General features: G+C 44.0%; 22 non-coding genes across 22 annotated transcripts; all 22 read left to right on the top strand.

The window, feature by feature from the left end:
• Positions 1-5,189: 5,189 nt before the first annotated feature.
• LOC138570616 (U6 spliceosomal RNA) lies at positions 5,190-5,296 on the top strand. The gene has a single exon (XR_011303654.1). It is a non-coding gene; the product is annotated as a U6 spliceosomal RNA (small nuclear RNA).
• Positions 5,297-10,695: 5,399 nt separating this feature from the next.
• On the top strand, positions 10,696-10,802 carry LOC138570615 (U6 spliceosomal RNA). Its single transcript, XR_011303653.1, has one exon. It is a non-coding gene; the product is annotated as a U6 spliceosomal RNA (small nuclear RNA).
• A 5,410-nt stretch (positions 10,803-16,212) lies between these two features.
• Positions 16,213-16,319, top strand: LOC138570614 (U6 spliceosomal RNA). The gene has a single exon (XR_011303652.1). It is a non-coding gene; the product is annotated as a U6 spliceosomal RNA (small nuclear RNA).
• A 5,393-nt stretch (positions 16,320-21,712) lies between these two features.
• On the top strand, positions 21,713-21,819 carry LOC138570613 (U6 spliceosomal RNA). The gene has a single exon (XR_011303651.1). It is a non-coding gene; the product is annotated as a U6 spliceosomal RNA (small nuclear RNA).
• Positions 21,820-27,237: 5,418 nt separating this feature from the next.
• On the top strand, positions 27,238-27,344 carry LOC138570612 (U6 spliceosomal RNA). The gene has a single exon (XR_011303650.1). It is a non-coding gene; the product is annotated as a U6 spliceosomal RNA (small nuclear RNA).
• A 5,399-nt stretch (positions 27,345-32,743) lies between these two features.
• On the top strand, positions 32,744-32,850 carry LOC138570611 (U6 spliceosomal RNA). Its single transcript, XR_011303649.1, has one exon. It is a non-coding gene; the product is annotated as a U6 spliceosomal RNA (small nuclear RNA).
• A 5,419-nt stretch (positions 32,851-38,269) lies between these two features.
• Positions 38,270-38,376, top strand: LOC138570610 (U6 spliceosomal RNA). The gene has a single exon (XR_011303648.1). It is a non-coding gene; the product is annotated as a U6 spliceosomal RNA (small nuclear RNA).
• Positions 38,377-43,769: 5,393 nt separating this feature from the next.
• Positions 43,770-43,876, top strand: LOC138570609 (U6 spliceosomal RNA). Its single transcript, XR_011303647.1, has one exon. It is a non-coding gene; the product is annotated as a U6 spliceosomal RNA (small nuclear RNA).
• Positions 43,877-49,295: 5,419 nt separating this feature from the next.
• LOC138570608 (U6 spliceosomal RNA) lies at positions 49,296-49,402 on the top strand. Its single transcript, XR_011303646.1, has one exon. It is a non-coding gene; the product is annotated as a U6 spliceosomal RNA (small nuclear RNA).
• A 5,393-nt stretch (positions 49,403-54,795) lies between these two features.
• On the top strand, positions 54,796-54,902 carry LOC138570607 (U6 spliceosomal RNA). The gene has a single exon (XR_011303645.1). It is a non-coding gene; the product is annotated as a U6 spliceosomal RNA (small nuclear RNA).
• Positions 54,903-60,320: 5,418 nt separating this feature from the next.
• LOC138570605 (U6 spliceosomal RNA) lies at positions 60,321-60,427 on the top strand. The gene has a single exon (XR_011303643.1). It is a non-coding gene; the product is annotated as a U6 spliceosomal RNA (small nuclear RNA).
• A 5,399-nt stretch (positions 60,428-65,826) lies between these two features.
• LOC138570603 (U6 spliceosomal RNA) lies at positions 65,827-65,933 on the top strand. Its single transcript, XR_011303642.1, has one exon. It is a non-coding gene; the product is annotated as a U6 spliceosomal RNA (small nuclear RNA).
• A 5,400-nt stretch (positions 65,934-71,333) lies between these two features.
• Positions 71,334-71,440, top strand: LOC138570602 (U6 spliceosomal RNA). Its single transcript, XR_011303641.1, has one exon. It is a non-coding gene; the product is annotated as a U6 spliceosomal RNA (small nuclear RNA).
• Positions 71,441-76,837: 5,397 nt separating this feature from the next.
• LOC138570601 (U6 spliceosomal RNA) lies at positions 76,838-76,944 on the top strand. The gene has a single exon (XR_011303640.1). It is a non-coding gene; the product is annotated as a U6 spliceosomal RNA (small nuclear RNA).
• A 5,418-nt stretch (positions 76,945-82,362) lies between these two features.
• On the top strand, positions 82,363-82,469 carry LOC138570600 (U6 spliceosomal RNA). The gene has a single exon (XR_011303639.1). It is a non-coding gene; the product is annotated as a U6 spliceosomal RNA (small nuclear RNA).
• Positions 82,470-87,870: 5,401 nt separating this feature from the next.
• LOC138570599 (U6 spliceosomal RNA) lies at positions 87,871-87,977 on the top strand. The gene has a single exon (XR_011303638.1). It is a non-coding gene; the product is annotated as a U6 spliceosomal RNA (small nuclear RNA).
• A 5,416-nt stretch (positions 87,978-93,393) lies between these two features.
• On the top strand, positions 93,394-93,500 carry LOC138570598 (U6 spliceosomal RNA). Its single transcript, XR_011303637.1, has one exon. It is a non-coding gene; the product is annotated as a U6 spliceosomal RNA (small nuclear RNA).
• A 5,401-nt stretch (positions 93,501-98,901) lies between these two features.
• LOC138570597 (U6 spliceosomal RNA) lies at positions 98,902-99,008 on the top strand. The gene has a single exon (XR_011303635.1). It is a non-coding gene; the product is annotated as a U6 spliceosomal RNA (small nuclear RNA).
• A 5,405-nt stretch (positions 99,009-104,413) lies between these two features.
• LOC138570596 (U6 spliceosomal RNA) lies at positions 104,414-104,520 on the top strand. Its single transcript, XR_011303634.1, has one exon. It is a non-coding gene; the product is annotated as a U6 spliceosomal RNA (small nuclear RNA).
• A 5,398-nt stretch (positions 104,521-109,918) lies between these two features.
• On the top strand, positions 109,919-110,025 carry LOC138570595 (U6 spliceosomal RNA). The gene has a single exon (XR_011303633.1). It is a non-coding gene; the product is annotated as a U6 spliceosomal RNA (small nuclear RNA).
• Positions 110,026-115,423: 5,398 nt separating this feature from the next.
• Positions 115,424-115,530, top strand: LOC138570592 (U6 spliceosomal RNA). The gene has a single exon (XR_011303631.1). It is a non-coding gene; the product is annotated as a U6 spliceosomal RNA (small nuclear RNA).
• A 5,399-nt stretch (positions 115,531-120,929) lies between these two features.
• Positions 120,930-121,036, top strand: LOC138570591 (U6 spliceosomal RNA). Its single transcript, XR_011303630.1, has one exon. It is a non-coding gene; the product is annotated as a U6 spliceosomal RNA (small nuclear RNA).
• Positions 121,037-125,361: the final 4,325 nt, after the last annotated feature.

The following is a 125,361-nucleotide window of genomic DNA, read 5'->3' as shown; positions in this document are numbered from 1 at the left end:
CTTGCACTTTTAGAAGTGGCACGCGTCTTTTGATTTTTTTTATCCTATTTTACCAAACTCAGTATTATCACTTTCCCCCTTGTTGTGCACTCCAGCGTAAACTGCTTTAAGGTGCTATTTGCAAACATCGCTCTGAACTACAGCTTTACTTGCTTCTAGGCCTTAATCTTTAATTGGAGCGGAGCGTTGTACTCCGGATTTGGCTGCTTTTAGTTTGAAAGTTACAGAAATCAAAAAAGAAATCAACAAACAGTTTCATTGTGAAATACCATTGTCACAATGTGCTGCAGTGCATGAAAACTTAAAATGAATGGTAGGGAGAGGAAGAGGAAGAGTGAGAGGGAAAGGGAGGTTTGTGGGGGGGAGAAAGAGTGAGGGCGGGAAGGAGGGAGGGTAGGAGGGAGGGGGAGTGAGAGAGACTGAGAGAGAGAAAACAAAGAAAATATGATATTTGGGGGCTATGTGTTTGCATGGAAAAGATTTTAGGCTTTAAATCAAGTGGAAAGGGGCTCATTGGCTGGTATCTCAGCCTGTTGATGCTTTGTTGAGTTGCTTGGAACATGCAAGGAAGAAGACCTGAAGCACTCCCGACCAGGTTGCATGTCTCTACGTTACTGAAATCCCACAGACCTCCTCCCTGTGCCACAACGTTCTGGGCACTGAGCTCTGCAGTTGTTCCCCACAAGTCGCCAAGCGCCCCAGATTTACTTTCTCAGATTGGCTAGTTACTGCTACCCTAACTCGACCACTATATTTTCCCCAGATACTTGCTATTGTGGAGTAAGCAGGGCTAAGACAGAGGGAGAGGGGGTGTGCCTATGCAAATCATCTGCCAGGATCATCCCTGGGACGTCATTCCATCTCACCAGCTGACACCTGGGCAGCAGCAGGTAATTTGGAGAACAGAAATATTCGGACAGGCCACAAAGCAAAGACTGGGCCGTTGATTGAGGATCCCTTTAGCCATGTCTCCCTAAGTTACCGAGGTCCAGAAAAACTCCACCCTCAGCTCTCATAGAGAGGTCCTTGGCCGATCGTGGCCGATCAGGGCAGTGAAGGGTCAGGGGTGACTGCACACTGCCTCACCTTTTCACTGCTTTCTACAGCGGTAATGCTTTTGCAGAAGCGGCCTGTACAAGTGATTTTGTACCGCTGTGGGAAAGTGACATTTATCCACTGACATTAACCAAACTACTTGCGCTGTTCAACGCACATACATGCAGAGAAATAATGTTATGTTTTTTGGGGAAGGTCTAGAGTGTCCTGCTGATTATTTATTAAGCTGTACTCTACTCTTGCTTTTACATAGAGTCTTCGCAGCCCAGGAATGTTTAAGGCATACTGTATGTCCTTCCCTTACAATGAAAACTCTGTTGAAAACACAGAGGTACATAGGAATGGATCTGTTAAGAAATGAAACAAAAAGCCTGGAAAAATGTCGAAACGGGTAGGATTTGGACTTACAATTAACGGACTCACAGTCAGATGTGCTATCCCTTGATCCACTGACTCCCTTTCCTTTGTGTAATCCTTTTGCTCTCACTAGGGTTTTCCAAAGTGGCTTTCATATAAAAGATCCTAGACCAGCATTTTGTGGCGCACATGCCTCATATCCCATTGCTCTTGATAAACTCACATCATCTCCCACCAATACAAGCTGTAAAAGATTTTCAGGGTTTAGCCAAGCAAACTAGACGTGGGTCGAAGGTTGAGCAATCCTTAAATCAGCAGCAAAGTTAACATTGAAATTAGCCTCAGAATCTCTTAAAGGATGGTCCAACATCTGATGCTTGCAGCGCGCGATGGGGCAGCCTGGGTGCTGACACCTTAAACCATCTCCTGTTGTTGCCTTGTCCTTGATCCAGCCATGGGCCCACATACACTCAGAGGTACAGAGTGTTTCTCATGTCTATGCGTCTGCTGCGATGCTCTCACGCGTGCCTCACCCAGCCATCGTGATGGGGAGGGGGTGTCAATTTGCAAGCATCCTGGAGCATGAATCTTTTTATCTTTAAATATAATTGGCATTAAACCAAACCATTTAGGACCAGATCAGTACAGCAGCAAAGAATGCTGGTGTATTGCTGTTTGCCTCTTAATTTCATACCATCCAACATCTAAATTGTGTTTGGTCAAACGTTTGCCATATCAAATGTCCTTATGTCAAAGGGCAGAAAGTCCAGAGGTCCTAATCAATGGTTTGGTTGGCTCTCCCTTTGCGCTTGCCTTAAGGCGTCAGCACCAGAGGCTGCCCGATTGCGCCCTGCAAGCAATCAATGTTGGCCCATCCTTTAAGAGATTCTGAGGCTGATTTCAATGTTATTTTTGCTGCTGATTTAAGGATTGCTCAACCTTTGACCCACGTCTAGTTTTCTTGGCTATGCACTTGACATCTTTTACAGCTTGTATTGGTGGGAGATGATGTGAGTTTATCGGGAGCAACGGGATATGAGGCATGTGGGCCATAAAAAACAGGTCTTGGATTTTTTTTTATAAGAAAGCCTCTTTAAGTAAGGAACTTTGGAAAACCCTGCTGAGAGCAAAAGGATTACACAAAAGGTAAGGGGGTCAGTGGGTCGAGGGATGGCACATCTGACGGTGAGTCAGTTTATTGTAATCCAAATTCTACCTGTTTCAACATTTTTCCAGGTGTTTGTTTAATTTCTTAACAGATCCATTCCTATGTGCCTCAGCAACACATGTACTAATATTGGAATGATAATGGGAAAATGGAATTGGTTCCTGCTCTAAAGGATGACACGCACATTTTTAAAGCATTCACTATTGTTGACACATGACAGGACAGAAACTTTCTTAATTTGCAAGTCTTTATTTTTTAATACATCTTTTTTAATGAAGATTGAAATTGTATGTTCATGCATATTACACGACAACACAATACATTTTGCGCCAAATTCAACACTAATGCCTCTGAAGCCTTTTACTTGTGAGTCCTATTGACTGAATAAACAGCCCCGTCCCCTTCAATTTCTTGACTTGTACTTTTAGAAGTGGCACGCTTCTTTTGTTTTTTTATCCCATTCTACCAAACTCAGTATTATCTCTTTCCCCCTTGTTGTGCACTCCAGCGTAAACTGCTTCAAGGTGCTATTTGCAAACATCTCTCTGAACTACAGCTTTACTTGCTTCTAGGCCTTAATCTTTAATTGGAACTGAGCATTGTATTCCGGATTTGGCTGCTTTTAGTTGGTTGATTTCTTTTTTGATTTCTGTAACTTTCAAACAGTTTCATTGTGAAATACCATTGTCACAATGTGCTGCAGTGCATGAAAACTTAAAATGAATGGAAGGGAGAAGAGGAAGAGTGAGAGGGAGCGGGGTGGGGGAAAAAGAGAGAGGGCAGGAGGGAGGGAGGGAGGTAGAGAGAGATAAAGAGAGAGAAAACAAAGAAAATATGGTATTTGGGGACTATGTGTTTGCATGGAAAAGATTTTAGGCTTTAAATCAAGTGGAAAGTGGCTCTGTGGCTGGTATCTCAGTCTGTTGATGCTTTGTTGAGTTGCTTGGAGCATGCAAGGAAGGAGACCTGAAGCACTCCCAACCAGGTTGCATGTCTCCAAGTTACTGATATCCCACAGACCTCCTCCCTGTGCCACAAAGTTCTGGGCACGGAGCTCTGCAGTTGTTCCCCACAAGTCGCGAAGCGCCCCAGATTTACTTTCTCAGAGTGGCTAGTTACTGATACCCCACCTCGACCACTGTATTTTCCCTAGATACTTGCTACTGTGGAGTAAGCAGGGCTAAGAGAGAGGGAGAGGGGATGTGCCTATGCAAATCACCTGCCAGGATCCTGCCTGGTAGGTCATTCCATCTCACCAGCTGACGCCTGGGCTGCGGCAGGTAATTTGGAGAACAGACATATACGGGCAGGCCACAAAGCAAATGCTGGGCTGTTGATTGAGGATCCCTTTAGCCATGTCTCCCTAAGTTACCGAGCTCCAGAAAAATGCCACCCTTAGCTCTCATAGAGAGGTCCTTGGCCGATCGTGGCCGATCAGGGCAGTGAAGGGTCGGGGGTGACTGTACACTGCCTCACCTTTTCACTGCTTTCTACACTGGTAATGCTTTTGCAGAAGTGGCCTGTACAAGTGATTCTGTTCTGCGCTGTGTGAAAGTGACATTTAACCACTGACATTAACCAAACTACTTGCGCTGCTCAACTCACATACATGCAGAGAAATCATTTTATGTTTTTTGGGGAAGGTATAGAGGGTCCTGCTGATGATTTATTAAGCTGTCTGCTACTCTTTCTTTTACATAGAGTCTTCGCAGCCCAGGAATGTTTAAGGCATACGGTATGTCCCTCGCTTACAATGAAAACAGAGGTACATAGGAATGGGTCTGTTAAGAGATTAAACAAAAAGCCTGGGAAATGTCGAAACTGGTAGTATTTGGACTTACAATAAACGGACTCACAGTCAAATGTGCTATCGGTTGACCCACTGACCCCCTTACCTTTTGTGTAATACTTTTGCTCTCAGTAGGGTTGTCCAAACTTCCCTTCTTAAAGCGGCTTTCTTATAAAAAATCCTAGAACTGCTTTTTGTGGCACACATGCCTCATATCCCGTTGCTCTTGATAAACTCACATCATCTCCCACCAGTACAAGCTGTAAAAGATTTCCAGGGCTTATCCAAGCAAACTAGATTTGGGTCGAAGGTTGACCAATCCTAAAATCAGCAGCAAAGTTAACATTGAAATCAGCCTCAGAATCTCTTAAAGGATGGTCCAACATTTGTTGCTTACAGGGATCAATTGGACAGCCTCTGGAACTGGCGCCATAAGCCACCTCCTGTTCTGCCTTGTCCTTGATACAGCCATGGGCCCACATACACTCAGAGGTACAGAGTTGTTCTCATGTCTATGGGTCTATTGTGATGTTCTCAGGCTTGCATCACCCAGCCATTGTGATGGGGAGGGGGTTGGTGTCATGTTGCAAGCACCCTGGAACATGAATCTTTAAATATAATTGGCATTAAACCAACCCCTTTAGGACCAGATCAATACAGCAGCAAGGAATGCTTATTCACTGTTGTTTGCCTCTTCATTTCATACCACCCGATATCTAAATGGTGTTTTGACTTTCTGCCCTCTGACATAAGGACATTTGGTATGGCAAACCTTTGACTGGAGGTCCTAATCAATGGTTTGATTGACTCTCCCTTTGCGCTTGCTTCAGCAACACATGTACTAATATTGGAATGATAATGGGAAAATTAAATTGGCCCCTGCTCTAAAGGATGGCACGCACATTCGTAAAGCATTCACTATTTTTGGCACATGACAGGACAGAAACTTTCTTAATTTGCAAGGCTTTATTTTTTTAATACATCTTTTTTAATGAAGATTGAAATTGTATGTTCATACATATTACACGACAACACAATACATTTTGAGCCAAATTCAACACTAATGCCACAGGCGCCTTTTACTTGTGAGTCCTATTGACTGAATGAACAGCCCTGTCGCCTTCAATTTCTTGGCTTGCACTTTTAGAAGTGGCACGCGTCTTTTGATTTTTTTTATCCTATTTTACCAAACTCAGTATTATCACTTTCCCCCTTGTTGTGCACTCCAGCGTAAACTGCTTTAAGGTGCTATTTGCAAACATCGCTCTGAACTACAGCTTTACTTGCTTCTAGGCCTTAATCTTTAATTGGAGCGGAGCGTTGTACTCCGGATTTGGCTGCTTTTAGTTTGAAAGTTACAGAAATCAAAAAAGAAATCAACAAACAGTTTCATTGTGAAATACCATTGTCACAATGTGCTGCAGTGCATGAAAACTTAAAATGAATGGTAGGGAGAGGAAGAGGAAGAGTGAGAGGGAAAGGGAGGTTTGTGGGGGGGAGAAAGAGTGAGGGCGGGAAGGAGGGAGGGTAGGAGGGAGGGGGAGTGAGAGAGACTGAGAGAGAGAAAACAAAGAAAATATGATATTTGGGGGCTATGTGTTTGCATGGAAAAGATTTTAGGCTTTAAATCAAGTGGAAAGGGGCTCATTGGCTGGTATCTCAGCCTGTTGATGCTTTGTTGAGTTGCTTGGAACATGCAAGGAAGAAGACCTGAAGCACTCCCGACCAGGTTGCATGTCTCTACGTTACTGAAATCCCACAGACCTCCTCCCTGTGCCACAACGTTCTGGGCACTGAGCTCTGCAGTTGTTCCCCACAAGTCGCCAAGCGCCCCAGATTTACTTTCTCAGATTGGCTAGTTACTGCTACCCTAACTCGACCACTATATTTTCCCCAGATACTTGCTATTGTGGAGTAAGCAGGGCTAAGACAGAGGGAGAGGGGGTGTGCCTATGCAAATCATCTGCCAGGATCATCCCTGGGACGTCATTCCATCTCACCAGCTGACACCTGGGCAGCAGCAGGTAATTTGGAGAACAGAAATATTCGGACAGGCCACAAAGCAAAGACTGGGCCGTTGATTGAGGATCCCTTTAGCCATGTCTCCCTAAGTTACCGAGGTCCAGAAAAACTCCACCCTCAGCTCTCATAGAGAGGTCCTTGGCCGATCGTGGCCGATCAGGGCAGTGAAGGGTCAGGGGTGACTGCACACTGCCTCACCTTTTCACTGCTTTCTACAGCGGTAATGCTTTTGCAGAAGCGGCCTGTACAAGTGATTTTGTTCTGCGCTGTGGGAAAGTGACATTTATCCACTGACATTAACCAAACTACTTGCGCTGTTCAACGCACATACATGCAGAGAAATAATGTTATGTTTTTTGGGGAAGGTCTAGAGTGTCCTGCTGATTATTTATTAAGCTGTACTCTACTCTTGCTTTTACATAGAGTCTTCGCAGCCCAGGAATGTTTAAGGCATACTGTATGTCCCTCCCTTACAATGAAAACTCTGTTGAAAACACAGAGGTACATAGGAATGGATCTGTTAAGAAATGAAACAAAAAGCCTGGAAAAATGTCGAAACGGGTAGGATTTGGACTTACAATTAACGGACTCACAGTCAGATGTGCTATCCCTTGATCCACTGACTCCCTTTCCTTTGTGTAATCCTTTTGCTCTCACTAGGGTTTTCCAAAGTGGCTTTCATATAAAAGATCCTAGACCAGCATTTTGTGGCGCACATGCCTCATATCCCATTGCTCTTGATAAACTCACATCATCTCCCACCAATACAAGCTGTAAAAGATTTTCAGGGTTTAGCCAAGCAAACTAGACGTGGGTCGAAGGTTGAGCAATCCTTAAATCAGCAGCAAAGTTAACATTGAAATTAGCCTCAGAATCTCTTAAAGGATGGTCCAACATCTGATGCTTGCAGCGCGCGATGGGGCAGCCTGGGTGCTGACACCTTAAACCATCTCCTGTTGTTGCCTTGTCCTTGATCCAGCCATGGGCCCACATACACTCAGAGGTACAGAGTGTTTCTCATGTCTATGCGTCTGCTGCGATGCTCTCACGCGTGCCTCACCCAGCCATCGTGATGGGGAGGGGGTGTCAATTTGCAAGCATCCTGGAGCATGAATCTTTTTATCTTTAAATATAATTGGCATTAAACCAAACCATTTAGGACCAGATCAGTACAGCAGCAAAGAATGCTGGTGTATTGCTGTTTGCCTCTTAATTTCATACCATCCAACATCTAAATTGTGTTTGGTCAAACGTTTGCCATATCAAATGTCCTTATGTCAAAGGGCAGAAAGTCCAGAGGTCCTAATCAATGGTTTGGTTGGCTCTCCCTTTGCGCTTGCCTTAAGGCGTCAGCACCAGAGGCTGCCCGATTGCGCCCTGCAAGCAATCAATGTTGGCCCATCCTTTAAGAGATTCTGAGGCTGATTTCAATGTTATTTTTGCTGCTGATTTAAGGATTGCTCAACCTTTGACCCACGTCTAGTTTTCTTGGCTATGCACTTGACATCTTTTACAGCTTGTATTGGTGGGAGATGATGTGAGTTTATCGGGAGCAACGGGATATGAGGCATGTGGGCCATAAAAAACAGGTCTTGGATTTTTTTTTATAAGAAAGCCTCTTTAAGTAAGGAACTTTGGAAAACCCTGCTGAGAGCAAAAGGATTACACAAAAGGTAAGGGGGTCAGTGGGTCAAGGGATGGCACATCTGACGGTGAGTCAATTTATTGTAATCCAAATTCTACCTGTTTCAACATTTTTCCAGGTGTTTGTTTAATTTCTTAACAGATCCATTCCTATGTGCCTCAGCAACACATGTACTAATATTGGAATGATAATGGGAAAATGGAATTGGTTCCTGCTCTAAAGGATGACACGCACATTTTTAAAGCATTCACTATTGTTGGCACATGACAGGACAGAAACTTTCTTAATTTGCAAGTCTTTATTTTTTAATACATCTTTTTTAATGAAGATTGAAATTGTATGTTCATGCATATTACACGACAACACAATACATTTTGCGCCAAATTCAACACTAATGCCTCTGAAGCCTTTTACTTGTGAGTCCTATTGACTGAATAAACAGCCCCGTCCCCTTCAATTTCTTGACTTGTACTTTTAGAAGTGGCACGCTTCTTTTGTTTTTTTATCCCATTCTACCAAACTCAGTATTATCTCTTTCCCCCTTGTTGTGCACTCCAGCGTAAACTGCTTCAAGGTGCTATTTGCAAACATCTCTCTGAACTACAGCTTTACTTGCTTCTAGGCCTTAATCTTTAATTGGAACTGAGCATTGTATTCCGAATTTGGCTGCTTTTAGTTGGTTGATTTCTTTTTTGATTTCTGTAACTTTCAAACAGTTTCATTGTGAAATACCATTGTCACAATGTGCTGCAGTGCATGAAAACTTAAAATGAATGGAAGGGAGAAGAGGAAGAGTGAGAGGGAGCGGGGCGGGGGAAAAAGAGAGAGGGCAGGAGGGAGGGAGGGAGGTAGAGAGAGATAAAGAGAGAGAAAACAAAGAAAATATGGTATTTGGGGACTATGTGTTTGCATGGAAAAGATTTTAGGCTTTAAATCAAGTGGAAAGTGGCTCTGTGGCTGGTATCTCAGTCTGTTGATGCTTTGTTGAGTTGCTTGGAGCATGCAAGGAAGGAGACCTGAAGCACTCCCAACCAGGTTGCATGTCTCCAAGTTACTGATATCCCACAGACCTCCTCCCTGTGCCACAAAGTTCTGGGCACGGAGCTCTGCAGTTGTTCCCCACAAGTCGCGAAGCGCCCCAGATTTACTTTCTCAGAGTGGCTAGTTACTGATACCCCACCTCGACCACTGTATTTTCCCTAGATACTTGCTACTGTGGAGTAAGCAGGGCTAAGAGAGAGGGAGAGGGGATGTGCCTATGCAAATCACCTGCCAGGATCCTGCCTGGTAGGTCATTCCATCTCACCAGCTGACGCCTGGGCTGCGGCAGGTAATTTGGAGAACAGACATATACGGGCAGGCCACAAAGCAAATGCTGGGCTGTTGATTGAGGATCCCTTTAGCCATGTCTCCCTAAGTTACCGAGCTCCAGAAAAATTCCACCCTTAGCTCTCATAGAGAGGTCCTTGGCCGATCGTGGCCGATCAGGGCAGTGAAGGGTCGGGGGTGACTGTACACTGCCTCACCTTTTCACTGCTTTCTACACTGGTAATGCTTTTGCAGAAGTGGCCTGTACAAGTGATTCTGTTCTGCGCTGTGTGAAAGTGACATTTAACCACTGACATTAACCAAACTACTTGCGCTGCTCAACTCACATACATGCAGAGAAATCATTTTATGTTTTTTGGGGAAGGTATAGAGGGTCCTGCTGATGATTTATTAAGCTGTCTGCTACTCTTTCTTTTACATAGAGTCTTCGCAGCCCAGGAATGTTTAAGGCATACGGTATGTCCCTCGCTTACAATGAAAACAGAGGTACATAGGAATGGGTCTGTTAAGAGATTAAACAAAAAGCCTGGGAAATGTCGAAACTGGTAGTATTTGGACTTACAATAAACGGACTCACAGTCAAATGTGCTATCGGTTGACCCACTGACCCCCTTACCTTTTGTGTAATACTTTTGCTCTCAGTAGGGTTGTCCAAACTTCCCTTCTTAAAGCGGCTTTCTTATAAAAAATCCTAGAACTGCTTTTTGTGGCACACATGCCTCATATCCCGTTGCTCTTGATAAACTCACATCATCTCCCACCAGTACAAGCTGTAAAAGATTTCCAGGGCTTATCCAAGCAAACTAGATTTGGGTCGAAGGTTGACCAATCCTAAAATCAGCAGCAAAGTTAACATTGAAATCAGCCTCAGAATCTCTTAAAGGATGGTCCAACATTTGTTGCTTACAGGGATCAATTGGACAGCCTCTGGAACTGGCGCCATAAGCCACCTCCTGTTCTGCCTTGTCCTTGATACAGCCATGGGCCCACATACACTCAGAGGTACAGAGTTGTTCTCATGTCTATGGGTCTATTGTGATGTTCTCAGGCTTGCATCACCCAGCCATTGTGATGGGGAGGGGGTTGGTGTCATGTTGCAAGCACCCTGGAACATGAATCTTTAAATATAATTGGCATTCAACCAACCCCTTTAGGACCAGATCAATACAGCAGCAAGGAATGCTTATTCACTGTTGTTTGCCTCTTCATTTCATACCACCCGATATCTAAATGGTGTTTTGACTTTCTGCCCTCTGACATAAGGACATTTGGTATGGCAAACCTTTGACTGGAGGTCCTAATCAATGGTTTGATTGACTCTCCCTTTGCGCTTGCTTCAGCAACACATGTACTAATATTGGAATGATAATGGGAAAATTAAATTGGCCCCTGCTCTAAAGGATGGCACGCACATTCGTAAAGCATTCACTATTTTTGGCACATGACAGGACAGAAACTTTCTTAATTTGCAAGGCTTTATTTTTTTAATACATCTTTTTTAATGAAGATTGAAATTGTATGTTCATACATATTACACGACAACACAATACATTTTGAGCCAAATTCAACACTAATGCCACAGGCGCCTTTTACTTGTGAGTCCTATTGACTGAATGAACAGCCCTGTCGCCTTCAATTTCTTGGCTTGCACTTTTAGAAGTGGCACGCGTCTTTTGATTTTTTTTATCCTATTTTACCAAACTCAGTATTATCACTTTCCCCCTTGTTGTGCACTCCAGCGTAAACTGCTTTAAGGTGCTATTTGCAAACATCGCTCTGAACTACAGCTTTACTTGCTTCTAGGCCTTAATCTTTAATTGGAGCGGAGCGTTGTACTCCGGATTTGGCTGCTTTTAGTTTGAAAGTTACAGAAATCAAAAAAGAAATCAACAAACAGTTTCATTGTGAAATACCATTGTCACAATGTGCTGCAGTGCATGAAAACTTAAAATGAATGGTAGGGAGAGGAAGAGGAAGAGTGAGAGGGAAAGGGAGGTTTGTGGGGGGGAGAAAGAGTGAGGGCGGGAAGGAGGGAGGGTAGGAGGGAGGGGGAGTGAGAGAGACTGAGAGAGAGAAAACAAAGAAAATATGATATTTGGGGGCTATGTGTTTGCATGGAAAAGATTTTAGGCTTTAAATCAAGTGGAAAGGGGCTCATTGGCTGGTATCTCAGCCTGTTGATGCTTTGTTGAGTTGCTTGGAACATGCAAGGAAGAAGACCTGAAGCACTCCCGACCAGGTTGCATGTCTCTACGTTACTGAAATCCCACAGACCTCCTCCCTGTGCCACAACGTTCTGGGCACTGAGCTCTGCAGTTGTTCCCCACAAGTTGCCAAGCGCCCCAGATTTACTTTCTCAGATTGGCTAGTTACTGCTACCCTAACTCGACCACTATATTTTCCCCAGATACTTGCTATTGTGCAGTAAGCAGGGCTAAGACAGAGGGAGAGGGGGTGTGCCTATGCAAATCTTCTGCCAGGATCATCCCTGGGACGTCATTCCAGCTCACCAGCTGACACCTGGGCAGCAGCAGGTAATTTGGAGAACAGAAATATTTGGACAGGCCACAAAGCAAAGACTGGGCCGTTGATTGAGGATCCCTTTAGCCATGTCTCCCTAAGTTACCGAGGTCCAGAAAAACTCCACCCTCAGCTCTCATAGAGAGGTCCTTGGCCGATCGTGGCCGATCAGGGCAGTGAAGGGTCAGGGGTGACTGCACACTGCCTCACCTTTTCACTGCTTTCTACAGCGGTAATGCTTTTGCAGAAGCGGCCTGTACAAGTGATTTTGTTCTGCGCTGTGGGAAAGTGACATTTATCCACTGACATTAACCAAACTACTTGCGCTGTTCAACGCACATACATGCAGAGAAATAATGTTATGTTTTTTGGGGAAGGTCTAGAGTGTCCTGCTGATTATTTATTAAGCTGTACTCTACTCTTGCTTTTACATAGAGTCTTCGCAGCCCAGGAATGTTTAAGGCATACTGTATGTCCCTCCCTTACAATGAAAACTCTGTTGAAAACACAGAGGTACATAGGAATGGATCTGTTAAGAAATGAAACAAAAAGCCTGGAAAAATGTCGAAACGGGTAGGATTTGGACTTACAATTAACGGACTCACAGTCAGATGTGCTATCCCTTGATCCACTGACTCCCTTTCCTTTGTGTAATCCTTTTGCTCTCACTAGGGTTTTCCAAAGTGGCTTTCATATAAAAGATCCTAGACCAGCATTTTGTGGCGCACATGCCTCATATCCCATTGCTCTTGATAAACTCACATCATCTCCCACCAATACAAGCTGTAAAAGATTTTCAGGGTTTAGCCAAGCAAACTAGACGTGGGTCGAAGGTTGAGCAATCCTTAAATCAGCAGCAAAGTTAACATTGAAATTAGCCTCAGAATCTCTTAAAGGATGGTCCAACATCTGATGCTTGCAGCGCGCGATGGGGCAGCCTGGGTGCTGACACCTTAAACCATCTCCTGTTGTTGCCTTGTCCTTGATCCAGCCATGGGCCCACATACACTCAGAGGTACAGAGTGTTTCTCATGTCTATGCGTCTGCTGCGATGCTCTCACGCGTGCCTCACCCAGCCATCGTGATGGGGAGGGGGTGTCAATTTGCAAGCATCCTGGAGCATGACTTTTTTTATCTTTAAATATAATTGGCATTAAACCAAACCATTTAGGACCAGATCAGTACAGCAGCAAAGAATGCTGGTGTATTGCTGTTTGCCTCTTAATTTCATACCATCCAACATCTAAATTGTGTTTGGTCAAACGTTTGCCATATCAAATGTCCTTATGTCAAAGGGCAGAAAGTCCAGAGGTCCTAATCAATGGTTTGGTTGGCTCTCCCTTTGCGCTTGCCTTAAGGCGTCAGCACCAGAGGCTGCCCGATTGCGCCCTGCAAGCAATCAATGTTGGCCCATCCTTTAAGAGATTCTGAGGCTGATTTCAATGTTATTTTTGCTGCTGATTTAAGGATTGCTCAACCTTTGACCCACGTCTAGTTTTCTTGGCTATGCACTTGACATCTTTTACAGCTTGTATTGGTGGGAGATGATGTGAGTTTATCGGGAGCAACGGGATATGAGGCATGTGGGCCATAAAAAACAGGTCTTGGATTTTTTTTATAAGAAAGCCTCTTTAAGTAAGGAACTTTGGAAAACCCTGCTGAGAGCAAAAGGATTACACAAAAGGTAAGGGGGTCAGTGGGTCAAGGGATGGCACATCTGACGGTGAGTCAGTTTATTGTAATCCAAATTCTACCTGTTTCAACATTTTTCCAGGTGTTTGTTTAATTTCTTAACAGATCCATTCCTATGTGCCTCAGCAACACATGTACTAATATTGGAATGATAATGGGAAAATGGAATTGGTTCCTGCTCTAAAGGATGACACGCACATTTTTAAAGCATTCACTATTGTTGGCACATGACAGGACAGAAACTTTCTTAATTTGCAAGTCTTTATTTTTTAATACATCTTTTTTAATGAAGATTGAAATTGTATGTTCATGCATATTACACGACAACACAATACATTTTGCGCCAAATTCAACACTAATGCCTCTGAAGCCTTTTACTTGTGAGTCCTATTGACTGAATAAACAGCCCCGTCCCCTTCAATTTCTTGACTTGTACTTTTAGAAGTGGCACGCTTCTTTTGTTTTTTTATCCCATTCTACCAAACTCAGTATTATCTCTTTCCCCCTTGTTGTGCACTCCAGCGTAAACTGCTTCAAGGTGCTATTTGCAAACATCTCTCTGAACTACAGCTTTACTTGCTTCTAGGCCTTAATCTTTAATTGGAACTGAGCATTGTATTCCGAATTTGGCTGCTTTTAGTTGGTTGATTTCTTTTTTGATTTCTGTAACTTTCAAACAGTTTCATTGTGAAATACCATTGTCACAATGTGCTGCAGTGCATGAAAACTTAAAATGAATGGAAGGGAGAAGAGGAAGAGTGAGAGGGAGCGGGGCGGGGGAAAAAGAGAGAGGGCAGGAGGGAAGGCAGGAGGCAGGGAGGGAGGTAGAGAGAGATAAAGAGAGAGAAAACAAAGAATATATGGTATTTGGGGACTATGTGTTTGCATGGAAAAGAGTTTAGGCTTTAAATCAAGTGGAAAGTGGCTCTGTGGCTGGTATCTCAGTCTGTTGATGCTTTGTTGAGTTGCTTGGAGCATGCAAGGAAGGAGACCTGAAGCACTCCCAACCAGGTTGCATGTCTCCAAGTTACTGATATCCCACAGACCTCCTCCCTGTGCCACAAAGTTCTGGGCACTGAGCTCTGCAGTTGTTCCCCACAAGTCGCAAAGCGCCCCAGATTTACTTTCTCAGAGTGGCTAGTTACTGATACCCCACCTCGACCACTGTATTTTCCCTAGATACTTGCTACTGTGGAGTAAGCAGGGATAAGAGAGAGGGAGAGGGGATGTGCCTATGCAAATCACCTGCCAGGATCCTGCCTGGTACAGCATTCCATCTCACCAGCTGACATCTGGGCTGCGGCAGGTAATTTGGAGAACAGACATATACGGACAGGCCACAAAGCAAATGCTGGGCTGTTGATTGAGGATCCCTTTAGCCATGTCTCCCTAAGTTACCGAGCTCCAGAAAAATTCCACCCTTAGCTCTCATAGAGAGGTCCTTGGCCGATCGTGGCCGATCAGGGCAGTGAAGGGTCGGGGGTGACTGTACACTGCCTCACCTTTTCACTGCTTTCTACACTGGTAATGCTTTTGCAGAAGTGGCCTGTACAAGTGATTCTGTTCTGCGCTGTGTGAAAGTGACATTTATCCACTGACATTAACCAAACTACTTGCGCTGCTCAACTCACATACATGCAGAGAAATCATTTTATGTTTTTTGGGGAAGGTATAGAGGGTCCTGCTGATGATTTATTAAGCTGTCTGCTACTCTTTCTTTTACATAGAGTCTTCGCAGCCCAGGAATGTTTAAGGCATACGGTATGTCCCTCGCTTACAATGAAAACAGAGGTACATAGGAATGGGTCTGTTAAGAGATTAAACAAAAAGCCTGGGAAATGTCGAAACTGGTAGTATTTGGACTTACAATAAACGGACTCACAGTCAAATGTGCTATCGGTTGACCCACTGACCCCCTTACCTTTTGTGTAATACTTTTGCTCTCAGTAGGGTTGTCCAAACTTCCCTTCTTAATGCGGCTTTCTTATAAAAAATCCTAGAACTGCTTTTTGTGGCACACATGCCTCATATCCCGTTGCTCTTGATAAACTCACATCATCTCCCACCAGTACAAGCTGTAAAAGATTTCCAGGGCTTATCCAAGCAAACTAGATTTGGGTCGAAGGTTGACCAATCCTAAAATCAGCAGCAAAGTTAACATTGAAATCAGCCTCAGAATCTCTTAAAGGATGGTCCAACATTTGTTGCTTACAGGGATCAATTGGACAGCCTCTGGAACTGGCGCCATAAGCCACCTCCTGTTCTGCCTTGTCCTTGATACAGCCATGGGCCCACATACACTCAGAGGTACAGAGTTGTTCTCATGTCTATGGGTCTATTGTGATGTTCTCAGGCTTGCATCACCCAGCCATTGTGATGGGGAGGGGGTTGGTGTCATTTTGCAAGCACCCTGGAGCATGAATCTTTAAATATAATTGGCATTAAACCAACCCCTTTAGGACCAGATCAATACAGCAGCAAGGAATGCTTATTCACTGTTGTTTGCCTCTTCATTTCATACCACCCGATATCTAAATAGTGTTTTGACTTTCTGCCCTCTGACATAAGGACATTTGGTATGGCAAACCTTTGACTGGAGGTCCTAATCAATGGTTTGATTGACTCTCCCTTTGCGCTTGCTTCAGCAACACATGTACTAATATTGGAATGATAATGGGAAAATTAAATTGGCCCCTGCTCTAAAGGATGGCACGCACATTCGTAAAGCATTCACTATTTTTGGCACATGACAGGACAGAAACTTTCTTAATTTGCAAGGCTTTATTTTTTTAATACATCTTTTTTAATGAAGATTGAAATTGTATGTTCATACATATTACACGACAACACAATACATTTTGAGCCAAATTCAACACTAATGCCTCAGGCGCCTTTTACTTGTGAGTCCTATTGACTGAATGAACAGCCCTGTCGCCTTCAATTTCTTGGCTTGCACTTTTAGAAGTGGCACGCGTCTTTTGATTTTTTTTATCCTATTTCACCAAACTCAGTATTATCACTTTCCCCCTTGTTGTGCACTCCAGCGTAAACTGCTTTAAGGTGCTATTTGCAAACATCGCTCTGAACTACAGCTTTACTTGCTTCTAGGCCTTAATCTTTAATTGGAGCGGAGCGTTGTACTCCGGATTTGGCTGCTTTTAGTTTGAAAGTTACAGAAATCAAAAAAGAAATCAACAAACAGTTTCATTGTGAAATACCATTGTCACAATGTGCTGCAGTGCATGAAAACTTAAAATGAATGGTAGGGAGAGGAAGAGGAAGAGTGAGAGGGAAAGGGAGGTTTGTGGGGGGGAGAAAGAGTGAGGGCGGGAAGGAGGGAGGGTAGGAGGGAGGGGGAGTGAGAGAGACTGAGAGAGCGAAAAACAAAGAAAATATGATATTTGGGGGCTATGTGTTTGCATGGAAAAGATTTTAGGCTTTAAATCAAGTGGAAAGGGGCTCATTGGCTGGTATCTCAGCTTGTTGATGCTTTGTTGAGTTGCTTGGAACATGCAAGGAAGAAGACCTGAAGCACTCCCGACCAGGTTGCATGTCTCTACGTTACTGAAATCCCACAGACCTCCTCCCTGTGCCACAACGTTCTGGGCACTGAGCTCTGCAGTTGTTCCCCACAAGTCGCCAAGCGCCCCAGATTTACTTTCTCAGATTGGCTAGTTACTGCTACCCTAACTCGACCACTATATTTTCCCCAGATACTTGCTATTGTGGAGTAAGCAGGGCTAAGACAGAGGGAGAGGGGGTGTGCCTATGCAAATCATCTGCCAGGATCATCCCTGGGACGTCATTCCATCTCACCAGCTGACACCTGGGCAGCAGCAGGTAATTTGGAGAACAGAAATATTCGGACAGGCCACAAAGCAAAGACTGGGCCGTTGATTGAGGATCCCTTTAGCCATATCTCCCTAAGTTACCGAGGTCCAGAAAAACTCCACCCTCAGCTCTCATAGAGAGGTCCTTGGCCGATCGTGGCCGATCAGGGCAGTGAAGGGTCAGGGGTGACTGCACACTGCCTCACCTTTTCACTGCTTTCTACAGCGGTAATGCTTTTGCAGAAGCGGCCTGTACAAGTGATTTTGTTCTGCGCTGTGGGAAAGTGACATTTATCCACTGACATTAACCAAACTACTTGCGCTGTTCAACGCACATACATGCAGAGAAATAATGTTATGTTTTTTGGGGAAGGTCTAGAGTGTCCTGCTGATTATTTATTAAGCTGTACTCTACTCTTGCTTTTACATAGAGTCTTCGCAGCCCAGGAATGTTTAAGGCATACTGTATGTCCCTCCCTTACAATGAAAACTCTGTTGAAAACACAGAGGTACATAGGAATGGATCTGTTAAGAAATGAAACAAAAAGCCTGGAAAAATGTCGAAACGGGTAGGATTTGGACTTACAATTAACGGACTCACAGTCAGATGTGCTATCCCTTGATCCACTGACTCCCTTTCCTTTGTGTAATCCTTTTGCTCTCACTAGGGTTTTCCAAAGTGGCTTTCATATAAAAGATCCTAGACCAGCATTTTGTGGCGCACATGCCTCATATCCCATTGCTCTTGATAAACTCACATCATCTCCCACCAATACAAGCTGTAAAAGATTTTCAGGGTTTAGCCAAGCAAACTAGACGTGGGTCGAAGGTTGAGCAATCCTTAAATCAGCAGCAAAGTTAACATTGAAATTAGCCTCAGAATCTCTTAAAGGATGGTCCAACATCTGATGCTTGCAGCGCGCGATGGGGCAGCCTGGGTGCTGACACCTTAAACCATCTCCTGTTGTTGCCTTGATCCAGCCATGGGCCCACATACACTCAGAGGTACAGAGTGTTTCTCATGTCTATGCGTCTGCTGCGATGCTCTCACGCGTGCCTCACCCAGCCATCGTGATGGGGAGGGGGTGTCAATTTGCAAGCATCCTGGAGCATGAATTTTTTTATCTTTAAATATAATTGGCATTAAACCAAACCATTTAGGACCAGATCAGTACAGCAGCAAAGAATGCTGGTGTATTGCTGTTTGCCTCTTAATTTCATACCATCCAACATCTAAATTGTGTTTGGTCAAACGTTTGCCATATCAAATGTCCTTATGTCAAAGGGCAGAAAGTCCAGAGGTCCTAATCAATGGTTTGGTTGGCTCTCCCTTTGCGCTTGCCTTAAGGCGTCAGCACCAGAGGCTGCCCGATTGCGCCCTGCAAGCAATCAATGTTGGCCCATCCTTTAAGAGATTCTGAGGCTGATTTCAATGTTATTTTTGCTGCTGATTTAAGGATTGCTCAACCTTTGACCCACGTCTAGTTTTCTTGGCTATGCACTTGACATCTTTTACAGCTTGTATTGGTGGGAGATGATGTGAGTTTATCGGGAGCAACGGGATATGAGGCATGTGGGCCATAAAAAACAGGTCTTGGATTTTTTTTATAAGAAAGCCTCTTTAAGTAAGGAACTTTGGAAAACCCTGCTGAGAGCAAAAGGATTACACAAAAGGTAAGGGGGTCAGTGGGTCAAGGGATGGCACATCTGACGGTGAGTCAGTTTATTGTAATCCAAATTCTACCTGTTTCAACATTTTTCCAGGTGTTTGTTTAATTTCTTAACAGATCCATTCCTATGTGCCTCAGCAACACATGTACTAATATTGGAATGATAATGGGAAAATGGAATTGGTTCCTGCTCTAAAGGATGACACGCACATTTTTAAAGCATTCACTATTGTTGGCACATGACAGGACAGAAACTTTCTTAATTTGCAAGTCTTTATTTTTTAATACATCTTTTTTAATGAAGATTGAAATTGTATGTTCATGCATATTACACGACAACACAATACATTTTGCGCCAAATTCAACACTAATGCCTCTGAAGCCTTTTACTTGTGAGTCCTATTGACTGAATAAACAGCCCCGTCCCCTTCAATTTCTTGACTTGTACTTTTAGAAGTGGCACGCTTCTTTTGTTTTTTTATCCCATTCTACCAAACTCAGTATTATCTCTTTCCCCCTTGTTGTGCACTCCAGCGTAAACTGCTTCAAGGTGCTATTTGCAAACATCTCTCTGAACTACAGCTTTACTTGCTTCTAGGCCTTAATCTTTAATTGGAACTGAGCATTGTATTCCGGATTTGGCTGCTTTTAGTTGGTTGATTTCTTTTTTGATTTCTGTAACTTTCAAACAGTTTCATTGTGAAATACCATTGTCACAATGTGCTGCAGTGCATGAAAACTTAAAATGAATGGAAGGGAGAAGAGGAAGAGTGAGAGGGAGCGGGGCGGGGGAAAAAGAGAGAGGGCAGGAGGGAGGGAGGGAGGTAGAGAGAGATAAAGAGAGAGAAAACAAAGAAAATATGGTATTTGGGGACTATGTGTTTGCATGGAAAAGATTTTAGGCTTTAAATCAAGTGGAAAGTGGCTCTGTGGCTGGTATCTCAGTCTGTTGATGCTTTGTTGAGTTGCTTGGAGCATGCAATGAAGGAGACCTGAAGCACTCCCAACCAGGTTGCATGTCTCCAAGTTACTGATATCCCACAGACCTCCTCCCTGTGCCACAAAGTTCTGGGCACGGAGCTCTGCAGTTGTTCCCCACAAGTCGCGAAGCGCCCCAGATTTACTTTCTCAGAGTGGCTAGTTACTGATACCCCACCTCGACCACTGTATTTTCCCTAGATACTTGCTACTGTGGAGTAAGCAGGGCTAAGAGAGAGGGAGAGGGGATGTGCCTATGCAAATCACCTGCCAGGATCCTGCCTGGTAGGTCATTCCATCTCACCAGCTGACGCCTGGGCTGCGGCAGGTAATTTGGAGAACAGACATATACGGGCAGGCCACAAAGCAAATGCTGGGCTGTTGATTGAGGATCCCTTTAGCCATGTCTCCCTAAGTTACCGAGCTCCAGAAAAATTCCACCCTTAGCTCTCATAGAGAGGTCCTTGGCCGATCGTGGCCGATCAGGGCAGTGAAGGGTCGGGGGTGACTGTACACTGCCTCACCTTTTCACTGCTTTCTACACTGGTAATGCTTTTGCAGAAGTGGCCTGTACAAGTGATTCTGTTCTGCGCTGTGTGAAAGTGACATTTAACCACTGACATTAACCAAACTACTTGCGCTGCTCAACTCACATACATGCAGAGAAATCATTTTATGTTTTTTGGGGTAGGTATAGAGGGTCCTGCTGATGATTTATTAAGCTGTCTGCTACTCTTTCTTTTACATAGAGTCTTCGCAGCCCAGGAATGTTTAAGGCATACGGTATGTCCCTCGCTTACAATGAAAACAGAGGTACATAGGAATGGGTCTGTTAAGAGATTAAACAAAAAGCCTGGGAAATGTCGAAACTGGTAGTATTTGGACTTACAATAAACGGACTCACAGTCAAATGTGCTATCGGTTGACCCACTGACCCCCTTACCTTTTGTGTAATACTTTTGCTCTCAGTAGGGTTGTCCAAACTTCCCTTCTTAAAGCGGCTTTCTTATAAAAAATCCTAGAACTGCTTTTTGTGGCACACATGCCTCATATCCCGTTGCTCTTGATAAACTCACATCATCTCCCACCAGTACAAGCTGTAAAAGATTTCCAGGGCTTATCCAAGCAAACTAGATTTGGGTCGAAGGTTGACCAATCCTAAAATCAGCAGCAAAGTTAACATTGAAATCAGCCTCAGAATCTCTTAAAGGATGGTCCAACATTTGTTGCTTACAGGGATCAATTGGACAGCCTCTGGAACTGGCGCCATAAGCCACCTCCTGTTCTGCCTTGTCCTTGATACAGCCATGGGCCCACATACACTCAGAGGTACAGAGTTGTTCTCATGTCTATGGGTCTATTGTGATGTTCTCAGGCTTGCATCACCCAGCCATTGTGATGGGGAGGGGGTTGGTGTCATGTTGCAAGCACCCTGGAACATGAATCTTTAAATATAATTGGCATTAAACTAACCCCTTTAGGACCAGATCAATACAGCAGCAAGGAATGCTTATTCACTGTTGTTTGCCTCTTCATTTCATACCACCCGATATCTAAATGGTGTTTTGACTTTCTGCCCTCTGACATAAGGACATTTGGTATGGCAAACCTTTGACTGGAGGTCCTAATCAATGGTTTGATTGACTCTCCCTTTGCGCTTGCTTCAGCAACACATGTACTAATATTGGAATGATAATGGGAAAATTAAATTGGCCCCTGCTCTAAAGGATGGCACGCACATTCGTAAAGCATTCACTATTTTTGGCACATGACAGGACAGAAACTTTCTTAATTTGCAAGGCTTTATTTTTTTAATACATCTTTTTTAATGAAGATTGAAATTGTATGTTCATACATATTACACGACAACACAATACATTTTGAGCCAAATTCAACACTAATGCCACAGGCGCCTTTTACTTGTGAGTCCTATTGACTGAATGAACAGCCCTGTCGCCTTCAATTTCTTGGCTTGCACTTTTAGAAGTGGCACGCGTCTTTTGATTTTTTTTATCCTATTTTACCAAACTCAGTATTATCACTTTCCCCCTTGTTGTGCACTCCAGCGTAAACTGCTTTAAGGTGCTATTTGCAAACATCGCTCTGAACTACAGCTTTACTTGCTTCTAGGCCTTAATCTTTAATTGGAGCGGAGCGTTGTACTCCGGATTTGGCTGCTTTTAGTTTGAAAGTTACAGAAATCAAAAAAGAAATCAACAAACAGTTTCATTGTGAAATACCATTGTCACAATGTGCTGCAGTGCATGAAAACTTAAAATGAATGGTAGGGAGAGGAAGAGGAAGAGTGAGAGGGAAAGGGAGGTTTGTGGGGGGGAGAAAGAGTGAGGGCGGGAAGGAGGGAGGGTAGGAGGGAGGGGGAGTGAGAGAGACTGAGAGAGAGAAAACAAAGAAAATATGATATTTGGGGGCTATGTGTTTGCATGGAAAAGATTTTAGGCTTTAAATCAAGTGGAAAGGGGCTCATTGGCTGGTATCTCAGCCTGTTGATGCTTTGTTGAGTTGCTTGGAACATGCAAGGAAGAAGACCTGAAGCACTCCCGACCAGGTTGCATGTCTCTACGTTACTGAAATCCCACAGACCTCCTCCCTGTGCCACAACGTTCTGGGCACTGAGCTCTGCAGTTGTTCCCCACAAGTCGCCAAGCGCCCCAGATTTACTTTCTCAGATTGGCTAGTTACTGCTACCCTAACTCGACCACTATATTTTCCCCAGATACTTGCTATTGTGGAGTAAGCAGGGCTAAGACAGAGGGAGAGGGGGTGTGCCTATGCAAATCATCTGCCAGGATCATCCCTGGGACGTCATTCCATCTCACCAGCTGACACCTGGGCAGCAGCAGGTAATTTGGAGAACAGAAATATTCGGACAGGCCACAAAGCAAAGACTGGGCCGTTGATTGAGGATCCCTTTAGCCATGTCTCCCTAAGTTACCGAGGTCCAGAAAAACTCCACCCTCAGCTCTCATAGAGTGGTCCTTGGCCGATCGTGGCCGATCAGGGCAGTGAAGGGTCAGGGGTGACTGCACACTGCCTCACCTTTTCACTGCTTTCTACAGCGGTAATGCTTTTGCAGAAGCGGCCTGTACAAGTGATTTTGTTCTGCGCTGTGGGAAAGTGACATTTATCCACTGACATTAACCAAACTACTGGCGCTGTTCAACGCACATACATGCAGAGAAATAATGTTATGTTTTTTGGGGAAGGTCTAGAGTGTCCTGCTGATTATTTATTAAGCTGTACTCTACTCTTGCTTTTACATAGAGTCTTCGCAGCCCAGGAATGTTTAAGGCATACTGTATGTCCCTCCCTTACAATGAAAACTCTGTTGAAAACACAGAGGTACATAGGAATGGATCTGTTAAGAAATTAAACAAAAAGCCTGGAAAAATGTCGAAACGGGTAGGATTTGGACTTACAATTAACGGACTCACAGTCAGATGTGCTATCCCTTGATCCACTGACTCCCTTTCCTTTGTGTAATCCTTTTGCTCTCACTAGGGTTTTCCAAAGTGGCTTTCATATAAAAGATCCTAGACCAGCATTTTGTGGCGCACATGCCTCATATCCCATTGCTCTTGATAAACTCACATCATCTCCCACCAATACAAGCTGTAAAAGATTTTCAGGGTTTAGCCAAGCAAACTAGACGTGGGTCGAAGGTTGAGCAATCCTTAAATCAGCAGCAAAGTTAACATTGAAATTAGCCTCAGAATCTCTTAAAGGATGGTCCAACATCTGATGCTTGCAGCGCGCGATGGGGCAGCATGGGTGCTGACACCTTAAACCATCTCCTGTTGTTGCCTTGTCCTTGATCCAGCCATGGGCCCACATACACTCAGAGGTACAGAGTGTTTCTCATGTCTATGCGTCTGCTGCGATGCTCTCACACGTGCCTCACCCAGCCATCGTGATGGGGAGGGGGTGTCAATTTGCAAGCATCCTGGAGCATGAATCTTTTTATCTTTAAATATAATTGGCATTAAACCAAACCATTTAGGACCAGATCAGTACAGCAGCAAAGAATGCTGGTGTATTGCTGTTTGCCTCTTAATTTCATACCATCCAACATCTAAATTGTGTTTGGTCAAACGTTTGCCATATCAAATGTCCTTATGTCAAAGGGCAGAAAGTCCAGAGGTCCTAATCAATGGTTTGGTTGGCTCTCCCTTTGCGCTTGCCTTAAGGCATCAGCACCAGAGGCTGCCCGATTGCGCCCTGCAAGCAATCAATGTTGGCCCATCCTTTAAGAGATTCTGAGGCTGATTTCAATGTTATTTTTGCTGCTGATTTAAGGATTGCTCAACCTTTGACCCATGTCTAGTTTTCTTGGCTATGCACTTGACATCTTTTACAGCTTGTATTGGTGGGAGATGATGTGAGTTTATCGGGAGCAACGGGATATGAGGCATGTGGGCCATAAAAAACAGGTCTTGGATTTTTTTTTTATAAGAAAGCCTCTTTAAGTAAGGAACTTTGGAAAACCCTGCTGAGAGCAAAAGGATTACACAAAAGGTAAGGGGGTCAGTGGGTCAAGGGATGGCACATCTGACGGTGAGTCAGTTTATTGTAAGTCCAAATTCTACCTGTTTCAACATTTTTCCAGGTGTTTGTTTAATTTCTTAACAGATCCATTCCTATGTGCCTCAGCAACACATGTACTAATATTGGAATGATAATGGGAAAATGGAATTGGTTCCTGCTCTAAAGGATGACACGCACATTTTTAAAGCATTCACTATTGTTGGCACATGACAGGACAGAAACTTTCTTAATTTGCAAGTCTTTATTTTTTAATACATCTTTTTTAATGAAGATTGAAATTGTATGTTCATGCATATTACACGACAACACAATACATTTTGCGCCAAATTCAACACTAATGCCTCTGAAGCCTTTTACTTGTGAGTCCTATTGACTGAATAAACAGCCCAGTCCCCTTCAATTTCTTGACTTGTACTTTTAGAAGTGGCACGCTTCTTTTGTTTTTCGATACCATTCTACCAAACTCAGTATTATCTCTTTCCCCCTTGTTGTGCACTCCAGCGTAAACTGCTTCAAGCTGCTATTTGCAAACATCGCTCTGAACTACAGCTTTACTTGCTTCTAGGCCTTAATCTTTAATTGGAGCTGAGCATTGTACTCCGGATTTGGCTGCTTTTAGTTGGTTGATTTCTTTTTTGATTTCTGTAACTTTCAAACAGTTTCATTGTGAAATACCATTGTCACAATGTGCTGCAGTGCATGAAAACTTAAAATGCATGGAAGGGAGAAGAGGAAGAGTGAGAGGGAGAGGGAGCGGGGCGGGGGAAAAAGAGAGAGGGCAGGAGGGAAGGCAGGAGGCAGGGAGGGAGGTAGAGAGAGATAAAGAGAGAGAAAACAAAGAATATATGGTATTTGGGGACTATGTGTTTGCATGGAAAAGAGTTTAGGCTTTAAATCAAGTGGAAAGTGGCTCTGTGGCTGGTATCTCAGTCTGTTGATGCTTTGTTGAGTTGCTTGGAGCATGCAAGGAAGGAGACCTGAAGCACTCCCAACCAGGTTGCATGTCTCCAAGTTACTGATATCCCACAGACCTCCTCCCTGTGCCACAAAGTTCTGGGCACTGAGCTCTGCAGTTGTTCCCCACAAGTCGCAAAGCGCCCCAGATTTACTTTCTCAGAGTGGCTAGTTACTGATACCCCACCTCGACCACTGTATTTTCCCTAGATACTTGCTACTGTGGAGTAAGCAGGGATAAGAGAGAGGGAGAGGGGATGTGCCTATGCAAATCACCTGCCAGGATCCTGCCTGGTACAGCATTCCATCTCACCAGCTGACATCTGGGCTGCGGCAGGTAATTTGGAGAACAGACATATACGGACAGGCCACAAAGCAAATGCTGGGCTGTTGATTGAGGATCCCTTTAGCCATGTCTCCCTAAGTTACCGAGCTCCAGAAAAATTCCACCCTTAGCTCTCATAGAGAGGTCCTTGGCCGATCGTGGCCGATCAGGGCAGTGAAGGGTCGGGGGTGACTGTACACTGCCTCACCTTTTCACTGCTTTCTACACTGGTAATGCTTTTGCAGAAGTGGCCTGTACAAGTGATTCTGTTCTGCGCTGTGTGAAAGTGACATTTATCCACTGACATTAACCAAACTACTTGCGCTGCTCAACTCACATACATGCAGAGAAATCATTTTATGTTTTTTGGGGAAGGTATAGAGGGTCCTGCTGATGATTTATTAAGCTGTCTGCTACTCTTTCTTTTACATAGAGTCTTCGCAGCCCAGGAATGTTTAAGGCATACGGTATGTCCCTCGCTTACAATGAAAACAGAGGTACATAGGAATGGGTCTGTTAAGAGATTAAACAAAAAGCCTGGGAAATGTCGAAACTGGTAGTATTTGGACTTACAATAAACGGACTCACAGTCAAATGTGCTATCGGTTGACCCACTGACCCCCTTACCTTTTGTGTAATACTTTTGCTCTCAGTAGGGTTGTCCAAACTTCCCTTCTTAATGCGGCTTTCTTATAAAAAATCCTAGAACTGCTTTTTGTGGCACACATGCCTCATATCCCGTTGCTCTTGATAAACTCACATCATCTCCCACCAGTACAAGCTGTAAAAGATTTCCAGGGCTTATCCAAGCAAACTAGATTTGGGTCGAAGGTTGACCAATCCTAAAATCAGCAGCAAAGTTAACATTGAAATCAGCCTCAGAATCTCTTAAAGGATGGTCCAACATTTGTTGCTTACAGGGATCAATTGGACAGCCTCTGGAACTGGCGCCATAAGCCACCTCCTGTTCTGCCTTGTCCTTGATACAGCCATGGGCCCACATACACTCAGAGGTACAGAGTTGTTCTCATGTCTATGGGTCTATTGTGATGTTCTCAGGCTTGCATCACCCAGCCATTGTGATGGGGAGGGGGTTGGTGTCATTTTGCAAGCACCCTGGAGCATGAATCTTTAAATATAATTGGCATTAAACCAACCCCTTTAGGACCAGATCAATACAGCAGCAAGGAATGCTTATTCACTGTTGTTTGCCTCTTCATTTCTACCACCCGATATCTAAATAGTGTTTTGACTTTCTGCCCTCTGACATAAGGACATTTGGTATGGCAAACCTTTGACTGGAGGTCCTAATCAATGGTTTGATTGACTCTCCCTTTGCGCTTGCTTCAGCAACACATGTACTAATATTGGAATGATAATGGGAAAATTAAATTGGCCCCTGCTCTAAAGGATGGCACGCACATTCGTAAAGCATTCACTATTTTTGGCACATGACAGGACAGAAACTTTCTTAATTTGCAAGGCTTTATTTTTTTAATACATCTTTTTTAATGAAGATTGAAATTGTATGTTCATACATATTACACGACAACACAATACATTTTGAGCCAAATTCAACACTAATGCCTCAGGCGCCTTTTACTTGTGAGTCCTATTGACTGAATGAACAGCCCTGTCGCCTTCAATTTCTTGGCTTGCACTTTTAGAAGTGGCACGCGTCTTTTGATTTTTTTTATCCTATTTCACCAAACTCAGTATTATCACTTTCCCCCTTGTTGTGCACTCCAGCGTAAACTGCTTTAAGGTGCTATTTGCAAACATCGCTCTGAACTACAGCTTTACTTGCTTCTAGGCCTTAATCTTTAATTGGAGCGGAGCGTTGTACTCCGGATTTGGCTGCTTTTAGTTTGAAAGTTACAGAAATCAAAAAAGAAATCAACAAACAGTTTCATTGTGAAATACCATTGTCACAATGTGCTGCAGTGCATGAAAACTTAAAATGAATGGTAGGGAGAGGAAGAGGAAGAGTGAGAGGGAAAGGGAGGTTTGTGGGGGGGAGAAAGAGTGAGGGCGGGAAGGAGGGAGGGTAGGAGGGAGGGGGAGTGAGAGAGACTGAGAGAGCGAAAAACAAAGAAAATATGATATTTGGGGGCTATGTGTTTGCATGGAAAAGATTTTAGGCTTTAAATCAAGTGGAAAGGGGCTCATTGGCTGGTATCTCAGCTTGTTGATGCTTTGTTGAGTTGTTTGGAACATGCAAGGAAGAAGACCTGAAGCACTCCCGACCAGGTTGCATGTCTCTACGTTACTGAAATCCCACAGACCTCCTCCCTGTGCCACAACGTTCTGGGCACTGAGCTCTGCAGTTGTTCCCCACAAGTCGCCAAGCGCCCCAGATTTACTTTCTCAGATTGGCTAGTTACTGCTACCCTAACTCGACCACTATATTTTCCCCAGATACTTGCTATTGTGGAGTAAGCAGGGCTAAGACAGAGGGAGAGGGGGTGTGCCTATGCAAATCATCTGCCAGGATCATCCCTGGGACGTCATTCCATCTCACCAGCTGACACCTGGGCAGCAGCAGGTAATTTGGAGAACAGAAATATTCGGACAGGCCACAAAGCAAAGACTGGGCCGTTGATTGAGGATCCCTTTAGCCATATCTCCCTAAGTTACCGAGGTCCAGAAAAACTCCACCCTCAGCTCTCATAGAGAGGTCCTTGGCCGATCGTGGCCGATCAGGGCAGTGAAGGGTCAGGGGTGACTGCACACTGCCTCACCTTTTCACTGCTTTCTACAGCGGTAATGCTTTTGCAGAAGCGGCCTGTACAAGTGATTTTGTTCTGCGCTGTGGGAAAGTGACATTTATCCACTGACATTAACCAAACTACTTGCGCTGTTCAACGCACATACATGCAGAGAAATAATGTTATGTTTTTTGGGGAAGGTCTAGAGTGTCCTGCTGATTATTTATTAAGCTGTACTCTACTCTTGCTTTTACATAGAGTCTTCGCAGCCCAGGAATGTTTAAGGCATACTGTATGTCCCTCCCTTACAATGAAAACTCTGTTGAAAACACAGAGGTACATAGGAATGGATCTGTTAAGAAATGAAACAAAAAGCCTGGAAAAATGTCGAAACGGGTAGGATTTGGACTTACAATTAACGGACTCACAGTCAGATGTGCTATCCCTTGATCCACTGACTCCCTTTCCTTTGTGTAATCCTTTTGCTCTCACTAGGGTTTTCCAAAGTGGCTTTCATATAAAAGATCCTAGACCAGCATTTTGTGGCGCACATGCCTCATATCCCATTGCTCTTGATAAACTCACATCATCTCCCACCAATACAAGCTGTAAAAGATTTTCAGGGTTTAGCCAAGCAAACTAGACGTGGGTCGAAGGTTGAGCAATCCTTAAATCAGCAGCAAAGTTAACATTGAAATTAGCCTCAGAATCTCTTAAAGGATGGTCCAACATCTGATGCTTGCAGCGCGCGATGGGGCAGCCTGGGTGCTGACACCTTAAACCATCTCCTGTTGTTGCCTTGTCCTTGATCCAGCCATGGGCCCACATACACTCAGAGGTACAGAGTGTTTCTCATGTCTATGCGTCTGCTGCGATGCTCTCACGCGTGCCTCACCCAGCCATCGTGATGGGGAGGGGGTGTCAATTTACAAGCATCCTGGAGCATGAATCTTTTTATCTTTAAATATAATTGGCATTAAACCAAACCATTTAGGACCAGATCAGTACAGCAGCAAAGAATGCTGGTGTATTGCTGTTTGCCTCTTAATTTCATACCATCCAACATCTAAATTGTGTTTGGTCAAACGTTTGCCATATCAAATGTCCTTATGTCAAAGGGCAGAAAGTCCAGAGGTCCTAATCAATGGTTTGGTTGGCTCTCCCTTTGCGCTTGCCTTAAGGCGTCAGCACCAGAGGCTGCCCGATTGCGCCCTGCAAGCAATCAATGTTGGCCCATCCTTTAAGAGATTCTGAGGCTGATTTCAATGTTATTTTTGCTGCTGATTTAAGGATTGCTCAACCTTTGACCCACGTCTAGTTTTCTTGGCTATGCACTTGACATCTTTTACAGCTTGTATTGGTGGGAGATGATGTGAGTTTATCGGGAGCAACGGGATATGAGGCATGTGGGCCATAAAAAACAGGTCTTGGATTTTTTTTATAAGAAAGCCTCTTTAAGTAAGGAACTTTGGAAAACCCTGCTGAGAGCAAAAGGATTACACAAAAGGTAAGGGAGTCAGTGGGTCAAGGGATGGCACATCTGACGGTGAGTCAGTTTATTGTAATCCAAATTCTACCTGTTTCAACATTTTTCCAGGTGTTTGTTTAATTTCTTAACAGATCCATTCCTATGTGCCTCAGCAACACATGTACTAATATTGGAATGATAATGGGAAAATGGAATTGGTTCCTGCTCTAAAGGATGACACGCACATTTTTAAAGCATTCACTATTGTTGGCACATGACAGGACAGAAACTTTCTTAATTTGCAAGTCTTTATTTTTTAATACATCTTTTTTAATGAAGATTGAAATTGTATGTTCATGCATATTACACGACAACACAATACATTTTGCGCCAAATTCAACACTAATGCCTCTGAAGCCTTTTACTTGTGAGTCCTATTGACTGAATAAACAGCCCCGTCCCCTTCAATTTCTTGACTTGTACTTTTAGAAGTGGCACGCTTCTTTTGTTTTTTTATCCCATTCTACCAAACTCAGTATTATCTCTTTCCCCCTTGTTGTGCACTCCAGCGTAAACTGCTTCAAGGTGCTATTTGCAAACATCTCTCTGAACTACAGCTTTACTTGCTTCTAGGCCTTAATCTTTAATTGGAACTGAGCATTGTATTCCGGATTTGGCTGCTTTTAGTTGGTTGATTTCTTTTTTGATTTCTGTAACTTTCAAACAGTTTCATTGTGAAATACCATTGTCACAATGTGCTGCAGTGCATGAAAACTTAAAATGAATGGAAGGGAGAAGAGGAAGAGTGAGAGGGAGCGGGGCGGGGGAAAAAGAGAGAGGGCAGGAGGGAGGGAGGGAGGTAGAGAGAGATAAAGAGAGAGAAAACAAAGAAAATATGGTATTTGGGGACTATGTGTTTGCATGGAAAAGATTTTAGGCTTTAAATCAAGTGGAAAGTGGCTCTGTGGCTGGTATCTCAGTCTGTTGATGCTTTGTTGAGTTGCTTGGAGCATGCAATGAAGGAGACCTGAAGCACTCCCAACCAGGTTGCATGTCTCCAAGTTACTGATATCCCACAGACCTCCTCCCTGTGCCACAAAGTTCTGGGCACGGAGCTCTGCAGTTGTTCCCCACAAGTCGCGAAGCGCCCCAGATTTACTTTCTCAGAGTGGCTAGTTACTGATACCCCACCTCGACCACTGTATTTTCCCTAGATACTTGCTACTGTGGAGTAAGCAGGGCTAAGAGAGAGGGAGAGGGGATGTGCCTATGCAAATCACCTGCCAGGATCCTGCCTGGTAGGTCATTCCATCTCACCAGCTGACGCCTGGGCTGCGGCAGGTAATTTGGAGAACAGACATATACGGGCAGGCCACAAAGCAAATGCTGGGCTGTTGATTGAGGATCCCTTTAGCCATGTCTCCCTAAGTTACCGAGCTCCAGAAAAATTCCACCCTTAGCTCTCATAGAGAGGTCCTTGGCCGATCGTGGCCGATCAGGGCAGTGAAGGGTCGGGGGTGACTGTACACTGCCTCACCTTTTCACTGCTTTCTACACTGGTAATGCTTTTGCAGAAGTGGCCTGTACAAGTGATTCTGTTCTGCGCTGTGTGAAAGTGACATTTAACCACTGACATTAACCAAACTACTTGCGCTGCTCAACTCACATACATGCAGAGAAATCATTTTATGTTTTTTGGGGAAGGTATAGAGGGTCCTGCTGATGATTTATTAAGCTGTCTGCTACTCTTTCTTTTACATAGAGTCTTCGCAGCCCAGGAATGTTTAAGGCATACGGTATGTCCCTCGCTTACAATGAAAACAGAGGTACATAGGAATGGGTCTGTTAAGAGATTAAACAAAAAGCCTGGGAAATGTCGAAACTGGTAGTATTTGGACTTACAATAAACGGACTCACAGTCAAATGTGCTATCGGTTGACCCACTGACCCCCTTACCTTTTGTGTAATACTTTTGCTCTCAGTAGGGTTGTCCAAACTTCCCTTCTTAAAGCGGCTTTCTTATAAAAAATCCTAGAACTGCTTTTTGTGGCACACATGCCTCATATCCCGTTGCTCTTGATAAACTCACATCATCTCCCACCAGTACAAGCTGTAAAAGATTTCCAGGGCTTATCCAAGCAAACTAGATTTGGGTCGAAGGTTGACCAATCCTAAAATCAGCAGCAAAGTTAACATTGAAATCAGCCTCAGAATCTCTTAAAGGATGGTCCAACATTTGTTGCTTACAGGGATCAATTGGACAGCCTCTGGAACTGGCGCCATAAGCCACCTCCTGTTCTGCCTTGTCCTTGATACAGCCATGGGCCCACATACACTCAGAGGTACAGAGTTGTTCTCATGTCTATGGGTCTATTGTGATGTTCTCAGGCTTGCATCACCCAGCCATTGTGATGGGGAGGGGGTTGGTGTCATGTTGCAAGCACCCTGGAACATGAATCTTTAAATATAATTGGCATTAAACTAACCCCTTTAGGACCAGATCAATACAGCAGCAAGGAATGCTTATTCACTGTTGTTTGCCTCTTCATTTCATACCACCCGATATCTAAATGGTGTTTTGACTTTCTGCCCTCTGACATAAGGACATTTGGTATGGCAAACCTTTGACTGGAGGTCCTAATCAATGGTTTGATTGACTCTCCCTTTGCGCTTGCTTCAGCAACACATGTACTAATATTGGAATGATAATGGGAAAATTAAATTGGCCCCTGCTCTAAAGGATGGCACGCACATTCGTAAAGCATTCACTATTTTTGGCACATGACAGGACAGAAACTTTCTTAATTTGCAAGGCTTTATTTTTTTAATACATCTTTTTTAATGAAGATTGAAATTGTATGTTCATACATATTACACGACAACACAATACATTTTGAGCCAAATTCAACACTAATGCCACAGGCGCCTTTTACTTGTGAGTCCTATTGACTGAATGAACAGCCCTGTCGCCTTCAATTTCTTGGCTTGCACTTTTAGAAGTGGCACGCGTCTTTTGATTTTTTTTATCCTATTTTACCAAACTCAGTATTATCACTTTCCCCCTTGTTGTGCACTCCAGCGTAAACTGCTTTAAGGTGCTATTTGCAAACATCGCTCTGAACTACAGCTTTACTTGCTTCTAGGCCTTAATCTTTAATTGGAGCGGAGCGTTGTACTCCGGATTTGGCTGCTTTTAGTTTGAAAGTTACAGAAATCAAAAAAGAAATCAACAAACAGTTTCATTGTGAAATACCATTGTCACAATGTGCTGCAGTGCATGAAAACTTAAAATGAATGGTAGGGAGAGGAAGAGGAAGAGTGAGAGGGAAAGGGAGGTTTGTGGGGGGGAGAAAGAGTGAGGGCGGGAAGGAGGGAGGGTAGGAGGGAGGGGGAGTGAGAGAGACTGAGAGAGAGAAAACAAAGAAAATATGATATTTGGGGGCTATGTGTTTGCATGGAAAAGATTTTAGGCTTTAAATCAAGTGGAAAGGGGCTCATTGGCTGGTATCTCAGCCTGTTGATGCTTTGTTGAGTTGCTTGGAACATGCAAGGAAGAAGACCTGAAGCACTCCCGACCAGGTTGCATGTCTCTACGTTACTGAAATCCCACAGACCTCCTCCCTGTGCCACAACGTTCTGGGCACTGAGCTCTGCAGTTGTTCCCCACAAGTCGCCAAGCGCCCCAGATTTACTTTCTCAGATTGGCTAGTTACTGCTACCCTAACTCGACCACTATATTTTCCCCAGATACTTGCTATTGTGGAGTAAGCAGGGCTAAGACAGAGGGAGAGGGGGTGTGCCTATGCAAATCATCTGCCAGGATCATCCCTGGGACGTCATTCCATCTCACCAGCTGACACCTGGGCAGCAGCAGGTAATTTGGAGAACAGAAATATTCGGACAGGCCACAAAGCAAAGACTGGGCCGTTGATTGAGGATCCCTTTAGCCATGTCTCCCTAAGTTACCGAGGTCCAGAAAAACTCCACCCTCAGCTCTCATAGAGTGGTCCTTGGCCGATCGTGGCCGATCAGGGCAGTGAAGGGTCAGGGGTGACTGCACACTGCCTCACCTTTTCACTGCTTTCTACAGCGGTAATGCTTTTGCAGAAGCGGCCTGTACAAGTGATTTTGTTCTGCGCTGTGGGAAAGTGACATTTATCCACTGACATTAACCAAACTACTGGCGCTGTTCAACGCACATACATGCAGAGAAATAATGTTATGTTTTTTGGGGAAGGTCTAGAGTGTCCTGCTGATTATTTATTAAGCTGTACTCTACTCTTGCTTTTACATAGAGTCTTCGCAGCCCAGGAATGTTTAAGGCATACTGTATGTCCCTCCCTTACAATGAAAACTCTGTTGAAAACACAGAGGTACATAGGAATGGATCTGTTAAGAAATTAAACAAAAAGCCTGGAAAAATGTCGAAACGGGTAGGATTTGGACTTACAATTAACGGACTCACAGTCAGATGTGCTATCCCTTGATCCACTGACTCCCTTTCCTTTGTGTAATCCTTTTGCTCTCACTAGGGTTTTCCAAAGTGGCTTTCATATAAAAGATCCTAGACCAGCATTTTGTGGCGCACATGCCTCATATCCCATTGCTCTTGATAAACTCACATCATCTCCCACCAATACAAGCTGTAAAAGATTTTCAGGGTTTAGCCAAGCAAACTAGACGTGGGTCGAAGGTTGAGCAATCCTTAAATCAGCAGCAAAGTTAACATTGAAATTAGCCTCAGAATCTCTTAAAGGATGGTCCAACATCTGATGCTTGCAGCGCGCGATGGGGCAGCATGGGTGCTGACACCTTAAACCATCTCCTGTTGTTGCCTTGTCCTTGATCCAGCCATGGGCCCACATACACTCAGAGGTACAGAGTGTTTCTCATGTCTATGCGTCTGCTGCGATGCTCTCACACGTGCCTCACCCAGCCATCGTGATGGGGAGGGGGTGTCAATTTGCAAGCATCCTGGAGCATGAATCTTTTTATCTTTAAATATAATTGGCATTAAACCAAACCATTTAGGACCAGATCAGTACAGCAGCAAAGAATGCTGGTGTATTGCTTTTTGCCTCTTAATTTCATACCATCCAACATCTAAATTGTGTTTGGTCAAACGTTTGCCATATCAAATGTCCTTATGTCAAAGGGCAGAAAGTCCAGAGGTCCTAATCAATGGTTTGGTTGGCTCTCCCTTTGCGCTTGCCTTAAGGCATCAGCACCAGAGGCTGCCCGATTGCGCCCTGCAAGCAATCAATGTTGGCCCATCCTTTAAGAGATTCTGAGGCTGATTTCAATGTTATTTTTGCTGCTGATTTAAGGATTGCTCAACCTTTGACCCATGTCTAGTTTTCTTGGCTATGCACTTGACATCTTTTACAGCTTGTATTGGTGGGAGATGATGTGAGTTTATCGGGAGCAACGGGATATGAGGCATGTGGGCCATAAAAAACAGGTCTTGGATTTTTTTTTTATAAGAAAGCCTCTTTAAGTAAGGAACTTTGGAAAACCCTGCTGAGAGCAAAAGGATTACACAAAAGGTAAGGGGGTCAGTGGGTCAAGGGATGGCACATCTGACGGTGAGTCAGTTTATTGTAAGTCCAAATTCTACCTGTTTCAACATTTTTCCAGGTGTTTGTTTAATTTCTTAACAGATCCATTCCTATGTGCCTCAGCAACACATGTACTAATATTGGAATGATAATGGGAAAATGGAATTGGTTCCTGCTCTAAAGGATGACACGCACATTTTTAAAGCATTCACTATTGTTGGCACATGACAGGACAGAAACTTTCTTAATTTGCAAGTCTTTATTTTTTAATACATCTTTTTTAATGAAGATTGAAATTGTATGTTCATGCATATTACACGACAACACAATACATTTTGCGCCAAATTCAACACTAATGCCTCTGAAGCCTTTTACTTGTGAGTCCTATTGACTGAATAAACAGCCCAGTCCCCTTCAATTTCTTGACTTGTACTTTTAGAAGTGGCACGCTTCTTTTGTTTTTCGATACCATTCTACCAAACTCAGTATTATCTCTTTCCCCCTTGTTGTGCACTCCAGCGTAAACTGCTTCAAGCTGCTATTTGCAAACATCGCTCTGAACTACAGCTTTACTTGCTTCTAGGCCTTAATCTTTAATTGGAGCTGAGCATTGTACTCCGGATTTGGCTGCTTTTAGTTGGTTGATTTCTTTTTTGATTTCTGTAACTTTCAAACAGTTTCATTGTGAAATACCATTGTCACAATGTGCTGCAGTGCATGAAAACTTAAAATGCATGGAAGGGAGAAGAGGAAGAGTGAGAGGGAGAGGGAGCGGGGCGGGGGAAAAAGAGAGAGGGCAGGAGGGAAGGCAGGAGGCAGGGAGGGAGGTAGAGAGAGATAAAGAGAGAGAAAACAAAGAATATATGGTATTTGGGGACTATGTGTTTGCATGGAAAAGAGTTTAGGCTTTAAATCAAGTGGAAAGTGGCTCTGTGGCTGGTATCTCAGTCTGTTGATGCTTTGTTGAGTTGCTTGGAGCATGCAAGGAAGGAGACCTGAAGCACTCCCAACCAGGTTGCATGTCTCCAAGTTACTGATATCCCACAGACCTCCTCCCTGTGCCACAAAGTTCTGGGCACTGAGCTCTGCAGTTGTTCCCCACAAGTCGCAAAGCGCCCCAGATTTACTTTCTCAGAGTGGCTAGTTACTGATACCCCACCTCGACCACTGTATTTTCCCTAGATACTTGCTACTGTGGAGTAAGCAGGGATAAGAGAGAGGGAGAGGGGATGTGCCTATGCAAATCACCTGCCAGGATCCTGCCTGGTACAGCATTCCATCTCACCAGCTGACATCTGGGCTGCGGCAGGTAATTTGGAGAACAGACATATACGGACAGGCCACAAAGCAAATGCTGGGCTGTTGATTGAGGATCCCTTTAGCCATGTCTCCCTAAGTTACCGAGCTCCAGAAAAATTCCACCCTTAGCTCTCATAGAGAGGTCCTTGGCCGATCGTGGCCGATCAGGGCAGTGAAGGGTCGGGGGTGACTGTACACTGCCTCACCTTTTCACTGCTTTCTACACTGGTAATGCTTTTGCAGAAGTGGCCTGTACAAGTGATTCTGTTCTGCGCTGTGTGAAAGTGACATTTATCCACTGACATTAACCAAACTACATGCGCTGCTCAACTCACATACATGCAGAGAAATCATTTTATGTTTTTTGGGGAAGGTATAGAGGGTCCTGCTGATGATTTATTAAGCTGTCTGCTACTCTTTCTTTTACATAGAGTCTTCGCAGCCCAGGAATGTTTAAGGCATACGGTATGTCCCTCGCTTACAATGAAAACAGAGGTACATAGGAATGGGTCTGTTAAGAGATTAAACAAAAAGCCTGGGAAATGTCGAAACTGGTAGTATTTGGACTTACAATAAACGGACTCACAGTCAAATGTGCTATCGGTTGACCCACTGACCCCCTTACCTTTTGTGTAATACTTTTGCTCTCAGTAGGGTTGTCCAAACTTCCCTTCTTAATGCGGCTTTCTTATAAAAAATCCTAGAACTGCTTTTTGTGGCACACATGCCTCATATCCCGTTGCTCTTGATAAACTCACATCATCTCCCACCAGTACAAGCTGTAAAAGATTTCCAGGGCTTATCCAAGCAAACTAGATTTGGGTCGAAGGTTGACCAATCCTAAAATCAGCAGCAAAGTTAACATTGAAATCAGCCTCAGAATCTCTTAAAGGATGGTCCAACATTTGTTGCTTACAGGGATCAATTGGACAGCCTCTGGAACTGGCGCCATAAGCCACCTCCTGTTCTGCCTTGTCCTTGATACAGCCATGGGCCCACATACACTCAGAGGTACAGAGTTGTTCTCATGTCTATGGGTCTATTGTGATGTTCTCAGGCTTGCATCACCCAGCCATTGTGATGGGGAGGGGGTTGGTGTCATTTTGCAAGCACCCTGGAGCATGAATCTTTAAATATAATTGGCATTAAACCAACCCCTTTAGGACCAGATCAATACAGCAGCAAGGAATGCTTATTCACTGTTGTTTGCCTCTTCATTTCATACCACCCGATATCTAAATAGTGTTTTGACTTTCTGCCCTCTGACATAAGGACATTTGGTATGGCAAACCTTTGACTGGAGGTCCTAATCAATGGTTTGATTGACTCTCCCTTTGCGCTTGCTTCAGCAACACATGTACTAATATTGGAATGATAATGGGAAAATTAAATTGGCCCCTGCTCTAAAGGATGGCACGCACATTCGTAAAGCATTCACTATTTTTGGCACATGACAGGACAGAAACTTTCTTAATTTGCAAGGCTTTATTTTTTTAATACATCTTTTTTAATGAAGATTGAAATTGTATGTTCATACATATTACACGACAACACAATACATTTTGAGCCAAATTCAACACTAATGCCTCAGGCGCCTTTTACTTGTGAGTCCTATTGACTGAATGAACAGCCCTGTCGCCTTCAATTTCTTGGCTTGCACTTTTAGAAGTGGCACGCGTCTTTTGATTTTTTTTATCCTATTTCACCAAACTCAGTATTATCACTTTCCCCCTTGTTGTGCACTCCAGCGTAAACTGCTTTAAGGTGCTATTTGCAAACATCGCTCTGAACTACAGCTTTACTTGCTTCTAGGCCTTAATCTTTAATTGGAGCGGAGCGTTGTACTCCGGATTTGGCTGCTTTTAGTTTGAAAGTTACAGAAATCAAAAAAGAAATCAACAAACAGTTTCATTGTGAAATACCATTGTCACAATGTGCTGCAGTGCATGAAAACTTAAAATGAATGGTAGGGAGAGGAAGAGGAAGAGTGAGAGGGAAAGGGAGGTTTGTGGGGGGGAGAAAGAGTGAGGGCGGGAAGGAGGGAGGGTAGGAGGGAGGGGGAGTGAGAGAGACTGAGAGAGCGAAAAACAAAGAAAATATGATATTTGGGGGCTATGTGTTTGCATGGAAAAGATTTTAGGCTTTAAATCAAGTGGAAAGGGGCTCATTGGCTGGTATCTCAGCTTGTTGATGCTTTGTTGAGTTGCTTGGAACATGCAAGGAAGAAGACCTGAAGCACTCCCGACCAGGTTGCATGTCTCTACGTTACTGAAATCCCACAGACCTCCTCCCTGTGCCACAACGTTCTGGGCACTGAGCTCTGCAGTTGTTCCCCACAAGTCGCCAAGCGCCCCAGATTTACTTTCTCAGATTGGCTAGTTACTGCTACCCTAACTCGACCACTATATTTTCCCCAGATACTTGCTATTGTGGAGTAAGCAGGGCTAAGACAGAGGGAGAGGGGGTGTGCCTATGCAAATCATCTGCCAGGATCATCCCTGGGACGTCATTCCATCTCACCAGCTGACACCTGGGCAGCAGCAGGTAATTTGGAGAACAGAAATATTCGGACAGGCCACAAAGCAAAGACTGGGCCGTTGATTGAGGATCCCTTTAGCCATATCTCCCTAAGTTACCGAGGTCCAGAAAAACTCCACCCTCAGCTCTCATAGAGAGGTCCTTGGCCGATCGTGGCCGATCAGGGCAGTGAAGGGTCAGGGGTGACTGCACACTGCCTCACCTTTTCACTGCTTTCTACAGCGGTAATGCTTTTGCAGAAGCGGCCTGTACAAGTGATTTTGTTCTGCGCTGTGGGAAAGTGACATTTATCCACTGACATTAACCAAACTACTTGCGCTGTTCAACGCACATACATGCAGAGAAATAATGTTATGTTTTTTGGGGAAGGTCTAGAGTGTCCTGCTGATTATTTATTAAGCTGTACTCTACTCTTGCTTTTACATAGAGTCTTCGCAGCCCAGGAATGTTTAAGGCATACTGTATGTCCCTCCCTTACAATGAAAACTCTGTTGAAAACACAGAGGTACATAGGAATGGATCTGTTAAGAAATGAAACAAAAAGCCTGGAAAAATGTCGAAACGGGTAGGATTTGGACTTACAATTAACGGACTCACAGTCAGATGTGCTATCCCTTGATCCACTGACTCCCTTTCCTTTGTGTAATCCTTTTGCTCTCACTAGGGTTTTCCAAAGTGGCTTTCATATAAAAGATCCTAGACCAGCATTTTGTGGCGCACATGCCTCATATCCCATTGCTCTTGATAAACTCACATCATCTCCCACCAATACAAGCTGTAAAAGATTTTCAGGGTTTAGCCAAGCAAACTAGACGTGGGTCGAAGGTTGAGCAATCCTTAAATCAGCAGCAAAGTTAACATTGAAATTAGCCTCAGAATCTCTTAAAGGATGGTCCAACATCTGATGCTTGCAGCGCGCGATGGGGCAGCCTGGGTGCTGACACCTTAAACCATCTCCTGTTGTTGCCTTGATCCAGCCATGGGCCCACATACACTCAGAGGTACAGAGTGTTTCTCATGTCTATGCGTCTGCTGCGATGCTCTCACGCGTGCCTCACCCAGCCATCGTGATGGGGAGGGGGTGTCAATTTACAAGCATCCTGGAGCATGAATCTTTTTATCTTTAAATATAATTGGCATTAAACCAAACCATTTAGGACCAGATCAGTACAGCAGCAAAGAATGCTGGTGTATTGCTGTTTGCCTCTTAATTTCATACCATCCAACATCTAAATTGTGTTTGGTCAAACGTTTGCCATATCAAATGTCCTTATGTCAAAGGGCAGAAAGTCCAGAGGTCCTAATCAATGGTTTGGTTGGCTCTCCCTTTGCGCTTGCCTTAAGGCGTCAGCACCAGAGGCTGCCCGATTGCGCCCTGCAAGCAATCAATGTTGGCCCATCCTTTAAGAGATTCTGAGGCTGATTTCAATGTTATTTTTGCTGCTGATTTAAGGATTGCTCAACCTTTGACCCACGTCTAGTTTTCTTGGCTATGCACTTGACATCTTTTACAGCTTGTATTGGTGGGAGATGATGTGAGTTTATCGGGAGCAACGGGATATGAGGCATGTGGGCCATAAAAAACAGGTCTTGGATTTTTTTTATAAGAAAGCCTCTTTAAGTAAGGAACTTTGGAAAACCCTGCTGAGAGCAAAAGGATTACACAAAAGGTAAGGGGGTCAGTGGGTCAAGGGATGGCACATCTGACGGTGAGTCAGTTTATTGTAATCCAAATTCTACCTGTTTCAACATTTTTCCAGGTGTTTGTTTAATTTCTTAACAGATCCATTCCTATGTGCCTCAGCAACACATGTACTAATATTGGAATGATAATGGGAAAATGGAATTGGTTCCTGCTCTAAAGGATGACACGCACATTTTTAAAGCATTCACTATTGTTGGCACATGACAGGACAGAAACTTTCTTAATTTGCAAGTCTTTATTTTTTAATACATCTTTTTTAATGAAGATTGAAATTGTATGTTCATGCATATTACACGACAACACAATACATTTTGCGCCAAATTCAACACTAATGCCTCTGAAGCCTTTTACTTGTGAGTCCTATTGACTGAATAAACAGCCCAGTCCCCTTCAATTTCTTGACTTGTACTTTTAGAAGTGGCACGCTTCTTTTGTTTTTCGATACCATTCTACCAAACTCAGTATTATCTCTTTCCCCCTTGTTGTGCACTCCAGCGTAAACTGCTTCAAGGTGCTATTTGCAAACATCTCTCTGAACTACAGCTTTACTTGCTTCTAGGCCTTAATCTTTAATTGGAACTGAGCATTGTATTCCGGATTTGGCTGCTTTTAGTTGGTTGATTTCTTTTTTGATTTCTGTAACTTTCAAACAGTTTCATTGTGAAATACCATTGTCACAATGTGCTGCAGTGCATGAAAACTTAAAATGAATGGAAGGGAGAAGAGGAAGAGTGAGAGGGAGCGGGGCGGGGGAAAAAGAGAGAGGGCAGGAGGGAGGGAGGGAGGTAGAGAGAGATAAAGAGAGAGAAAACAAAGAAAATATGGTATTTGGGGACTATGTGTTTGCATGGAAAAGATTTTAGGCTTTAAATCAAGTGGAAAGTGGCTCTGTGGCTGGTATCTCAGTCTGTTGATGCTTTGTTGAGTTGCTTGGAGCATGCAATGAAGGAGACCTGAAGCACTCCCAACCAGGTTGCATGTCTCCAAGTTACTGATATCCCACAGACCTCCTCCCTGTGCCACAAAGTTCTGGGCACGGAGCTCTGCAGTTGTTCCCCACAAGTCGCGAAGCGCCCCAGATTTACTTTCTCAGAGTGGCTAGTTACTGATACCCCACCTCGACCACTGTATTTTCCCTAGATACTTGCTACTGTGGAGTAAGCAGGGCTAAGAGAGAGGGAGAGGGGATGTGCCTATGCAAATCACCTGCCAGGATCCTGCCTGGTAGGTCATTCCATCTCACCAGCTGACGCCTGGGCTGCGGCAGGTAATTTGGAGAACAGACATATACGGGCAGGCCACAAAGCAAATGCTGGGCTGTTGATTGAGGATCCCTTTAGCCATGTCTCCCTAAGTTACCGAGCTCCAGAAAAATTCCACCCTTAGCTCTCATAGAGAGGTCCTTGGCCGATCGTGGCCGATCAGGGCAGTGAAGGGTCGGGGGTGACTGTACACTGCCTCACCTTTTCACTGCTTTCTACACTGGTAATGCTTTTGCAGAAGTGGCCTGTACAAGTGATTCTGTTCTGCGCTGTGTGAAAGTGACATTTAACCACTGACATTAGCCAAACTACTTGCGCTGCTCAACTCACATACATGCAGAGAAATCATTTTATGTTTTTTGGGGAAGGTATAGAGGGTCCTGCTGATGATTTATTAAGCTGTCTGCTACTCTTTCTTTTACATAGAGTCTTCGCAGCCCAGGAATGTTTAAGGCATACGGTATGTCCCTCGCTTACAATGAAAACAGAGGTACATAGGAATGGGTCTGTTAAGAGATTAAACAAAAAGCCTGGGAAATGTCGAAACTGGTAGTATTTGGACTTACAATAAACGGACTCACAGTCAAATGTGCTATCGGTTGACCCACTGACCCCCTTACCTTTTGTGTAATACTTTTGCTCTCAGTAGGGTTGTCCAAACTTCCCTTCTTAAAGCGGCTTTCTTATAAAAAATCCTAGAACTGCTTTTTGTGGCACACATGCCTCATATCCCGTTGCTCTTGATAAACTCACATCATCTCCCACCAGTACAAGCTGTAAAAGATTTCCAGGGCTTATCCAAGCAAACTAGATTTGGGTCGAAGGTTGACCAATCCTAAAATCAGCAGCAAAGTTAACATTGAAATCAGCCTCAGAATCTCTTAAAGGATGGTCCAACATTTGTTGCTTACAGGGATCAATTGGACAGCCTCTGGAACTGGCGCCATAAGCCACCTCCTGTTCTGCCTTGTCCTTGATACAGCCATGGGCCCACATACACTCAGAGGTACAGAGTTGTTCTCATGTCTATGGGTCTATTGTGATGTTCTCAGGCTTGCATCACCCAGCCATTGTGATGGGGAGGGGGTTGGTGTCATGTTGCAAGCACCCTGGAACATGAATCTTTAAATATAATTGGCATTAAACTAACCCCTTTAGGACCAGATCAATACAGCAGCAAGGAATGCTTATTCACTGTTGTTTGCCTCTTCATTTCATACCACCCGATATCTAAATGGTGTTTTGACTTTCTGCCCTCTGACATAAGGACATTTGGTATGGCAAACCTTTGACTGGAGGTCCTAATCAATGGTTTGATTGACTCTCCCTTTGCGCTTGCTTCAGCAACACATGTACTAATATTGGAATGATAATGGGAAAATTAAATTGGCCCCTGCTCTAAAGGATGGCACGCACATTCGTAAAGCATTCACTATTTTTGGCACATGACAGGACAGAAACTTTCTTAATTTGCAAGGCTTTATTTTTTTAATACATCTTTTTTAATGAAGATTGAAATTGTATGTTCATACATATTACACGACAACACAATACATTTTGAGCCAAATTCAACACTAATGCCACAGGCGCCTTTTACTTGTGAGTCCTATTGACTGAATGAACAGCCCTGTCGCCTTCAATTTCTTGGCTTGCACTTTTAGAAGTGGCACGCGTCTTTTGATTTTTTTTATCCTATTTTACCAAACTCAGTATTATCACTTTCCCCCTTGTTGTGCACTCCAGCGTAAACTGCTTTAAGGTGCTATTTGCAAACATCGCTCTGAACTACAGCTTTACTTGCTTCTAGGCCTTAATCTTTAATTGGAGCGGAGCGTTGTACTCCGGATTTGGCTGCTTTTAGTTTGAAAGTTACAGAAATCAAAAAAGAAATCAACAAACAGTTTCATTGTGAAATACCATTGTCACAATGTGCTGCAGTGCATGAAAACTTAAAATGAATGGTAGGGAGAGGAAGAGGAAGAGTGAGAGGGAAAGGGAGGTTTGTGGGGGGGAGAAAGAGTGAGGGCGGGAAGGAGGGAGGGTAGGAGGGAGGGGGAGTGAGAGAGACTGAGAGAGAGAAAACAAAGAAAATATGATATTTGGGGGCTATGTGTTTGCATGGAAAAGATTTTAGGCTTTAAATCAAGTGGAAAGGGGCTCATTGGCTGGTATCTCAGCCTGTTGATGCTTTGTTGAGTTGCTTGGAACATGCAAGGAAGAAGACCTGAAGCACTCCCGACCAGGTTGCATGTCTCTACGTTACTGAAATCCCACAGACCTCCTCCCTGTGCCACAACGTTCTGGGCACTGAGCTCTGCAGTTGTTCCCCACAAGTCGCCAAGCGCCCCAGATTTACTTTCTCAGATTGGCTAGTTACTGCTACCCTAACTCGACCACTATATTTTCCCCAGATACTTGCTATTGTGGAGTAAGCAGGGCTAAGACAGAGGGAGAGGGGGTGTGCCTATGCAAATCATCTGCCAGGATCATCCCTGGGACGTCATTCCATCTCACCAGCTGACACCTGGGCAGCAGCAGGTAATTTGGAGAACAGAAATATTCGGACAGGCCACAAAGCAAAGACTGGGCCGTTGATTGAGGATCCCTTTAGCCATGTCTCCCTAAGTTACCGAGGTCCAGAAAAACTCCACCCTCAGCTCTCATAGAGTGGTCCTTGGCCGATCGTGGCCGATCAGGGCAGTGAAGGGTCAGGGGTGACTGCACACTGCCTCACCTTTTCACTGCTTTCTACAGCGGTAATGCTTTTGCAGAAGCGGCCTGTACAAGTGATTTTGTTCTGCGCTGTGGGAAAGTGACATTTATCCACTGACATTAACCAAACTACTGGCGCTGTTCAACGCACATACATGCAGAGAAATAATGTTATGTTTTTTGGGGAAGGTCTAGAGTGTCCTGCTGATTATTTATTAAGCTGTACTCTACTCTTGCTTTTACATAGAGTCTTCGCAGCCCAGGAATGTTTAAGGCATACTGTATGTCCCTCCCTTACAATGAAAACTCTGTTGAAAACACAGAGGTACATAGGAATGGATCTGTTAAGAAATTAAACAAAAAGCCTGGAAAAATGTCGAAACGGGTAGGATTTGGACTTACAATTAACGGACTCACAGTCAGATGTGCTATCCCTTGATCCACTGACTCCCTTTCCTTTGTGTAATCCTTTTGCTCTCACTAGGGTTTTCCAAAGTGGCTTTCATATAAAAGATCCTAGACCAGCATTTTGTGGCGCACATGCCTCATATCCCATTGCTCTTGATAAACTCACATCATCTCCCACCAATACAAGCTGTAAAAGATTTTCAGGGTTTAGCCAAGCAAACTAGACGTGGGTCGAAGGTTGAGCAATCCTTAAATCAGCAGCAAAGTTAACATTGAAATTAGCCTCAGAATCTCTTAAAGGATGGTCCAACATCTGATGCTTGCAGCGCGCGATGGGGCAGCATGGGTGCTGACACCTTAAACCATCTCCTGTTGTTGCCTTGTCCTTGATCCAGCCATGGGCCCACATACACTCAGAGGTACAGAGTGTTTCTCATGTCTATGCGTCTGCTGCGATGCTCTCACACGTGCCTCACCCAGCCATCGTGATGGGGAGGGGGTGTCAATTTGCAAGCATCCTGGAGCATGAATCTTTTTATCTTTAAATATAATTGGCATTAAACCAAACCATTTAGGACCAGATCAGTACAGCAGCAAAGAATGCTGGTGTATTGCTTTTTGCCTCTTAATTTCATACCATCCAACATCTAAATTGTGTTTGGTCAAACGTTTGCCATATCAAATGTCCTTATGTCAAAGGGCAGAAAGTCCAGAGGTCCTAATCAATGGTTTGGTTGGCTCTCCCTTTGCGCTTGCCTTAAGGCATCAGCACCAGAGGCTGCCCGATTGCGCCCTGCAAGCAATCAATGTTGGCCCATCCTTTAAGAGATTCTGAGGCTGATTTCAATGTTATTTTTGCTGCTGATTTAAGGATTGCTCAACCTTTGACCCATGTCTAGTTTTCTTGGCTATGCACTTGACATCTTTTACAGCTTGTATTGGTGGGAGATGATGTGAGTTTATCGGGAGCAACGGGATATGAGGCATGTGGGCCATAAAAAACAGGTCTTGGATTTTTTTTTTATAAGAAAGCCTCTTTAAGTAAGGAACTTTGGAAAACCCTGCTGAGAGCAAAAGGATTACACAAAAGGTAAGGGGGTCAGTGGGTCAAGGGATGGCACATCTGACGGTGAGTCAGTTTATTGTAAGTCCAAATTCTACCTGTTTCAACATTTTTCCAGGTGTTTGTTTAATTTCTTAACAGATCCATTCCTATGTGCCTCAGCAACACATGTACTAATATTGGAATGATAATGGGAAAATGGAATTGGTTCCTGCTCTAAAGGATGACACGCACATTTTTAAAGCATTCACTATTGTTGGCACATGACAGGACAGAAACTTTCTTAATTTGCAAGTCTTTATTTTTTAATACATCTTTTTTAATGAAGATTGAAATTGTATGTTCATGCATATTACACGACAACACAATACATTTTGCGCCAAATTCAACACTAATGCCTCTGAAGCCTTTTACTTGTGAGTCCTATTGACTGAATAAACAGCCCAGTCCCCTTCAATTTCTTGACTTGTACTTTTAGAAGTGGCACGCTTCTTTTGTTTTTCGATACCATTCTACCAAACTCAGTATTATCTCTTTCCCCCTTGTTGTGCACTCCAGCGTAAACTGCTTCAAGCTGCTATTTGCAAACATCGCTCTGAACTACAGCTTTACTTGCTTCTAGGCCTTAATCTTTAATTGGAGCTGAGCATTGTACTCCGGATTTGGCTGCTTTTAGTTGGTTGATTTCTTTTTTGATTTCTGTAACTTTCAAACAGTTTCATTGTGAAATACCATTGTCACAATGTGCTGCAGTGCATGAAAACTTAAAATGCATGGAAGGGAGAAGAGGAAGAGTGAGAGGGAGAGGGAGCGGGGCGGGGGAAAAAGAGAGAGGGCAGGAGGGAAGGCAGGAGGCAGGGAGGGAGGTAGAGAGAGATAAAGAGAGAGAAAACAAAGAATATATGGTATTTGGGGACTATGTGTTTGCATGGAAAAGAGTTTAGGCTTTAAATCAAGTGGAAAGTGGCTCTGTGGCTGGTATCTCAGTCTGTTGATGCTTTGTTGAGTTGCTTGGAGCATGCAAGGAAGGAGACCTGAAGCACTCCCAACCAGGTTGCATGTCTCCAAGTTACTGATATCCCACAGACCTCCTCCCTGTGCCACAAAGTTCTGGGCACTGAGCTCTGCAGTTGTTCCCCACAAGTCGCAAAGCGCCCCAGATTTACTTTCTCAGAGTGGCTAGTTACTGATACCCCACCTCGACCACTGTATTTTCCCTAGATACTTGCTACTGTGGAGTAAGCAGGGATAAGAGAGAGGGAGAGGGGATGTGCCTATGCAAATCACCTGCCAGGATCCTGCCTGGTACAGCATTCCATCTCACCAGCTGACATCTGGGCTGCGGCAGGTAATTTGGAGAACAGACATATACGGACAGGCCACAAAGCAAATGCTGGGCTGTTGATTGAGGATCCCTTTAGCCATGTCTCCCTAAGTTACCGAGCTCCAGAAAAATTCCACCCTTAGCTCTCATAGAGAGGTCCTTGGCCGATCGTGGCCGATCAGGGCAGTGAAGGGTCGGGGGTGACTGTACACTGCCTCACCTTTTCACTGCTTTCTACACTGGTAATGCTTTTGCAGAAGTGGCCTGTACAAGTGATTCTGTTCTGCGCTGTGTGAAAGTGACATTTATCCACTGACATTAACCAAACTACTTGCGCTGCTCAACTCACATACATGCAGAGAAATCATTTTATGTTTTTTGGGGAAGGTATAGAGGGTCCTGCTGATGATTTATTAAGCTGTCTGCTACTCTTTCTTTTACATAGAGTCTTCGCAGCCCAGGAATGTTTAAGGCATACGGTATGTCCCTCGCTTACAATGAAAACAGAGGTACATAGGAATGGGTCTGTTAAGAGATTAAACAAAAAGCCTGGGAAATGTCGAAACTGGTAGTATTTGGACTTACAATAAACGGACTCACAGTCAAATGTGCTATCGGTTGACCCACTGACCCCCTTACCTTTTGTGTAATACTTTTGCTCTCAGTAGGGTTGTCCAAACTTCCCTTCTTAATGCGGCTTTCTTATAAAAAATCCTAGAACTGCTTTTTGTGGCACACATGCCTCATATCCCGTTGCTCTTGATAAACTCACATCATCTCCCACCAGTACAAGCTGTAAAAGATTTCCAGGGCTTATCCAAGCAAACTAGATTTGGGTCGAAGGTTGACCAATCCTAAAATCAGCAGCAAAGTTAACATTGAAATCAGCCTCAGAATCTCTTAAAGGATGGTCCAACATTTGTTGCTTACAGGGATCAATTGGACAGCCTCTGGAACTGGCGCCATAAGCCACCTCCTGTTCTGCCTTGTCCTTGATACAGCCATGGGCCCACATACACTCAGAGGTACAGAGTTGTTCTCATGTCTATGGGTCTATTGTGATGTTCTCAGGCTTGCATCACCCAGCCATTGTGATGGGGAGGGGGTTGGTGTCATTTTGCAAGCACCCTGGAGCATGAATCTTTAAATATAATTGGCATTAAACCAACCCCTTTAGGACCAGATCAATACAGCAGCAAGGAATGCTTATTCACTGTTGTTTGCCTCTTCATTTCATACCACCCGATATCTAAATAGTGTTTTGACTTTCTGCCCTCTGACATAAGGACATTTGGTATGGCAAACCTTTGACTGGAGGTCCTAATCAATGGTTTGATTGACTCTCCCTTTGCGCTTGCTTCAGCAACACATGTACTAATATTGGAATGATAATGGGAAAATTAAATTGGCCCCTGCTCTAAAGGATGGCACGCACATTCGTAAAGCATTCACTATTTTTGGCACATGACAGGACAGAAACTTTCTTAATTTGCAAGGCTTTATTTTTTTAATACATCTTTTTTAATGAAGATTGAAATTGTATGTTCATACATATTACACGACAACACAATACATTTTGAGCCAAATTCAACACTAATGCCTCAGGCGCCTTTTACTTGTGAGTCCTATTGACTGAATGAACAGCCCTGTCGCCTTCAATTTCTTGGCTTGCACTTTTAGAAGTGGCACGCGTCTTTTGATTTTTTTTATCCTATTTCACCAAACTCAGTATTATCACTTTCCCCCTTGTTGTGCACTCCAGCGTAAACTGCTTTAAGGTGCTATTTGCAAACATCGCTCTGAACTACAGCTTTACTTGCTTCTAGGCCTTAATCTTTAATTGGAGCGGAGCGTTGTACTCCGGATTTGGCTGCTTTTAGTTTGAAAGTTACAGAAATCAAAAAAGAAATCAACAAACAGTTTCATTGTGAAATACCATTGTCACAATGTGCTGCAGTGCATGAAAACTTAAAATGAATGGTAGGGAGAGGAAGAGGAAGAGTGAGAGGGAAAGGGAGGTTTGTGGGGGGGAGAAAGAGTGAGGGCGGGAAGGAGGGAGGGTAGGAGGGAGGGGGAGTGAGAGAGACTGAGAGAGCGAAAAACAAAGAAAATATGATATTTGGGGGCTATGTGTTTGCATGGAAAAGATTTTAGGCTTTAAATCAAGTGGAAAGGGGCTCATTGGCTGGTATCTCAGCTTGTTGATGCTTTGTTGAGTTGCTTGGAACATGCAAGGAAGAAGACCTGAAGCACTCCCGACCAGGTTGCATGTCTCTACGTTACTGAAATCCCACAGACCTCCTCCCTGTGCCACAACGTTCTGGGCACTGAGCTCTGCAGTTGTTCCCCACAAGTCGCCAAGCGCCCCAGATTTACTTTCTCAGATTGGCTAGTTACTGCTACCCTAACTCGACCACTATATTTTCCCCAGATACTTGCTATTGTGGAGTAAGCAGGGCTAAGACAGAGGGAGAGGGGGTGTGCCTATGCAAATCATCTGCCAGGATCATCCCTGGGACGTCATTCCATCTCACCAGCTGACACCTGGGCAGCAGCAGGTAATTTGGAGAACAGAAATATTCGGACAGGCCACAAAGCAAAGACTGGGCCGTTGATTGAGGATCCCTTTAGCCATATCTCCCTAAGTTACCGAGGTCCAGAAAAACTCCACCCTCAGCTCTCATAGAGAGGTCCTTGGCCGATCGTGGCCGATCAGGGCAGTGAAGGGTCAGGGGTGACTGCACACTGCCTCACCTTTTCACTGCTTTCTACAGCGGTAATGCTTTTGCAGAAGCGGCCTGTACAAGTGATTTTGTTCTGCGCTGTGGGAAAGTGACATTTATCCACTGACATTAACCAAACTACTTGCGCTGTTCAACGCACATACATGCAGAGAAATAATGTTATGTTTTTTGGGGAAGGTCTAGAGTGTCCTGCTGATTATTTATTAAGCTGTACTCTACTCTTGCTTTTACATAGAGTCTTCGCAGCCCAGGAATGTTTAAGGCATACTGTATGTCCCTCCCTTACAATGAAAACTCTGTTGAAAACACAGAGGTACATAGGAATGGATCTGTTAAGAAATGAAACAAAAAGCCTGGAAAAATGTCGAAACGGGTAGGATTTGGACTTACAATTAACGGACTCACAGTCAGATGTGCTATCCCTTGATCCACTGACTCCCTTTCCTTTGTGTAATCCTTTTGCTCTCACTAGGGTTTTCCAAAGTGGCTTTCATATAAAAGATCCTAGACCAGCATTTTGTGGCGCACATGCCTCATATCCCATTGCTCTTGATAAACTCACATCATCTCCCACCAATACAAGCTGTAAAAGATTTTCAGGGTTTAGCCAAGCAAACTAGACGTGGGTCGAAGGTTGAGCAATCCTTAAATCAGCAGCAAAGTTAACATTGAAATTAGCCTCAGAATCTCTTAAAGGATGGTCCAACATCTGATGCTTGCAGCGCGCGATGGGGCAGCCTGGGTGCTGACACCTTAAACCATCTCCTGTTGTTGCCTTGATCCAGCCATGGGCCCACATACACTCAGAGGTACAGAGTGTTTCTCATGTCTATGCGTCTGCTGCGATGCTCTCACGCGTGCCTCACCCAGCCATCGTGATGGGGAGGGGGTGTCAATTTACAAGCATCCTGGAGCATGAATCTTTTTATCTTTAAATATAATTGGCATTAAACCAAACCATTTAGGACCAGATCAGTACAGCAGCAAAGAATGCTGGTGTATTGCTGTTTGCCTCTTAATTTCATACCATCCAACATCTAAATTGTGTTTGGTCAAACGTTTGCCATATCAAATGTCCTTATGTCAAAGGGCAGAAAGTCCAGAGGTCCTAATCAATGGTTTGGTTGGCTCTCCCTTTGCGCTTGCCTTAAGGCGTCAGCACCAGAGGCTGCCCGATTGCGCCCTGCAAGCAATCAATGTTGGCCCATCCTTTAAGAGATTCTGAGGCTGATTTCAATGTTATTTTTGCTGCTGATTTAAGGATTGCTCAACCTTTGACCCACGTCTAGTTTTCTTGGCTATGCACTTGACATCTTTTACAGCTTGTATTGGTGGGAGATGATGTGAGTTTATCGGGAGCAACGGGATATGAGGCATGTGGGCCATAAAAAACAGGTCTTGGATTTTTTTTATAAGAAAGCCTCTTTAAGTAAGGAACTTTGGAAAACCCTGCTGAGAGCAAAAGGATTACACAAAAGGTAAGGGGGTCAGTGGGTCAAGGGATGGCACATCTGACGGTGAGTCAGTTTATTGTAATCCAAATTCTACCTGTTTCAACATTTTTCCAGGTGTTTGTTTAATTTCTTAACAGATCCATTCCTATGTGCCTCAGCAACACATGTACTAATATTGGAATGATAATGGGAAAATGGAATTGGTTCCTGCTCTAAAGGATGACACGCACATTTTTAAAGCATTCACTATTGTTGGCACATGACAGGACAGAAACTTTCTTAATTTGCAAGTCTTTATTTTTTAATACATCTTTTTTAATGAAGATTGAAATTGTATGTTCATGCATATTACACGACAACACAATACATTTTGCGCCAAATTCAACACTAATGCCTCTGAAGCCTTTTACTTGTGAGTCCTATTGACTGAATAAACAGCCCAGTCCCCTTCAATTTCTTGACTTGTACTTTTAGAAGTGGCACGCTTCTTTTGTTTTTCGATACCATTCTACCAAACTCAGTATTATCTCTTTCCCCCTTGTTGTGCACTCCAGCGTAAACTGCTTCAAGGTGCTATTTGCAAACATCTCTCTGAACTACAGCTTTACTTGCTTCTAGGCCTTAATCTTTAATTGGAACTGAGCATTGTATTCCGGATTTGGCTGCTTTTAGTTGGTTGATTTCTTTTTTGATTTCTGTAACTTTCAAACAGTTTCATTGTGAAATACCATTGTCACAATGTGCTGCAGTGCATGAAAACTTAAAATGAATGGAAGGGAGAAGAGGAAGAGTGAGAGGGAGCGGGGCGGGGGAAAAAGAGAGAGGGCAGGAGGGAGGGAGGGAGGTAGAGAGAGATAAAGAGAGAGAAAACAAAGAAAATATGGTATTTGGGGACTATGTGTTTGCATGGAAAAGATTTTAGGCTTTAAATCAAGTGGAAAGTGGCTCTGTGGCTGGTATCTCAGTCTGTTGATGCTTTGTTGAGTTGCTTGGAGCATGCAATGAAGGAGACCTGAAGCACTCCCAACCAGGTTGCATGTCTCCAAGTTACTGATATCCCACAGACCTCCTCCCTGTGCCACAAAGTTCTGGGCACGGAGCTCTGCAGTTGTTCCCCACAAGTCGCGAAGCGCCCCAGATTTACTTTCTCAGAGTGGCTAGTTACTGATACCCCACCTCGACCACTGTATTTTCCCTAGATACTTGCTACTGTGGAGTAAGCAGGGCTAAGAGAGAGGGAGAGGGGATGTGCCTATGCAAATCACCTGCCAGGATCCTGCCTGGTAGGTCATTCCATCTCACCAGCTGACGCCTGGGCTGCGGCAGGTAATTTGGAGAACAGACATATACGGGCAGGCCACAAAGCAAATGCTGGGCTGTTGATTGAGGATCCCTTTAGCCATGTCTCCCTAAGTTACCGAGCTCCAGAAAAATTCCACCCTTAGCTCTCATAGAGAGGTCCTTGGCCGATCGTGGCCGATCAGGGCAGTGAAGGGTCGGGGGTGACTGTACACTGCCTCACCTTTTCACTGCTTTCTACACTGGTAATGCTTTTGCAGAAGTGGCCTGTACAAGTGATTCTGTTCTGCGCTGTGTGAAAGTGACATTTAACCACTGACATTAGCCAAACTACTTGCGCTGCTCAACTCACATACATGCAGAGAAATCATTTTATGTTTTTTGGGGAAGGTATAGAGGGTCCTGCTGATGATTTATTAAGCTGTCTGCTACTCTTTCTTTTACATAGAGTCTTCGCAGCCCAGGAATGTTTAAGGCATACGGTATGTCCCTCGCTTACAATGAAAACAGAGGTACATAGGAATGGGTCTGTTAAGAGATTAAACAAAAAGCCTGGGAAATGTCGAAACTGGTAGTATTTGGACTTACAATAAACGGACTCACAGTCAAATGTGCTATCGGTTGACCCACTGACCCCCTTACCTTTTGTGTAATACTTTTGCTCTCAGTAGGGTTGTCCAAACTTCCCTTCTTAAAGCGGCTTTCTTATAAAAAATCCTAGAACTGCTTTTTGTGGCACACATGCCTCATATCCCGTTGCTCTTGATAAACTCACATCATCTCCCACCAGTACAAGCTGTAAAAGATTTCCAGGGCTTATCCAAGCAAACTAGATTTGGGTCGAAGGTTGACCAATCCTAAAATCAGCAGCAAAGTTAACATTGAAATCAGCCTCAGAATCTCTTAAAGGATGGTCCAACATTTGTTGCTTACAGGGATCAATTGGACAGCCTCTGGAACTGGCGCCATAAGCCACCTCCTGTTCTGCCTTGTCCTTGATACAGCCATGGGCCCACATACACTCAGAGGTACAGAGTTGTTCTCATGTCTATGGGTCTATTGTGATGTTCTCAGGCTTGCATCACCCAGCCATTGTGATGGGGAGGGGGTTGGTGTCATGTTGCAAGCACCCTGGAACATGAATCTTTAAATATAATTGGCATTAAACTAACCCCTTTAGGACCAGATCAATACAGCAGCAAGGAATGCTTATTCACTGTTGTTTGCCTCTTCATTTCATACCACCCGATATCTAAATGGTGTTTTGACTTTCTGCCCTCTGACATAAGGACATTTGGTATGGCAAACCTTTGACTGGAGGTCCTAATCAATGGTTTGATTGACTCTCCCTTTGCGCTTGCTTCAGCAACACATGTACTAATATTGGAATGATAATGGGAAAATTAAATTGGCCCCTGCTCTAAAGGATGGCACGCACATTCGTAAAGCATTCACTATTTTTGGCACATGACAGGACAGAAACTTTCTTAATTTGCAAGGCTTTATTTTTTTAATACATCTTTTTTAATGAAGATTGAAATTGTATGTTCATACATATTACACGACAACACAATACATTTTGAGCCAAATTCAACACTAATGCCACAGGCGCCTTTTACTTGTGAGTCCTATTGACTGAATGAACAGCCCTGTCGCCTTCAATTTCTTGGCTTGCACTTTTAGAAGTGGCACGCGTCTTTTGATTTTTTTTATCCTATTTTACCAAACTCAGTATTATCACTTTCCCCCTTGTTGTGCACTCCAGCGTAAACTGCTTTAAGGTGCTATTTGCAAACATCGCTCTGAACTACAGCTTTACTTGCTTCTAGGCCTTAATCTTTAATTGGAGCGGAGCGTTGTACTCCGGATTTGGCTGCTTTTAGTTTGAAAGTTACAGAAATCAAAAAAGAAATCAACAAACAGTTTCATTGTGAAATACCATTGTCACAATGTGCTGCAGTGCATGAAAACTTAAAATGAATGGTAGGGAGAGGAAGAGGAAGAGTGAGAGGGAAAGGGAGGTTTGTGGGGGGGAGAAAGAGTGAGGGCGGGAAGGAGGGAGGGTAGGAGGGAGGGGGAGTGAGAGAGACTGAGAGAGAGAAAACAAAGAAAATATGATATTTGGGGGCTATGTGTTTGCATGGAAAAGATTTTAGGCTTTAAATCAAGTGGAAAGGGGCTCATTGGCTGGTATCTCAGCCTGTTGATGCTTTGTTGAGTTGCTTGGAACATGCAAGGAAGAAGACCTGAAGCACTCCCGACCAGGTTGCATGTCTCTACGTTACTGAAATCCCACAGACCTCCTCCCTGTGCCACAACGTTCTGGGCACTGAGCTCTGCAGTTGTTCCCCACAAGTCGCCAAGCGCCCCAGATTTACTTTCTCAGATTGGCTAGTTACTGCTACCCTAACTCGACCACTATATTTTCCCCAGATACTTGCTATTGTGGAGTAAGCAGGGCTAAGACAGAGGGAGAGGGGGTGTGCCTATGCAAATCATCTGCCAGGATCATCCCTGGGACGTCATTCCATCTCACCAGCTGACACCTGGGCAGCAGCAGGTAATTTGGAGAACAGAAATATTCGGACAGGCCACAAAGCAAAGACTGGGCCGTTGATTGAGGATCCCTTTAGCCATGTCTCCCTAAGTTACCGAGGTCCAGAAAAACTCCACCCTCAGCTCTCATAGAGTGGTCCTTGGCCGATCGTGGCCGATCAGGGCAGTGAAGGGTCAGGGGTGACTGCACACTGCCTCACCTTTTCACTGCTTTCTACAGCGGTAATGCTTTTGCAGAAGCGGCCTGTACAAGTGATTTTGTTCTGCGCTGTGGGAAAGTGACATTTATCCACTGACATTAACCAAACTACTGGCGCTGTTCAACGCACATACATGCAGAGAAATAATGTTATGTTTTTTGGGGAAGGTCTAGAGTGTCCTGCTGATTATTTATTAAGCTGTACTCTACTCTTGCTTTTACATAGAGTCTTCGCAGCCCAGGAATGTTTAAGGCATACTGTATGTCCCTCCCTTACAATGAAAACTCTGTTGAAAACACAGAGGTACATAGGAATGGATCTGTTAAGAAATTAAACAAAAAGCCTGGAAAAATGTCGAAACGGGTAGGATTTGGACTTACAATTAACAGACTCACAGTCAGATGTGCTATCCCTTGATCCACTGACTCCCTTTCCTTTGTGTAATCCTTTTGCTCTCACTAGGGTTTTCCAAAGTGGCTTTCATATAAAAGATCCTAGACCAGCATTTTGTGGCGCACATGCCTCATATCCCATTGCTCTTGATAAACTCACATCATCTCCCACCAATACAAGCTGTAAAAGATTTTCAGGGTTTAGCCAAGCAAACTAGACGTGGGTCGAAGGTTGAGCAATCCTTAAATCAGCAGCAAAGTTAACATTGAAATTAGCCTCAGAATCTCTTAAAGGATGGTCCAACATCTGATGCTTGCAGCGCGCGATGGGGCAGCATGGGTGCTGACACCTTAAACCATCTCCTGTTGTTGCCTTGTCCTTGATCCAGCCATGGGCCCACATACACTCAGAGGTACAGAGTGTTTCTCATGTCTATGCGTCTGCTGCGATGCTCTCACACGTGCCTCACCCAGCCATCGTGATGGGGAGGGGGTGTCAATTTGCAAGCATCCTGGAGCATGAATCTTTTTATCTTTAAATATAATTGGCATTAAACCAAACCATTTAGGACCAGATCAGTACAGCAGCAAAGAATGCTGGTGTATTGCTGTTTGCCTCTTAATTTCATACCATCCAACATCTAAATTGTGTTTGGTCAAACGTTTGCCATATCAAATGTCCTTATGTCAAAGGGCAGAAAGTCCAGAGGTCCTAATCAATGGTTTGGTTGGCTCTCCCTTTGCGCTTGCCTTAAGGCATCAGCACCAGAGGCTGCCCGATTGCGCCCTGCAAGCAATCAATGTTGGCCCATCCTTTAAGAGATTCTGAGGCTGATTTCAATGTTATTTTTGCTGCTGATTTAAGGATTGCTCAACCTTTGACCCATGTCTAGTTTTCTTGGCTATGCACTTGACATCTTTTACAGCTTGTATTGGTGGGAGATGATGTGAGTTTATCGGGAGCAACGGGATATGAGGCATGTGGGCCATAAAAAACAGGTCTTGGATTTTTTTTCATAAGAAAGCCTCTTTAAGTAAGGAACTTTGGAAAACCCTGCTGAGAGCAAAAGGATTACACAAAAGGTAAGGGGGTCAGTGGGTCAAGGGATGGCACATCTGACGGTGAGTCAGTTTATTGTAAGTCCAAATTCTACCTGTTTCAACATTTTTCCAGGTGTTTGTTTAATTTCTTAACAGATCCATTCCTATGTGCCTCAGCAACACATGTACTAATATTGGAATGATAATGGGAAAATGGAATTGGTTCCTGCTCTAAAGGATGACACGCACATTTTTAAAGCATTCACTATTGTTGGCACATGACAGGACAGAAACTTTCTTAATTTGCAAGTCTTTATTTTTTAATACATCTTTTTTAATGAAGATTGAAATTGTATGTTCATGCATATTACACGACAACACAATACATTTTGCGCCAAATTCAACACTAATGCCTCTGAAGCCTTTTACTTGTGAGTCCTATTGACTGAATAAACAGCCCAGTCCCCTTCAATTTCTTGACTTGTACTTTTAGAAGTGGCACGCTTCTTTTGTTTTTCGATACCATTCTACCAAACTCAGTATTATCTCTTTCCCCCTTGTTGTGCACTCCAGCGTAAACTGCTTCAAGCTGCTATTTGCAAACATCGCTCTGAACTACAGCTTTACTTGCTTCTAGGCCTTAATCTTTAATTGGAGCTGAGCATTGTACTCCGGATTTGGCTGCTTTTAGTTGGTTGATTTCTTTTTTGATTTCTGTAACTTTCAAACAGTTTCATTGTGAAATACCATTGTCACAATGTGCTGCAGTGCATGAAAACTTAAAATGCATGGAAGGGAGAAGAGGAAGAGTGAGAGGGAGAGGGAGCGGGGCGGGGGAAAAAGAGAGAGGGCAGGAGGGAAGGCAGGAGGCAGGGAGGGAGGTAGAGAGAGATAAAGAGAGAGAAAACAAAGAATATATGGTATTTGGGGACTATGTGTTTGCATGGAAAAGAGTTTAGGCTTTAAATCAAGTGGAAAGTGGCTCTGTGGCTGGTATCTCAGTCTGTTGATGCTTTGTTGAGTTGCTTGGAGCATGCAAGGAAGGAGACCTGAAGCACTCCCAACCAGGTTGCATGTCTCCAAGTTACTGATATCCCACAGACCTCCTCCCTGTGCCACAAAGTTCTGGGCACTGAGCTCTGCAGTTGTTCCCCACAAGTCGCAAAGCGCCCCAGATTTACTTTCTCAGAGTGGCTAGTTACTGATACCCCACCTCGACCACTGTATTTTCCCTAGATACTTGCTACTGTGGAGTAAGCAGGGATAAGAGAGAGGGAGAGAGGATGTGCCTATGCAAATCACCTGCCAGGATCCTGCCTGGTACAGCATTCCATCTCACCAGCTGACATCTGGGCTGCGGCAGGTAATTTGGAGAACAGACATATACGGACAGGCCACAAAGCAAATGCTGGGCTGTTGATTGAGGATCCCTTTAGCCATGTCTCCCTAAGTTACCGAGCTCCAGAAAAATTCCACCCTTAGCTCTCATAGAGAGGTCCTTGGCCGATCGTGGCCGATCAGGGCAGTGAAGGGTCGGGGGTGACTGTACACTGCCTCACCTTTTCACTGCTTTCTACACTGGTAATGCTTTTGCAGAAGTGGCCTGTACAAGTGATTCTGTTCTGCGCTGTGTGAAAGTGACATTTATCCACTGACATTAACCAAACTACTTGCGCTGCTCAACTCACATACATGCAGAGAAATCATTTTATGTTTTTTGGGGAAGGTATAGAGGGTCCTGCTGATGATTTATTAAGCTGTCTGCTACTCTTTCTTTTACATAGAGTCTTCGCAGCCCAGGAATGTTTAAGGCATACGGTATGTCCCTCGCTTACAATGAAAACAGAGGTACATAGGAATGGGTCTGTTAAGAGATTAAACAAAAAGCCTGGGAAATGTCGAAACTGGTAGTATTTGGACTTACAATAAACGGACTCACAGTCAAATGTGCTATCGGTTGACCCACTGACCCCCTTACCTTTTGTGTAATACTTTTGCTCTCAGTAGGGTTGTCCAAACTTCCCTTCTTAATGCGGCTTTCTTATAAAAAATCCTAGAACTGCTTTTTGTGGCACACATGCCTCATATCCCGTTGCTCTTGATAAACTCACATCATCTCCCACCAGTACAAGCTGTAAAAGATTTCCAGGGCTTATCCAAGCAAACTAGATTTGGGTCGAAGGTTGACCAATCCTAAAATCAGCAGCAAAGTTAACATTGAAATCAGCCTCAGAATCTCTTAAAGGATGGTCCAACATTTGTTGCTTACAGGGATCAATTGGACAGCCTCTGGAACTGGCGCCATAAGCCACCTCCTGTTCTGCCTTGTCCTTGATACAGCCATGGGCCCACATACACTCAGAGGTACAGAGTTGTTCTCATGTCTATGGGTCTATTGTGATGTTCTCAGGCTTGCATCACCCAGCCATTGTGATGGGGAGGGGGTTGGTGTCATTTTGCAAGCACCCTGGAGCATGAATCTTTAAATATAATTGGCATTAAACCAACCCCTTTAGGACCAGATCAATACAGCAGCAAGGAATGCTTATTCACTGTTGTTTGCCTCTTCATTTCATACCACCCGATATCTAAATAGTGTTTTGACTTTCTGCCCTCTGACATAAGGACATTTGGTATGGCAAACCTTTGACTGGAGGTCCTAATCAATGGTTTGATTGACTCTCCCTTTGCGCTTGCTTCAGCAACACATGTACTAATATTGGAATGATAATGGGAAAATTAAATTGGCCCCTGCTCTAAAGGATGGCACGCACATTCGTAAAGCATTCACTATTTTTGGCACATGACAGGACAGAAACTTTCTTAATTTGCAAGGCTTTATTTTTTTAATACATCTTTTTTAATGAAGATTGAAATTGTATGTTCATACATATTACACGACAACACAATACATTTTGAGCCAAATTCAACACTAATGCCTCAGGCGCCTTTTACTTGTGAGTCCTATTGACTGAATGAACAGCCCTGTCGCCTTCAATTTCTTGGCTTGCACTTTTAGAAGTGGCACGCGTCTTTTGATTTTTTTTATCCTATTTCACCAAACTCAGTATTATCACTTTCCCCCTTGTTGTGCACTCCAGCGTAAACTGCTTTAAGGTGCTATTTGCAAACATCGCTCTGAACTACAGCTTTACTTGCTTCTAGGCCTTAATCTTTAATTGGAGCGGAGCGTTGTACTCCGGATTTGGCTGCTTTTAGTTTGAAAGTTACAGAAATCAAAAAAGAAATCAACAAACAGTTTCATTGTGAAATACCATTGTCACAATGTGCTGCAGTGCATGAAAACTTAAAATGAATGGTAGGGAGAGGAAGAGGAAGAGTGAGAGGGAAAGGGAGGTTTGTGGGGGGGAGAAAGAGTGAGGGCGGGAAGGAGGGAGGGTAGGAGGGAGGGGGAGTGAGAGAGACTGAGAGAGCGAAAAACAAAGAAAATATGATATTTGGGGGCTATGTGTTTGCATGGAAAAGATTTTAGGCTTTAAATCAAGTGGAAAGGGGCTCATTGGCTGGTATCTCAGCTTGTTGATGCTTTGTTGAGTTGCTTGGAACATGCAAGGAAGAAGACCTGAAGCACTCCCGACCAGGTTGCATGTCTCTACGTTACTGAAATCCCACAGACCTCCTCCCTGTGCCACAACGTTCTGGGCACTGAGCTCTGCAGTTGTTCCCCACAAGTCGCCAAGCGCCCCAGATTTACTTTCTCAGATTGGCTAGTTACTGCTACCCTAACTCGACCACTATATTTTCCCCAGATACTTGCTATTGTGGAGTAAGCAGGGCTAAGACAGAGGGAGAGGGGGTGTGCCTATGCAAATCATCTGCCAGGATCATCCCTGGGACGTCATTCCATCTCACCAGCTGACACCTGGGCAGCAGCAGGTAATTTGGAGAACAGAAATATTCGGACAGGCCACAAAGCAAAGACTGGGCCGTTGATTGAGGATCCCTTTAGCCATGTCTCCCTAAGTTACCGAGGTCCAGAAAAACTCCACCCTCAGCTCTCATAGAGAGGTCCTTGGCCGATCGTGGCCGATCAGGGCAGTGAAGGGTCAGGGGTGACTGCACACTGCCTCACCTTTTCACTGCTTTCTACAGCGGTAATGCTTTTGCAGAAGCGGCCTGTACAAGTGATTTTGTTCTGCGCTGTGGGAAAGTGACATTTATCCACTGACATTAACCAAACTACTTGCGTTGTTCAACGCACATACATGCAGAGAAATAATGTTATGTTTTTTGGGGAAGGTCTAGAGTGTCCTGCTGATTATTTATTAAGCTGTACTCTACTCTTGCTTTTACATAGAGTCTTCGCAGCCCAGGAATGTTTAAGGCATACTGTATGTCCCTCCCTTACAATGAAAACTCTGTTGAAAACACAGAGGTACATAGGAATGGATCTGTTAAGAAATGAAACAAAAAGCCTGGAAAAATGTCGAAACGGGTAGGATTTGGACTTACAATTAACGGACTCACAGTCAGATGTGCTATCCCTTGATCCACTGACTCCCTTTCCTTTGTGTAATCCTTTTGCTCTCACTAGGGTTTTCCAAAGTGGCTTTCATATAAAAGATCCTAGACCAGCATTTTGTGGCGCACATGCCTCATATCCCATTGCTCTTGATAAACTCACATCATCTCCCACCAATACAAGCTGTAAAAGATTTTCAGGGTTTAGCCAAGCAAACTAGACGTGGGTCGAAGGTTGAGCAATCCTTAAATCAGCAGCAAAGTTAACATTGAAATTAGCCTCAGAATCTCTTAAAGGATGGTCCAACATCTGATGCTTGCAGCGCGCGATGGGGCAGCCTGGGTGCTGACACCTTAAACCATCTCCTGTTGTTGCCTTGTCCTTGATCCAGCCATGGGCCCACATACACTCAGAGGTACAGAGTGTTTCTCATGTCTATGCGTCTGCTGCGATGCTCTCACGCGTGCCTCACCCAGCCATCGTGATGGGGAGGGGGTGTCAATTTGCAAGCATCCTGGAGCATGAATCTTTTTATCTTTAAATATAATTGGCATTAAACCAAACCATTTAGGACCAGATCAGTACAGCAGCAAAGAATGCTGGTGTATTGCTGTTTGCCTCTTAATTTCATACCATCCAACATCTAAATTGTGTTTGGTCAAACGTTTGCCATATCAAATGTCCTTATGTCAAAGGGCAGAAAGTCCAGAGGTCCTAATCAATGGTTTGGTTGGCTCTCCCTTTGCGCTTGCCTTAAGGCGTCAGCACCAGAGGCTGCCCGATTGCGCCCTGCAAGCAATCAATGTTGGCCCATCCTTTAAGAGATTCTGAGGCTGATTTCAATGTTATTTTTGCTGCTGATTTAAGGATTGCTCAACCTTTGACCCACGTCTAGTTTTCTTGGCTATGCACTTGACATCTTTTACAGCTTGTATTGGTGGGAGATGATGTGAGTTTATCGGGAGCAACGGGATATGAGGCATGTGGGCCATAAAAAACAGGTCTTGGATTTTTTTTATAAGAAAGCCTCTTTAAGTAAGGAACTTTGGAAAACCCTGCTGAGAGCAAAAGGATTACACAAAAGGTAAGGGGGTCAGTGGGTCAAGGGATGGCACAACTGACGGTGAGTCAGTTTATTGTAATCCAAATTCTACCTGTTTCAACATTTTTCCAGGTGTTTGTTTAATTTCTTAACAGATCCATTCCTATGTGCCTCAGCAACACATGTACTAATATTGGAATGATAATGGGAAAATGGAATTGGTTCCTGCTCTAAAGGATGACACGCACATTTTTAAAGCATTCACTATTGTTGGCACATGACAGGACAGAAACTTTCTTAATTTGCAAGTCTTTATTTTTTAATACATCTTTTTTAATGAAGATTGAAATTGTATGTTCATGCATATTACACGACAACACAATAGATTTTGCGCCAAATTCAACACTAATGCCTCTGAAGCCTTTTACTTGTGAGTCCTATTGACTGAATAAACAGCCCCGTCCCCTCCAATTTCTTGACTTGTACTTTTAGAAGTGGCACGCTTCTTTTGTTTTTTTATCCCATTCTACCAAACTCAGTATTATCTCTTTCCCCCTTGTTGTGCACTCCAGCGTAAACTGCTTCAAGGTGCTATTTGCAAACATCTCTCTGAACTACAGCTTTACTTGCTTCTAGGCCTTAATCTTTAATTGGAACTGAGCATTGTATTCCGGATTTGGCTGCTTTTAGTTGGTTGATTTCTTTTTTGATTTCTGTAACTTTCAAACAGTTTCATTGTGAAATACCATTGTCACAATGTGCTGCAGTGCATGAAAACTTAAAATGAATGGAAGGGAGAAGAGGAAGAGTGAGAGGGAGCGGGGCGGGGGAAAAAGAGAGAGGGCAGGAGGGAGGGAGGGAGGTAGAGAGAGATAAAGAGAGAGAAAACAAAGAAAATATGGTATTTGGGGACTATGTGTTTGCATGGAAAAGAGTTTAGGCTTTAAATCAAGTGGAAAGTGGCTCTGTGGCTGGTATCTCAGTCTGTTGATGCTTTGTTGAGTTGCTTGGAGCATGCAAGGAAGGAGACCTGAAGCACTCCCAACCAGGTTGCATGTCTCCAAGTTACTGATATCCCACAGACCTCCTCCCTGTGCCACAAAGTTCTGGGCACTGAGCTCTGCAGTTGTTCCCCACAAGTCGCGAAGCGCCCCAGATTTACTTTCTCAGAGTGGCTAGTTACTGATACCCCACCTCGACCACTGTATTTTCCCTAGATACTTGCTACTGTGGAGTAAGCAGGGCTAAGAGAGAGGGAGAGGGGATGTGCCTATGCAAATCACCTGCCAGGATCCTGCCTGGTTCAGCATTCCATCTCACCAGCTGACATCTGGGCTGCGGCAGGTAATTTGGAGAACAGACATATACGGACAGGCCACAAAGCAAATGCTGGGCTGTTGATTGAGGATCCCTTTAGCCATGTCTCCCTAAGTTACCGAGCTCCAGAAAAATTCCACCCTTAGCTCTCATAGAGAGGTCCTTGGCCGATCGTGGCCGATCAGGGCAGTGAAGGGTCGGGGGTGACTGTACACTGCCTCACCTTTTCACTGCTTTCTACACTGGTAATGCTTTTGCAGAAGTGGCCTGTACAAGTGATTCTGTTCTGCGCTGTGTGAAAGTGACATTTATCCACTGACATTAGCCAAACTACTTGCGCTGCTCAACTCACATACATGCAGAGAAATCATTTTATGTTTTTTGGGGAAGGTATAGAGGGTCCTGCTGATGATTTATTAAGCTGTCTGCTACTCTTTCTTTTACATAGAGTCTTCGCAGCCCAGGAATGTTTAAGGCATACGGTATGTCCCTCGCTTACAATGAAAACAGAGGTACATAGGAATGGGTCTGTTAAGAGATTAAACAAAAAGCCTGGGAAATGTCGAAACTGGTAGTATTTGGACTTACAATAAACGGACTCACAGTCAAATGTGCTATCGGTTGACCCACTGACCCCCTTACCTTTTGTGTAATACTTTTGCTCTCAGTAGGGTTGTCCAAACTTCCCTTCTTAATGCGGCTTTCTTATAAAAAATCCTAGAACTGCTTTTTGTGGCACACATGCCTCATATCCCGTTGCTCTTGATAAACTCACATCATCTCCCACCAGTACAAGCTGTAAAAGATTTCCAGGGCTTATCCAAGCAAACTAGATTTGGGTCGAAGGTTGACCAATCCTAAAATCAGCAGCAAAGTTAACATTGAAATCAGCCTCAGAATCTCTTAAAGGATGGTCCAACATTTGTTGCTTACAGGGATCAATTGGACAGCCTCTGGAACTGGCGCCATAAGCCACCTCCTGTTCTGCCTTGTCCTTGATACAGCCATGGGCCCACATACACTCAGAGGTACAGAGTTGTTCTCATGTCTATGGGTCTATTGTGATGTTCTCAGGCTTGCATCACCCAGCCATTGTGATGGGGAGGGGGTTGGTGTCATTTTGCAAGCACCCTGGAGCATGAATCTTTAAATATAATTGGCATTAAACCAACCCCTTTAGGACCAGATCAATACAGCAGCAAGGAATGCTTATTCACTGTTGTTTGCCTCTTCATTTCATACCACCCGATATCTAAATGGTGTTTTGACTTTCTGCCCTCTGACATAAGGACATTTGGTATGGCAAACCTTTGACTGGAGGTCCTAATCAATGGTTTGATTGACTCTCCCTTTGCGCTTGCTTCAGCAACACATGTACTAATATTGGAATGATAATGGGAAAATTAAATTGGCCCCTGCTCTAAAGGATGGCACGCACATTCGTAAAGCATTCACTATTTTTGGCACATGACAGGACAGAAACTTTCTTAATTTGCAAGGCTTTATTTTTTTAATACATCTTTTTTAATGAAGATTGAAATTGTATGTTCATACATATTACACGACAACACAATACATTTTGAGCCAAATTCAACACTAATGCCTCAGGCGCCTTTTACTTGTGAGTCCTATTGACTGAATGAACAGCCCTGTCGCCTTCAATTTCTTGGCTTGCACTTTTAGAAGTGGCACGCGTCTTTTGATTTTTTTTATCCTATTTTACCAAACTCAGTATTATCACTTTCCCCCTTGTTGTGCACTCCAGCGTAAACTGCTTTAAGGTGCTATTTGCAAACATCGCTCTGAACTACAGCTTTACTTGCTTCTAGGCCTTAATCTTTAATTGGAGCGGAGCGTTGTACTCCGGATTTGGCTGCTTTTAGTTTGAAAGTTACAGAAATCAAAAAAGAAATCAACAAACAGTTTCATTGTGAAATACCATTGTCACAATGTGCTGCAGTGCATGAAAACTTAAAATGAATGGTAGGGAGAGGAAGAGGAAGAGTGAGAGGGAAAGGGAGGTTTGTGGGGGGGAGAAAGAGTGAGGGCGGGAAGGAGGGAGGGTAGGAGGGAGGGGGAGTGAGAGAGACTGAGAGAGCGAAAACAAAGAAAATATGATATTTGGGGGCTATGTGTTTGCATGGAAAAGATTTTAGGCTTTAAATCAAGTGGAAAGGGGCTCATTGGCTGGTATCTCAGCTTGTTGATGCTTTGTTGAGTTGCTTGGAACATCCAAGGAAGAAGACCTGAAGCACTCCCGACCAGGTTGCATGTCTCTACGTTACTGAAATCCCACAGACCTCCTCCCTGTGCCACAACGTTCTGGGCACTGAGCTCTGCAGTTGTTCCCCACAAGTCGCCAAGCGCCCCAGATTTACTTTCTCAGATTGGCTAGTTACTGCTACCCTAACTCGACCACTATATTTTCCCCAGATACTTGCTATTGTGGAGTAAGCAGGGCTAAGACAGAGGGAGAGGGGGTGTGCCTATGCAAATCATCTGCCAGGATCATCCCTGGGACGTCATTCCATCTCACCAGCTGACACCTGGGCAGCAGCAGGTAATTTGGAGAACAGAAATATTCGGACAGGCCACAAAGCAAAGACTGGGCCGTTGATTGAGGATCCCTTTAGCCATGTCTCCCTAAGTTACCGAGGTCCAGAAAAACTCCACCCTCAGCTCTCATAGAGAGGTCCTTGGCCGATCGTGGCCGATCAGGGCAGTGAAGGGTCAGGGGTGACTGCACACTGCCTCACCTTTTCACTGCTTTCTACAGCGGTAATGCTTTTGCAGAAGCGGCCTGTACAAGTGATTTTGTTCTGCGCTGTGGGAAAGTGACATTTATCCACTGACATTAACCAAACTACTTGCGCTGTTCAACGCACATACATGCAGAGAAATAATGTTATGTTTTTTGGGGAAGGTCTAGAGTGTCCTGCTGATTATTTATTAAGCTGTACTCTACTCTTGCTTTTACATAGAGTCTTCGCAGCCCAGGAATGTTTAAGGCATACTGTATGTCCCTCCCTTACAATGAAAACTCTGTTGAAAACACAGAGGTACATAGGAATGGATCTGTTAAGAAATGAAACAAAAAGCCTGGAAAAATGACGAAACGGGTAGGATTTGGATTTACAATTAACGGACTCACAGTCAGATGTGCTATCCCTTGATCCACTGACTCCCTTTCCTTTGTGTAATCCTTTTGCTCTCACTAGGGTTTTCCAAAGTGGCTTTCATTTAAAAGATCCTAGACCAGCATTTTGTGGCGCACATGCCTCATATCCCATTGCTCTTGATAAACTCACATCATCTCCCACCAATACAAGCTGTAAAAGATTTTCAGGGTTTAGCCAAGCAAACTAGACGTGGGTCGAAGGTTGAGCAATCCTTAAATCAGCAGCAAAGTTAACATTGAAATTAGCCTCAGAATCTCTTAAAGGATGGTCCAACATCTGATGCTTGCAGCGCGCGATGGGGCAGCCTGGGTGCTGATACCTTAAACCATCTCCTGTTGTTGCCTTGTCCTTGATCCAGCCATGGGCCCACATACACTCAGAGGTACAGAGTGTTTCTCATGTCTATGCGTCTGCTGCGATGCTCTCACGCGTGCCTCACCCAGCCATCATGATGGGGAGGGGGTGTCAATTTGCAAGCATCCTGGAGCATGAATCTTTTTATCTTTAAATATAATTGGCATTAAACCAAACCATTTAGGACCAGATCAGTACAGCAGCAAAGAATGCTGGTGTATTGCTGTTTGCCTCTTAATTTCATACCATCCAACATCTAAATTGTGTTTGGTCAAACGTTTGCCATATCAAATGTCCTTATGTCAAAGGGCAGAAAGTCCAGAGGTCCTAATCAATGGTTTGGTTGGCTCTCCCTTTGCGCTTGCCTTAAGGCGTCAGCACCAGAGGCTGCCCGATTGCGCCCTGCAAGCAATCAATGTTGGCCCATCCTTTAAGAGATTCTGAGGCTGATTTCAATGTTATTTTTGCTGCTGATTTAAGGATTGCTCAACCTTTGACCCACGTCTAGTTTTCTTGGCTATGCACTTGACATCTTTTACAGCTTGTATTGGTGGGAGATGATGTGAGTTTATCGGGAGCAACGGGATATGAGGCATGTGGGCCATAAAAAACAGGTCTTGGATTTTTTTTTATAAGAAAGCCTCTTTAAGTAAGGAACTTTGGAAAACCCTGCTGAGAGCAAAAGGATTACACAAAAGGTAAGGGGGTCAGTGGGTCAAGGGATGGCACATCTGACGGTGAGTCAGTTTATTGTAAGTCCAAATTCTACCTGTCTCAACATTTTTCCAGGTGTTTGTTTAATTTCTTAACAGATCCATTCCTATGTGCCTCAGCAACACATGTACTAATATTGGAATGATAATGGGAAAATGGAATTGGTTCCTGCTCTAAAGGATGACACGCACATTTTTAAAGCATTCACTATTGTTGGCACATGACAGGACAGAAAATTTCTTAATTTGCAAGTCTTTATTTTTTAATACATCTTTTTTAATGAAGATTGAAATTGTATGTTCATGCATATTACACGACAACACAATACATTTTGCGCCAAATTCAACACTAATGCCTCTGAAGCCTTTTACTTGTGAGTCCTATTGACTGAATAAACAGCCCAGTCCCCTTCAATTTCTTGACTTGTACTTTTAGAAGTGGCACGCTTCTTTTGTTTTTCGATCCCATTCTACCAAACTCAGTATTATCTCTTTCCCCCTTGTTGTGCACTCCAGCGTAAACTGCTTCAAGCTGCTATTTGCAAACATCGCTCTGAACTACAGCTTTACTTGCTTCTAGGCCTTAATCTTTAATTGGAGCTGAGCATTGTACTCCGGATTTGGCTGCTTTTAGTTGGTTGATTTCTTTTTTGATTTCTGTAACTTTCAAACAGTTTCATTGTGAAATACCATTGTCACAATGTGCTGCAGTGCATGAAAACTTAAAATGAATGGAAGGGAGAAGAGGAAGAGTGAGAGGGAGCGGGGCGGGGGAAAAAGAGAGAGGGCAGGAGGGAGGGAGGGAGGTAGAGAGAGATAAAGAGAGAGAAAACAAAGAAAATATGGTATTTGGGGACTATGTGTTTGCATGGAAAAGATTTTAGGCTTTAAATCAAGTGGAAAGTGGCTCTGTGGCTGGTATCTCAGTCTGTTGATGCTTTGTTGAGTTGCTTGGAGCATGCAAGGAAGGAGACCTGAAGCACTCCCAACCAGGTTGCATGTCTCCAAGTTACTGATATCCCACAGACCTCCTCCCTGTGCCACAAAGTTCTGGGCACGGAGCTCTGCAGTTGTTCCCCACAAGTCGCAAAGCGCCCCAGATTTACTTTCTCAGAGTGGCTAGTTACTGATACCCCACCTCGACCACTGTATTTTCCCTAGATACTTGCTACTGTGGAGTAAGCAGGGATAAGAGAGAGGGAGAGGGGATGTGCCTATGCAAATCACCTGCCAGGATCCTGCCTGGTACAGCATTCCATCTCACCAGCTGACATCTGGGCTGCGGCAGGTAATTTGGAGAACAGACATATACGGACAGGCCACAAAGCAAATGCTGGGCTGTTGATTGAGGATCCCTTTAGCCATGTCTCCCTAAGTTACCGAGCTCCAGAAAAATTCCACCCTTAGCTCTCATAGAGAGGTCCTTGGCCGATCGTGGCCGATCAGGGCAGTGAAGGGTCGGGGGTGACTGTACACTGCCTCACCTTTTCACTGCTTTCTACACTGGTAATGCTTTTGCAGAAGTGGCCTGTACAAGTGATTCTGTTCTGCGCTGTGTGAAAGTGACATTTATCCACTGACATTAACCAAACTACTTGCGCTGCTCAACTCACATACATGCAGAGAAATCATTTTATGTTTTTTGGGGAAGGTATAGAGGGTCCTGCTGATGATTTATTAAGCTGTCTGCTACTCTTTCTTTTACATAGAGTCTTCGCAGCCCAGGAATGTTTAAGGCATACGGTATGTCCCTCGCTTACAATGAAAACAGAGGTACATAGGAATGGGTCTGTTAAGAGATTAAACAAAAAGCCTGGGAAATGTCGAAACTGGTAGTATTTGGACTTACAATAAACGGACTCACAGTCAAATGTGCTATCGGTTGACCCACTGACCCCCTTACCTTTTGTGTAATACTTTTGCTCTCAGTAGGGTTGTCCAAACTTCCCTTCTTAATGCGGCTTTCTTATAAAAAATCCTAGAACTGCTTTTTGTGGCACACATGCCTCATATCCCGTTGCTCTTGATAAACTCACATCATCTCCCACCAGTACAAGCTGTAAAAGATTTCCAGGGCTTATCCAAGCAAACTAGATTTGGGTCGAAGGTTGACCAATCCTAAAATCAGCAGCAAAGTTAACATTGAAATCAGCCTCAGAATCTCTTAAAGGATGGTCCAACATTTGTTGCTTACAGGGATCAATTGGACAGCCTCTGGAACTGGCGCCATAAGCCACCTCCTGTTCTGCCTTGTCCTTGATACAGCCATGGGCCCACATACACTCAGAGGTACAGAGTTGTTCTCATGTCTATGGGTCTATTGTGATGTTCTCAGGCTTGCATCACCCAGCCATTGTGATGGGGAGGGGGTTGGTGTCATTTTGCAAGCACCCTGGAGCATGAATCTTTAAATATAATTGGCATTAAACCAACCCCTTTAGGACCAGATCAATACAGCAGCAAGGAATGCTTATTCACTGTTGTTTGCCTCTTCATTTCATACCACCCGATATCTAAATGGTGTTTTGACTTTCTGCCCTCTGACATAAGGACATTTGGTATGGCAAACCTTTGACTGGAGGTCCTAATCAATGGTTTGATTGACTCTCCCTTTGCGCTTGCTTCAGCAACACATGTACTAATATTGGAATGATAATGGGAAAATTAAATTGGCCCCTGCTCTAAAGGATGGCACGCACATTCGTAAAGCATTCACTATTTTTGGCACATGACAGGACAGAAACTTTCTTAATTTGCAAGGCTTTATTTTTTTAATACATCTTTTTTAATGAAGATTGAAATTGTATGTTCATACATATTACACGACAACACAATACATTTTGAGCCAAATTCAACACTAATGCCACAGGCGCCTTTTACTTGTGAGTCCTATTGACTGAATGAACAGCCCTGTCGCCTTCAATTTCTTGGCTTGCACTTTTAGAAGTGGCACGCGTCTTTTGATTTTTTTTATCCTATTTTACCAAACTCAGTATTATCACTTTCCCCCTTGTTGTGCACTCCAGCGTAAACTGCTTTAAGGTGCTATTTGCAAACATCGCTCTGAACTACAGCTTTACTTGCTTCTAGGCCTTAATCTTTAATTGGAGCGGAGCGTTGTACTCCGGATTTGGCTGCTTTTAGTTTGAAAGTTACAGAAATCAAAAAAGAAATCAACAAACAGTTTCATTGTGAAATACCATTGTCACAATGTGCTGCAGTGCATGAAAACTTAAAATGAATGGTAGGGAGAGGAAGAGGAAGAGTGAGAGGGAAAGGGAGGTTTGTGGGGGGGAGAAAGAGTGAGGGCGGGAAGGAGGGAGGGTAGGAGGGAGGGGGAGTGAGAGAGACTGAGAGAGCGAAACCAAAGAAAATATGATATTTGGGGGCTATGTGTTTGCATGGAAAAGATTTTAGGCTTTAAATCAAGTGGAAAGGGGCTCATTGGCTGGTATCTCAGCTTGTTGATGCTTTGTTGAGTTGCTTGGAACATGCAAGGAAGAAGACCTGAAGCACTCCCGACCAGGTTGCATGTCTCTACGTTACTGAAATCCCACAGACCTCCTCCCTGTGCCACAACGTTCTGGGCACTGAGCTCTGCAGTTGTTCCCCACAAGTCGCCAAGCGCCCCAGATTTACTTTCTCAGATTGGCTAGTTACTGCTACCCTAACTCGACCACTATATTTTCCCCAGATACTTGCTATTGTGGAGTAAGCAGGGCTAAGACAGAGGGAGAGGGGGTGTGCCTATGCAAATCATCTGCCAGGATCATCCCTGGGACGTCATTCCATCTCACCAGCTGACACCTGGGCAGCAGCAGGTAATTTGGAGAACAGAAATATTCGGACAGGCCACAAAGCAAAGACTGGGCCGTTGATTGAGGATCCCTTTAGCCATGTCTCCCTAAGTTACCGAGGTCCAGAAAAACTCCACCCTCAGCTCTCATAGAGAGGTCCTTGGCCGATCGTGGCCGATCAGGGCAGTGAAGGGTCAGGGGTGACTGCACACTGCCTCACCTTTTCACTGCTTTCTACAGCGGTAATGCTTTTGCAGAAGCGGCCTGTACAAGTGATTTTGTTCTGCGCTGTGGGAAAGTGACATTTATCCACTGACATTAACCAAACTACTTGCGCTGTTCAACGCACATACATGCAGAGAAATAATGTTATGTTTTTTGGGGAAGGTCTAGAGTGTCCTGCTGATTATTTATTAAGCTGTACTCTACTCTTGCTTTTACATAGAGTCTTCGCAGCCCAGGAATGTTTAAGGCATACTGTATGTCCCTCCCTTACAATGAAAACTCTGTTGAAAACACAGAGGTACATAGGAATGGATCTGTTAAGAAATGAAACAAAAAGCCTGGAAAAATGTCGAAACGGGTAGGATTTGGACTTACAATTAACGGACTCACAGTCAGATGTGCTATCCCTTGATCCACTGACTCCCTTTCCTTTGTGTAATCCTTTTGCTCTCACTAGGGTTTTCCAAAGTGGCTTTCATATAAAAGATCCTAGACCAGCATTTTGTGGCGCACATGCCTCATATCCCATTGCTCTTGATAAACTCACATCATCTCCCACCAATACAAGCTGTAAAAGATTTTCAGGGTTTAGCCAAGCAAACTAGACGTGGGTCGAAGGTTGAGCAATCCTTAAATCAGCAGCAAAGTTAACATTGAAATTAGCCTCAGAATCTCTTAAAGGATGGTCCAACATCTGATGCTTGCAGCGCGCGATGGGGCAGCCTGGGTGCTGACACCTTAAACCATCTCCTGTTGTTGCCTTGTCCTTGATCCAGCCATGGGCCCACATACACTCAGAGGTACAGAGTGTTTCTCATGTCTATGCGTCTGCTGCGATGCTCTCACGCGTGCCTCACCCAGCCATCATGATGGGGAGGGGGTGTCAATTTGCAAGCATCCTGGAGCATGAATCTTTTTATCTTTAAATATAATTGGCATTAAACCAAACCATTTAGGACCAGATCAGTACAGCAGCAAAGAATGCTGGTGTATTGCTGTTTGCCTCTTAATTTCATACCATCCAACATCTAAATTGTGTTTGGTCAAACGTTTGCCATATCAAATGTCCTTATGTCAAAGGGCAGAAAGTCCAGAGGTCCTAATCAATGGTTTGGTTGGCTCTCCCTTTGCGCTTGCCTTAAGGCGTCAGCACCAGAGGCTGCCCGATTGCGCCCTGCAAGCAATCAATGTTGGCCCATCCTTTAAGAGATTCTGAGGCTGATTTCAATGTTATTTTTGCTGCTGATTTAAGGATTGCTCAACCTTTGACCCACGTCTAGTTTTCTTGGCTATGCACTTGACATCTTTTACAGCTTGTATTGGTGGGAGATGATGTGAGTTTATCGGGAGCAACGGGATATGAGGCATGTGGGCCATAAAAAACAGGTCTTGGATTTTTTTTATAAGAAAGCCTCTTTAAGTAAGGAACTTTGGAAAACCCTGCTGAGAGCAAAAGGATTACACAAAAGGTAAGGGGGTCAGTGGGTCAAGGGATGGCACAACTGACGGTGAGTCAGTTTATTGTAATCCAAATTCTACCTGTTTCAACATTTTTCCAGGTGTTTGTTTAATTTCTTAACAGATCCATTCCTATGTGCCTCAGCAACACATGTACTAATATTGGAATGATAATGGGAAAATGGAATTGGTTCCTGCTCTAAAGGATGACACGCACATTTTTAAAGCATTCACTATTGTTGGCACATGACAGGACAGAAACTTTCTTAATTTGCAAGTCTTTATTTTTTAATACATCTTTTTTAATGAAGATTGAAATTGTATGTTCATGCATATTACACGACAACACAATAGATTTTGCGCCAAATTCAACACTAATGCCTCTGAAGCCTTTTACTTGTGAGTCCTATTGACTGAATAAACAGCCCCGTCCCCTTCAATTTCTTGACTTGTACTTTTAGAAGTGGCACGCTTCTTTTGTTTTTTTATCCCATTCTACCAAACTCAGTATTATCTCTTTCCCCCTTGTTGTGCACTCCAGCGTAAACTGCTTCAAGGTGCTATTTGCAAACATCTCTCTGAACTACAGCTTTACTTGCTTCTAGGCCTTAATCTTTAATTGGAACTGAGCATTGTATTCCGGATTTGGCTGCTTTTAGTTGGTTGATTTCTTTTTTGATTTCTGTAACTTTCAAACAGTTTCATTGTGAAATACCATTGTCACAATGTGCTGCAGTGCATGAAAACTTAAAATGAATGGAAGGGAGAAGAGGAAGAGTGAGAGGGAGCGGGGCGGGGGAAAAAGAGAGAGGGCAGGAGGGAGGGAGGGAGGTAGAGAGAGATAAAGAGAGAGAAAACAAAGAAAATATGGTATTTGGGGACTATGTGTTTGCATGGAAAAGAGTTTAGGCTTTAAATCAAGTGGAAAGTGGCTCTGTGGCTGGTATCTCAGTCTGTTGATGCTTTGTTGAGTTGCTTGGAGCATGCAAGGAAGGAGACCTGAAGCACTCCCAACCAGGTTGCATGTCTCCAAGTTACTGATATCCCACAGACCTCCTCCCTGTGCCACAAAGTTCTGGGCACTGAGCTCTGCAGTTGTTCCCCACAAGTCGCGAAGCGCCCCAGATTTACTTTCTCAGAGTGGCTAGTTACTGATACCCCACCTCGACCACTGTATTTTCCCTAGATACTTGCTACTGTGGAGTAAGCAGGGCTAAGAGAGAGGGAGAGGGGATGTGCCTATGCAAATCACCTGCCAGGATCCTGCCTGGTTCAGCATTCCATCTCACCAGCTGACATCTGGGCTGCGGCAGGTAATTTGGAGAACAGACATATACGGACAGGCCACAAAGCAAATGCTGGGCTGTTGATTGAGGATCCCTTTAGCCATGTCTCCCTAAGTTACCGAGCTCCAGAAAAATTCCACCCTTAGCTCTCATAGAGAGGTCCTTGGCCGATCGTGGCCGATCAGGGCAGTGAAGGGTCGGGGGTGACTGTACACTGCCTCACCTTTTCACTGCTTTCTACACTGGTAATGCTTTTGCAGAAGTGGCCTGTACAAGTGATTCTGTTCTGCGCTGTGTGAAAGTGACATTTATCCACTGACATTAGCCAAACTACTTGCGCTGCTCAACTCACATACATGCAGAGAAATCATTTTATGTTTTTTGGGGAAGGTATAGAGGGTCCTGCTGATGATTTATTAAGCTGTCTGCTACTCTTTCTTTTACATAGAGTCTTCGCAGCCCAGGAATGTTTAAGGCATACGGTATGTCCCTCGCTTACAATGAAAACAGAGGTACATAGGAATGGGTCTGTTAAGAGATTAAACAAAAAGCCTGGGAAATGTCGAAACTGGTAGTATTTGGACTTACAATAAACGGACTCACAGTCAAATGTGCTATCGGTTGACCCACTGACCCCCTTACCTTTTGTGTAATACTTTTGCTCTCAGTAGGGTTGTCCAAACTTCCCTTCTTAATGCGGCTTTCTTATAAAAAATCCTAGAACTGCTTTTTGTGGCACACATGCCTCATATCCCGTTGCTCTTGATAAACTCACATCATCTCCCACCAGTACAAGCTGTAAAAGATTTCCAGGGCTTATCCAAGCAAACTAGATTTGGGTCGAAGGTTGACCAATCCTAAAATCAGCAGCAAAGTTAACATTGAAATCAGCCTCAGAATCTCTTAAAGGATGGTCCAACATTTGTTGCTTACAGGGATCAATTGGACAGCCTCTGGAACTGGCGCCATAAGCCACCTCCTGTTCTGCCTTGTCCTTGATACAGCCATGGGCCCACATACACTCAGAGGTACAGAGTTGTTCTCATGTCTATGGGTCTATTGTGATGTTCTCAGGCTTGCATCACCCAGCCATTGTGATGGGGAGGGGGTTGGTGTCATTTTGCAAGCACCCTGGAGCATGAATCTTTAAATATAATTGGCATTAAACCAACCCCTTTAGGACCAGATCAATACAGCAGCAAGGAATGCTTATTCACTGTTGTTTGCCTCTTCATTTCATACCACCCGATATCTAAATGGTGTTTGACTTTCTGCCCTCTGACATAAGGACATTTGGTATGGCAAACCTTTGACTGGAGGTCCTAATCAATGGTTTGATTGACTCTCCCTTTGCGCTTGCTTCAGCAACACATGTACTAATATTGGAATGATAATGGGAAAATTAAATTGGCCCCTGCTCTAAAGGATGGCACGCACATTCGTAAAGCATTCACTATTTTTGGCACATGACAGGACAGAAACTTTCTTAATTTGCAAGGCTTTATTTTTTTAATACATCTTTTTTAATGAAGATTGAAATTGTATGTTCATACATATTACACGACAACACAATACATTTTGAGCCAAATTCAACACTAATGCCTCAGGCGCCTTTTACTTGTGAGTCCTATTGACTGAATGAACAGCCCTGTCGCCTTCAATTTCTTGGCTTGCACTTTTAGAAGTGGCACGCGTCTTTTGATTTTTTTTATCCTATTTTACCAAACTCAGTATTATCACTTTCCCCCTTGTTGTGCACTCCAGCGTAAACTGCTTTAAGGTGCTATTTGCAAACATCGCTCTGAACTACAGCTTTACTTGCTTCTAGGCCTTAATCTTTAATTGGAGCGGAGCGTTGTACTCCGGATTTGGCTGCTTTTAGTTTGAAAGTTACAGAAATCAAAAAAGAAATCAACAAACAGTTTCATTGTGAAATACCATTGTCACAATGTGCTGCAGTGCATGAAAACTTAAAATGAATGGTAGGGAGAGGAAGAGGAAGAGTGAGAGGGAAAGGGAGGTTTGTGGGGGGGAGAAAGAGTGAGGGCGGGAAGGAGGGAGGGTAGGAGGGAGGGGGAGTGAGAGAGACTGAGAGAGCGAAAACAAAGAAAATATGATATTTGGGGGCTATGTGTTTGCATGGAAAAGATTTTAGGCTTTAAATCAAGTGGAAAGGGGCTCATTGGCTGGTATCTCAGCTTGTTGATGCTTTGTTGAGTTGCTTGGAACATCCAAGGAAGAAGACCTGAAGCACTCCCGACCAGGTTGCATGTCTCTACGTTACTGAAATCCCACAGACCTCCTCCCTGTGCCACAACGTTCTGGGCACTGAGCTCTGCAGTTGTTCCCCACAAGTCGCCAAGCGCCCCAGATTTACTTTCTCAGATTGGCTAGTTACTGCTACCCTAACTCGACCACTATATTTTCCCCAGATACTTGCTATTGTGGAGTAAGCAGGGCTAAGACAGAGGGAGAGGGGGTGTGCCTATGCAAATCATCTGCCAGGATCATCCCTGGGACGTCATTCCATCTCACCAGCTGACACCTGGGCAGCAGCAGGTAATTTGGAGAACAGAAATATTCGGACAGGCCACAAAGCAAAGACTGGGCCGTTGATTGAGGATCCCTTTAGCCATGTCTCCCTAAGTTACCGAGGTCCAGAAAAACTCCACCCTCAGCTCTCATAGAGAGGTCCTTGGCCGATCGTGGCCGATCAGGGCAGTGAAGGGTCAGGGGTGACTGCACACTGCCTCACCTTTTCACTGCTTTCTACAGCGGTAATGCTTTTGCAGAAGCGGCCTGTACAAGTGATTTTGTTCTGCGCTGTGGGAAAGTGACATTTATCCACTGACATTAACCAAACTACTTGCGCTGTTCAACGCACATACATGCAGAGAAATAATGTTATGTTTTTTGGGGAAGGTCTAGAGTGTCCTGCTGATTATTTATTAAGCTGTACTCTACTCTTGCTTTTACATAGAGTCTTCGCAGCCCAGGAATGTTTAAGGCATACTGTATGTCCCTCCCTTACAATGAAAACTCTGTTGAAAACACAGAGGTACATAGGAATGGATCTGTTAAGAAATGAAACAAAAAGCCTGGAAAAATGTCGAAACGGGTAGGATTTGGACTTACAATTAACGGACTCACAGTCAGATGTGCTATCCCTTGATCCACTGACTCCCTTTCCTTTGTGTAATCCTTTTGCTCTCACTAGGGTTTTCCAAAGTGGCTTTCATATAAAAGATCCTAGACCAGCATTTTGTGGCGCACATGCCTCATATCCCATTGCTCTTGATAAACTCACATCATCTCCCACCAATACAAGCTGTAAAAGATTTTCAGGGTTTAGCCAAGCAAACTAGACGTGGGTCGAAGGTTGAGCAATCCTTAAATCAGCAGCAAAGTTAACATTGAAATTAGCCTCAGAATCTCTTAAAGGATGGTCCAACATCTGATGCTTGCAGCGCGCGATGGGGCAGCCTGGGTGCTGACACCTTAAACCATCTCCTGTTGTTGCCTTGTCCTTGATCCAGCCATGGGCCCACATACACTCAGAGGTACAGAGTGTTTCTCATGTCTATGCGTCTGCTGCAATGCTCTCACGCGTGCCTCACCCAGCCATCGTGATGGGGAGGGGGTGTCAATTTGCAAGCATCCTGGAGCATGAATCTTTTTATCTTTAAATATAATTGGCATTAAACCAAACCATTTAGGACCAGATCAGTACAGCAGCAAAGAATGCTGGTGTATTGCTGTTTGCCTCTTAATTTCATACCATCCAACATCTAAATTGTGTTTGGTCAAACGTTTGCCATATCAAATGTCCTTATGTCAAAGGGCAGAAAGTCCAGAGGTCCTAATCAATGGTTTGGTTGGCTCTCCCTTTGCGCTTGCCTTAAGGCGTCAGCACCAGAGGCTGCCCGATTGCGCCCTGCAAGCAATCAATGTTGGCCCATCCTTTAAGAGATTCTGAGGCTGATTTCAATGTTATTTTTGCTGCTGATTTAAGGATTGCTCAACCTTTGACCCACGTCTAGTTTTCTTGGCTATGCACTTGACATCTTTTACAGCTTGTATTGGTGGGAGATGATGTGAGTTTATCGGGAGCAACGGGATATGAGGCATGTGGGCCATAAAAAACAGGTCTTGGATTTTTTTTTTATAAGAAAGCCTCTTTAAGTAAGGAACTTTGGAAAACCCTGCTGAGAGCAAAAGGATTACACAAAAGGTAAGGGGGTCAGTGGGTCAAGGGATGGCACATCTGACGGTGAGTCAGTTTATTGTAAGTCCAAATTCTACCTGTTTCAACATTTTTCCAGGTGTTTGTTTAATTTCTTAACAGATCCATTCCTATGTGCCTCAGCAACACATGTACTAATATTGGAATGATAATGGGAAAATGGAATTGGTTCCTGCTCTAAAGGATGACACGCACATTTTTAAAGCATTCACTATTGTTGGCACATGACAGGACAGAAACTTTCTTAATTTGCAAGTCTTTATTTTTTAATACATCTTTTTTAATGAAGATTGAAATTGTATGTTCATGCATATTACACGACAACACAATACATTTTGCGCCAAATTCAACACTAATGCCTCTGAAGCCTTTTACTTGTGAGTCCTATTGACTGAATAAACAGCCCAGTCCCCTTCGATTTCTTGACTTGTACTTTTAGAAGTGGCACGCTTCTTTTGTTTTTCGATCCCATTCTACCAAACTCAGTATTATCTCTTTCCCCCTTGTTGTGCACTCCAGCGTAAACTGCTTCAAGCTGCTATTTGCAAACATCGCTCTGAACTACAGCTTTACTTGCTTCTAGGCCTTAATCTTTAATTGGAGCTGAGCATTGTACTCCGGATTTGGCTGCTTTTAGTTGGTTGATTTCTTTTTTGATTTCTGTAACTTTCAAACAGTTTCATTGTGAAATACCATTGTCACAATGTGCTGCAGTGCATGAAAACTTAAAATGAATGGAAGGGAGAAGAGGAAGAGTGAGAGGGAGAGGGAGCGGGGCGGGGGAAAAAGAGAGAGGGCAGGAGGGAAGGCAGGAGGGAGGGAGGGAGGTAGAGAGAGATAAAGAGAGAGAAAACAAAGAAAATATGTATTTGGGGACTATGTGTTTGCATGGAAAAGAGTTTAGGCTTTAAATCAAGTGGAAAGTGGCTCTGTGGCTGGTATCTCAGTCTGTTGATGCTTTGTTGAGTTGCTTGGAGCATGCAAGGAAGGAGACCTGAAGCACTCCCGACCAGGTTGCATGTCTCTACCTTACTGATATCCCACAGACCTCCTCCCTGTGCCACAAAGTTCTGGGCACTGAGCTCTGCAGTTGTTCCCCACAAGTCGCGTAGCGCCCCAGATTTACTTTCTCAGAGTGGCTAGTTACTGATACCCCACCTCGACCACTGTATTTTCCCTAGATACTTGCTACTGTGGAGTAAGCAGGGCTAAGAGAGAGGGAGAGGGGATGTGCCTATGCAAATCACCTGCCAGGATCTTGCCTGGTACGTCATTCCATCTCACCAGCTGACATCTGGGCTGCGGCAGGTAATTTGGAGAACAGACATATAGGGACAGGCCACAAAGCAAATGCTGGGCTGTTGATTGAGGATCCCTTTAGCCATGTCTCCCTAAGTTCCCGAGCACCAGACAATTTCCACCCTTAGCTCTCATAGAGAGGTCCTTGGCCGATCGTGGCCGATCAGGGCAGTGAAGGGTCTGGGGTGACTGTACACTGCCTCACCTTTTCACTGCTTTCTACACTGGTAATGCTTTTGCAGAAGTGGCCTGTACAAGTGATTCTGTTCTGCGCTGTGTGAAAGTGACATTTATCCACTGACATTAACCAAACTACTTGCGCTGCCCAACTCACATACATGCAGAGAAATCATTTTATGTTTTTTGGGGAAGGTATAGAGGGTCCTGCTGATGATTTATTAAGCTGTCTGCTACTCTTTCTTTTACATAGAGTCTTCGCAGCCCAGGAATGTTTAAGGCATACGGTATGTCCCTCGCTTACAATGAAAACAGAGGTACATAGGAATGGGTCTGTTAAGAGATTAAACAAAAAGCCTGGGAAATGTCGAAACTGGTAGTATTTGTACTTACAATAAACGGACTCACAGTCAAATGTGCTATCGGTTGACCCACTGACCCCCTTACCTTTTGTGTAATACTTTTGCTCTCAGTAGGGTTGTCCAAACTTCCCTTCTTAAAGCGGCTTTCTTATAAAAAATCCTAGAACTGCTTTTTGTGGCACACATGCCTCATATCCCGTTGCTCTTGATAAACTCACATCATCTCCCACCAGTACAAGCTGTAAAAGATTTCCAGGGCTTATCCAAGCAAACTAGATTTGGGTCGAAGGTTGACCAATCCTAAAATCAGCAGCAAAGTTAACATTGAAATCAGCCTCAGAATCTCTTAAAGGATGGTCCAACATTTGTTGCTTACAGGGATCAATTGGACAGCCTCTGGAACTGGCGCCATAAGCCACCTCCTGTTCTGCCTTGTCCTTGATACAGCCATGGGCCCACATACACTCAGAGGTACAGAGTTGTTCTCATGTCTATGGGTCTATTGTGATGTTCTCAGGCTTGCATCACCCAGCCATTGTGATGGGGAGGGGGTTGGTGTCATTTTGCAAGCACCCTGGAGCATGAATCTTTAAATATAATTGGCATTAAACCAACCCCTTTAGGACCAGATCAATACAGCAGCAAAGAATGCTTATTCACTGTTGTTTGCCTCTTCATTTCATACCACCCGATATCTAAATGGTGTTTTGACTTTCTGCCCTCTGACATAAGGACATTTGGTATGGCAAACCTTTGACTGGAGGTCCAAATCAATGGTTTGATTGACTCTCCCTTTGCGCTTGCTTCAGCAACACATGTACTAATATTGGAATGATAATGGGAAAATTAAATTGGCCCCTGCTCTAAAGGATGGCACGCACATTCGTAAAGCATTCACTATTTTTGGCACATGACAGGACAGAAACTTTCTTAATTTGCAAGGCTTTATTTTTTTAATACATCTTTTTTAATGAAGATTGAAATTGTATGTTCATACATATTACACGACAACACAATACATTTTGAGCCAAATTCAACACTAATGCCTCAGGAGCCTTTTACTTGTGAGTCCTATTGACTGAATGAACAGCCCTGTCGCCTTCAATTTCTTGGCTTGCACTTTTAGAAGTGGCACGCGTCTTTTGATTTTTTTATCCCATTTTACCAAACTCAGTATTATCACTTTCCCCCTTGTTGTGCACTCCAGCGTAAACTGCTTTAAGGTGCTATTTGCAAACATCGCTCTGAACTACAGCTTTACTTGCTTCTAGGCTTTAATCTTTAATTGGAGTGGAGCGTTGTTCTCCGGATTTGGCTGCTTTTAGTTTGAAAGTTACAGAAATCAAAAAAGAAATCAACAAACAGTTTCATTGTGAAATACCATTGTCACAATGTGCTGCAGTGCATGAAAACTTAAAATGAATGGTAGGGAGAGGAAGAGGAAGAGTGAGAGGGAAAGGGAGGTTTGTGGGGGGGAGAAAGAGTGAGGGCGGGAAGGAGGGAGGGTAGGAGGGAGGGGGAGTGAGAGAGACTGAGAGAGCGAAAACAAAGAAAATATGATATTTGGGGGCTATGTGTTTGCATGGAAAAGATTTTAGGCTTTAAATCAAGTGGAAAGGGGCTCATTGGCTGGTATCTCAGCTTTTTGATGCTTTGTTGAGTTGCTTGGAACATGCAAGGAAGAAGACCTGAAGCACTCCCGACCAGGTTGCATGTCTCTACGTTACTGAAATCCCACAGACCTCCTCCCTGTGCCACAACGTTCTGGGCACTGAGCTCTGCAGTTGTTCCCCACAAGTCGCCAAGCGCCCCAGATTTACTTTCTCAGATTGGCTAGTTACTGCTACCCTAACTCGACCACTATATTTTCCCCAGATACTTGCTATTGTGGAGTAAGCAGGGCTAAGACAGAGGGAGAGGGGGTGTGCCTATGCAAATTATCTGCCAGGATCATCCCTGGGACGTCATTCCATCTCACCAGCTGACACCTGGGCAGCAGCAGGTAATTTGGAGAACAGAAATATTCGGACAGGCCACAAAGCAAAGGCTGGGCCGTTGATTGAGGATCCCTTTAGCCATGTCTCCCTAAGTTACCGAGGTCCAGAAAAACTCCACACTCAGCTCTCATAGAGAGGTCCTTGGCCGATCGTGGCCGATCAGGGCAGTGAAGGGTCAGGGGTGACTGCACACTGCCTCACCTTTTCACTGCTTTCTACAGCGGTAATGCTTTTGCAGAAGCGGCCTGTACAAGTGATTTTGTTCTGCGCTGTGGGAAAGTGACATTTATCCACTGACATTAACCAAACTACTTGCGCTGTTCAACGCACATACATGCAGAGAAATAATGTTATGTTTTTTGGGGAAGGTCTAGAGTGTCCTGCTGATTATTTATTAAGCTGTACTCTACTCTTGCTTTTACATAGAGTCTTCGCAGCCCAGGAATGTTTAAGGCATACTGTATGTCCCTCCCTTACAATGAAAACTCTGTTGAAAACACAGAGGTACATAGGAATGGATCTGTTAAGAAATGAAACAAAAAGCCTGGAAAAATGTCGAAACGGGTAGGATTTGGACTTACAATTAACGGACTCACAGTCAGATGTGCTATCCCTTGATCCACTGACTCCCTTTCCTTTGTGTAATCCTTTTGCTCTCACTAGGGTTTTCCAAAGTGGCTTTCATATAAAAGATCCTAGACCAGCATTTTGTGGCGCACATGCCTCATATCCCATTGCTCTTGATAAACTCACATCATCTCCCACCAATACAAGCTGTAAAAGATTTTCAGGGTTTAGCCAAGCAAACTAGACGTGGGTCGAAGGTTGAGCAATCCTTAAATCAGCAGCAAAGTTAACATTGAAATTAGCCTCAGAATCTCTTAAAGGATGGTCCAACATCTGATGCTTGCAGCGCGCGATGGGGCAGCCTGGGTGCTGACACCTTAAACCATCTCCTGTTGTTGCCTTGTCCTTGATCCAGCCATGGGCCCACATACACTCAGAGGTACAGAGTGTTTCTCATGTCTATGCGTCTGCTGCGATGCTCTCACGCGTGCCTCACCCAGCCATCGTGATGGGGAGGGGGTGTCAATTTGCAAGCATCCTGGAGCATGAATCTTTTTATCTTTAAATATAATTGGCATTAAACCAAACCATTTAGGACCAGATCAGTACAGCAGCAAAGAATGCTGGTGTATTGCTGTTTGCCTCTTAATTTCATACCATCCAACATCTAAATTGTGTTTGGTCAAACGTTTGCCATATCAAATGTCCTTATGTCAAAGGGCAGAAAGTCCAGAGGTCCTAATCAATGGTTTGGTTGGCTCTCCCTTTGCGCTTGCCTTAAGGCGTCAGCACCAGAGGCTGCCCGATTGCGCCCTGCAAGCAATCAATGTTGGCCCATCCTTTAAGAGATTCTGAGGCTGATTTCAATGTTATTTTTGCTGCTGATTTAAGGATTGCTCAACCTTTGACCCACGTCTAGTTTTCTTGGCTATGCACTTGACATCTTTTACAGCTTGTATTGGTGGGAGATGATGTGAGTTTATCGGGAGCAACGGGATATGAGGCATGTGGGCCATAAAAAACAGGTCTTGGATTTTTTTTTTATAAGAAAGCCTCTTTAAGTAAGGAACTTTGGAAAACCCTGCTGAGAGCAAAAGGATTACACAAAAGGTAAGGGGGTCAGTGGGTCAAGGGATGGCACATCTGACGGTGAGTCAGTTTATTGTAAGTCCAAATTCTACCTGTTTCAACATTTTTCCAGGTGTTTGTTTAATTTCTTAACAGGTCCATTCCTATGTGCCTCAGCAACACATGTACTAATATTGGAATGATAATGGGAAAATGGAATTGGTTCCTGCTCTAAAGGATGACACGCATATTTTTAAAGCATTCACTATTGTTGGCACATGACAGGACAGAAACTTTCTTAATTTGCAAGTCTTTATTTTTTAATACATCTTTTTTAATGAAGATTGAAATTGTATGTTCATGCATATTACACGACAACACAATACATTTTGCGCCAAATTCAACACTAATGCCTCTGAAGCCTTTTACTTGTGAGTCCTATTGACTGAATAAACAGCCCAGTCCCCTTCAATTTCTTGACTTGTACTTTTAGAAGTGGCGCGCTTCTTTTGTTTTTCGATCCCATTCTACCAAACTCAGTATTATCTCTTTCCCCCTTGTTGTGCACTCCAGCGTAAACTGCTTCAAGCTGCTATTTACAAACATCGCTCTGAACTACAGCTTTACTTGCTTCTAGGCCTTAATCTTTAATTGGAGCTGAGCATTGTACTCCGGATTTGGCTGCTTTTAGTTGGTTGATTTCTTTTTTGATTTCTGTAACTTTCAAACAGTTTCATTGTGAAATACCATTGTCACAATGTGCTGCAGTGCATGAAAACTTAAAATGAATGGAAGGGAGAAGAGGAAGAGTGAGAGGGAGAGGGAGCGGGGCGGGGGAAAAAGAGAGAGGGCAGGAGGGAGGGAGGTAGAGAGAGATAAAGAGAGAGAAAACAAAGAAAATATGGTATTTGGGGACTATGTGTTTGCATGGAAAAGAGTTTAGGCTTTAAATCAAGTGGAAAGTGGCTCTGTGGCTAGTATCTCAGTCTGTTGATGCTTTGTTGAGTTGCTTGGAGCATGCAAGGAAGGAGACCTGAAGCACTCCCAACCAGGTTGCATGTCTCCAAGTTACTGATATCCCACAGACCTCCTCCCTGTGCCACAAAGTTCTGGGCACTGAGCTCTGCAGTTGTTCCCCACAAGTCGCGTAGCGCCCCAGATTTACTTTCTCAGAGTGGCTAGTTACTGATACCCCACCTCGACCACTGTATTTTCCCTAGATACTTGCTACTGTGGAGTAAGCAGGGCTAAGAGAGAGGGAGAGGGGATGTGCCTATGCAAATCACCTGCCAGGATCCTGCCTGGTACGTCATTCCATCTCACCAGCTGACATCTGGGCTGCGGCAGGTAATTTGGAGAACAGACATATACGGACAGGCCACAAAGCAAATGCTGGGCTGTTGATTGAGGATCCCTTTAGCCATGTCTCCCTAAGTTACCGAGCACCAGACAATTTCCACCCTTAGCTCTCATAGAGAGGTCCTTGGCCGATCGTGGCCGATCAGGGCAGTGAAGGGTCGGGGGTGACTGTACACTGCCTCACCTTTTCACTGCTTTCTACACTGGTAATGCTTTTGCAGAAGTGGCCTGTACAAGTGATTCTGTTCTGCGCTGTGTGAAAGTGACATTTATCCACTGACATTAACCAAACTACTTGCGCTGCTCAACTCACATACATGCAGAGAAATCATTTTATGTTTTTTGGGGAAGGTATAGAGGGTCCTGCTGATGATTTATTAAGCTGTCTGCTACTCTTTCTTTTACATAGAGTCTTCGCAGCCCAGGAATGTTTAAGGCATACGGTATGTCCCTCGCTTACAATGAAAACAGAGGTACATAGGAATGGGTCTGTTAAGAGATTAAACAAAAAGCCTGGGAAATGTCGAAACTGGTAGTATTTGTACTTACAATAAACTGACTCGCAGTCAAATGTGCTATCGGTTGACCCACTGACCCCCTTATCTTTTGTGTAATACTTTTGCTCTCAGTAGGGTTGTCCAAACTTCCTTCTTAAAGCGGCTTTCTTATAAAAAATCCTAGAACTGCTTTTTGTGGCTCACATGCCTCATATCCCGTTGCTCTTGATAAACTCACATCATCTCCCACCAGTACAAGCTGTAAAAGATTTCCAGGGCTTATCCAAGCAAACTAGATTTGGGTCGAAGGTTGACCAATCCTAAAATCAGCAGCAAAGTTAACATTGAAATCAGCCTCAGAATCTCTTAAAGGTTGGTCCAACATTTGTTGCTTACAGGGATCAATTGGACAGCCTCTGGAACTGGCGCCATAAGCCACCTCCTGTTCTGCCTTGTCCTTGATACAGCCATGGGCCCACATACACTCAGAGGTACAGAGTTGTTCTCATGTCTATGGGTCTATTGTGATGTTCTCAGGCTTGCATCACCCAGCCATTGTGATGGGGAGGGGGTTGGTGTCATTTTGCAAGCACCCTGGAGCATGAATCTTTAAATATAATTGGCATTAAACCAACCCCTTTAGGACCAGATCAATACAGCAGCAAAGAATGCTTATTCACTGTTGTTTGCCTCTTCATTTCATACCACCCGATACCTAAATGGTGTTTTGACTTTCTGCCCTATGACATAAGGACATTTGGTATGGCAAACCTTTGACTGGAGGTCCAAATCAATGGTTTGATTGACTCTCCCTTTGCGCTTGCTTCAGCAACACATGTACTAATATTGGAATGATAATGGGAAAATTAAATTGGCCCCTGCTCTAAAGGATGGCACGCACATTCGTAAAGCATTCACTATTTTTGGCACATGACAGGACAGAAACTTTCTTAATTTGCAAGGCTTTATTTTTTGAATACATCTTTTTTAATGAAGATTGAAATTGTATGTTCATACATATTACACGACAACACAATACATTTTGAGCCAAATTCAACACTAATGCCTCCGGAGCCTTTTACTTGTGAGTCCTATTGACTGAATGAACAGCCCCGTCGCCTTCAATTTCTTGGCTTGCACTTTTAGAAGTGGCACGCGTCTTTTGATTTTTTATCCCATTTTACCAAACTCAGTATTATCACTTTCCCCCTTGTTGTGCACTCCAGCGTAAACTGCTTTAAGGTGCTATTTGCAAACATCGCTCTGAACTACAGCTTTACTTGCTTCTAGGCCTTAATCTTTAATTGGAGCGGAGCGTTGTACTCCGGATTTGGCTGCTTTTAGTTTGAAAGTTACAGAAATCAAAAAAGAAATCAACAAACAGTTTAATTGTGAAATACCATTGTCACAATGTGCTGCAGTGCATGAAAACTTAAAATGAATGGTAGGGAGAGGAAGAGGAAGAGTGAGAGGGAAAGGGAGGTTTGTGGGGGGGAGAAAGAGTGAGGGCGGGAAGGAGGGAGGGTAGGAGGGAGGGGGAGTGAGAGAGACTGAGAGAGAGAAAACAAAGAAAATATGATATTTGGGGGCTATGTGTTTGCATGGAAAAGATTTTAGGCTTTAAATCAAGTGGAAAGGGGCTCATTGGCTGGTATCTCAGCTTTTTGATGCTTTGTTGAGTTGCTTGGAACATGCAAGGAAGAAGACCTGAAGCACTCCCGACCAGGTTGCATGTCTCTACGTTACTGAAATCCCACAGACCTCCTCCCTGTGCCACAACGTTCTGGGCACTGAGCTCTGCAGTTGTTCCCCACAAGTCGCCAAGCGCCCCAGATTTACTTTCTCAGATTGGCTAGTTACTGCTACCCTAACTCGACCACTATATTTTCCCCAGATACTTGCTATTGTGGAGTAAGCAGGGCTAAGACAGAGGGAGAGGGGGTGTGCCTATGCAAATCATCTGCCAGGATCATCCCTGGGACGTCATTCCATCTCACCAGCTGACACCTGGGCAGCAGCAGGTAATTTGGAGAACAGAAATATTCGGACAGGCCACAAAGCAAAGACTGGGCCGTTGATTGAGGATCCCTTTAGCCATGTCTCCCTAAGTTACCGAGGTCCAGAAAAACTCCACCCTCAGCTCTCATAGAGAGGTCCTTGGCCGATCGTGGCCGATCAGGGCAGTGAAGGGTCAGGGGTGACTGCACACTGCCTCACCTTTTCACTGCTTTCTACAGCGGTAATGCTTTTGCAGAAGCGGCCTGTACAAGTGATTTTGTTCTGCGCTGTGGGAAAGTGACATTTATCCACTGACATTAACCAAACTACTTGCGCTGTTCAACGCACATACATGCAGAGAAATAATGTTATGTTTTTTGGGGAAGGTCTAGAGTGTCCTGCTGATTATTTATTAAGCTGTACTCTACTCTTGCTTTTACAAAGAGTCTTCGCAGCCCAGGAATGTTTAAGGCATACTGTATGTCCCTCCCTTACAATGAAAACTCTGTTGAAAACACAGAGGTACATAGGAATGGATCTGTTAAGAAATGAAACAAAAAGCCTGGAAAAATGTCGAAACGGGTAGGATTTGGACTTACAATTAACGGACTCACAGTCAGATGTGCTATCCCTTGATCCACTGACTCCCTTTCCTTTGTGTAATCCTTTTGCTCTCACTAGGGTTTTCCAAAGTGGCTTTCATATAAAAGATCCTAGACCAGCATTTTGTGGCACACATGCCTCATATCCCATTGCTCTTGATAAACTCACATCATCTCCCACCAATACAAGCTGTAAAAGATTTTCAGGGCTTAGCCAAGCAAACTAGACGTGGGTCGAAGGTTGAGCAATCCTTAAATCAGCAGCAAAGTTAACATTGAAATTAGCCTCAGAATCTCTTAAAGGATGGTCCAACATCTGATGCTTGCAGCGCGCGATGGGGCAGCCTGGGTGCTGACACCTTAAACCATCTCCTGTTGTTGCCTTGTCCTTGATCCAGCCATGGGCCCACATACACTCAGAGGTACAGAGTGTTTCTCATGTCTATGCGTCTGCTGCGATGCTCTCACGCGTGCCTCACCCAGCCATCGTGATGGGGAGGGGGTGTCAATTTGCAAGCATCCTGGAGCATGAATCTTTTTATCTTTAAATATAATTGGCATTAAACCAAACCATTTAGGACCAGATCAGTACAGCAGCAAAGAATGCTGGTGTATTGCTGTTTGCCTCTTAATTTCATACCATCCAACATCTAAATTGTGTTTGGTCAAACGTTTGCCATATCAAATGTCCTTATGTCAAAGGGCAGAAAGTCCAGAGGTCCTAATCAATGGTTTGGTTGGCTCTCCCTTTGCGCTTCCCTTAAGGCGTCAGCACCAGAGGCTGCCCGATTGCGCCCTGCAAGCAATCAATGTTGGCCCATCCTTTAAGAGATTCTGAGGCTGATTTCAATGTTATTTTTGCTGCTGATTTAAGGATTGCTCAACCTTTGACCCACGTCTAGTTTTCTTGGCTATGCACTTGACATCTTTTACAGCTTGTATTGGTGGGAGATGATGTGAGTTTATCGGGAGCAACGGGATATGAGGCATGTGGGCCATAAAAAACAGGTCTTGGATTTTTTTTTTATAAGAAAGCCGCTTTAAGTAAGGAACTTTGGAAAACCCTGCTGAGAGCAAAAGGATTACACGAAAGGTAAGGGGGTCAGTGGGTCAAGGGATGGCACATCTGACGGTGAGTCAGTTTATTGTAAGTCCAAATTCTACCTGTTTCAACATTTTTCCAGGTGTTTGTTTAATTTCTTAACAGGTCCATTCCTATGTGCCTCAGCAACACATGTACTAATATTGGAATGATAATGGGAAAATGGAATTGGTTCCTGCTCTAAAGGATGACACGCACATTTTTAAAGTATTCACTATTGTTGGCACATGACAGGACAGAAACTTTCTTAATTTGCAAGTCTTTATTTTTTAATACATCTTTTTTAATGAAGATTGAAATTGTATGTTCATGCATATTACACGACAACACAATACATTTTGCGCCAAATTCAACACTAATGCCTCTGAAGCCTTTTACTTGTGAGTCCTATTGACTGAATAAACAGCCCAGTCCCCTTCAATTTCTTGACTTGTACTTTTAGAAGTGGCACGCTTCTTTTGTTTTTCGATCCCATTCTACCAAACTCAGTATAATCTCTTTCCCCCTTGTTGTGCACTCCAGCGTAAACTGCTTCAAGCTGCTATTTGCAAACATCGCTCTGAACTACAGCTTTACTTGCTTCTAGGCCTTAATCTTTAATTGGAGCTGAGCATTGTACTCCGGATTTGGCTGCTTTTAGTTGGTTGATTTCTTTTTTGATTTCTGTAACTTTCAAACAGTTTCATTGTGAAATACCATTGTCACAATGTGCTGCAGTGCATGAAAACTTAAAATGAATGGAAGGGAGAAGAGGAAGAGTGAGAGGGAGAAGGAGCTGGGCGGGGGAAAAAGAGAGAGGGCAGGAGGGAAGGCAGGAGGGAGGGAGGGAGGTAGAGAGAGATAAAGAGAGAGAAAACAAAGAAAATATGTATTTGGGGACTATGTGTTTGCATGGAAAAGAGTTTAGGCTTTAAATCAAGTGGAAAGTGGCTCTGTGGCTGATATCTCAGTCTGTTGATGCTTTGTTGAGTTGCTTGGAGCATGCAAGGAAGGAGACCTGAAGCACTCCCGACCAGGTTGCATGTCTCTACGTTACTGATATCCCACAGACCTCCTCCCTGTGCCACAAAGTTCTGGGCACTGAGCTCTGCAGTTGTTCCCCACAAGTCGCGTAGCGCCCCAGATTTACTTTCTCAGAGTGGCTAGTTACTGATACCCCACCTCGACCACTGTATTTTCCCTAGATACTTGCTACTGTGGAGTAAGCAGGGCTAAGAGAGAGGGAGAGGGGATGTGCCTATGCAAATCACCTGCCAGGATCTTGCCTGGTACGTCATTCCATCTCACCAGCTGACATCTGGGCTGCGGCAGGTAATTTGGAGAACAGACATATAGGGACAGGCCACAAAGCAAATGCTGGGCTGTTGATTGAGGATCCCTTTAGCCATGTCTCCCTAAGTTCCCGAGCACCAGACAATTTCCACCCTTAGCTCTCATAGAGAGGTCCTTGGCCGATCGTTGCCGATCAGGGCAGTGAAGGGTCTGGGGTGACTGTACACTGCCTCACCTTTTCACTGCTTTCTACACTGGTAATGCTTTTGCAGAAGTGGCCTGGTCAAGTGATTCTGTTCTGCGCTGTGTGAAAGTGACATTTATCCACTGACATTAACCAAACTACTTGCGCTGCCCAACTCACATACATGCAGAGAAATCATTTTATGTTTTTTGGGGAAGGTATAGAGGGTCCTGCTGATGATTTATTAAGCTGTCTGCTACTCTTTCTTTTACATAGAGTCTTCGCAGCCCAGGAATGTTTAAGGCATACGGTATGTCCCTCGCTTACAATGAAAACAGAGGTACAAAGGAATGGGTCTGTTAAGAGATTAAACAAAAAGCCTGGGAAATGTCGAAACTGGTAGTATTTGTACTTACAATAAACGGACTCACAGTCAAATGTGCTATCGGTTGACCCACTGACCCCCTTACCTTTTGTGTAATACTTTTGCTCTCAGTAGGGTTGTCCAAACTTCCCTTCTTAAAGCGGCTTTCTTATAAAAAATCCTAGAACTGCTTTTTGTGGCACACATGCCTCATATCCCGTTGCTCTTGATAAACTCACATCATCTCCCACCAGTACAAGCTGTAAAAGATTTCCAGGGCTTATCCAAGCAAACTAGATTTGGGTCGAAGGTTGACCAATCCTAAAATCAGCAGCAAAGTTAACATTGAAATCAGCCTCAGAATCTCTTAAAGGATGGTCCAACATTTGTTGCTTACAGGGATCAATTGGACAGCCTCTGGAACTGGCGCCATAAGCCACCTCCTGTTCTGCCTTGTCCTTGATACAGCCATGGGCCCACATACACTCAGAGGTACAGAGTTGTTCTCATGTCTATGGGTCTATTGTGATGTTCTCAGGCTTGCATCACCCAGCCATTGTGATGGGGAGGGGGTTGGTGTCATTTTGCAAGCACCCTGGAGCATGAATCTTTAAATATAATTGGCATTAAACCAACCCCTTTAGGACCAGATCAATACAGCAGCAAAGAATGCTTATTCACTGTTGTTTGCCTCTTCATTTCATACCACCCGATATCTAAATGGTGTTTTGACTTTCTGCCCTCTGACATAAGGACATTTGGTATGGCAAACCTTTGACTGGAGGTCCAAATCAATGGTTTGATTGACTCTCCCTTTGCGCTTGCTTCAGCAACACATGTACTAATATTGGAATGATAATGGGAAAATTAAATTGGCCCCTGCTCTAAAGGATGGCACGCACATTCGTAAAGCATTCACTATTTTTGGCACATGACAGGACAGAAACTTTCTTAATTTGCAAGGCTTTATTTTTTTAATACATCTTTTTTAATGAAGATTGAAATTGTATGTTCATACATATTACACGACAACACAATACATTTTGAGCCAAATTCAACACTTATGCCTCAGGAGCCTTTTACTTGTGAGTCCTATTGACTGAATGAACAGCCCTGTCGCCTTCAATTTCTTGGCTTGCACTTTTAGAAGTGGCACGCGTCTTTTGATTTTTTTATCCCATTTTACCAAACTCAGTATTATCACTTTCCCCCTTGTTGTGCACTCCAGCGTAAACTGCTTTAAGGTGCTATTTGCAAACATCGCTCTGAACTACAGCTTTACTTGCTTCTAGGCTTTAATCTTTAATTGGAGTGGAGCGTTGTTCTCCGGATTTGGCTGCTTTTAGTTTGAAAGTTACAGAAATCAAAAAAGAAATCAACAAACAGTTTCATTGTGAAATACCATTGTCACAATGTGCTGCAGTGCATGAAAACTTAAAATGAATGGTAGGGAGAGGAAGAGGAAGAGTGAGAGGGAAAGGGAGGTTTGTGGGGGGGAGAAAGAGTGAGGGCGGGAAGGAGGGAGGGTAGGAGGGAGGGGGAGTGAGAGAGACTGAGAGAGCGAAAACAAAGAAAATATGATATTTGGGGGCTATGTGTTTGCATGGAAAAGATTTTAGGCTTTAAATCAAGTGGAAAGGGGCTCATTGGCTGGTATCTCAGCTTTTTGATGCTTTGTTGAGTTGCTTGGAACATGCAAGGAAGAAGACCTGAAGCACTCCCGACCAGGTTGCATGTCTCTACGTTACTGAAATCCCACAGACCTCCTCCCTGTGCCACAACGTTCTGGGCACTGAGCTCTGCAGTTGTTCCCCACAAGTCGCCAAGCGCCCCAGATTTACTTTCTCAGATTGGCTAGTTACTGCTACCCTAACTCGACCACTATATTTTCCCCAGATACTTGCTATTGTGGAGTAAGCAGGGCTAAGACAGAGGGAGAGGGGGTGTGCCTATGCAAATTATCTGCCAGGATCATCCCTGGGACGTCATTCCATCTCACCAGCTGACACCTGGGCAGCAGCAGGTAATTTGAAGAACAGAAATATTCGGACAGGCCACAAAGCAAAGGCTGGGCCGTTGATTGAGGATCCCTTTAGCCATGTCTCCCTAAGTTACCGAGGTCCAGAAAAACTCCACACTCAGCTCTCATAGAGAGGTCCTTGGCCGATCGTGGCCGATCAGGGCAGTGAAGGGTCAGGGGTGACTGCACACTGCCTCACCTTTTCACTGCTTTCTACAGCGGTAATGCTTTTGCAGAAGCGGCCTGTACAAGTGATTTTGTTCTGCGCTGTGGGAAAGTGACATTTATCCACTGACATTAACCAAACTACTTGCGCTGTTCAACGCACATACATGCAGAGAAATAATGTTATGTTTTTTGGGGAAGGTCTAGAGTGTCCTGCTGATTATTTATTAAGCTGTACTCTACTCTTGCTTTTACATAGAGTCTTCGCAGCCCAGGAATGTTTAAGGCATACTGTATGTCCCTCCCTTACAATGAAAACTCTGTTGAAAACACAGAGGTACATAGGAATGGATCTGTTAAGAAATGAAACAAAAAGCCTGGAAAAATGTCGAAACGGGTAGGATTTGGACTTACAATTAACGGACTCACAGTCAGATGTGCTATCCCTTGATCCACTGACTCCCTTTCCTTTGTGTAATCCTTTTGCTCTCACTAGGGTTTTCCAAAGTGGCTTTCATATAAAAGATCCTAGACCAGCATTTTGTGGCGCACATGCCTCATATCCCATTGCTCTTGATAAACTCACATCATCTCCCACCAATACAAGCTGTAAAAGATTTTCAGGGTTTAGCCAAGCAAACTAGACGTGGGTCGAAGGTTGAGCAATCCTTAAATCAGCAGCAAAGTTAACATTGAAATTAGCCTCAGAATCTCTTAAAGGATGGTCCAACATCTGATGCTTGCAGCGCGCGATGGGGCAGCCTGGGTGCTGACACCTTAAACCATCTCCTGTTGTTGCCTTGTCCTTGATCCAGCCATGGGCCCACATACACTCAGAGGTACAGAGTGTTTCTCATGTCTATGCGTCTGCTGCGATGCTCTCACGCGTGCCTCACCCAGCCATCGTGATGGGGAGGGGGTGTCAATTTGCAAGCATCCTGGAGCATGAATCTTTTTATCTTTAAATATAATTGGCATTAAACCAAACCATTTAGGACCAGATCAGTACAGCAGCAAAGAATGCTGGTGTATTGCTGTTTGCCTCTTAATTTCATACCATCCAACATCTAAATTGTGTTTGGTCAAACGTTTGCCATATCAAATGTCCTTATGTCAAAGGGCAGAAAGTCCAGAGGTCCTAATCAATGGTTTGGTTGGCTCTCCCTTTGCGCTTGCCTTAAGGCGTCAGCACCAGAGGCTGCCCGATTGCGCCCTGCAAGCAATCAATGTTGGCCCATCCTTTAAGAGATTCTGAGGCTGATTTCAATGTTATTTTTGCTGCTGATTTAAGGATTGCTCAACCTTTGACCCACGTCTAGTTTTCTTGGCTATGCACTTGACATCTTTTACAGCTTGTATTGGTGGGAGATGATGTGAGTTTATCGGGAGCAACGGGATATGAGGCATGTGGGCCATAAAAAACAGGTCTTGGATTTTTTTTTTATAAGAAAGCCTCTTTAAGTAAGGAACTTTGGAAAACCCTGCTGAGAGCAAAAGGATTACACAAAAGGTAAGGGGGTCAGTGGGTCAAGGGATGGCACATCTGACGGTGAGTCAGTTTATTGTAAGTCCAAATTCTACCTGTTTCAACATTTTTCCAGGTGTTTGTTTAATTTCTTAACAGGTCCATTCCTATGTGCCTCAGCAACACATGTACTAATATTGGAATGATAATGGGAAAATGGAATTGGTTCCTGCTCTAAAGGATGACACGCATATTTTTAAAGCATTCACTATTGTTGGCACATGACAGGACAGAAACTTTCTTAATTTGCAAGTCTTTATTTTTTAATACATCTTTTTTAATGAAGATTGAAATTGTATGTTCATGCATATTACACGACAACACAATACATTTTGCGCCAAATTCAACACTAATGCCTCTGAAGCCTTTTACTTGTGAGTCCTATTGACTGAATAAACAGCCCAGTCCCCTTCAATTTCTTGACTTGTACTTTTAGAAGTGGCGCGCTTCTTTTGTTTTTCGATCCCATTCTACCAAACTCAGTATTATCTCTTTCCCCCTTGTTGTGCACTCCAGCGTAAACTGCTTCAAGCTGCTATTTACAAACATCGCTCTGAACTACAGCTTTACTTGCTTCTAGGCCTTAATCTTTAATTGGAGCTGAGCATTGTACTCCGGATTTGGCTGCTTTTAGTTGGTTGATTTCTTTTTTGATTTCTGTAACTTTCAAACAGTTTCATTGTGAAATACCATTGTCACAATGTGCTGCAGTGCATGAAAACTTAAAATGAATGGAAGGGAGAAGAGGAAGAGTGAGAGGGAGAGGGAGCGGGGCGGGGGAAAAAGAGAGAGGGCAGGAGGGAGGGAGGTAGAGAGAGATAAAGAGAGAGAAAACAAAGAAAATATGGTATTTGGGGACTATGTGTTTGCATGGAAAAGAGTTTAGGCTTTAAATCAAGTGGAAAGTGGCTCTGTGGCTAGTATCTCAGTCTGTTGATGCTTTGTTGAGTTGCTTGGAGCATGCAAGGAAGGAGACCTGAAGCACTCCCAACCAGGTTGCATGTCTCCAAGTTACTGATATCCCACAGACCTCCTCCCTGTGCCACAAAGTTCTGGGCACTGAGCTCTGCAGTTGTTCCCCACAAGTCGCGTAGCGCCCCAGATTTACTTTCTCAGAGTGGCTAGTTACTGATACCCCACCTCGACCACTGTATTTTCCCTAGATACTTGCTACTGTGGAGTAAGCAGGGCTAAGAGAGAGGGAGAGGGGATGTGCCTATGCAAATCACCTGCCAGGATCCTGCCTGGTACGTCATTCCATCTCACCAGCTGACATCTGGGCTGCGGCAGGTAATTTGGAGAACAGACATATACGGACAGGCCACAAAGCAAATGCTGGGCTGTTGATTGAGGATCCCTTTAGCCATGTCTCCCTAAGTTACCGAGCACCAGACAATTTCCACCCTTAGCTCTCATAGAGAGGTCCTTGGCCGATCGTGGCCGATCAGGGCAGTGAAGGGTCGGGGGTGACTGTACACTGCCTCACCTTTTCACTGCTTTCTACACTGGTAATGCTTTTGCAGAAGTGGCCTGTACAAGTGATTCTGTTCTGCGCTGTGTGAAAGTGACATTTATCCACTGACATTAACCAAACTACTTGCGCTGCTCAACTCACATACATGCAGAGAAATCATTTTATGTTTTTTGGGGAAGGTATAGAGGGTCCTGCTGATGATTTATTAAGCTGTCTGCTACTCTTTCTTTTACATAGAGTCTTCGCAGCCCAGGAATGTTTAAGGCATACGGTATGTCCCTCGCTTACAATGAAAACAGAGGTACATAGGAATGGGTCTGTTAAGAGATTAAACAAAAAGCCTGGGAAATGTCGAAACTGGTAGTATTTGTACTTACAATAAACTGACTCACAGTCAAATGTGCTATCGGTTGACCCACTGACCCCCTTACCTTTTGTGTAATACTTTTGCTCTCAGTAGGGTTGTCCAAACTTCCTTCTTAAAGCGGCTTTCTTATAAAAAATCCTAGAACTGCTTTTTGTGGCTCACATGCCTCATATCCCGTTGCTCTTGATAAACTCACATCATCTCCCACCAGTACAAGCTGTAAAAGATTTCCAGGGCTTATCCAAGCAAACTAGATTTGGGTCGAAGGTTGACCAATCCTAAAATCAGCAGCAAAGTTAACATTGAAATCAGCCTCAGAATCTCTTAAAGGATGGTCCAACATTTGTTGCTTACAGGGATCAATTGGACAGCCTCTGGAACTGGCGCCATAAGCCACCTCCTGTTCTGCCTTGTCCTTGATACAGCCATGGGCCCACATACACTCAGAGGTACAGAGTTGTTCTCATGTCTATGGGTCTATTGTGATGTTCTCAGGCTTGCATCACCCAGCCATTGTGATGGGGAGGGGGTTGGTGTCATTTTGCAAGCACCCTGGAGCATGAATCTTTAAATATAATTGGCATTAAACCAACCCCTTTAGGACCAGATCAATACAGCAGCAAAGAATGCTTATTCACTGTTGTTTGCCTCTTCATTTCATACCACCCGATACCTAAATGGTGTTTTGACTTTCTGCCCTATGACATAAGGACATTTGGTATGGCAAACCTTTGACTGGAGGTCCAAATCAATGGTTTGATTGACTCTCCCTTTGCGCTTGCTTCAGCAACACATGTACTAATATTGGAATGATAATGGGAAAATTAAATTGGCCCCTGCTCTAAAGGATGGCACGCACATTCGTAAAGCATTCACTATTTTTGGCACATGACAGGACAGAAACTTTCTTAATTTGCAAGGCTTTATTTTTTGAATACATCTTTTTTAATGAAGATTGAAATTGTATGTTCATACATATTACACGACAACACAATACATTTTGAGCCAAATTCAACACTAATGCCTCCGGAGCCTTTTACTTGTGAGTCCTATTGACTGAATGAACAGCCCAGTCGCCTTCAATTTCTTGGCTTGCACTTTTAGAAGTGGCACGCGTCTTTTGATTTTTTATCCCATTTTACCAAACTCAGTATTATCACTTTCCCCCTTGTTGTGCACTCCAGCGTAAACTGCTTTAAGGTGCTATTTGCAAACATCGCTCTGAACTACAGCTTTACTTGCTTCTAGGCCTTAATCTTTAATTGGAGCGGAGCGTTGTACTCCGGATTTGGCTGCTTTTAGTTTGAAAGTTACAGAAATCAAAAAAGAAATCAACAAACAGTTTAATTGTGAAATACCATTGTCACAATGTGCTGCAGTGCATGAAAACTTAAAATGAATGGTAGGGAGAGGAAGAGGAAGAGTGAGAGGGAAAGGGAGGTTTGTGGGGGGGAGAAAGAGTGAGGGCGGGAAGGAGGGAGGGTAGGAGGGAGGGGGAGTGAGAGAGACTGAGAGAGAGAAAACAAAGAAAATATGATATTTGGGGGCTATGTGTTTGCATGGAAAAGATTTTAGGCTTTAAATCAAGTGGAAAGGGGCTCATTGGCTGGTATCTCAGCTTTTTGATGCTTTGTTGAGTTGCTTGGAACATGCAAGGAAGAAGACCTGAAGCACTCCCGACCAGGTTGCATGTCTCTACGTTACTGAAATCCCACAGACCTCCTCCCTGTGCCACAACGTTCTGGGCACTGAGCTCTGCAGTTGTTCCCCACAAGTCGCCAAGCGCCCCAGATTTACTTTCTCAGATTGGCTAGTTACTGCTACCCTAACTCGACCACTATATTTTCCCCAGATACTTGCTATTGTGGAGTAAGCAGGGCTAAGACAGAGGGAGAGGGGGTGTGCCTATGCAAATCATCTGCCAGGATCATCCCTGGGACGTCATTCCATCTCACCAGCTGACACCTGGGCAGCAGCAGGTAATTTGGAGAACAGAAATATTCGGACAGGCCACAAAGCAAAGGCTGGGCCGTTGAATGAGGATCCCTTTAGCCATGTCTCCCTAAGTTACCGAGGTCCAGAAAAACTCCACCCTCAGCTCTCATAGAGAGGTCCTTGGCCGATCGTGGCCGATCAGGGCAGTGAAGGGTCAGGGGTGACTGCACACTGCCTCACCTTTTCACTGCTTTCTACAGCGGTAATGCTTTTGCAGAAGCGGCCTGTACAAGTGATTTTGTTCTGCGCTGTGGGAAAGTGACATTTATCCACTGACATTAACCAAACTACTTGCGCTGTTCAACGCACATACATGCAGAGAAATAATGTTATGTTTTTTGGGGAAGGTCTAGAGTGTCCTGCTGATTATTTATTAAGCTGTACTCTGCTCTTGCTTTTACATAGAGTCTTCGCAGCCCAGGAATGTTTAAGGCATACTGTATGTCCCTCCCTTACAATGAAAACTCTGTTGAAAACACAGAGGTACATAGGAATGGATCTGTTAAGAAATGAAACAAAAAGCCTGGAAAAATGTCAAAACGGGTAGGATTTGGACTTACAATTAACGGACTCACAGTCAGATGTGCTATCCCTTGATCCACTGACTCCCTTTCCTTTGTGTAATCCTTTTGCTCTCACTAGGGTTTTCCAAAGTGGCTTTCATATAAAAGATCGTAGACCAGCATTTTGTGGCGCACATGCCTCATATCCCATTGCTCTTGATAAACTCACATCATCTCCCACCAATACAAGCTGTAAAAGATTTTCAGGGCTTAGCCAAGCAAACTAGACGTGGGTCGAAGGTTGAGCAATCCTTAAATCAGCAGCAAAGTTAACATTGAAATTAGCCTCAGAATCTCTTAAAGGATGGTCCAACATCTGATGCTTGCAGCGCGCGATGGGGCAGCCTGGGTGCTGACACCTTAAACCATCTCCTGTTGTTGCCTTGTCCTTGATCCAGCCATGGGCCCACATACACTCAGAGGTACAGAGTGTTTCTCATGTCTATGCGTCTGCTGTGATGCTCTCACGCGTGCCTCACCCAGCCATCGTGATGGGGAGGGGGTGTCAATTTGCAAGCATCCTGGAGCATGAATCTTTTTATCTTTAAATATAATTGGCATTAAACCAAACCATTTAGGACCAGATCAGTACAGCAGCAAAGAATGCTGGTGTATTGCTGTTTGCCTCTTAATTTCATACCATCCAACATCTAAGTTGTGTTTGGTCAAACGTTTGCCATATCAAATGTCCTTATGTCAAAGGGCAGAAAGTCCAGAGGTCCTAATCAATGGTTTGGTTGGCTCTCCCTTTGCGCTTGCCTTAAGGCGTCAGCACCAGAGGCTGCCCGATTGCGCCCTGCAAGCAATCAATGTTGGCCCATCCTTTAAGAGATTCTGAGGCTGATTTCAATGTTATTTTTGCTGCTGATTTAAGGATTGCTCAACCTTTGACCCACGTCTAGTTTTCTTGGCTATGCACTTGACATCTTTTACAGCTTGTATTGGTGGGAGATGATGTGAGTTTATCGGGAGCAACGGGATATGAGGCATGTGGGCCATAAAAAACAGGTCTTGGATTTTTTTTTTATAAGAAAGCCTCTTTAAGTAAGGAACTTTGGAAAACCCTGCTGAGAGCAAAAGGATTACACAAAAGGTAAGGGGGTCAGTGGGTCAAGGGATGGCACATCTGACGGTGAGTCAGTTTATTGTAAGTCCAAATTCTACCTGTTTCAACATTTTTCCAGGTGTTTGTTTAATTTCTTAACAGGTCCATTCCTATGTGCCTCAGCAACACATGTACTAATATTGGAATGATAATGGGAAAATGGAATTGGTTCCTGCTCTAAAGGATGACACGCACATTTTTAAAGCATTCACTATTGTTGGCACATGACAGGACAGAAACTTTCTTAATTTGCAAGTCTTTATTTTTTAATACATCTTTTTTACTGAAGATTGAAATTGTATGTTCATGCATATTACACGACAACACAATACATTTTGCGCCAAATTCAACACTAATGCCTCTGAAGCCTTTTACTTGTGAGTCCTATTCACTGAATAAACAGCCCAGTCCCCTTCAATTTCTTGACTTGTACTTTTAGAAGTGGCGCGCTTCTTTTGTTTTTCGATCCCATTCTACCAAACTCAGTATTATCTCTTTCCCCCTTGTTGTGCACTCCAGCGTAAACTGCTTCAAGCTGCTATTTGCAAACATCGCTCTGAACTACAGCTTTACTTGCTTCTAGGCCTTAATCTTTAATTGGAGCTGAGCATTGTACTCCGGATTTGGCTGCTTTTAGTTGGTTGATTTCTTTTTTGATTTCTGTAACTTTCAAACAGTTTCATTGTGAAATACCATTGTCACAATGTGCTGCAGTGCATGAAAACTTAAAATGAATGGAAGGGAGAAGAGGAAGAGTGAGAGGGAGAGGGAGCGGGGCGGGGGAAAAAGAGAGAGGGCAGGAGGGAGGGAGGGAGGTAGAGAGAGATAAAGAGAGAGAAAACAAAGAAAATATGGTATTTGGGGACTATGTGTTTGCATGGAAAAGAGTTTAGGCTTTAAATCAAGTGGAAAGTGGCTCTGTGGCTGGTATCTCAGTCTGTTGATGCTTTGTTGAGTTGCTTGGAGCATGCAAGGAAGGAGACGTGAAGCACTCCCGACCAGGTTGCATGTCTCCAAGTTACTGATATCCCACAGACCTCCTCCCTGTGCCACAAAGTTCTGGGCACTGAGCTCTGCAGTTGTTCCCCACAAGTCGCGAAGCGCCCCAGATTTACTTTCTCAGAGTGGCTAGTTACTGATACCCCACCTTGACCACTGTATTTTCCCTAGATACTTGCTACTGTGGAGTAAAGCAGGGCTAAGAGAGAGGGAGAGGGGATGTGCCTATGCATATCACCTGCCAGGATCCTGCCTGGTACGTCATTCCATCTCACCAGCTGACATCTGGGCTGCGGCAGGTAATTTGGAGAACAGACATATACGGACAGGCCACAAAGCAAATGCTGGGCTGTTGATTGAGGATCCCTTTAGCCATGTCTCCCTAAGTTACCGAGCTCCAGAAAATTCCACCCTTAGCTCTCATAGAGAGGTCCTTGGCCGATCGTGGCCGATCAGGGCAGTGAAGGGTCGGGGGTGACTGTACACTGCCTCACCTTTTCACTGCTTTCTACACTGGTAATGCTTTTGCAGAAGTGGCCTGTACAAGTGCTTCTGTTCTGCGCTGTGTGAAAGTGACATTTATCCACTGACATTAACCAAACTACTTGCGCTGCTCAACTCACATACATGCAGAGAAATCATTTTATGTTTTTTGGGGAAGGTATAGAGGGTCCTGCTGATGATTTATTAAGCTGTCTGCTACTCTTTCTTTTACATAGAGTCTTCGCAGCCCAGGAATGTTTAAGGCATACGGTATGTCCCTCGCTTACAATGAAAACAGAGGTACATAGGAATGGGTCTGTTAAGAGATTAAACAAAAAGCCTGGGAAATGTCGAAACTGGTAGTATTTGTACTTACAATAAACAGACTCGCAGTCAAATGTGCTATCGGTTGACCCACTGACCCCCTTACCTTTTGTGTAATACTTTTGCTCTCAGTAGGGTTGTCCAAACTTCCCTTCTTAAAGCGGCTTTCTTATAAAAAATCCTAGAACTGCTTTTTGTGGCACACATGCCTCATATCCCGTTGCTCTTGATAAACTCACATCATCTCCCACCAGTACAAGCTGTAAAAGATTTCCAGGGCTTATCCAAGCAAACTAGATTTGGGTCGAAGGTTGACCAATCCTAAAATCAGCAGCAAAGTTAACATTGAAATCAGCCTCAGAATCTCCTAAAGGATGGTCCAACATTTGTTGCTTACAGGGATAAATTGGACAGCCTCTGGAACTGGCGCCATAAGCCACCTCCTGTTCTGCCTTGTCCTTGATACAGCCATGGGCCCACATACACTCAGAGGTACAGAGTTGTTCTCATGTCTATGGGTCTATTGTGATGTTCTCAGGCTTGCATCACCCAGCCATTGTGATGGGGAGGGGGTTGGTGTCATTTTGCAAGCACCCTGGAGCATGAATCTTTAAATATAATTGGCATTAAACCAACCCCTTTAGGACCAGATCAATACAGCAGCAAAGAATGCTTATTCACTGTTGTTTGCCTCTTCATTTCATACCACCCGATATCTAAATGGTGTTTTGACTTTCTGCCCTCTGACATAAGGACATTTGGTATGGCAAACCTTTGACTGGAGGTCCTAATCAATGGTTTGATTGACTCTCCCTTTGCGCTTGCTTCAGCAACACATGTACTAATATTGGAATGATAATGGGAAAATTAAATTGGCCCCTGCTCTAAAGGATGGCACGCACATTCGTAAAGCATTCACTATTTTTGGCACATGACAGGACAGAAACTTTATTAATTTGCAAGGCTTTATTTTTTTAATACATCTTTTTTAATGAAGATTGAAATTGTATGTTCATACATATTACACGACAACACAATACATTTTGAGCCAAATTCAACACTAATGCCTCCGGAGCCTTTTACTTGTGAGTCCTATTGACTGAATGAACAGCCCCGTCGCCTTCAATTTCTTGGCTTGCACTTTTCGAAGTGGCACGCGTCTTTTGATTTTTTTTATCCCATTTTACCAGACTCAGTATTATCACTTTCCCCCTTGTTGTGCACTCCAGCGTAAACTGCTTTAAGGTGCTATTTGCAAACATCGCTCTGAACTACAGCTTTACTTGCTTCTAGGCCTTAATCTTTAATTGGAGCGGAGCGTTGTACTCCGGATTTGGCTGCTTTTAGTTTGAAAGTTACAGAAATCAAAAAAGAAATCAACAAACAGTTTCATTGTGAAATACCATTGTCACAATGTGCTGCAGTGCATGAAAACTTAAAATGAATGGTAGGGAGAGGAAGAGGAAGAGTGAGAGGGAAAGGGAGGTTTGTGGGGGGGAGAAAGAGTGAGGGCGGGAAGGAGGGAGGGTAGGAGGGAGGGGGAGTGAGAGAGACTGAGAGAGCGAAAACAAAGAAAATATGATATTTGGGGGCTATGTGTTTGCATGGAAAAGATTTTAGGCTTTAAATCAAGTGGAAAGGGGCTCATTGGCTGGTATCTCAGCTTGTTGATGCTTTGTTGAGTTGCTTGGAACATCCAAGGAAGAAGACCTGAAGCACTCCCGACCAGGTTGCATGTCTCTACGTTACTGAAATCCCACAGACCTCCTCCCTGTGCCACAACGTTCTGGGCACTGAGCTCTGCAGTTGTTCCCCACAAGTCGCCAAGCGCCCCAGATTTACTTTCTCAGATTGGCTAGTTACTGCTACCCTAACTCGACCACTATATTTTCCCCAGATACTTGCTATTGTGGAGTAAGCAGGGCTAAGACTGCGGGAGAGGGGGTGTGCCTATGCAAATCATCTGCCAGGATCATCCCTGGGACGTCATTCCATCTCACCAGCTGACACCTGGGCAGCAGCAGGTAATTTGGAGAACAGAAATATTCGGACAGGCCACAAAGCAAAGACTGGGCCGTTGATTGAGGATCCCTTTAGCCATGTCTCCCTAAGTTACCGAGGTCCAGAAAAACTCCACCCTCAGCTCTCATAGAGAGGTCCTTGGCCGATCGTGGCCGATCAGGGCAGTGAAGGGTCAGGGGTGACTGCACACTGCCTCACCTTTTCACTGCTTTCTACAGCGGTAATGCTTTTGCAGAAGCGGCCTGTACAAGTGATTTTGTTCTGCGCTGTGGGAAAGTGACATTTATCCACTGACATTAACCAAACTACTTGCGCTGTTCAACGCACATACATGCAGAGAAATAATGTTATGTTTTTTGGGGAAGGTCTAGAGTGTCCTGCTGATTATTTATTAAGCTGTACTCTACTCTTGCTTTTACATAGAGTCTTCGCAGCCCAGGAATGTTTAAGGCATACTGTATGTCCCTCCCTTACAATGAAAACTCTGTTGAAAACACAGAGGTACATAGGAATGGATCTGTTAAGAAATGAAACAAAAAGCCTGGAAAAATGTCGAAACGGGTAGGATTTGGACTTACAATTAACGGACTCACAGTCAGATGTGCTATCCCTTGATCCACTGACTCCCTTTCCTTTGTGTAATCCTTTTGCTCTCACTAGGGTTTTCCAAAGTGGCTTTCATATAAAAGATCCTAGACCAGCATTTTGTGGCGCACATGCCTCATATCCCATTGCTCTTGATAAACTCACATCATCTCCCACCAATACAAGCTGTAAAAGATTTTCAGGGTTTAGCCAAGCAAACTAGACGTGGGTCGAAGGTTGAGCAATCCTTAAATCAGCAGCAAAGTTAACATTGAAATTAGCCTCAGAATCTCTTAAAGGATGGTCCAACATCTGATGCTTGCAGCGCGCGATGGGGCAGCCTGGGTGCTGACACCTTAAACCATCTCCTGTTGTTGCCTTGTCCTTGATCCAGCCATGGGCCCACATACACTCAGAGGTACAGAGTGTTTCTCATGTCTATGCGTCTGCTGCGATGCTCTCACGCGTGCCTCACCCAGCCATCGTGATGGGGAGGGGGTGTCAATTTGCAAGCATCCTGGAGCATGAATCTTTTTATCTTTAAATATAATTGGCATTAAACCAAACCATTTAGGACCAGATCAGTACAGCAGCAAAGAATGCTGGTGTATTGCTGTTTGCCTCTTAATTTCATACCATCCAACATCTAAATTGTGTTTGGTCAAACGTTTGCCATATCAAATGTCCTTATGTCAAAGGGCAGAAAGTCCAGAGGTCCTAATCAATGGTTTGGTTGGCTCTCCCTTTGCGCTTGCCTTAAGGCGTCAGCACCAGAGGCTGCCCGATTGCGCCCTGCAAGCAATCAATGTTGGCCCATCCTTTAAGAGATTCTGAGGCTGATTTCAATGTTATTTTTGCTGCTGATTTAAGGATTGCTCAACCTTTGACCCACGTCTAGTTTTCTTGGCTATGCACTTGACATCTTTTACAGCTTGTATTGGTGGGAGATGATGTGAGTTTATCGGGAGCAACGGGATATGAGGCATCTGGGCCATAAAAAACAGGTCTTGGATTTTTTTTATAAGAAAGCCTCTTTAGGTAAGGAACTTTGGAAAACCCTGCTGAGAGCAAAAGGATTACACAAAAGGTAAGGGGGTCAGTGGGTCAAGGGATGGCACAACTGACGGTGAGTCAGTTTATTGTAATCCAAATTCTACCTGTTTCAACATTTTTCCAGGTGTTTGTTTAATTTCTTAACAGATCCATTCCTATGTGCCTCAGCAACACATGTACTAATATTGGAATGATAATGGGAAAATGGAATTGGTTCCTGCTCTAAAGGATGACACGCACATTTTTAAAGCATTCACTATTGTTGGCACATGACAGGACAGAAACTTTCTTAATTTGCAAGTCTTTATTTTTTAATACATCTTTTTTAATGAAGATTGAAATTGTATGTTCATGCATATTACACGACAACACAATAGATTTTGCGCCAAATTCAACACTAATGCCTCTGAAGCCTTTTACTTGTGAGTCCTATTGACTGAATAAACAGCCCCGTCCCCTTCAATTTCTTGACTTGTACTTTTAGAAGTGGCACGCTTCTTTTGTTTTTTTATCCCATTCTACCAAACTCAGTATTATCTCTTTCCCCCTTGTTGTGCACTCCAGCGTAAACTGCTTCAAGGTGCTATTTGCAAACATCTCTCTGAACTACAGCTTTACTTGCTTCTAGGCCTTAATCTTTAATTGGAACTGAGCATTGTATTCCGGATTTGGCTGCTTTTAGTTGGTTGATTTCTTTTTTGATTTCTGTAACTTTCAAACAGTTTCATTGTGAAATACCATTGTCACAATGTGCTGCAGTGCATGAAAACTTAAAATGAATGGAAGGGAGAAGAGGAAGAGTGAGAGGGAGCGGGGCGGGGGAAAAAGAGAGAGGGCAGGAGGGAGGGAGGGAGGTAGAGAGAGATAAAGAGAGAGAAAACAAAGAAAATATGGTATTTGGGGACTATGTGTTTGCATGGAAAAGAGTTTAGGCTTTAAATCAAGTGGAAAGTGGCTCTGTGGCTGGTATCTCAGTCTGTTGATGCTTTGTTGAGTTGCTTGGAGCATGCAAGGAAGGAGACCTGAAGCACTCCCAACCAGGTTGCATGTCTCCAAGTTACTGATATCCCACAGACCTCCTCCCTGTGCCACAAAGTTCTGGGCACTGAGCTCTGCAGTTGTTCCCCACAAGTCGCGAAGCGCCCCAGATTTACTTTCTCAGAGTGGCTAGTTACTGATACCCCACCTCGACCACTGTATTTTCCCTAGATACTTGCTACTGTGGAGTAAGCAGGGCTAAGAGAGAGGGAGAGGGGATGTGCCTATGCAAATCACCTGCCAGGATCCTGCCTGGTTCAGCATTCCATCTCACCAGCTGACATCTGGGCTGCGGCAGGTAATTTGGAGAACAGACATATACGGACAGGCCACAAAGCAAATGCTGGGCTGTTGATTGAGGATCCCTTTAGCCATGTCTCCCTAAGTTACCGAGCTCCAGAAAAATTCCACCCTTAGCTCTCATAGAGAGGTCCTTGGCCGATCGTGGCCGATCAGGGCAGTGAAGGGTCGGGGGTGACTGTACACTGCCTCACCTTTTCACTGCTTTCTACACTGGTAATGCTTTTGCAGAAGTGGCCTGTACAAGTGATTCTGTTCTGCGCTGTGTGAAAGTGACATTTATCCACTGACATTAGCCAAACTACTTGCGCTGCTCAACTCACATACATGCAGAGAAATCATTTTATGTTTTTTGGGGAAGGTATAGAGGGTCCTGCTGATGATTTATTAAGCTGTCTGCTACTCTTTCTTTTACATAGAGTCTTCGCAGCCCAGGAATGTTTAAGGCATACGGTATGTCCCTCGCTTACAATGAAAACAGAGGTACATAGGAATGGGTCTGTTAAGAGATTAAACAAAAAGCCTGGGAAATGTCGAAACTGGTAGTATTTGGACTTACAATAAACGGACTCACAGTCAAATGTGCTATCGGTTGACCCACTGACCCCCTTACCTTTTGTGTAATACTTTTGCTCTCAGTAGGGTTGTCCAAACTTCCCTTCTTAATGCGGCTTTCTTATAAAAAATCCTAGAACTGCTTTTTGTGGCACACATGCCTCATATCCCGTTGCTCTTGATAAACTCACATCATCTCCCACCAGTACAAGCTGTAAAAGATTTCCAGGGCTTATCCAAGCAAACTAGATTTGGGTCGAAGGTTGACCAATCCTAAAATCAGCAGCAAAGTTAACATTGAAATCAGCCTCAGAATCTCTTAAAGGATGGTCCAACATTTGTTGCTTACAGGGATCAATTGGACAGCCTCTGGAACTGGCGCCATAAGCCACCTCCTGTTCTGCCTTGTCCTTGATACAGCCATGGGCCCACATACACTCAGAGGTACAGAGTTGTTCTCATGTCTATGGGTCTATTGTGATGTTCTCAGGCTTGCATCACCCAGCCATTGTGATGGGGAGGGGGTTGGTGTCATTTTGCAAGCACCCTGGAGCATGAATCTTTAAATATAATTGGCATTAAACCAACCCCTTTAGGACCAGATCAATACAGCAGCAAGGAATGCTTATTCACTGTTGTTTGCCTCTTCATTTCATACCACCCGATATCTAAATGGTGTTTTGACTTTCTGCCCTCTGACATAAGGACATTTGGTATGGCAAACCTTTGACTGGAGGTCCTAATCAATGGTTTGATTGACTCTCCCTTTGCGCTTGCTTCAGCAACACATGTACTAATATTGGAATGATAATGGGAAAATTAAATTGGCCCCTGCTCTAAAGGATGGCACGCACATTCGTAAAGCATTCACTATTTTTGGCACATGACAGGACAGAAACTTTCTTAATTTGCAAGGCTTTATTTTTTTAATACATCTTTTTTAATGAAGATTGAAATTGTATGTTCATACATATTACACGACAACACAATACATTTTGAGCCAAATTCAACACTAATGCCACAGGCGCCTTTTACTTGTGAGTCCTATTGACTGAATGAACAGCCCTGTCGCCTTCAATTTCTTGGCTTGCACTTTTAGAAGTGGCACGCGTCTTTTGATTTTTTTTATCCTATTTTACCAAACTCAGTATTATCACTTTCCCCCTTGTTGTGCACTCCAGCGTAAACTGCTTTAAGGTGCTATTTGCAAACATCGCTCTGAACTACAGCTTTACTTGCTTCTAGGCCTTAATCTTTAATTGGAGCGGAGCGTTGTACTCCGGATTTTGCTGCTTTTAGTTTGAAAGTTACAGAAATCAAAAAAGAAATCAACAAACAGTTTCATTGTGAAATACCATTGTCACAATGTGCTGCAGTGCATGAAAACTTAAAATGAATGGTAGGGAGAGGAAGAGGAAGAGTGAGAGGGAAAGGGAGGTTTGTGGGGGGGAGAAAGAGTGAGGGCGGGAAGGAGGGAGGGTAGGAGGGAGGGGGAGTGAGAGAGACTGAGAGAGCGAAAACAAAGAAAATATGATATTTGGGGGCTATGTGTTTGCATGGAAAAGATTTTAGGCTTTAAATCAAGTGGAAAGGGGCTCATTGGCTGGTATCTCAGCTTGTTGATGCTTTGTTGAGTTGCTTGGAACATGCAAGGAAGAAGACCTGAAGCACTCCCGACCAGGTTGCATGTCTCTACGTTACTGAAATCCCACAGACCTCCTCCCTGTGCCACAACGTTCTGGGCACTGAGCTCTGCAGGTGTTCCCCACAAGTCGCCAAGCGCCCCAGATTTACTTTCTCAGATTGGCTAGTTACTGCTACCCTAACTCGACCACTATATTTTCCCCAGATACTTGCTATTGTGGAGTAAGCAGGGCTAAGACAGAGGGAGAGGGGGTGTGCCTATGCAAATCATCTGCCAGGATCATCCCTGGGACGTCATTCCATCTCACCAGCTGACACCTGGGCAGCAGCAGGTAATTTGGAGAACAGAAATATTCGGACAGGCCACAAAGCAAAGACTGGGCCGTTGATTGAGGATCCCTTTAGCCATGTCTCCCTAAGTTACCGAGGTCCAGAAAAACTCCACCCTCAGCTCTCATAGAGAGGTCCTTGGCCGATCGTGGCCGATCAGGGCAGTGAAGGGTCAGGGGTGACTGCACACTGCCTCACCTTTTCACTGCTTTCTACAGCGGTAATGCTTTTGCAGAAGCGGCCTGTACAAGTGATTTTGTTCTGCGCTGTGGGAAAGTGACATTTATCCACTGACATTAACCAAACTACTTGCGCTGTTCAACGCACATACATGCAGAGAAATAATGTTATGTTTTTTGGGGAAGGTCTAGAGTGTCCTGCTGATTATTTATTAAGCTGTACTCTACTCTTGCTTTTACATAGAGTCTTCGCAGCCCAGGAATGTTTAAGGCATACTGTATGTCCCTCCCTTACAATAAAAACTCTGTTGAAAACACAGAGGTACATAGGAATGGATCTGTTAAGAAATGAAACAAAAAGCCTGGAAAAATGTCGAAACGGGTAGGATTTGGACTTACAATTAACGGACTCACAGTCAGATGTGCTATCCCTTGATCCACTGACTCCCTTTCCTTTGTGTAATCCTTTTGCTCTCACTAGGGTTTTCCAAAGTGGCTTTCATATAAAAGATCCTAGACCAGCATTTTGTGGCGCACATGCCTCATATCCCATTGCTCTTGATAAACTCACATCATCTCCCACCAATACAAGCTGTAAAAGATTTTCAGGGTTTAGCCAAGCAAACTAGACGTGGGTCGAAGGTTGAGCAATCCTTAAATCAGCAGCAAAGTTAACATTGAAATTAGCCTCAGAATCTCTTAAAGGATGGTCCAACATCTGATGCTTGCAGCGCGCGATGGGGCAGCCTGGGTGCTGACACCTTAAACCATCTCCTGTTGTTGCCTTGTCCTTGATCCAGCCATGGGCCCACATACACTCAGAGGTACAGAGTGTTTCTCATGTCTATGCGTCTGCTGCGATGCTCTCACGCGTGCCTCACCCAGCCATCGTGATGGGGAGGGGGTGTCAATTTGCAAGCATCCTGGAGCATGAATCTTTTTATCTTTAAATATAATTGGCATTAAACCAAACCATTTAGGACCAGATCAGTACAGCAGCAAAGAATGCTGGTGTATTGCTGTTTGCCTCTTAATTTCATACCATCCAACATCTAAATTGTGTTTGGTCAAACGTTTGCCATATCAAATGTCCTTATGTCAAAGGGCAGAAAGTCCAGAGGTCCTAATCAATGGTTTGGTTGGCTCTCCCTTTGCGCTTGCCTTAAGGCGTCAGCACCAGAGGCTGCCCGATTGCGCCCTGCAAGCAATCAATGTTGGCCCATCCTTTAAGAGATTCTGAGGCTGATTTCAATGTTATTTTTGCTGCTGATTTAAGGATTGCTCAACCTTTGACCCACGTCTAGTTTTCTTGGCTATGCACTTGACATCTTTTACAGCTTGTATTGGTGGGAGATGATGTGAGTTTATCGGGAGCAACGGGATATGAGGCATGTGGGCCATAAAAAACAGGTCTTGGATTTTTTTTATAAGAAAGCCTCTTTAAGTAAGGAACTTTGGAAAACCCTGCTGAGAGCAAAAGGATTACACAAAAGGTAAGGGGGTCAGTGGGTCAAGGGATGGCACAACTGACGGTGAGTCAGTTTATTGTAATCCAAATTCTACCTGTTTCAACATTTTTCCAGGTGTTTGTTTAATTTCTTAACAGATCCATTCCTATGTGCCTCAGCAACACATGTACTAATATTGGAATGATAATGGGAAAATGGAATTGGTTCCTGCTCTAAAGGATGACACGCACATTTTTAAAGCATTCACTATTGTTGGCACATGACAGGACAGAAACTTTCTTAATTTGCAAGTCTTTATTTTTTAATACATCTTTTTTAATGAAGATTGAAATTGTATGTTCATGCATATTACACGACAACACAATAGATTTTGCGCCAAATTCAACACTAATGCCTCTGAAGCCTTTTACTTGTGAGTCCTATTGACTGAATAAACAGCCCCGTCCCCTTCAATTTCTTGACTTGTACTTTTAGAAGTGGCACGCTTCTTTTGTTTTTTTATCCCATTCTACCAAACTCAGTATTATCTCTTTCCCCCTTGTTGTGCACTCCAGCGTAAACTGCTTCAAGGTGCTATTTGCAAACATCTCTCTGAACTACAGCTTTACTTGCTTCTAGGCCTTAATCTTTAATTGGAACTGAGCATTGTATTCCGGATTTGGCTGCTTTTAGTTGGTTGATTTCTTTTTTGATTTCTGTAACTTTCAAACAGTTTCATTGTGAAATACCATTGTCACAATGTGCTGCAGTGCATGAAAACTTAAAATGAATGGAAGGGAGAAGAGGAAGAGTGAGAGGGAGCGGGGCGGGGGAAAAAGAGAGAGGGCAGGAGGGAGGGAGGGAGGTAGAGAGAGATAAAGAGAGAGAAAACAAAGAAAATATGGTATTTGGGGACTATGTGTTTGCATGGAAAAGAGTTTAGGCTTTAAATCAAGTGGAAAGTGGCTCTGTGGCTGGTATCTCAGTCTGTTGATGCTTTGTTGAGTTGCTTGGAGCATGCAAGGAAGGAGACCTGAAGCACTCCCAACCAGGTTGCATGTCTCCAAGTTACTGATATCCCACAGACCTCCTCCCTGTGCCACAAAGTTCTGGGCATTGAGCTCTGCAGTTGTTCCCCACAAGTCGCAAAGCGCCCCAGATTTACTTTCTCAGAGTGGCTAGTTACTGATACCCCACCTCGACCACTGTATTTTCCCTAGATACTTGCTACTGTGGAGTAAGCAGGGATAAGAGAGAGGGAGAGGGGATGTGCCTATGCAAATCACCTGCCAGGATCCTGCCTGGTACAGCATTCCATCTCACCAGCTGACATCTGGGCTGCGGCAGGTAATTTGGAGAACAGACATATACGGACAGGCCACAAAGCAAATGCTGGGCTGTTGATTGAGGATCCCTTTAGCCATGTCTCCCTAAGTTACCGAGCTCCAGAAAAATTCCACCCTTAGCTCTCATAGAGAGGTCCTTGGCCGATCGTGGCCGATCAGGGCAGTGAAGGGTCGGGGGTGACTGTACACTGCCTCACCTTTTCACTGCTTTCTACACTGGTAATGCTTTTGCAGAAGTGGCCTGTACAAGTGATTCTGTTCTGCGCTGTGTGAAAGTGACATTTATCCACTGACATTAACCAAACTACTTGCGCTGCTCAACTCACATACATGCAGAGAAATCATTTTATGTTTTTTGGGGAAGGTATAGAGGGTCCTGCTGATGATTTATTAAGCTGTCTGCTACTCTTTCTTTTACATAGAGTCTTCGCAGCCCAGGAATGTTTAAGGCATACGGTATGTCCCTCGCTTACAATGAAAACAGAGGTACATAGGAAGGGGTCTGTTAAGAGATTAAACAAAAAGCCTTGGAAATGTCGAAACTGGTAGTATTTGGACTTACAATAAACGGACTCACAGTCAAATGTGCTATCGGTTGACCCACTGACCCCCTTACCTTTTGTGTAATACTTTTGCTCTCAGTAGGGTTGTCCAAACTTCCCTTCTTAATGCGGCTTTCTTATAAAAAATCCTAGAACTGCTTTTTGTGGCACACATGCCTCATATCCCGTTGCTCTTGATAAACTCACATCATCTCCCACCAGTACAAGCTGTAAAAGATTTCCAGGGCTTATCCAAGCAAACTAGATTTGGGTCGAAGGTTGACCAATCTTAAAATCAGCAGCAAAGTTAACATTGAAATCAGCCTCAGAATCTCTTAAAGGATGGTCCAACATTTGTTGCTTACAGGGATCAATTGGACAGCCTCTGGAACTGGCGCCATAAGCCACCTCCTGTTCTGCCTTGTCCTTGATACAGCCATGGGCCCACATACACTCAGAGGTACAGAGTTGTTCTCATGTCTATGGGTCTATTGTGATGTTCTCAGGCTTGCATCACCCAGCCATTGTGATGGGGAGGGGGTTGGTGTCATTTTGCAAGCACCCTGGAGCATGAATCTTTAAATATAATTGGCATTAAACCAACCCCTTTAGGACCAGATCAATACAGCAGCAAGGAATGCTTATTCACTGTTGTTTGCCTCTTCATTTCATACCACCCGATATCTAAATAGTGTTTTGACTTTCTGCCCTCTGACATAAGGACATTTGGTATGGCAAACCTTTGACTGGAGGTCCTAATCAATGGTTTGATTGACTCTCCCTTTGCGCTTGCTTCAGCAACACATGTACTAATATTGGAATGATAATGGGAAAATTAAATTGGCCCCTGCTCTAAAGGATGGCACGCACATTCGTAAAGCATTCACTATTTTTGGCACATGACAGGACAGAAACTTTCTTAATTTGCAAGGCTTTATTTTTTTAATACATCTTTTTTAATGAAGATTGAAATTGTATGTTCATACATATTACACGACAACACAATACATTTTGAGCCAAATTCAACACTAATGCCTCAGGCGCCTTTTACTTGTGAGTCCTATTGACTGAATGAACAGCCCTGTCGCCTTCAATTTCTTGGCTTGCACTTTTAGAAGTGGCACGCGTCTTTTGATTTTTTTTATCCTATTTCACCAAACTCAGTATTATCACTTTCCCCCTTGTTGTGCACTCCAGCGTAAACTGCTTTAAGGTGCTATTTGCAAACATCGCTCTGAACTACAGCTTTACTTGCTTCTAGGCCTTAATCTTTAATTGGAGCGGAGCGTTGTACTCCGGATTTGGCTGCTTTTAGTTTGAAAGTTACAGAAATCAAAAAAGAAATCAACAAACAGTTTCATTGTGAAATACCATTGTCACAATGTGCTGCAGTGCATGAAAACTTAAAATGAATGGTAGGGAGAGGAAGAGGAAGAGTGAGAGGGAAAGGGAGGTTTGTGGGGGGGAGAAAGAGTGAGGGCGGGAAGGAGGGAGGGTAGGAGGGAGGGGGAGTGAGAGAGACTGAGAGAGCGAAAAACAAAGAAAATATGATATTTGGGGGCTATGTGTTTGCATGGAAAAGATTTTAGGCTTTAAATCAAGTGGAAAGGGGCTCATTGGCTGGTATCTCAGCTTGTTGATGCTTTGTTGAGTTGCTTGGAACATGCAAGGAAGAAGACCTGAAGCACTCCCGACCAGGTTGCATGTCTCTACGTTACTGAAATCCCACAGACCTCCTCCCTGTGCCACAACGTTCTGGGCACTGAGCTCTGCAGTTGTTCCCCACAAGTCGCCAAGCGCCCCAGATTTACTTTCTCAGATTGGCTAGTTACTGCTACCCTAACTCGACCACTATATTTTCCCCAGATACTTGCTATTGTGGAGTAAGCAGGGCTAAGACAGAGGGAGAGGGGGTGTGCCTATGCAAATCATCTGCCAGGATCATCCCTGGGACGTCATTCCATCTCACCAGCTGACACCTGGGCAGCAGCAGGTAATTTGGAGAACAGAAATATTCGGACAGGCCACAAAGCAAAGACTGGGCCATTGATTGAGGATCCCTTTAGCCATGTCTCCCTAAGTTACCGAGGTCCAGAAAAACTCCACCCTCAGCTCTCATAGAGAGGTCCTTGGCCGATCGTGGCCGATCAGGGCAGTGAAGGGTCAGGGGTGACTGCACACTGCCTCACCTTTTCACTGCTTTCTACAGCGGTAATGCTTTTGCAGAAGCGGCCTGTACAAGTGATTTTGTTCTGCGCTGTGGGAAAGTGACATTTATCCACTGACATTAACCAAACTACTTGCGCTGTTCAACGCACATACATGCAGAGAAATAATGTTATGTTTTTTGGGGAAGGTCTAGAGTGTCCTGCTGATTATTTATTAAGCTGTACTCTACTCTTGCTTTTACATAGAGTCTTCGCAGCCCAGGAATGTTTAAGGCATACTGTATGTCCCTCCCTTACAATGAAAACTCTGTTGAAAACACAGAGGTACATAGGAATGGATCTGTTAAGAAATGAAACAAAAAGCCTGGAAAAATGTCGAAACGGGTAGGATTTGGACTTACAATTAACGGACTCACAGTCAGATGTGCTATCCCTTGATCCACTGACTCCCTTTCCTTTGTGTAATCCTTTTGCTCTCACTAGGGTTTTCCAAAGTGGCTTTCATATAAAAGATCCTAGACCAGCATTTTGTGGCGCACATGCCTCATATCCCATTGCTCTTGATAAACTCACATCATCTCCCACCAATACAAGCTGTAAAAGATTTTCAGGGTTTAGCCAAGCAAACTAGACGTGGGTCGAAGGTTGAGCAATCCTTAAATCAGCAGCAAAGTTAACATTGAAATTAGCCTCAGAATCTCTTAAAGGATGGTCCAACATCTGATGCTTGCAGCGCGCGATGGGGCAGCCTGGGTGCTGACACCTTAAACCATCTCCTGTTGTTGCCTTGTCCTTGATCCAGCCATGGGCCCACATACACTCAGAGGTACAGAGTGTTTCTCATGTCTATGCGTCTGCTGCGATGCTCTCACGCGTGCCTCACCCAGCCATCGTGATGGGGAGGGGGTGTCAATTTGCAAGCATCCTGGAGCATGAATCTTTTTATCTTTAAATATAATTGGCATTAAACCAAACCATTTAGGACCAGATCAGTACAGCAGCAAAGAATGCTGGTGTATTGCTGTTTGCCTCTTAATTTCATACCATCCAACATCTAAATTGTGTTTGGTCAAACGTTTGCCATATCAAATGTCCTTATGTCAAAGGGCAGAAAGTCCAGAGGTCCTAATCAATGGTTTGGTTGGCTCTCCCTTTGCACTTGCCTTAAGGCGTCAGCACCAGAGGCTGCCCGATTGCGCCCTGCAAGCAATCAATGTTGGCCCATCCTTTAAGAGATTCTGAGGCTGATTTCAATGTTATTTTTGCTGCTAATTTAAGGATTGCTCAACCTTTGACCCACGTCTAGTTTTCTTGGCTATGCACTTGACATCTTTTACAGCTTGTATTGGTGGGAGATGATGTGAGTTTATCGGGAGCAACGGGATATGAGGCATGTGGGCCATAAAAAACAGGTCTTGGATTTTTTTTATAAGAAAGCCTCTTTAAGTAAGGAACTTTGGAAAACCCTGCTGAGAGCAAAAGGATTACACAAAAGGTAAGGGGGTCAGTGGGTCAAGGGATGGCACAACTGACGGTGAGTCAGTTTATTGTAATCCAAATTCTACCTGTTTCAACATTTTTCCAGGTGTTTGTTTAATTTCTTAACAGATCCATTCCTATGTGCCTCAGCAACACATGTACTAATATTGGAATGATAATGGGAAAATGGAATTGGTTCCTGCTCTAAAGGATGACACGCACATTTTTAAAGCATTCACTATTGTTGGCACATGACAGGACAGAAACTTTCTTAATTTGCAAGTCTTTATTTTTTAATACATCTTTTTTAATGAAGATTGAAATTGTATGTTCATGCATATTACACGACAACACAATAGATTTTGCGCCAAATTCAACACTAATGCCTCTGAAGCCTTTTACTTGTGAGTCCTATTGACTGAATAAACAGCCCCGTCCCCTTCAATTTCTTGACTTGTACTTTTAGAAGTGGCACGCTTCTTTTGTTTTTTTATCCCATTCTACCAAACTCAGTATTATCTCTTTCCCCCTTGTTGTGCACTCCAGCGTAAACTGCTTCAAGGTGCTATTTGCAAACATCTCTCTGAACTACAGCTTTACTTGCTTCTAGGCCTTAATCTTTAATTGGAACTGAGCATTGTATTCCGGATTTGGCTGCTTTTAGTTGGTTGATTTCTTTTTTGATTTCTGTAACTTTCAAACAGTTTCATTGTGAAATACCATTGTCACAATGTGCTGCAGTGCATGAAAACTTAAAATGAATGGAAGGGAGAAGAGGAAGAGTGAGAGGGAGCGGGGCGGGGGAAAAAGAGAGAGGGCAGGAGGGAGGGAGGGAGGTAGAGAGAGATAAAGAGAGAGAAAACAAAGAAAATATGGTATTTGGGGACTATGTGTTTGCATGGAAAAGAGTTTAGGCTTTAAATCAAGTGGAAAGTGGCTCTGTGGCTGGTATCTCAGTCTGTTGATGCTTTGTTGAGTTGCTTGGAGCATGCAAGGAAGGAGACCTGAAGCACTCCCAACCAGGTTGCATGTCTCCAAGTTACTGATATCCCACAGACCTCCTCCCTGTGCCACAAAGTTCTGGGCACTGAGCTCTGCAGTTGTTCCCCACAAGTCGCGAAGCGCCCCAGATTTACTTTCTCAGAGTGGCTAGTTACTGATACCCCACCTCGACCACTGTATTTTCCCTAGATACTTGCTACTGTGGAGTAAGCAGGGCTAAGAGAGAGGGAGAGGGGATGTGCCTATGCAAATCACCTGCCAGGATCCTGCCTGGTTCAGCATTCCATCTCACCAGCTGACATCTGGGCTGCGGCAGGTAATTTGGAGAACAGACATATACGGACAGGCCACAAAGCAAATGCTGGGCTGTTGATTGAGGATCCCTTTAGCCATGTCTCCCTAAGTTACCGAGCTCCAGAAAAATTCCACCCTTAGCTCTCATAGAGAGGTCCTTGGCCGATCGTGGCCGATCAGGGCAGTGAAGGGTCGGGGGTGACTGTACACTGCCTCACCTTTTCACTGCTTTCTACACTGGTAATGCTTTTGCAGAAGTGGCCTGTACAAGTGATTCTGTTCTGCGCTGTGTGAAAGTGACATTTATCCACTGACATTAACCAAACTACTTGCGCTGCTCAACTCACATACATGCAGAGAAATCATTTTATGTTTTTTGGGGAAGGTATAGAGGGTCCTGCTGATGATTTATTAAGCTGTCTGCTACTCTTTCTTTTACATAGAGTCTTCGCAGCCCAGGAATGTTTAAGGCATACGGTATGTCCCTCGCTTACAATGAAAACAGAGGTACATAGGAAGGGGTCTGTTAAGAGATTAAACAAAAAGCCTTGGAAATGTCGAAACTGGTAGTATTTGGACTTACAATAAACGGACTCACAGTCAAATGTGCTATCGGTTGACCCACTGACCCCCTTACCTTTTGTGTAATACTTTTGCTCTCAGTAGGGTTGTCCAAACTTCCCTTCTTAATGCGGCTTTCTTATAAAAAATCCTAGAACTGCTTTTTGTGGCACACATGCCTCATATCCCGTTGCTCTTGATAAACTCACATCATCTCCCACCAGTACAAGCTGTAAAAGATTTCCAGGGCTTATCCAAGCAAACTAGATTTGGGTCGAAGGTTGACCAATCTTAAAATCAGCAGCAAAGTTAACATTGAAATCAGCCTCAGAATCTCTTAAAGGATGGTCCAACATTTGTTGCTTACAGGGATCAATTGGACAGCCTCTGGAACTGGCGCCATAAGCCACCTCCTGTTCTGCCTTGTCCTTGATACAGCCATGGGCCCACATACACTCAGAGGTACAGAGTTGTTCTCATGTCTATGGGTCTATTGTGATGTTCTCAGGCTTGCATCACCCAGCCATTGTGATGGGGAGGGGGTTGGTGTCATTTTGCAAGCACCCTGGAGCATGAATCTTTAAATATAATTGGCATTAAACCAACCCCTTTAGGACCAGATCAATACAGCAGCAAGGAATGCTTATTCACTGTTGTTTGCCTCTTCATTTCATACCACCCGATATCTAAATAGTGTTTTGACTTTCTGCCCTCTGACATAAGGACATTTGGTATGGCAAACCTTTGACTGGAGGTCCTAATCAATGGTTTGATTGACTCTCCCTTTGCGCTTGCTTCAGCAACACATGTACTAATATTGGAATGATAATGGGAAAATTAAATTGGCCCCTGCTCTAAAGGATGGCACGCACATTCGTAAAGCATTCACTATTTTTGGCACATGACAGGACAGAAACTTTCTTAATTTGCAAGGCTTTATTTTTTTAATACATCTTTTTTAATGAAGATTGAAATTGTATGTTCATACATATTACACGACAACACAATACATTTTGAGCCAAATTCAACACTAATGCCTCAGGCGCCTTTTACTTGTGAGTCCTATTGACTGAATGAACAGCCCTGTCGCCTTCAATTTCTTGGCTTGCACTTTTAGAAGTGGCACGCGTCTTTTGATTTTTTTTATCCTATTTCACCAAACTCAGTATTATCACTTTCCCCCTTGTTGTGCACTCCAGCGTAAACTGCTTTAAGGTGCTATTTGCAAACATCGCTCTGAACTACAGCTTTACTTGCTTCTAGGCCTTAATCTTTAATTGGAGCGGAGCGTTGTACTCCGGATTTGGCTGCTTTTAGTTTGAAAGTTACAGAAATCAAAAAAGAAATCAACAAACAGTTTCATTGTGAAATACCATTGTCACAATGTGCTGCAGTGCATGAAAACTTAAAATGAATGGTAGGGAGAGGAAGAGGAAGAGTGAGAGGGAAAGGGAGGTTTGTGGGGGGGAGAAAGAGTGAGGGCGGGAAGGAGGGAGGGTAGGAGGGAGGGGGAGTGAGAGAGACTGAGAGAGCGAAAAACAAAGAAAATATGATATTTGGGGGCTATGTGTTTGCATGGAAAAGATTTTAGGCTTTAAATCAAGTGGAAAGGGGCTCATTGGCTGGTATCTCAGCTTGTTGATGCTTTGTTGAGTTGCTTGGAACATGCAAGGAAGAAGACCTGAAGCACTCCCGACCAGGTTGCATGTCTCTACGTTACTGAAATCCCACAGACCTCCTCCCTGTGCCACAACGTTCTGGGCACTGAGCTCTGCAGTTGTTCCCCACAAGTCGCCAAGCGCCCCAGATTTACTTTCTCAGATTGGCTAGTTACTGCTACCCTAACTCGACCACTATATTTTCCCCAGATACTTGCTATTGTGGAGTAAGCAGGGCTAAGACAGAGGGAGAGGGGGTGTGCCTATGCAAATCATCTGCCAGGATCATCCCTGGGACGTCATTCCATCTCACCAGCTGACACCTGGGCAGCAGCAGGTAATTTGGAGAACAGAAATATTCGGACAGGCCACAAAGCAAAGACTGGGCCGTTGATTGAGGATCCCTTTAGCCATGTCTCCCTAAGTTACCGAGGTCCAGAAAAACTCCACCCTCAGCTCTCATAGAGAGGTCCTTGGCCGATCGTGGCCGATCAGGGCAGTGAAGGGTCAGGGGTGACTGCACACTGCCTCACCTTTTCACTGCTTTCTACAGCGGTAATGCTTTTGCAGAAGCGGCCTGTACAAGTGATTTTGTTCTGCGCTGTGGGAAAGTGACATTTATCCACTGACATTAACCAAACTACTTGCGCTGTTCAACGCACATACATGCAGAGAAATAATGTTATGTTTTTTGGGGAAGGTCTAGAGTGTCCTGCTGATTATTTATTAAGCTGTACTCTACTCTTGCTTTTACATAGAGTCTTCGCAGCCCAGGAATGTTTAAGGCATACTGTATGTCCCTCCCTTACAATGAAAACTCTGTTGAAAACACAGAGGTACATAGGAATGGATCTGTTAAGAAATGAAACAAAAAGCCTGGAAAAATGTCGAAACGGGTAGGATTTGGACTTACAATTAACGGACTCACAGTCAGATGTGCTATCCCTTGATCCACTGACTCCCTTTCCTTTGTGTAATCCTTTTGCTCTCACTAGGGTTTTCCAAAGTGGCTTTCATATAAAAGATCCTAGACCAGCATTTTGTGGCGCACATGCCTCATATCCCATTGCTCTTGATAAACTCACATCATCTCCCACCAATACAAGCTGTAAAAGATTTTCAGGGTTTAGCCAAGCAAACTAGACGTGGGTCGAAGGTTGAGCAATCCTTAAATCAGCAGCAAAGTTAACATTGAAATTAGCCTCAGAATCTCTTAAAGGATGGTCCAACATCTGATGCTTGCAGCGCGCGATGGGGCAGCCTGGGTGCTGACACCTTAAACCATCTCCTGTTGTTGCCTTGTCCTTGATCCAGCCATGGGCCCACATACACTCAGAGGTACAGAGTGTTTCTCATGTCTATGCGTCTGCTGCGATGCTCTCACGCGTGCCTCACCCAGCCATCGTGATGGGGAGGGGGTGTCAATTTGCAAGCATCCTGGAGCATGAATCTTTTTATCTTTAAATATAATTGGCATTAAACCAAACCATTTAGGACCAGATCAGTACAGCAGCAAAGAATGCTGGTGTATTGCTGTTTGCCTCTTAATTTCATACCATCCAACATCTAAATTGTGTTTGGTCAAACGTTTGCCATATCAAATGTCCTTATGTCAAAGGGCAGAAAGTCCAGAGGTCCTAATCAATGGTTTGGTTGGCTCTCCCTTTGCGCTTGCCTTAAGGCGTCAGCACCAGAGGCTGCCCGATTGCGCCCTGCAAGCAATCAATGTTGGCCCATCCTTTAAGAGATTCTGAGGCTGATTTCAATGTTATTTTTGCTGCTGATTTAAGGATTGCTCAACCTTTGACCCACGTCTAGTTTTCTTGGCTATGCACTTGACATCTTTTACAGCTTGTATTGGTGGGAGATGATGTGAGTTTATCGGGAGCAACGGGATATGAGGCATGTGGGCCATAAAAAACAGGTCTTGGATTTTTTTTATAAGAAAGCCTCTTTAAGTAAGGAACTTTGGAAAACCCTGCTGAGAGCAAAAGGATTACACAAAAGGTAAGGGGGTCAGTGGGTCAAGGGATGGCACAACTGACGGTGAGTCAGTTTATTGTAATCCAAATTCTACCTGTTTCAACATTTTTCCAGGTGTTTGTTTAATTTCTTAACAGATCCATTCCTATGTGCCTCAGCAACACATGTACTAATATTGGAATGATAATGGGAAAATGGAATTGGTTCCTGCTCTAAAGGATGACACGCACATTTTTAAAGCATTCACTATTGTTGGCACATGACAGGACAGAAACTTTCTTAATTTGCAAGTCTTTATTTTTTAATACATCTTTTTTAATGAAGATTGAAATTGTATGTTCATGCATATTACACGACAACACAATAGATTTTGCGCCAAATTCAACACTAATGCCTCTGAAGCCTTTTACTTGTGAGTCCTATTGACTGAATAAACAGCCCCGTCCCCTTCAATTTCTTGACTTGTACTTTTAGAAGTGGCACGCTTCTTTTGTTTTTTTATCCCATTCTACCAAACTCAGTATTATCTCTTTCCCCCTTGTTGTGCACTCCAGCGTAAACTGCTTCAAGGTGCTATTTGCAAACATCTCTCTGAACTACAGCTTTACTTGCTTCTAGGCCTTAATCTTTAATTGGAACTGAGCATTGTATTCCGGATTTGGCTGCTTTTAGTTGGTTGATTTCTTTTTTGATTTCTGTAACTTTCAAACAGTTTCATTGTGAAATACCATTGTCACAATGTGCTGCAGTGCATGAAAACTTAAAATGAATGGAAGGGAGAAGAGGAAGAGTGAGAGGGAGCGGGGCGGGGGAAAAAGAGAGAGGGCAGGAGGGAGGGAGGGAGGTAGAGAGAGATAAAGAGAGAGAAAACAAAGAAAATATGGTATTTGGGGACTATGTGTTTGCATGGAAAAGAGTTTAGGCTTTAAATCAAGTGGAAAGTGGCTCTGTGGCTGGTATCTCAGTCTGTTGCTGCTTTGTTGAGTTGCTTGGAGCATGCAAGGAAGGAGACCTGAAGCACTCCCAACCAGGTTGCATGTCTCCAAGTTACTGATATCCCACAGACCTCCTCCCTGTGCCACAAAGTTCTGGGCACTGAGCTCTGCAGTTGTTCCCCACAAGTCGCGAAGCGCCCCAGATTTACTTTCTCAGAGTGGCTAGTTACTGATACCCCACCTCGACCACTGTATTTTCCCTAGATACTTGCTACTGTGGAGTAAGCAGGGCTAAGAGAGAGGGAGAGGGGATGTGCCTATGCAAATCACCTGCCAGGATCCTGCCTGGTTCAGCATTCCATCTCACCAGCTGACATCTGGGCTGCGGCAGGTAATTTGGAGAACAGACATATACGGACAGGCCACAAAGCAAATGCTGGGCTGTTGATTGAGGATCCCTTTAGCCATGTCTCCCTAAGTTACCGAGCTCCAGAAAAATTCCACCCTTAGCTCTCATAGAGAGGTCCTTGGCCGATCGTGGCCGATCAGGGCAGTGAAGGGTCGGGGGTGACTGTACACTGCCTCACCTTTTCACTGCTTTCTACACTGGTAATGCTTTTGCAGAAGTGGCCTGTACAAGTGATT

This window comes from Ambystoma mexicanum, chromosome 2q (assembly GCF_040938575.1).
Source record: "Ambystoma mexicanum isolate Mex_15411 chromosome 2q, UKY_AmexF1_1, whole genome shotgun sequence".
Classification (NCBI taxonomy): Eukaryota; Metazoa; Chordata; class Amphibia; order Caudata; family Ambystomatidae; genus Ambystoma; species Ambystoma mexicanum.
This window is presented reverse-complemented; position numbering and strand designations above follow the sequence as displayed.